At 35.0% G+C, this 141,973-nt stretch overlaps 14 protein-coding genes, 2 long non-coding RNA genes and 3 pseudogenes across 18 annotated transcripts in view; 11 read left to right on the forward strand and 8 right to left on the reverse strand.

Moving 5' to 3' along the window:
- LOC110227285 overlaps positions 1 to 102 on the forward strand; it is a 1,456-nt gene extending 1,354 nt beyond the window's left edge. The window contains exon 3 of the long non-coding RNA XR_002331069.1: positions 1 to 102. This exon is cut by the window's left edge and continues 388 nt beyond it. This is a non-coding gene — a long non-coding RNA (uncharacterized LOC110227285).
- Positions 103 to 525: 423 nt separating this feature from the next.
- On the forward strand, positions 526 to 1,647 carry LOC110227099 (annotated as a pseudogene).
- An 11,873-nt stretch (positions 1,648 to 13,520) lies between these two features.
- LOC110227322 (uncharacterized protein At3g43530-like) lies at positions 13,521 to 16,228 on the reverse strand. Its single transcript, XM_021021292.1, has 4 exons — positions 16,022 to 16,228; positions 14,894 to 15,760; positions 14,010 to 14,812; positions 13,521 to 13,929 (listed from the first exon to the last, which is right to left on the reverse strand). The coding sequence occupies exon 2, from the start codon at positions 15,575 to 15,577 to the stop codon at positions 15,158 to 15,160; it is 420 nt and encodes a 139-aa protein (XP_020876951.1). The 5' UTR covers positions 15,578 to 15,760; positions 16,022 to 16,228; the 3' UTR covers positions 13,521 to 13,929; positions 14,010 to 14,812; positions 14,894 to 15,157.
- Positions 16,229 to 16,952: 724 nt separating this feature from the next.
- Positions 16,953 to 19,391, reverse strand: LOC110227319 (ethylene-responsive transcription factor-like protein At4g13040). 2 transcript variants are annotated; one of them, XM_021021285.1, is made up of 7 exons: positions 19,230 to 19,388; positions 18,475 to 18,540; positions 18,273 to 18,400; positions 17,745 to 17,853; positions 17,456 to 17,636; positions 17,247 to 17,368; positions 16,953 to 17,173 (listed from the first exon to the last, which is right to left on the reverse strand). In XM_021021285.1, the coding sequence occupies exons 2-7, from the start codon at positions 18,515 to 18,517 to the stop codon at positions 17,091 to 17,093; spliced, it is 666 nt and encodes a 221-aa protein (XP_020876944.1). In that variant the 5' UTR covers positions 18,518 to 18,540; positions 19,230 to 19,388; the 3' UTR covers positions 16,953 to 17,090. The 2 variants fall into 2 exon arrangements, with proteins under 2 accessions (XP_020876944.1, XP_020876939.1); XM_021021280.1 differs by having other exon boundaries at positions 16,953 to 17,368; positions 19,230 to 19,391.
- Positions 19,392 to 23,391: 4,000 nt separating this feature from the next.
- On the reverse strand, positions 23,392 to 30,541 carry LOC110227100 (annotated as a pseudogene).
- Positions 30,542 to 43,494: 12,953 nt separating this feature from the next.
- LOC9299355 lies at positions 43,495 to 46,123 on the reverse strand. Of its 2 annotated transcripts, none has more exons than XM_021020103.1 (9): positions 45,925 to 46,123; positions 45,786 to 45,843; positions 45,516 to 45,689; positions 45,217 to 45,386; positions 44,953 to 45,133; positions 44,690 to 44,877; positions 44,479 to 44,604; positions 44,284 to 44,396; positions 43,495 to 44,054 (listed from the first exon to the last, which is right to left on the reverse strand). In XM_021020103.1, the coding sequence occupies exons 1-9, from the start codon at positions 45,947 to 45,949 to the stop codon at positions 43,656 to 43,658; spliced, it is 1,434 nt and encodes a 477-aa protein (XP_020875762.1). In that variant the 5' UTR covers positions 45,950 to 46,123; the 3' UTR covers positions 43,495 to 43,655. The 2 variants fall into 2 exon arrangements, with proteins under 2 accessions (XP_020875762.1, XP_020875763.1); XM_021020104.1 differs by having other exon boundaries at positions 45,786 to 45,834; positions 45,925 to 46,104.
- A 307-nt stretch (positions 46,124 to 46,430) lies between these two features.
- Positions 46,431 to 50,459, reverse strand: LOC9299356 (serine/threonine-protein kinase MHK). The gene is made up of 18 exons (XM_021020105.1): positions 50,276 to 50,459; positions 49,590 to 49,879; positions 49,424 to 49,502; positions 49,279 to 49,347; positions 49,111 to 49,200; positions 48,877 to 49,015; positions 48,685 to 48,787; positions 48,527 to 48,579; positions 48,377 to 48,443; positions 48,036 to 48,144; positions 47,883 to 47,948; positions 47,702 to 47,770; positions 47,555 to 47,612; positions 47,355 to 47,459; positions 47,229 to 47,263; positions 47,087 to 47,132; positions 46,920 to 46,998; positions 46,431 to 46,831 (listed from the first exon to the last, which is right to left on the reverse strand). Exons 2-18 carry the CDS (start codon positions 49,595 to 49,597, stop codon positions 46,696 to 46,698), a joined length of 1,311 nt encoding a protein of 436 aa, XP_020875764.1. The 5' UTR covers positions 49,598 to 49,879; positions 50,276 to 50,459; the 3' UTR covers positions 46,431 to 46,695.
- A 10,679-nt stretch (positions 50,460 to 61,138) lies between these two features.
- Positions 61,139 to 63,196, reverse strand: LOC9299357 (chloroplast envelope quinone oxidoreductase homolog). Its single transcript, XM_021020797.1, has 4 exons — positions 62,959 to 63,196; positions 62,318 to 62,459; positions 62,095 to 62,186; positions 61,139 to 61,999 (listed from the first exon to the last, which is right to left on the reverse strand). The coding sequence occupies exons 1-4, from the start codon at positions 63,022 to 63,024 to the stop codon at positions 61,310 to 61,312; spliced, it is 990 nt and encodes a 329-aa protein (XP_020876456.1). The 5' UTR covers positions 63,025 to 63,196; the 3' UTR covers positions 61,139 to 61,309.
- A 2,265-nt stretch (positions 63,197 to 65,461) lies between these two features.
- On the forward strand, positions 65,462 to 66,978 carry LOC9299358 (serine/threonine-protein kinase OXI1). The gene has a single exon (XM_021019821.1). It carries the CDS (start codon positions 65,694 to 65,696, stop codon positions 66,807 to 66,809), a length of 1,116 nt encoding a protein of 371 aa, XP_020875480.1. The 5' UTR covers positions 65,462 to 65,693; the 3' UTR covers positions 66,810 to 66,978.
- Positions 66,979 to 71,786: 4,808 nt separating this feature from the next.
- On the reverse strand, positions 71,787 to 74,818 carry LOC110227101 (annotated as a pseudogene).
- Positions 74,819 to 78,930: 4,112 nt separating this feature from the next.
- On the reverse strand, positions 78,931 to 80,704 carry LOC110227235. Its single transcript, XR_002331008.1, has 2 exons — positions 80,504 to 80,704; positions 78,931 to 80,408 (listed from the first exon to the last, which is right to left on the reverse strand). It is a non-coding gene; the product is annotated as an uncharacterized LOC110227235 (long non-coding RNA).
- Positions 80,705 to 81,401: 697 nt separating this feature from the next.
- On the forward strand, positions 81,402 to 83,265 carry LOC9299264 (cytochrome b561 and DOMON domain-containing protein At4g12980). The gene is made up of 3 exons (XM_002863142.2): positions 81,402 to 82,238; positions 82,342 to 82,596; positions 82,739 to 83,265. Exons 1-3 carry the CDS (start codon positions 81,582 to 81,584, stop codon positions 83,009 to 83,011), a joined length of 1,185 nt encoding a protein of 394 aa, XP_002863188.1. The 5' UTR covers positions 81,402 to 81,581; the 3' UTR covers positions 83,012 to 83,265.
- Positions 83,266 to 87,434: 4,169 nt separating this feature from the next.
- On the forward strand, positions 87,435 to 88,615 carry LOC110227102. The gene is made up of 6 exons (XM_021020359.1): positions 87,435 to 87,477; positions 87,586 to 87,692; positions 87,905 to 87,952; positions 88,116 to 88,175; positions 88,262 to 88,333; positions 88,443 to 88,615. The coding sequence occupies exons 1-6, from the start codon at positions 87,435 to 87,437 to the stop codon at positions 88,503 to 88,505; spliced, it is 393 nt and encodes a 130-aa protein (XP_020876018.1). The 3' UTR covers positions 88,506 to 88,615.
- LOC9299265 lies at positions 88,611 to 90,743 on the forward strand. Its single transcript, XM_002863143.2, has 6 exons — positions 88,611 to 89,366; positions 89,555 to 89,822; positions 89,990 to 90,104; positions 90,243 to 90,385; positions 90,470 to 90,554; positions 90,656 to 90,743. The coding sequence occupies exons 1-6, from the start codon at positions 89,229 to 89,231 to the stop codon at positions 90,741 to 90,743; spliced, it is 837 nt and encodes a 278-aa protein (XP_002863189.2). The 5' UTR covers positions 88,611 to 89,228.
- Positions 90,744 to 91,299: 556 nt separating this feature from the next.
- LOC9299266 lies at positions 91,300 to 92,050 on the forward strand. The gene is made up of 3 exons (XM_021020374.1): positions 91,300 to 91,434; positions 91,518 to 91,782; positions 91,865 to 92,050. Exons 1-3 carry the CDS (start codon positions 91,300 to 91,302, stop codon positions 91,996 to 91,998), a joined length of 534 nt encoding a protein of 177 aa, XP_020876033.1. The 3' UTR covers positions 91,999 to 92,050.
- Positions 92,051 to 93,057: 1,007 nt separating this feature from the next.
- LOC9299267 lies at positions 93,058 to 93,765 on the forward strand. Its single transcript, XM_021020380.1, has 3 exons — positions 93,058 to 93,159; positions 93,278 to 93,542; positions 93,665 to 93,765. Exons 1-3 carry the CDS (start codon positions 93,058 to 93,060, stop codon positions 93,763 to 93,765), a joined length of 468 nt encoding a protein of 155 aa, XP_020876039.1.
- Positions 93,766 to 111,404: 17,639 nt separating this feature from the next.
- LOC9299268 lies at positions 111,405 to 112,611 on the forward strand. The gene is made up of 6 exons (XM_002863146.1): positions 111,405 to 111,536; positions 111,624 to 111,891; positions 111,974 to 112,076; positions 112,157 to 112,281; positions 112,404 to 112,488; positions 112,572 to 112,611. The coding sequence occupies exons 1-6, from the start codon at positions 111,405 to 111,407 to the stop codon at positions 112,609 to 112,611; spliced, it is 753 nt and encodes a 250-aa protein (XP_002863192.1).
- Positions 112,612 to 117,912: 5,301 nt separating this feature from the next.
- On the forward strand, positions 117,913 to 120,474 carry LOC9299270 (replication factor A protein 1). Its single transcript, XM_021020389.1, has 10 exons — positions 117,913 to 118,247; positions 118,355 to 118,622; positions 118,714 to 118,810; positions 118,892 to 119,013; positions 119,085 to 119,143; positions 119,241 to 119,435; positions 119,510 to 119,694; positions 119,823 to 119,946; positions 120,047 to 120,220; positions 120,334 to 120,474. Exons 1-10 carry the CDS (start codon positions 118,089 to 118,091, stop codon positions 120,472 to 120,474), a joined length of 1,524 nt encoding a protein of 507 aa, XP_020876048.1. The 5' UTR covers positions 117,913 to 118,088.
- A 2,803-nt stretch (positions 120,475 to 123,277) lies between these two features.
- Positions 123,278 to 124,341, forward strand: LOC110227330. Its single transcript, XM_021021312.1, has 2 exons — positions 123,278 to 123,658; positions 123,738 to 124,341. Exons 1-2 carry the CDS (start codon positions 123,481 to 123,483, stop codon positions 124,043 to 124,045), a joined length of 486 nt encoding a protein of 161 aa, XP_020876971.1. The 5' UTR covers positions 123,278 to 123,480; the 3' UTR covers positions 124,046 to 124,341.
- The last annotated feature ends 17,632 nt before the right edge of the window (positions 124,342 to 141,973 follow it).

Consider the following 141,973-nt stretch of genomic DNA (forward strand, 5'->3'; position numbering starts at 1 on the left):
TAGGTTGTTAGGGTTTTTGGATCCAAGATTTCCGAAAATCTTGGAAAAAAGCAAAAAATATAAGATACGGTAAATAACATATATTCGTATTTGGTAAACTAATGAATGATTCACGCTTTTAGGAGAAATAAGGATATTTTGGAGTCTTTTATAATTACGATTATATTGGAATGAATATTACATGAATATCTTTTACTTATTAGGCGAGATATAGAGAATCTTTTTGCTCGAATATGCTTTTAATTACATACCAATTATGATAAATGGTTAGGATTGCAAGAAAGCATTTTTGTAGATGATCAAACCCGATTAGTTAATTGTGTATTGATTAGATCTTATGTGATCCAAGACCCACCCATTTTGAAAACACGCGGATCCTATACGATTAATGAAGAGTCAAAATTTTTTTGACCAAACTACCCTTGACGATTTTGATTAACCATGTACAAAATCCAAAATTGAAATTGAAATTGAGGCCAAATTAGACCATTTTTCAATTTGTACTTCCCTTTTAATAATAAAAGGATGGTTCGTTCATTTGGTTTAATCTTATTGGTCAATCATAAATTTCGACACTAAAATCTCTTTTGATAAAATTTCTAATTTGTTCATGCATGTTTGCCTCTAAATTTAGTTAACACTTTAAAACCATTATTTGCTAAGTAAAGGAAAAAAGTCGTCCACACAAAGAAACTATAAATAATACATGTTGATGCGCTTGTTACTCCAACAATTATTTTAGATCTGAACAAATGAGTCATCTACTCCCTCTGTTTCACAAAGAGTGTCGTTTTAGAGTTTTGCACACAGATTAAGAAAACATTAAATTTTTTGTTTTTTCTAAACAAAAACATCATTAACTATATACCTAAACATAATCTGCCCAATAGTAAAACAATCTGCAGAATACTAATAGTCATAAAACATAAAAAATCATTAAATTTTGCATTGAAAACCTAAAACGACACTCTTTGTGAAACAAAAATAAAACCTTAAAACGACACTCTTTATGAAACGGAGGGAGTAATATTTTTCATGTTATTTAGTGCCATTTATTTTGTGGTTAATGAAGCTTGCTAGGGAAATGAGATTGTAATTAAGAACCAACTCGGTTCTAGTAGAATTCTCCAATATAATTGCCACCTCGGAAAAATAAACTTAAGAGTCAGACATTTAAACTTCAACGGTACAGGATCCATTAAATTCGGTGATGACGGAACCGAGCGATCGCATATAAAATGTCTTTTCATGCAAGGAATTAACATGAAGTTTTTTACTGAGGTTGAGGTGTACCGTCCAGTTTTAAAGCATCCTAAATGTGGTCTACGATATGAATATAGTGCAAAAATGGATGCAATATATTTTAAAAGGGATGCATCTCCGCCATTACCTCTAAAATGGCGTTCATAATGTGCTTTATTTTGTCTATAAAACTTACGTTTATATGCAATTGTATTCCAGCTTATGACCTCTCAAATAAGCCATAAAAAATAATTTTCTTATCAAATTGTTTTTTTTAATAGATAGCGCATTTGAGAGTCTCTTGTCACTCTCTCTTCTCTCTTTTTATTAGTTTCTATTTTCTTAATGGTGAGTCTCTTATTTTTCTCTTCATTTTCTATGAGCAAACCAACAGAGATGCTCTTAGTGATCTATGACAATAATTTTCTTTTCCTGTTTTTTGATTTATATTATACTAGTATTAAGCATGTACTACCTACGGGTCAAAAATAATTTCATAAATAGAAATAATTTCTTCTGAAAACGTTATTGTGGTTACTGTTTAGTTAAAACTTAAACAATAGTCAAAAGTTGAGAGTAAGGAAATAGAATGAGAACGCAAATGAATTGAAAGAAGAAAATTTAAATTATATACCAAAAAATTATTCAACATATAATTTTCAGTAATAAACAGCTTCTCAACCTTGATCAACCTTATAACTTGAATCATCCAAAATATCTAAAAATTATCTCATACCAAATATTAATGATCCTTTCACAAGAATCCCCATTAACCTACACACTTGTAAATCACCTCAACACTTTTCAGAATGCCATTTAGATCTTTGGATGTTCGTTTTTTTTGTTGTACATGGCGAGACGTTACTACTCCTAAGCGTCAGGATCTAATGGGCATTCTGGAGATTCAATGGCCTAGTAAATATGTTTAGGTACTTGAAGCTGGAGATCTTGGGCATTGAGATTCCTTTATTACAGAGTTATTGTACGCCGATGTTTCAATTATCACTTTCTTCAATAGCTGTCAGAATAATCTACAAAATATATGTTTAAAACAGATAGAAGCAAATTAAAAGGAAATATGGTCGGCAATCTCTCTGTTCTCTTTCTTGTCTTCACCAATAATTGATCTCGAATGAAAATGTAGAGTGATGACTCATGTTGATTTGAAATGGAAAGTGGAAAAAAAAACACATGGTAATAAGAATGGTGTATATCATGACGGAAAGATAATAATCGAGCCGAAGGTGAGGTTTTTAGAAAATGCAATCAGATTAGCGTAAAGAAGATGATCAATTGCAAAAAGAAACGGGTGCATATAAACATGGAGAAGATCGTGAGGAGAGTGGTAGATATTTCAGGGCTGTAGATGTTGTAGGGATTTATTGTAGGAACTGTATTAACTTTTATGAGAAAATAATGTTTTTTTTTCCCTCTTCTCCACGATCCCTTTTCTGTTTTATAATTCTTTTTTTCTTAAAATTGGTTTTGCTGATATGTCAAAATTTTATTGGTGTAGTGACTTGTGCTTTATAAGATAAAGGATTAATTTTTTTGATGAAACAATATTATCTCTTGAGCTTCTTGTATTAATTCAATAAATTTCATTGTATATGAGTTTGGTTGTATTTTCTGCACAATTCATTACACTAGATGGTGCGACGCACGGGATTTAATTTTAAACTTTTATACTTTGAGTATAAATATAATCAATTGAATTTTAAATGATTTTACTTTACCCATATGAATTATCTTTCCAAAGTAGTAAAAAGTTTCTCACATTTTTCACTACAATTTTTCTCGTTATCTTCTATGATTCACTCGTCGTCTCCCAACATCTACTCTCTTTTCTCCTTAGATCGTTTCTATTTTCTCCTTCATATCATTCAATACTCAATTTTTTTTTTATAAGTTTTATGATCTTTTTATTAAAGTGAACATCAAAACAGAAATCTGAGGAGATGTTTGTCATAAAGTTTTTTTTTTACCATGTTTTGGTGCATCTAAAATTGCTTTATAGAAAACATATCTCATATATAGATTCATTCTTATTCATAAACATAGGATTTCAACGTGAAATTTTGCACTTTATCTTGACCATATGAAAAATACAAAAATCTCTTTCTACATATATAATTTAACGTATATTATGATTCTAGAAAGTATTATTAATGTTGAATTTTCTAAAATGTGACACTTACGAACTCATAAAAATTATTCTAATTTTAAAATACATTTTTTTAAAATCCTTTTTATTTCTAATGAAAAACTCTTCAATCTACCATTACTATTCTAATTTCCAAATAGTATTCTCAAATATTAGTATTACACAGTTTTATTATTAGATAAGATTATTTTATTTTTATTTGTGATTTTTAGGATAGTTTTTTTGTTTTATTGCAAATCACCTTAATTTTTTTCAATCTATGTTAATTTTCTAAACACTGATTAATATTTATTTTTTCATTTTTAGGTATTCACTTTTTAATTTAGAAAAAATTGATAATATAGAAAATATATTAATTTAACTACTTATATTATATTATAATTATAAATAATAATATGTTCTAAATTATTTTTATTTTTTAATCGGTACTCAAATTTAGTTTTTCTTTTTTAGGTATTTAGTTTTTCTTTTTTAGGTATTCACTTTTTAATTTAGAAAAAATTAATAATATAGAAAATATATTAATTTAACTACTTATATTATATTATAATTATAAATAATAATATGTTCTAAATTATTTTTATTTTTTAATCGGTACTCAAATTTTAAATGTCTATTTTTCAGAAATGAATTGCTTTCTATTTTAAGTAAAAACCTTTAAATTTGGTATTTTTTTCCTCTTATTTTATTTATTCTACTAAATAATTATAACTCTTAAAAAATAAATTTTGTACCATTAAAATATATGATAAGTTGCTTTTTTCGTATTTCTAACTATTTAAAAATATTTACTTATTATATGTTAAAATATAATGATCTAATTTATATTTATTCAATCTCTATTCAAAATTTTCATATTTTAAGTTGTATATTTATTTTTTTCGTTTTTTCATAATATTTCATTAATTGTTGTTACTTATTATTTTTATTTAATGTGTGAATTAGTTTTAGTTTAATTTTTTTTGTTTTAATAAATGAAATATGTGGAGCTCACAAAAGAATAAATTATGATGACATGGATGTTGATGTGGACACCCTAGATGGAGAGAAAACTCTCCCATTATATATATAGATTTTGTTTTAATCTTGCTCTTATTCTCCGGGAGGACATCGCATGCTTGCATTGATCTCCTTATCTTTATGTTCCACTAGAAGAAAATCCGGGCGTATTAGTAAATTTTAATAATTTTACAAAAATCTTTTATGTTTTCTTTTCTTTTGGGAATTTTCTATACGTTTTAACATACAACCTATATGGAAAAATAAATATGAACTTGAAATAGTTTACGCTAATTAATATTAACAAAATAAAAAGGAGTGTAATAGAAATAGCTTTTAATAACTGTAAATAAACTTTGGAATTTCTGACACTTTTTAATTTATTTTTACTCATGTGCATTTGAGGTTTTTTCTTCTAAAAATATATACATATAGAATTTGTAGTGTTCAGTTTAATTGGTTGATTATTTGGGATGATGGGTAGTATTAGTAACTTAATTTGGTGGTTAACTTTTTTTATTTTCTCAGGCAATGTATACAGCTTAAAACATTATTTGGCATTAGAGGTTTGGTAGCATATTTGTTACATTTTGTGTAGATGGTGATTATTCTTTAATTAAACTATTTTTTGCTCCATGTTAAGTATATTATATATGCTAAAAATTTAAAGTCCATGATGGTCCTGAAACAGAATCCATTTCAGAAACTCTAATACTTTAAGTCTCAAACTTTACACGTTGGTCCCAAACCAAAGCTTGTAACCAACTCACTAAACTAAAACCAACTCAAAATGAAGCAAAATACACACTTTACATTTCAGGACCTTCTTCACCATTTTCAGCAATCCTAGGACCTTTATTCATCCCCGACTTAAACTTAAACGAAGCATTCCCTCGTCCATCCCTCCCTCCTGGAAACAACAATGCCCTATGTCCCGGATGCAGCAACTCCAAAAGCACCTCCTTCTCCTCCCCTTCCTCACCCTCCACCTCACTCCCAACCTCTCTAGCCTATCTCACCACCGACCCAGGAGCCACTTTCATGACAACAATATCTCCTTTAGCTCCACTCTGCATCTTCCCTCTCCCATTTTCCACACGTCCCGCCCTGAAATGCACAGTCTTACGAAACGGCAATAACGAATTCATAGACCCATCAACCTCTACATACCCATTCCCACCTCTTCCTCCATCTCCACCTGAAGGTCCTCCAAAACGAACAAACTTTTCTCTCCTAAACGCCACCACACCGTTCCCTCCATCTCTGGATCTAACATATATCTTGGCTCTATCGAAACACCGCATCGCCGGAACTACTTTCTCCTTCACCCCAATTTATCTATTTGGAATTACGTACCATGGGATGATTTGATGCTATAGCAGCGCAGTATAATTCCATTGAATTACTACCTAAACCATTTTGAAAAGAAAGGAATTGCATATACTTTGTTTGGAAGTTAGGGTAAGTAGTTTACCATTTTGTTTTGGAAGGTCATTGTAGATTTCCTTGAAGACCCATCAATATGTCGCCTTTCTTCAAATTCACGGCTTCCCAATAATGAATTAGTCGGAGTAAGACTTCTTTCTCAGTTTCTCACAGAAACCTCCATCAATATCATCAAAAATCTGAAAGGTGAATGGCTGGGGAGACTGTTGAGCTTTATTTGGTGCCATGTTTTGGTCGTAGTGACTGTTAGGAGTTTATTTTTGTTTCTTTGTGTGATGGGTGATCTGTGGTTTTATAGTGAAACTTGAATCGATGTTAATGAAGGTAGTAGTGGCCATTTATTTCATTTGGTGTGAATGTATGGGAGAGTGAAGATAGGAAGTGGAGAATCGATAACAATGGTTTTTTTCGTTTTGTTAGGAAGCTGAAGCGATACAGTTTTAGAGGATGGTGAAGATGAATGGTCTCTCTTCTTTCTTTTTTTTTTTTGTTACTGAATTTAGGTTTTAGATGGGTTAATTATAATATCAGGTAATTTAGAAATTACAGTATTAAGTCTTCATGTCAAGTGTTGAGCGTATGGGCTTTATTACGTTAGGCTTCTCTTATCTTTTTTAATATGAAATGTTGTTTTGTGCTTCTGTTGGGCTGCAATTTCTGTTTAATTTTTTTTTTTTGGTAGCTGCTGACGTGTCCATTAGATAGAGTGTTTAGAGAATAGCTGATGTGGACACATTGAGAGGCCTCAATGAATTCCTATTATTAGTAATAGATCCTTCTCTTTGGTTTTGCATATCCAAAGAGCCAAGAAATGTTGGACAGACAAAATACACTGGAGTTTGTTATTAATAAAGTCGTACTTTTGTTTGTATTTTTTCAGTCTGTGCAATCCAATAACTATTCCCATCTTTGATGTTTCAATTCTCGTTTCTCTTCTTCCGAGAGCTTAAAGTTTAATTGGTTCTCTCCCATACATGAAAATTAGAGGCAATAATTTTGTAACAGTCGTCATAATGACATGAACAAGAGTCAAAACGTAGTAATGTTGTCGGTAGAAGGAAAAGAAGTAGTTATGGCTTGGAATCAAGGAGTGGAAGAAGAAGCTTTTTGTGAAAAGAGAAAACGGCAGTCATGAATTAGGTTTTTAACTATTTATGCTATGATAAAAGATGTAGAATGGAACTTATATTTCCTTAAATAACCAGTTTTAAGGATTACAAGAGAGATTAGTTGACCATTTTTTCCTTTATAAGAGAGGTTTTTTTTTTCTTTTTTTTTTTTTTAAAAAATTTAATAACCACATATTAATTAAAAGCTAAACTCCATGATTTGTTACCCAATCTGGAGGAAACGAGTTTACAAACGTGACTTCAGATAGTAATAATCTAGAGTATCAAGTTAGACAATCCGCCTTAGAATTACATAAACGAGAAATATAGGAGATCGAAAAAGGAGAAAGAAATCACAGAGCAATCCAAACTCATCGAGTTGATTGGAGAAAGCTAGCCATTCTTCAGGAGACTGCGCCATCGAGACTAACTCTATACCATCTGTTTCAAATGCCTGACAGTCTTTCCTTCTTGAAAGGATATATTTCGTAGCCCAAATTGAAGCTTCCATCTCTGAATGCAGGGGGAGGGATACCTCCGAAAACACTTTTCACCAAGAAGTATTGTTTGATCATTTTCTTGTAAACACCACCACCCTAGTCCCATTGTTGGATCCGTAGATTTCCATGAACCATCAATCCGACAGCTAAGGGATTGCGTCGATTGAGCCAGTGTTTTCCTATTAACACTCAATTTAATCGGATCCATTTGAGTTTCTTCCCACAATAACTTCTCGCTCAAAGCATGATTTAAAATACCTGGGGGATCATATTGTAATTCGATCGAGGTTTGATATATGAAAGTAGTTATTTTTCAAAAAACAAAATTTAAAAAATGATATCAAAGAATTTTCAAAAATAAACATTTAAACACTAATAAAATGATCAAATTCAAGTCATAATTTTTTTAAAAGTGTTGGGGCATTCGCGAAACTCTTACCCAAGTAATATTCAAGTGGTTGCCACAAGGAATGACGTCTCTGACGAGAATCTAGGAATGAATGGGGATCCCTATCAATAAGAATATGAGGGATTAGCATTATTGACCCAATGATAAACCACTAACACCTTCCTCGTTGGGGCTCCGCGCACGCAAAAGCAAAGACCCCTCCGCTAGATTCAACTTCCTTGTGCTTTCTGGATACCTTTCCATGCTTTTTAACAAGCCAGCTATTTTGTTTGATAGAGAGGGATAGAAAAAATAGACAAAAAACTGATGTAGGCAGCATCTCCTCTTAGTTTTGAGTAGGTGGGACTTATATCTTTGGTGGATGATATAACTGCTAATTTCAGAGAGATCATGGGGAGCGGTTTGTTGCCATTGAACTCCCTAGTTGAAGTATAATAAATCTTTGCAACATATATCAAGTTGTAATTCCTTTACCGTGAGTTAGATTTTTTCTATCCATATATTATATGAATCAATATAAATATTCAAAATTTTTGTTAACTTTAATATATCCGATGAGCTTCTTGTATTTAAAAAAAATATTTCTTTGAGTTTGATTGTATCATTTGCAAGATTAGTCTCATTTTGTCTGAATTCTTCATGCGGGAAGAAAGAGACTTGAAAATGCATATCTTGACATGAGAAGCTTGAATGTCTTGGGAGGTAAAGCTTTGGTAAACAAGTCAGCTAGCTGATTATCGGTGGTAACATGCATGAGATTCAGAAAACCAGCTCTCAGTTTATCACGAACTATGTGGCAATCAATCTCAATATGTTTTGTGCGCTCGTGAAAAACTGAATTAGAGGCTATGTGAATTGCGGCAGTACTATCACAGTATATAGTTGCAGGACCACTGATGTGAACATGAAGATCCTTCAAGAGTTTACTCAACCACAGCAATTCACAAGTTGTATCAGCCAAAGCTCTGTATTATGACTCTGCACTACTTCTTGAGGCAGTCTATTGCTTCTTGCTTTCCAAGAAATCAATGAACCTCCAAGAAAAACACAGAAACCCGTCATAGATCGTCTTGTATCTTGACATGTACCCCAGTCTACGTCTGAAAAAGCTTGTAAACGAATCTCAGAATGTGCAGAATAAAACAATCCACGACCCGGATCTCCTTTCAAATACCTTATCACACGATGAGCTGCTTCTAGATGGTGAGTTCTTGGCTGAGCTAAGAATTGACTCAGTTTATGAACTGCATAAGTAATGTCTGCTCTGGTGATTGTAAGATATAGAAGTTTTCCTATTAAAGCTCTGTAAACTGTTGCATCTGGTAAAATATCCCCACTCTCTGCATGTAAGTGAACAGTGGAGTCCATTGGTGTTGCAACAGGTTTACAACATCTTTGGAGAGAATAACATATGCGGTGTTAGTAGATAAGATCTGTAAGAAGATTGGTATAGATGGAGCGAGAAGGAAGCTGAAATTGAGTTACATGATATGTAAAGGAAGGAGAGAGTCTTATATTTTAGATGATGAGGATGTTTGTATATTCTTAACATCATTGGATAAAGAGGGATTAAGACCAGTTTTGCATGTGGAGTTATGCAATCTTGAAAGTAATCAGATGGTGGAGCAAGTACCAAGAGTAGAGAGAAGAAGTTCATGCGGTTTGAATTATGGGGAAGCGGCTGCCAATGATGTAAGGACTGATGATCTAAGGACTGATGATGTAAATAATCAAGCAATCTTGAGTACGTTTAGATGGGGGGAAACATCAGAACAAGAGACACAGCCTGCTATAGTTCATGAACCGATTATTGAACAGCTCATGATAGAGAATGGTGTAAATGAAGATTGTGAGAATGATGTTAGGCATGAATATGTTGAGTTTTCACGGCCTGTACAACTAAGTGAGAAAACAGTTAAAGAATGGGAAGATGGTATGGATCTGGAAAAAGATCAAGAATTTCCTTCTAAGGAGGCAATATGGGATTTGGTTAATAGAGCTGCAAAGACAAACTTGTTTGGTGTGAGATGTGTAAAGTCGGACCCGGTGTGACTTACGATTGAATGCAGTCAAGATTTCATGGGTTGTGAATGGTATTTAAGAGTTTCCAGAATACAAAAATCTGATTTTTGGAGTGTAAGAGTTCACAAAAACATGCATACATGCTCTACGTGTGAGGAGAGTACTAGATATTTTAAACAAAAAGGCACACCACGATCAGTAGTAAGTGTTTTGCATGAGGACTTCCGTGGTCATTTGAAAACACCGGATCCTAAAACCATCATGACTCTTGTTAAAGGAAGACTTGGTTTGGATTGTTCCTACTCCACCGCCTTGAAAGGAAAAAAACAACATGTTAGTGATATGCGTGGGAACTCTGAAGCTTGCTACACGATGTTGTATGCTTATCTCCACTTGTTGAGAGAGGTGAATCATGGGACAGTAACGGAAGTGGAATTGGATGTAGAAGAGAGGTTCAAGTACCTATTTATCGCTTTAGGCGCAAGCATTGAAAGGTTTAAGGCAATGAGGAAAGTGTTAGTGATTGATGCAACTTTTCTGAAAACTATATATGGTGGGATGTTAGTTATTGCAACAGCTCAAGATCCTAATCGTTACCATTACCCCATTGCGTTTGGTGTAATTGATAGTGAGAATCATGCTAGTTGGAATTGGTTTTTTAGAATGCTGAGAAAGGTAGTACCGGATGAAGATGGTTTGGTTTTCATAAGCGACAGACATCAAAGCATCATCAAGGGAGTGATGGATGTGTTTCCAAATGCATCACATGGTCATTGTATATGGCATTTATCCCAAAACCTTAGGCCAAAGTTGACTAGGGACAAGGACGTAGGTGTTGAGAAATTCAAGGAATGCGCTCATGTATATACTAAGACCGAGTTCAACATTCATTATGGTGATTTTAGGAGAAGGTATCCTAAAGCTGCTGAATATCTGGATAATTCTATTGGGGTTGAAAAATGGGCTAGGAGTCATGCTGAGGGAGACAAGTACAACATAGATACTAGCAACTCCGCGGAGTCAATGAACACTGTGTTTAGGGAAGTAAGGAAGTACCATCTATTACCGATGATTGATGCGATATTGGAGAAGTTTTCTGAATGGTTCAACAAACATCGAAAAGATTCTACCAATGCATCGAACACAACGCAAGTGGTGCCTGTTGTGGAGAATATATTACATATCCGATGTCCTATAGCTGCGAAGTTGACGGTCACTGAGCTTAACAGCTACCAACGCGAATATAGCGTAATTGGAGTTGATGGTTTAACATATTTGGTGGACTTGGATATGAAATCTTGTACTTGTAGGTGTTTTGATATAGACAAGTACCCTTGTATCCATGGTATATCCGCAGCCAAGCATTGTCGGAATGATTCGAGAACAACGGAAGTAAGCATATATGGTCTTTGTTCGAAATATTACTTGATCGAGACGTGGGCATTGGCATATTACAAAACGATTTACGTTGTACCGCATGAGTCTCAATGGACTTTTCCAGCTGACTACGAGGAGAAGATAGCAAAACCGGCGGATTACAAACCAAAGAAAGGAAGAAATCAAGAAACCCGGTTTCCATCCACCGGGGAAAAGCGACGAAAGAGGACCCAAAAAAAGGCTCAGCCTGGCATTAACTTGGAGAGTTAGTTGCAGCCCCCTCCCAATAATGAGAATGGTTAACTTTAGTTTCTGTGCTTTACTTGTATTTCTCGCATGTGCATTAACAATTCAGCTGGTTCAACTGAGTTCAGCTAAGAACATGTCTGTTTGTTTTAAGTTGTATTTGTATTCAGTTCTACACTGAGTTCATCTATTGCAAGTAAGTTTCAATATGTTACATAAGTTTTGCATTCACTATTCAACTGGTTCAACTTGTACAGCTACGTTAGTATTATAAAATAACATTTTAAAAAAAAAAATTAATAAAAGAATAATTCTATAATAGAATCATAATAGAAATAACTTTTAAAGAAAATTTAAACATTCGAATACAACTTTTTAAAAAATCTATGGAAAATGATGTTCTCACACAAACAACCCCTTCTAGTATAAGGGATACTTACTATAAGATAACCTAAATCGTAGTGAAAGACGTGAAAACAATTATTTGGTAAGTATAATATTATTTAAACCTTGGATATGCCAAATAATTCAGAGAAATCATTTGTCCAACTGATAATTAATTATTTAAATATTAGTCCAACTGCAAACAAGAAAAAGTGTTAAAAGTCCAACTATGTTGTTCCTAGTACAACTGAACAATTATGAGTATATTCAGCCATCATGGGTCCCACTATTAAATAAGTACAGCCGCCAAACTCAATTTTTTATTAAAAGAATTTTTGTTTTTAAATATTTTTTAAAAAGAAAAGGAAGATAGATCTAGGGTTTTCGAAGTCTTCTCTTACCTTAAATATCTTCTCTCTCTTACCTTAACTCTCGAGCCTCTCTCTCTCTCTTTCATTTTCGAAACCCAGAGATTTTTTTCTAAAATTTCCGGCGGCGAGAGCGTAGATTCCGGCGGCGAGAGCAGAGATTTCGGCGAACAACTGCTTTCTAACAAGGTTGGTGGTTAATTGATTTCTAATTCCTAGATCTAGGGTTTGGGTTTGTCGATTCGGATTTGGATCTAGGGTTTTCTTATTTGATTTGTAATTCCATAAGATCTAGGGTTATCCGTTTTTGATTTGTAATTCATAGATCTAGGGTTTGGGTTTGTCGATTCGGATTTGGATCTAGGGTTTTATCTAGGGTTTTAAAATTTCCGATTCTTCTTGATTTTCTGCAGTGAGAATGCCAATCAGTTATACTCAAAGCTCCGACTCGGAGCCGAGTGAGGATATGAGTTGGGCAAGAGCTGACGGTAATAAGAGTATTCCGAGATATTGTTTCTGTGGAACCTACGTTAAGCTTGTTATGTGTACCACTAGCAATAATCAAGGAAGAAAAGAATACAAATGTCCAAATTTTGAGGTATGATGAATTTTTGGTAATTATTGTTGATGATGAATTCATTTTTCTTATGATTGATGAAAGATGCTTATGCTTAGGATGGTGGAGAACACCTTCAAAAGTGGTGGGATGATGCGGTTAATGAGAAGTTTACTGTGTCCATAACAAATTTGAAACCCAGAAAAAATCAATCCACCACGCTTACCAAAATCCTATGTTGGAGTCCCTTCGCGAGTCTGTTCGAATAATGCGTGCTCAAGTCGATGATCTTCAGAAGCGTTTGGAGGAGAAAGAAACTGAGATTGGCAAGCTGAGGGAGTTGCTAGCTAAGTGGTAGTTGGTTGTAGGACTTAAGAAACCGAGTTTGTTGTATTTCCTTATGTAAAACATAATTGCTAAATGTTTAACTATTTTAACAATGCTAGCTACTTGGTATAACAATGTTTATTTGACAATGTTTAAAAAGTATTTGACCAAGTTTTATTTCTAAATTTGCCTTTGCTTTGACATAGTTGTACCATGAAGTTGTACCGTCTTAACCAGTTGTACCGAATAAACACAGTTGTACCGTCTTGACCAGTTGTACCGACTTGACCAGTTGTACCACCAGTTGTACCACCAGTTATACTGACTTGACCAGTTAGACCAACAAATAGTAAATCCAAAAACATAAATTATGTCCAAAAGATTGTTCCTAGTAGTTCAAACACAAAATTATGTCCAAAAGATTGTTCCTAGTAGTAACAAGAAATAGTAAATCCGAGAACACAAATTATGTCCAAAAGATTGTTCCTACATAACAACCATAGTTCCTAATAGTTCAAAACACAAATAATTGTGTCCAAAAGATTTCAAAGTTTTTTCCTACACCACCAGCACACATCAACCACAGTTCTTACTTCTTTCTCCTTCTCTTTGGCTGCACTTCCACAAATGATGTCTTAATATGTTGGGAAGCTGCCCTTGTTCGCTTCTGTCCGGTTGCTATTACAGGTCCACCCTCTTGCGGCTTCCTGCCCTTCTTCTTGCCCTTCTTCTTCTCTTTTCCTTTCATCTCTTCCTCATTCTTTTTCTCCTCCTCATCACCTTCATACAATGTACAAAGAAAACAGTTTATTAGTCCACTTTAAAAGTTCAATAAATAACCAAGAAACTTCTACACTTACCTTGTTCCGGAACAGTTGGAGAAATGGGATTATACAAAACCAAATCCATGGTTTGACTCGGCTGCCCACACTCAAAATTAGTCCTTGTCCCATATTGTGTTTCCAGAGGCGACCCATATGCCGGATACTGAGGACTATGATATCCCTGAGCTGCCACAGACACTTCAAGAGTCTTCACTCTATTGTCCATGTCCTTAAACTTCTCTTGAATGTCTTGAAAGCCATTGTTCACCACCTATGTTAGTAAGGTAATAGATGCAACAACAGCCGCCAAATCAGCACTCTCTTTCTCAGGGAAGTCACATTGAGGGACTTCTTGCTCAGGGACTTCTTGAGAAGGGTCTTCATTCTCAAGAAACTTATTTCCAATCTCTCGGGACGCTTGGTCCAGCTGGTACATTCCTTCCCACCATATCTCTTTCTTCTTTTCTACTAGACGCTCTCTCCAACTGTCAACAATGATATCAATATGCCCTAGACCATCATCAACATTATCTTCAATGATTCCAGCCAACAGAGATTTCTCATATTGGTCTGGTACCAAGATGCTGTCAATATCCTGTGAATACACATACATTTAACTTACACTCTTTCTCAAATACATGACACAAACCAAATAATCTAATGAAGACAGAAATTCTAACCTTACTAGTCCCAAGCTCTTGATATAATTCTTCCAAAGGGATACCTTTCATGGCAGATTCTTTAAACTTGTGCTTGCACATCCTTGGATAGTCATTTGCTGCACGTACAAGTACTCTATATTTCAGTCCAAGATGTGGAATACACTCATAAGGCAGAATCTACAAAAAAACACACACAGTTAATATCATAAAACCATATATACAACTTCAAATACTCAGACATCAAAAACAAAGGCTTACGTCCAGAGGTACAATGAATCCACTAAAGCTAGGTTGAGCTTTAGGTTTGACAGACCCATTCAAATTCTTCATCATATTACGAATCCCTTTCATACATTCGAAGAATGAATAGCGGCCCCATGGATATGTCTCACATGCATCCAAATCATCAACAATCCTTAAGAGAAAGGATTCTATGTTTCCATCACTTTTTGAGCTTGCTTTTACTACCTTGCATAGGAAATACAAGACTAGTAACTTCTTCTTATCATCTCCTTTCCAACTCTACTTCTCCTTCAACTTAGCTAAAACATCAGATGCCTTTATCTTCTCAGTCCTTCTGAAAATTCTCTTCACAAACTTCTCATTCCCTATTTTCTCATGTTTCTCCGGGTATCCCTTGCAATTAAACCCAGTTAGCAACGCATGCTCTTTGATGGAGTACCTAATAGGTACTCCATTAACCACAAACCAGCACTCCCTCACCATATCTGTCTCAACTGTGCGCAGCATAAGCATCCACATGCCTTGAGTCATGTGGTTTGGCACCCTAGGCATGTGGAATATATGCTTGAACTGAGGGTGGCTTCTGAACCATCCGGCTTCCTCTTTAAACTCTTTCTCTATCCACTTCACTGTCTCAGTGACATTACACCTACTTCCTATTTTACACCCTTGGGTGTATTCTGAACTATCTAAAAACATCTTCTCTGGCGGCAGTGGCTGAGAATCATCTTCATCATCATCATCATCATTACCAGCACCATCCTTACTAGCTTCATCATTACCAGCACCTATACCATCTTTACCAATACCAACATTACCATCCTCATCCTCTTCACCAGCATTACCAGTAGCATCATCCTCTTCCTCGGCCTCCAATGTATCCTGCATATTCAAAACACAATCCCTGAGTTTAAGTAGTTGAACTAGTTATATTAAAACACACAATTCAAACATATATATAATCGGGAGAAGTTTAACTAGTTGTATCAAGACACATAAATTCAAACCTATATATTCTCCGATTCAATTATACCAAGAAATAAATTCAAAACTATATATACTCATATTCAAAGACAACCTAATTCAGTAGTTGAACTAGTTGTACCATGAATACCAAAAATCCATTCTCAGACTAATGTATACCTGAGCAGTAACGGTCTCTTCCTCTTCCTCTGATGCATCCACGAGTTCCTCCTCTGCAGCCTCTACTGCTTCGGTACTCGGTTCTATCGGACTTTCTTTTCCAAGTTGAATATCGGAATCATCAACTGCTGCTTGTCCTTCAGCATCATTCCTTTCCAACTCGACGATTTTGTTTCCAGGTTCACTCTCGGAAGCATCAACTGCTGCTTATTCTGTCGGATCAGTTTGCATCCCAACGGTTTTACTTCCAGGTTCAGCATCTTCTGGTTCTCTCGGATCTCTGGTTGCTTATGTACGGTCGACCACGGTACTTGAATCCGCTAGTTCTCTCGGATTCGCCGCCGTAGATTCATATTCACCTATGGCGTCTTTAACACGATCCATGCCAAAATTCCCCAGAAATTTCAACGGCGGTGCAAAATTCGACTGCGACAGAGATAAGCGAGAAGAAATCGAAGAAATTGGAGAAGAAATCGGAGAAGAAGATGTGAAATCGGAGAAGTTAGGATTTTTTCTCTTTTTTCGGAGAAGAAGAGAATCGGGAATGAGAGAAAACGAAACCGTTTCGTGTTTTTTTTGTTTTTATCTCTCTGTTGGGCTTGGTCCAATGGGCTTTCGATCGAAATAATCAGTTATTATGTTGGGCTTGGGTCAAATAAATCGAAACGGGTCTGACGTTAGATATTGGCTTTGGTTTTTTGGTCTTTTCATAATTGTGGATTTAAATCTAATTCATATAATAATACTAAAATAGAAGGGTGGCATTCCAGCCTATTTTTCCCTAGAAAGTGGCTTTCCAGCCATTGTTTCGAAATAAAAGTAGTTGAACTATTAGTTTCCATATTCTTAATGGCGAGTCTCTAATTTTTCTCTTAATTTACTCTTCTATGAATGATGTTATTTTTTTTTTACGACTATGCTTTTATATATATATATATATTACTATTCTTTTGATGAATAATAATTATCTCCGTATATGAGTCTGGTTGTATCTTTTGCACAATTTATCACATTTGGTCTTTGTATATGACTCTGGTTGTATCTTTGGCACAATTTATCACATTTGGTCTTAGTCTTGCTCTTCTTCTTCTGGTTGATGTGGCATGCTCGCATTGATCTCCTTATCCTCATGGTCTATCCTAATCTTTGGTTCTGCATATCCAGAGAGTCCACCAAAAGGTTATCAAACAAAATATACTACATTTTATTGTTAGTAAAACCTTACTTTTGTTTGTAATTGTTCGGCGTGTGCAATCCAAGAACTCTTCCCAGCTTCGCTGTTTAAGATCTCGTTTATCTTCTTCCGAGATCTCAAAGTTTGGTTCCCTCCCACACATGAAAGCAGCCCTAATAGAGGTGATAATTATCAATGGCAATGATTTACTTGAAGTTTCTGGAATCAAATGATTGCAAAAGACAACAAAAGAGTTTTACCTATCATATAAACGAGCAGCCTCTTCTTGTGAAGAGAAAGTGCCTAAGTGGATTTGTTTCTTCTTGACTTTAATGGCGGCTTGCCATTTCATGTTTTTGAAGTAGACTCCTCTCATCAAACATGGTTCTTGGTTATGTACTCGCTTTCTTCTATGCTGCTTTCTTCGTTTCGGCGGCTGGTCTATAAATGGGAGATAAATAATATGAAATAATTGGTCAATTCTCACTCAACCCAATCAATTAGTAAGCAAACAAGATATTAGTCCTCAGTCGCATATGTTCTACTCACATTTTGGTGAGATGGAATCGGAATTAACCGGTGAGATATCTGAGTAATCAGACCTGAAATGCATATGTTTCGACCGAGTTATTCGGCTCCTTTCTTCAATAGCCATTTTCTGCCAAACAAAAAGAAGTAAGGCTTAATTGTTAGAATGGAGTATATATTCTGATGTCCTCTCTGTTGGTCACTGGAATATGACTAAAGCAGTCTAAACTGCTAAAGTAACACAAAAGGGATATATATCACCACTACATATTGCGTCCATTCATGTCTTACCGATCATATTAAATGACATACGAGAACATAAATATCCAGTACTACGATCGATATATTAGACCACTTGAATCGCATTAATGTAACATTGCATAGATTTTCAAACTTATAATGTTTTTACCGGAAAAAAAGTATATAAGAGCCTTTAGGACGCTGTGAGTAATTTATATGTAATCCCCTTGCATTAGCCCTTACACATTTGTTAAAGTAACCTCGATATACAATTAGCAAAACCATAAACTCAAAATATTTATTCCGTACCTCTATAGCCGTTTTAAACGTTTCTGCTGGCCCGGGATTATAAGCTGATTTGGCATTAGGATTTGGAATCCCAGTGATCATCTCCTCAGCAGTTAAAAATGGAAGTGGCGTCACATAACCATTTGGTCCTAGAGAAATAAAACTAGTTGATCATTATGCCTAATCTTAGACTATATATCATTTAGTCAAGAACATTGTTTACCACAACAAAGACCCAATAGCCTACGTCTTCGTAAGCTCACCATATCGTGAATGTTTTACTTTTCTCCTATAGCCACAAACAAAGCACATATCAAAGAAACATAGAAGCACCATACGTCTAAATTAAGTAAGATTACACAAAATATGTCAACTTAAAGCCTCATTAACCATATTTTTGGTGTTTTGAGACCATAAAGTGTAAAAGTTAACATGTAGATCCGACAAGAACAACTACTTTAGTTTCTTCAAAAGTCTAATTAAACAGCTCATCAAACCCATCAAAGTACGTGAAGATATGAATCTGTTCTCGATGAAAAGGGAAATTGGTGACTAATCAATAAAAAAAAAGGAAGACTTTTTATCCAAATCAAGTCAACCCCTCAATAAGAACAAAACCTACCACGGCCACCTTTTTATGGATTCTCACAAACGTAAGCTAAATCTAGAAACCAGAGTCAACAGAAGATGGGTTAATGGGCTCTTAAGGCTTGGGATTTGATCCACTCAATAGGAAACGATCTGACCAATCAAGAAGAGAACAAAAAAAACACACACAAGAAGCCAAATATGAGAATAGATTAGTCTTCTCCACAGAAACAGAAACAACAACGATAAAACTAAACACACCCATTGTACACAAACTCATTAGAAACAAACCCATTGTATCAAAATCAGAGCTTTAGGTGATAAAAAAACAGAGACCGGTTCAAGAGTTAGACCGGAAAATCTGAGAAATTAAGGAAATAAATGAGATACCTCTAAGAAGGTGGTAAGTGAAAACAAGGTCTCATGTAGTTCTGGATTTTGTTATTGAACAGAAGAGAGAGATAAAGAGAAAGATAGAGAGACGAATTTAATTGTGTTGGAGTTGTGGTGGTGTTAGAGGCTCATGCATCTACCACCTTTGGCCCTCTATTTATTTGGTTGGTAAACGCCGAGAAGGAAAATTAAATATTTTGACAAAACTAGTAAAAAATAGGGTAAATTGCATGGCAGGGCATAAGACCATCTTTTAATTTCATGGTTTGGCAAAGTGAGAATTGGTTTTCATGTTTTGACAATTTAGCCAAAATCTGACCATTTTACCCCTGTCAGCGTACCGACGTACTGTTCCGTGTACGGTTCAATTAAGCGGTTCAGTTAGGTACACTGTTCCGGTTTGGTTAAGATAATTTCGTTTTTTCATGGGTTTTGTGCGGCTGTACAGTGAAAAGGAGAAATAATAATATTAAAAAAGAAGGAGACATCAGTATTTAATGGCTAAAAAGTTTAGACAAGACTCTTGTCACATTTAATGCAAAACTCATCATTACACTTGTTGTAATATTAGTTTATACGTGTTCATTGAATAATTGTAAGAGATAAGCATAAACCATCAAACAAAAAAATTAGTCTGAACGAATGTGATGCTGGAGAAGTTTTGATCCTGTTGATTTACAAAGTGTGGAGCCAAGACAAGCATTGATCGTGTAAGTAATGCATTTGGTTAAGAAGTTTTTTGTTATAACACAGTAGGATCTTGATTGTGTTCGAAATTAACATTATTTTTTATATAAAAACCCAGAAATTTTTATTTCAGAGGAAATATATATATGTTTATAAGTGTGTAGTTGGAAATTCTTTTTGTTTTTTGTAGATATAATCATGTATTCAGTTGCATTTAATGGGGTTCTGCTGAATTTATGATGTAGGTGGGTAATGGATATTCCCGTATTTACTACGGTGGGTGAGTGGAGATGCAAAGAAGAAGAATGGAAATTTGAACCAGAGGAAGGCATGTTTGGTCGTTGTGTACGTGTTAAGGAAAACATGACGTACACGGAATTTGTACGTACATTATACGAGGTTTTCAGTTTGAAGTCCACAGAATGCAATCCCATAATTAGTTACTGGATGCCGGGAAAGATGTCAATCATGATAGAAAGTAAACGCCCTCCTGTCTACATTATCAATCAAATGAGCCTGAATACGTTCTTTTTGATTCGTGGTGGGGATCCTAGTGTCAATTTGTTTATCTCTTTCATTACAACCGTCAAGGCACTCGGGAATAATGTCCCTAGGACTGATGGTGACGATGCTGAAAGTGACCGTGTGTGTGGGAGTGCAAAGACACCAAATCCTATCGTAGCGGCTTCAAATGTGGATGCAAATAATGAGGCCGTAGATGAACAAGACGACGTACAAGACGATAAAACAGATGAGGATGAAGAGGAGGAGGACACCGAAGATGGTGATGGGTATGATGATTATCAGGGTGACCATGGATCTATGGGGGGAAGTACCCTCGATCCTACTATAGACGGTAGTGAAGGTAGTGGCGAAGATTACGATTACAACAAGTGGAACGATGTAATTGTAGAAGAATATGGAATAGGGAATGTTGAGGAGGACGTCATTCTCACTCAACAAACTGTTCAACATCCAGGGGAATTCAGTCGTCTATTGGCAGAGTGTACGTACACAAGACAACGTGTACCTGGCGGGGATAACATTTCTCATTCGGGTGAACGTACACCAACCGTGACTCCAAGACGTACGTGTCAACATGGTTTGTACCAATGTACGTACACTACAGAATTTGTACAAGATACAGGCTGCAAAGGTAACACGAATGCCAATATTAATGGTATAGACAAAGTCACTGGGGATGATGTTATCGACCATGGTATTGGCGCTTCCTCAAGTGGGACACTGAATGATAATCGGCTAGTTACCGTACCTGGCGGAGAGAACATTTCTCATTCGGGTGACTGTACACCAACCGTGACTCCAAGACATACGTGTCAACATGGTTTGTACCAATGTACGTACACTACAGAATGTGTACAAGATACAGGCTGCGAAGGTAACACGGATACCAATATTAATATTATAGACGAAGTGACTGGGGATGATGTTATTGACCTTCCGCAAGTGGGACACTGAATGATAATCGGCTAGTTACCGCAGCTGAGGCTTACGAAATGTATAATGGCTTTTCTTCATTACATGGTGGCGAGTTGGAGATTCTCGATAATGATGCTGCTCCAGTATTCATTGATTTAGCCAAACTTACTTTCGGAGTTTTGGTCAGCGCAATATTGTTGTCGCACTCGTCTTCTGGCGTTTAACCGATAGAGCTAATTCGAAGATTGTGACTCATGGTCCTGTCTCAAAGGTGTTTGCTGATCCGGATACACTGGAAGTGGAAGAGATCAAGATGGTCGTTTTTTAGTTAGACGGATTTTTTATCCCCTGTCTTATTATTATTGGAAAAATGGGTAGAAAAAGCCTCACCTTTCTTAAAAACATAGAAAAAACCGTCTCAATTTTTGTTGTGGGTTTTTAAACTCCCACATTTTCATAAATGGTAAAATAAACCCTAGTATTAATAAACTTAATTTAAATTCAAAAAAATAGTTATACTAAAAAATAAATAAATAGAAACAATTTGATTTAGGGTAATTTTTCTAAAATTCTAGTTTACAATATTTTTCTAAATTGAAAATATGTAAGTCATGATGTAAAAAAGTTAACTAGTGAAGTTTTGTTCAGTGTGTTACAAAAATTCATCAAAGTGAAACCAAACAGATTTTATTACGAATTATATGTAAATTCTTATATCCAAAACCGAATATGACTTTTTATTAATAAAGGTTTATTATGTTCGATCACACAAATTTACTAACGTAAAACCAAACCAAATTTTATAATACTACGAAAAGTACATGAATTTCCACATCAAAATATTTTCATTGGACAAACTAATTAAGATTTACTAATAATTAATATTTCTATATATATATTACGATATATATATTAAAATATAATATAAATTATATTTAATTAATCATTATTTAACTATATTTTCTATCCAAAACTTGAACACTCGAATAAAAAAAAAATCAAATGTGATATCGTATAAATTTTTGTAGTTTATATAACTTAACTTGTAATTGTAACAAAAATAATTTGCCTAATCTCAATTAAATGGTGAATAAATGTTCATAGCGCAAAAAGCCTAATTTTAGAAAAAAATCATAAAATCAAAAATTGAAATAAAAAATCATAAATTAAATTATTTTTGTTTCTTACTGTTTTAATATAAAGATTTAAAAAAAAATAAATTAAGTTTATTAATATTAGGGTTTATTTAACCATTTATAAAAAGGTGAGGGTTTAAAAACTCACAAAAAAAGTTGAGGGTTTTTTCTATGTTTAAAAAAAAAAAGTGAGGGTTTCTTTACCCATTTTTCCATTATTATTTAATACTACATTTACATTAAATATTGTTTATTAAACTACATAAAGTTGTTGTCGTTTTCAAATTACTTCACTATGATTAATAAACTATTGGAAACATGTACGTACATTTGTACGTATTCTTCTACTATCTTGCCTCTGTACGTGTTACTAGTATTTGCTAGGTGTACGTACAGTTATACGCCATTATTAAAATATATTGGCTGTGTACGATTTACTAGTTTGATAGATCATGTACGTAATATTTGTCATATGTTATGTACGTGAATGCTTTCACCAATCTTTCAACCAGAAGACTCTTTACTTCGGTGTCACCAATCTTGCTTCATCAACATAGTCAAATAGAATAAAGCAATCAAGAAAAGCACATATTTAAAAGTCTTGATTCAAGGATATATTTGTCTTTGCGTTGGAACCAGAAACGCCACAAGATGAGGCAAACACAGGCCAAGGAGAAGCTGTTAATGACAAAGATCTTGAGAAGATAAATGAAGTGTTGTCACTAGAAATCAGACATGTTATATTACAGGACTATAAGTTTTCATTGTATTGGTATATACAGCTGCCAGAGTTTTGTCTGAAAGCTGCAGGTTTCATAGAAAAGAGAACACACATTTGATTTGATGGTGTTACGAATACGTATCTATGGCTCGACTCTTGACTAACTCTGAATACAAGTGGTTGAACCAAACCATAACTACTTCTGCAATTTCGTGTTACATTCCATAAACCATTAGAGAGTAACCAAAGAGATTAACTTACGTGATACAAACAAACAAACAAACAAACACAACTCCTCAAGAAGCTCAGAAGAAATTATTGAACTGATTGGTTAAAGAGCTCTTGAGGTTTGAATACAAACCATAAAGAGAATACTGCTTAAGATTCTCGACTTCATACCACGAGTTGAGAACCGCCAAGTGCTTATCAGTGCCAAAAAATGCCAACTGAATCCCGAGACTGCAATCCACTGAACCTCCCCGACCTTTACAGGTCGGTGTTCTTATCGCACAATCTTGCTTGTTAAGACACAAAATTTTGATTCCCCTTACACGACGCACACCCGTCTCTCTTCCAATACAGATTTTGAAGCCTACCTTTCTGAAACTCCATCACCTTAAAAAACATAACAACACCATAAATAAGATCTCATGATGAATCTATACATAACATGTATAAGATATGATATACAAAAAAAGGCTTTACTAAAGTAAAACTGGTTACGATGAACGTGTTATTAGCAATAAAAGCCGGAATCAACCTCGCTGCATATTTCCGACCCGCGAATGCCACCATATATCCACCATAGTTGTCCTGAAGACATTATACATCCAAAAATTAAGGGTCCATGAATGGTCAAATCATACACTTACCAAATCTGAATTCACTACCAATACTTATTATACCATTTTGCATAATAATTTCACATAAAACCAAATCTGGTACTTTTACTATAATTAGTAAAGAATATGAACCAATATATAATTAGTGGTAATCAAGTGAGGTCAACACTAAATCTTCAAAGAAACCAAAGTCAACCAAATCTATACTCTGACCAGAGATTAATAAAATGTGATTTAACTAAACTTATTCGATTTATTAAATAAACAAAATTTGACGAATTTAATTACCAGGAAGAAGGCGGAGGTGTTGATGGAGAGGAGAGAGATCTCGTCGATTTTAGGACGGAAGAGAGAGAGAGAGAGAACTGTGAATTCATGGCGGCAAGGGAAAGTCGATGGTCATAGGGAGAGAGAAGAACCGTTTGGTTTAAGAAGAAAGAAGGACGAGAAGAGAATGCGATTCCGAATGTGAATCCGTCGGATCTTTGGATTCTGGTGTCAAAGCATGGGGAATAGATATTGTTGGTGTTACTTCCTCCGCCGTCTCCGCCTATGGCTACGGTTTTGTGGAAACTGGTGATGGTTAGTGTCACGGCGGAGAAGACGAGGAGTGTTAGCTAGAGTCTTCGAAGGGAACATTTTTTTTTGAAATTGTTATGGAAATGGTTTGGGGCAAAACCAATCAAAAGTAACTAAACCGCAAAGAAACTGTGTCGTTTGGTTTAACTCGTTAGGGATATTTTCGTCCTAAAATGCTTTAAGTGTCAATTCATGAGAAATAAATTTCACTTTGCCAAATGGTGAGACTAAATCTTTTTTTTAACACAAACGTGAAAATTTCTTTAAAAAATATGAGTTCGAATATATTTATTGATAAGAACAGATAAATGCTAGAAAAAAAACAAAATAGTAAAATAATAATTGACGATAATGGTGGAATAGAAAGCCCATGATTATATATAACAGTAGATTATACTTCTCCAATATGCGGGTTTTTATTATTATTTTATGGTATATTTAATTTAACAAAAGATAAACTAAACATTATCATACTTAAATGTTATTTATAATTTTTTTAGAAAATAGAAAAATTAGTTTTAGTTAAAAATATTATTTACATACATCTTATGCAGGTATTAGAAATAAATATTAAATATTATTGATAGTGTTGAATTCCAAATGGTAATTTCCACATATTTTTATATTTTATTTAGTAGCTTTTAAAAAAAAAACGAATAAACTTTAAGTATCTATTCTATCATAATAAAGCGAATTTGAATTCTAGCACTCCATCTTAATATGTAACAAGTAAAGTTTTTATATCTAATAATATATACATCATATCAAAACTATATCTTAATTAATATTAAAATAATTAAAATTAACAAAATGCATTTAAAAAAACACTAAATAATTAGTCTGAATATGTTTTTGGAAAAACAACATTATTTTAAATATATTTTTCTATGTAATGTTATCTCTTAAGTAATAATTTTTTAAAATGTGTTAACAAATTATAAAATAAAACATAAGAAAACAATATACTAACAATTGAAGCTCAATATTTTTCTTAAAGTTTTGAGTTTTTACTTACAATTAAAACTACAATACATCCATAAATACACTTTTTCTCCTATTAATATATATATATATATATATACATATATATTAACGTCAACACTCATTGTTTGTTGGTTAATATCCATGGTAAATATATTAAAAGCTTTCATATGTGTCAAAATTTAATTGACCAATAACACACGTAAACTAGGTTATATTTTGTTTTTTAATTTTTTTTGTTAGTTTTTCTTTTTGGTTAAAAAAGAGATATACTTATAAATGATTAGTATATGTAAATATATATATTTTTAAATTATTTTCCTTATTTTGTAAAGAAAAATAAAATCAAAACATTTTTGACACGTGACAAACATCAAATAGATAGACTTGTGAAATATTACATTTTAAAGAAAGTTTTTTAGAAATCCGCTTTTCTAGATACCCCTTTTCAGAAATGCTTTTTTTAGGGAAATTGTTAAAAATACCCCTTTTGGTGTGCCCTTTTTCAAAAATGCCCCTTTTAGATGTCCATTTTCAAAAATGCCCCTTTTTAAATCTGAAATTTTTATAAAGTTTTATTAGGTTTATAAGGTACTTATGGATTGTAACTACTACTTGAAGACTCGATCCAAGTATTTATAAGGTTTTATAAGGTGTTTTTAAAGGTTTTACAAGTTATTTTAAAGGATTTTTAAGGTTTTTCAAAGGTTTTACAAGATATTTTAAAGGTTTTTAAAGGTATTTAAAATGCATTTATAAGGTATTTATAAAGTATTTATAAGATTTTAGATACATAGAAATGTAGTTTGTGTATGTTTTAATAATATTACATACATATTTGGGTAAATCTTATATTTTTAAGAGCATTTTTTATAAGGTTTTAAAAAAGGGGTATTTTTGAAAAGTAGCATTGAAAAAGTGGCATTTTTGCAAAAGCCCCCTTTTTTTATGCCTATTTTCATTTATGACCACTTTTAATTTTAATAACCATTTTACTCTTATTTGAAAAATATTTAAGTCAACACAATGAAAAAGTTTATTTTCCCACCAAATATTTCCCAACCAAATATTTCGGCCAAAAATTTTCCGACAAAAAATTTTCTAACATAAAATTTCTGACGAAAAATTGCCCGCAAAATTTATTTTTTGGCGAGAAAAGTGATTCTGTAATTTTTGGCGGATAGCATGATCCCTGCAGAATGGGCTGGGCCAAAGCCTTACACACAAAGAAGCCTAGATACAAAAAAAAAAAGAGAAAATAGACAATAAAAGTAGCTCGATCCCTGTTGATCACCAGTCGCAGAATGACCTAACCCTAACTCCGGCGGTTTCAAGATCCCCGTCTTCGTGATACCCTCGACGGTTCGAAGATCAACGGCGAAAGAAACATTTTTCCGCCATCAGTCTCTCTGGTGGACCATCGAAGCTACTAGATCACTCTGACGAACCAGATCCCGGCTTAGCAACCTGACACACTTGGGACTATCCCTTTCCTCCCCGAGTAGAAACCCACTAATCCGAGCGAGGTTGATACAAATGGCAGTGGATCCAATGGATGGTGGCTCAACCGAACCCTTTGAATACGAACTCCGCGACCGCAATCTAAGCTCCAATGGACTCACTAACTTTCACCGTAACCGCAATGTCTGAATCGATGGCTGAGCCAAGAGGATCTCTGAAGTAAACTCGCCAGTGTCCTCAACCATGAGCCACCACTTCCAATCTCCTCCTCCAGTGACTCATAATTTCAGCTACATCGGCAAGGATAGTCCACTTTGCCTCTCACGAGAAGGGTACTATTCAGGACTGAACTCTTGGTGAGAAGCTTCCACCTACGATTAAGATATGAGAACTAAAAGCAAATCTAGATCTAGAAAAGAGAGAGAGAGAGAGAGAGAGAGAGAGAGAGAGAGAGAGAGAGAGAGAGAGAGAGAGAGAGAGAGAGATTGGGTCTCATATCATTTTACCTTTTGTCAACATCAATATCCCCCATTTAACCTCTACTAAATATAATATTAGGTCTTGACTAAAATATATTTTATTAATATTTTAATTATTTATATTATATTAATATTTTATGTTTTCCTCAAATTTTATATAATAATAATATTTTAGTAATAGTCTTCACCAAAAAAAATAATATTTTAGTAATAGTTTAATTATTTATATTATGGTAATATTTTAGTTTTACTTTTCATTCTGATATTTTATATTATAATTAGTTAAACAAAAAATAACGTATTCTATAACACCTCGACCGCCCCTACCAGTGAGCATCCACGTCCTTTATCGGGTCCGTGAGCCCCCGACAGTCGGTCCGCTACGTCCGAGAGGTTTTAAAGACTTGTTTACCGATCCTACAAATCACCACCTGATCTTTCCCTGTGTTTTGTCCTCACTGATACAGTTCCGATAATTATTTTCCGGAAGGTCACCCATCCTGAAACTTTTCTAGCTTAAGCACCCTTAACCCTGGAGCTCTCTCAGGACAGTTGATCGAAAAGATAAGTGCACTTTGGTGACATAGGTGGCCAAATCAATTCTCTTAAATTTCTCCGCATGCATTACCATATTCCTGAAACCGGGGTATTATACTTTTGATTTAGAGGCATGAGTCTGGGGGAGTTGATAACATGGGATTTTCGCCCATATTTACTAACATGGGATTTTCGCCCATATTTGCTATTGTTTTCTTATGTTTTAGGAATCATTTGGTGTGATTTCAGAGCCAAGGAGGTAATGTTAAAATATTTTAAGAGTCAAGAAGGTTTTAAGAGTTTTGGAGCAAAAAGGACCAAAAGGCGAGCAAAACCTGTTTCAAGACAGTTTCTGTACATCAGAAGTATTGCATCCATTCGAGGTCTTCCCGATCACAAAATCCAGATATCTAGGTGGCTATGGAAATCTAGAAGAGTCAAGATTTGCCTAGTAGTTTAATCGAAGCAATCCATTTAGCCATTCGGAAGTTACGACCATAAGAGTGAGGACATGTCCAGACCGGCCAAAAGCTATGCAACTGTTACGGAGCTTCTAGGACACACTGGCTACCAAGCCCGTGCCCGGGCTACCATCTACTCTCACCACTGGTCACTCACATTTGTAATCGGTCAAGGAACTCAAGTTGCACTTAACCTAATCGATGGGAATTAACGCGTTTATCTCTAAATTGACTCCTTGGTCCCCAAGAGCTATAAATACTTGTTCTGAACCCTAAACCTAAGTGTGCATTCATTGAGAGCTGCTGTGCACCCACAAAGATGGGCAAGAAAATATTTGGTATTTTTATCCCCCACCTTTAACCAAAAATTTCTGCTCTTTTGTTTCCAATAAATTTTCTCCTCATGATAAGCTTCCTTTAATTTATTTTCGATTCTTCTTATTTCCTCTTGCGGAATCGAATCATCATTCTTCGCTTCTTCCAAAGCCAACTTAAGGGAAGAAATATTTGCATGCCCCGTCGGGATATTATTTTTCCTCCACCATGAAATTGAATTTCTACAATTTTTAATTTTATCCACAAAAACGGGAATTCTAGAATTTCTTGTTCGATTCAATCCTGAGTCTATGGCCTCGTTACGACCATCCTTCCCAACCCATCTCTTATCGAATCGAATCGAAATTGTTGTTTCCTTCTAGCCAAAGATTTTTCAACACAATAGAATAGATCTGTGATCAGATCCAATCATATCCAGATATTCCACTTTTGAAAAAGGAAATAAGTGATGCCAATCCTCATTCCCGAGTGTCCGATCAAGTCTGCATCTCAAAATCTGTTGGTTTCTATTACCTCTCCATGATAATTGTTCACCATAACACGGAAATTCTAACATACCGTTATGTCGAATCATAAGATTAAAAAGAACAAAAGACGCAGCTGATCTTAAATTACCACCTGTCTTTTCATGATTTCCAGTTAGCTCATTAAAATCACCAATCATTAGTAAAGGTTTTTTCCGGTTTAAACCCAACTGTGTTATTTTTTCCCAAACAATATCACGTTTTGTGGCTACAGGATCACCATAAATAAACGACAGAAAAACTATTTGTTTTCCGAATAAAGCTTTTACATCAATAATCCGATTGCTTTCAAAAAGAATCTCTAGTTTTATTTCATTATTATAAAATAAAGCTAAGCCTCCACTAGCACCGGTAGGGTCAACTGAATACAAATTATTATAACCAAACAGAGATTGAAATTTCTGTAAATAAGAAAAATATCTTTTTGTTTCTGATAAAAATAATAAGTCTAGCTTATGTTTACACCATAAATCCCTTAAATAATTCTTTTTAAGTCAGCTCATATTCCCTGACAGTTCCAGCTTAAGACTTTCACGTATTAGCTGGTGGTTTCAGGAGCGCCACCATCCCTTTCTTCGACGACCAATTTGCACCAACCGTTTTTGCACCATCCTTTGGTTTCATCTTGCCCACAGCTTTCTGTTTTTGTGCATCACCTGTAGATTTAAGAGTCATTACCTTAGACAATAGTCTTTTCCCTGGTGAAGCCACAATCATTGCATAATGTTTACTACCTTTTCCTCCTTTAATCCCATGTGAAATTGATATTCTATTTTTCTGAATATTATTTCTATCAAGACTAATGCGATTAAAAGTCCGACTAACCTTATCAAAAGGCAACTCATTAGAAATTTGAGAAATACCTTTTGGAACATTTGTTTCCTCTGTAGAGCTCTCCTTTCCCTCGTCCTCCAACATTTCTTCATCTGTAACCTGAGTGCCAATATCCTCACCAACATGACATTCTCCATCCTCTAGAAGATCGTCAGTGCTTCCTGAGAAAAACAAACCCTTAGCAGGATTCTACTCTTGCATCACTGCCACATCTTCCGTCACCATATCAGTCTGGTCATCTCCTAATTCCGGCTCCTTAGGAGGTTGGGCAGCCTTTTCGCTATCTTCCATCACCTTGGAAGCTGTTTTAGGCTGATATAAAGGTTTTGGCCATACTAGGCCTGCTCCTTTCCTTCCATATCCTATGCCCTTTGAAGAGTATTGAGAGTCTTTAAAGCCTTCCTTAGTTACTTGAAAAACATAGAAAGTTAGAAACAACTGTTTAGCTAAACTTCTGTTCAAATTCTGTTTACCGTCCTCCACAATATTTATATTAATCAAATGCAAATATAGGTAAACTCTACCGGTGCATAGCACCCGGTATAATCCTAGTAATCAATATCTTTCTAAAATAAATTACAAGTAGAAAATAAATTTCTCAAGCCTAGAAAATAACACAAAACTTTTTAAGATGTAGTAAAAATATTAGAATTGAACTCTACCAAGAATTAGTTTATACAATTATTAGTTTATGATATTAATGGGACCATATGTTTACATATGATTTTTAAAAAATTTATCATTTATTAATTTATCGATTTGTATCAATTTTTACTCTGGTCCCAACGCAGGATCCGAAATTTTATTAATTTATCGAGTATTAATTTATAGAGGTTTTACTGTATTTATAACTAAATTTTAACCATATCAAAAAAAAAATTATAACCATATCATATTTAGTGAGAAACCCTAAAGACATTTCACATAGTAAATCAAATAAATATCTTGTCCATGCTATGTCCATATATTTTAAGCATACACCAAAAATGAAGTATATAAAATTGAGAAGAAATGCCTAGAAGAAAAATGGATGTTAACGTCAAAATGTATTTTGTCCATGCTATGTCCATATATTTTACTAGCATATAGGCTTTGTTTAGAATTTTGATGGGCCTATTATATATATATATATATATCTTGGTTATTTTTCAATGTTAACTTCTTTTTATGGAAGAGTAGTTATTTTTTTTATATAAAAAAGTATTAAGAGGAGTTATTAATTATGAGAGAGATATCAATGTTAATCTTGTTGTGAAACTTATTGTTATCTTATTCCATTCCATGAATAATGATACATATATATAGGCATATAAACCTAGGGTTTTAGAGTACATAATGAATAACCCTGATGGGCTTATTGGGCCCGGTTATAAGTCCAATATGATGTATTATAACACTCCCCCTTGGACGGAATAACCGGACCTGATGGTCAATCGGGATCTCGATAATACGCTGGGGAATGTTGCCTCATTAAAACCTTACCAGGAAAACCCAGTGGGAAAAACCATGGTGAAGGAAAAAGAGTACAACACGCATTACTCCCCCTGATTAGAGCATCACCGTAGATCTCTAAGTCTACGCATTCCTATTTGTTGGATGAGCTTCCGGAGTGTTGAAGCGGGCAATGATTTGGTGAAAAGGTCGGCGGAGTTATCCCATGATCGGACCTGTTGAACGCTGATCGTACCATCCTTCTGCCAATCCGAGGTTGAGAAGAATTTCGGTAGGATGTGCTTCGTCCGATCTCCTTTGATATAACCTTCCTTGAGTTGAGCAATGCAAGCCGCGTTGTCTTCAAACATAATCGTGGGCTCCTTATCTTCTTTCATACCACAATCTGATCGGATGTGCTGAGTCATGGATCGTAGCCAAACACATTCTCTGCTGGCTTCGTGAATGGCCAAAAGTTCTACATGGTTTGATGAAGTGGTAGTGATTGTCTGCTTTATCGATCTCCAAGAGATAGCTGTTCCTCCATGCGTGAACACATAACCAGTTTGAGACTTGGCATTGTGCGGATCTGATTGATATCCTGCATCAGCAAAACCAACTAGTCCATCCTTGTTGTGGTTAGTGTAAAACAGTCCTAAGTCTTTAGTACCTTGAAGGTATCTTAGGAGGTGTTTGATACCATTCCAGTGCCTCTGAGTTGGACATGAGCTGAAGCGAGCTAGGAGGTTCACGGCAAAACAAATGTCTGGTCTAGTGTGACTAGCCAAGTACATTAATGCTCCTACAGCACTGAGGTATGGCTTTTCTGGACCGAGAATTTCTTCATCGTCCTTCTTGGGACCAAATGGATCACTGTCCAATCCTAGGCTCCGGACAACCATTGGGCTGTTCAATGGGTGGGCCTGGTCCATATTGAATCGCTTGAGTACTTTTTCAATGTAAGCCGCTTGATGCACAAGGATTCCTCCTTTAACGTACTCAAGTTGTAAACCCAAACAGAATTTAGTTTTACCTAGTTCTTTCATTTCGAATTCTGCTTTCAAGCAGTCGACTATTTGGGAGATTTCACCAGATGTTCCGAGGATGTTTAGATCATCCACGTAAACTACTATGATTACAAATCCTTTGTTTGAGTATTTCTTGATGAAAATGCATGGACTGATGGGATCGTTTTTGTAGCCTTCTCTGATGAGATATTCGCTTAACCGGTTATACCACATACGTCCACTTTGTTTCAGTCCATACAAGGATTTGTTCAGCCTGATGCAGTATTGATCTCGAGATGCATGCTTATCTTTATGCTCTATGCCATCTGGTAATCTCATGTATATTTCATTGTCGAGGGGCCCATAGAGATATGCGGTGACAACATCCATTAACCGCAAATCTAGATTTTCTCTTATGGCCAGACTTATGAGGAATCGAAAAGTAGTTGCATCCACCACCGGAGAATAAGTCTCCTCATAATCGATTCCAGGTCTCTGTGAGAATCCTTGTACTACAAGCCGTGCTTTATAACGAACGACTTCACCGAGTTCGTTTCTTTTACGCACAAAGACCCATTTATGGCCCACTGGTTTGACATTGAATGGTGTCCGGATGATCGGACCAAACACATTCCTGAGTTTGAGACTCTTTAACTCCACGTTTATGGCTTCTTTCCATTTTAGCCAGTCTGTTCTATGAGTGCACTCTATGATAGACGTGGGTTCTAGATCCTCTTGCGTGTTCGCAATATCAAGTGCTACTTTGTATGCAAAGAGTGCATTTAAGTCGACTTCTTTTCTGTTCCATTGGGTTCCAGACATGTTGTAATTGATAGAGATCTCATTGTTATCGATCTCGTCAGAACCTAGAGATTCGGCGTCCCGAACCTCTTCTGGTGGTTCATTAGAGTGAGTCTCAGCGCGCGCTATGTCTGTTATATTGGGAATCCCGGTTTCAACTATTGCACCTTTCTTTGATTTCCGTGGATTCTTGTCTTTGGAACCTAGAGGTCTGCCACGTTTATTTCATGATGCAGATTCTGTAGCAACTTGAACTTGTCCCGTTGGAACAGTGATTCGTACTGGTGCATTACAAGCTGGTATGTACGATTTGGTTACTTTATTCGGGTCAGCAAAGGAATCTGGCAATTGATTAGCTAGCTTTTGATAGTGTATAATCTTTTGGATCTCCGAAGCACATTCTAGAGTCCGAGGATCTTGCCAATTTAAGGATGTTTGATTCCATGATAGCTCTTTGACCAGCTTGTGTTTCTCTCCACCCAATGTTGGATATACCGATTCATCAAATTGGCAATCCGCATATCTGGCCTTAAATAGGTCTCCAGTGGTCGGCTCGAGATATTTGATGATGGTGGGAGAATCAAAACCAACATATATTCCCATCCTCCTTTGAGGTCCCATTTTGGTTCTATGTGGTGGAGCAATGGGTACATAGACTGAGCACCCAAATGTTTTGAGATGGGAGATGTCTGGCTCATGACCCTGTAATAATTGGGATGGGGAATATCTATGCTCACTAGATGGTCGGATGCGTATTAGTTCAGCAGCATGTAATACTGCATGTCCCCAAGCTGAGACCGGGAGTTTCGACCTCATGAGTAATGGTCGAGCAATCCATTGGATTCGTTTAATGAATGATTCAGCAAGTCCATTCTGAGTATGGACATGTGCCACAGGATGTTCAACGGTCACCCCCATGGCCATACAGTAATCATTAAACGCTTGGGAAGTGAATTCACCAGCATTATCAAGACGTATAGTCTTTAGTGGAAAGTCTGGAAAGTGGGCTCGTAATCTGATGATTTGAGCCAACAACCTAGCAAAAGCTTGGTTCCGAGAAGACAACAGGCATACATACGACCAACGGGTCGAAGCATCTATTAGTACCATGAAGTACCGGAATGTCCCAGAAGGTGGGTGAATGGGACCACAGATATCTCCTTGGATTCTTTCCAGAAAATGCAATGTCTCTTTGGACACTTTTACTGGTGAAGGCCGAGTGATCAACTTCCCTTGGGAGCAAGCTGTGCACATGAGGTGCTGAGGGAAGACTCGGTTTTCTCGAAGGGTGTGTCCTTGAGAAATTTGGATTAATTTACGCATCATGGTTGTACCGGGATGACCAAGCCGGTCATGCCAAATAGTGTAGTCTTGGAACCGGGCTTTGAGAGCATTATTAGCCTCAATCATACTGACCTTGGCATAGTAAAGGCCAGTAGATAAAGCGGGTATAGTCTCGAGGACTTGTTTATGGCCAAGTGTGATCTTAGTGATCAGTAGGGATTCTTTATTCCCTTCACCCTGGGTTTCTATGTGGAAACCATTAAGTCTGATATCTTTAAAACTTAAAAGGTTTCTTTTTGAGCTGGGTGAGTATAATGCATCTGGAATGTCCAGATGTGTGCCGTTTGATAACAATACATGGACCTGGCCGTGGCCTTCTATTAAGTTCGAGCTACCCGCTATTGTGCTAATATTCGCGGTTTGCATGATTAAATTTATGAAATAACTCTTGTCTTTGAGGATAGTGTGGCTGGATCCACTATCCACTATCCACCACTATGATATCCTTTTGAGTGTTCATATCTTCAATTTAAACAAGAGGTATGATTTAAAAATGAGTAAATCATAAGATTCATAAATTAATAATATATCAAAATGTCTGAAAATAAATAGCAAATGAAAATAAAACAAATCCCCAAAATGAAAAGAAACAAAATCAAAATAAGCAAGTGTTCAGATGATAGAATCAATCGAGGAGATCTGAGGTCTCGTAGTCCATGAGATCGGTCGGCTCGGTGGTGGTGTAGTTAGCATCAACTTGCTGGGCCATGTTGGCTTCAGCAGGTGCTTTCCCATGTTTCTGATACAAATTGCAATGAAACTTGGGAGTACGACAGTTCTTTGTCCATTGATTGAACATTCCACATCTGGTACAGGCAGACTGATTGGTTGGGTGGGCAGGGCGGTTTGGTTTAGAGATACCACGGCCTTTACCGGAACCATAACTGAGGTTATGTCGGTTACCACGTCCGTTTCCGCGTCCACGCTTTCCACGTCCATTCCCACGTCCATTCCCATGTCCATGGCCACGATCTGAGGATCTGTCTAGCTGGACATTGTAGGATTCTTTGCGGAAATCTGGTACTGGAGCCGATCCCGGGGGCCTCTGGGCACTGTTCCTCATTAACAGGTCATTGTTTTTCTCGGCCAAGAGCAAACAGGATAACAAATCTTCGTACAATGTATGTTTCATTGCACGATATTGTTGCTGAAGCACAATATTTTGGGTATGGAAGGTGGATAATGTTTTCTCGAGGAGATCATTATCAGACACCTCTTCACCACATAGTTTCATGATTGAAACTATCCGAAAGAGTTCGGAGTTGTAGTCATCCACAGATTTGTAATCTTGGAACCGGAGTTCCTTCCAGTCAAACTTGGCTTGTGGCAAGAGCACCGTTTTCTGGTGATCATACCGTTTTTTCAGGGCCACCCAAAGTTCGAGTGGGTTCTCAAGAGTGAGATATTGCTGTTTGAGGCTTGCGGCCAAATGATGGCGGATATGAAATATCGCCTGGGACCGGTCTTTATCAGATGCGGTGTTATCCGCTTTGATACACTCACCCAGTCCCTTTGAGTTGAGTAAAATCCTGGTGTCCAGGGCCCATTCGAGATAGTTTTCACCGGAGACCTTGAGGGCCTCGAACTCGACTTTCTGAATGTTTGACATCTGAAACATGAAATTGATTTCATTAGGGGTTTGTTAAAAGGATAGTTATATGAAAATAATTAAATTTTCTATTTGAGGAAACTTTATATTTGAGGAAAGTTTCTAATGTGGGAAACTTTCTAAATGAGGAAAGTTTTCATTCCGGGTCATTTGCTATTTGAGAAAAGTTTCTATTTGAGGGAAACTTTCTAAATGAGGAAAGTTTCTATTTGAGGAAACCTTCTAAATGAGGAAAGTTTCTATTTGAGGGAAACTTTCTAAATGAGGAAAGTTTCTATTTGAGGAAAACTTTCTAAATGAGGAAAGTTTCTATTTGAGGAAACCTTCTAAATGAGGAAAGTTTCTAATTTGGGAAACTTTCTAAATGAGGAAAGTTTCTATTTTAGGAAACTTTCTCGGGAATCGTAAATTTTAAGGATACGGAACATAAGTTCGGTTTAATGGTTTAAAGTTGGACCGGAATATTAGATTCCGGTTTGGGCCGAATTGATTTCCGGTTTAGAATAACCAGTTTGAACCGGTTTACCCAGATTGAGATCCGGTTATTATTTTTGGAACCGGTTTGATAATCGGTTTAACCGATGAACCGAATTGATATTCGGGTTTAGGAGTTAACCAAGAATGATTTCCGGTTTAGGGGATACACGAAAATTGCGGTTTTGGATTTGATTTGATTTAGGTTTTAAGATTTCGGCCATGGCTTAGTGTTTTCGATTTTGAGTGTTAGGTTTAAGTAATACAAGGTTTTTGATCTTTAAGCTTTTAAGGTTTTGTTTTTACCTTTCACCAATTGGGGTTGAACGGATTGAACCGGGAGCTTAAGACCTCGGTAACTCACGCTGTCGATGAACAGTACCGATGAACAGTGTCGATGAACAGTACCGATGAACAGTGTCGGCGTGAACAGTATCGGCGAACAGTGTTGATGAACAGTATCGATTAACAGTGTCGGCGTGAACAGTGTTTTGTGATTTTTTTAGGGTTAGGGTTGTTAAGAGCAAACTCGTGCTGATAACGTGTTGTGAAACTTATTGTTATCTTATTCCATTCCATGAATAATGATACATATATATATATAGGCATATAAACCTAGGGTTTTAGAGTACATAATGAATAACCCTGATGGGTTTATTGGGCCCGGTTATAAGTCCAATATGATGTATTATAACAAATCTAACTTTTTCATTCTTTAGAATTTCACAAGATATTTTTCTACACTAAATTATAACCACATCATATTGGGTAGAAAAAACTTTTAAGAAAGCAAGCAAAGAAAAAAGAAGGAAAAACCTAAAAATAAAAGATCATCCCGTAGAAAAATATTTTAAAATAGGTAAAGAAAAAAATCTTATCCATGCATTGTCTATGTATTCTGGTAGCAATTTGGTAGCAAATTCATTTGGGTAAAAATATTTTCGATGCATGTATGAGAAAAAAGGTAAACTTAATTAGGAACAAAAAAGCTAGGGAAATTTCAAATTGTCATTCCTATAATAAATGAGTTGTCTATGATGGTTTTTTTTTTTTTACATCCTTTGGATCGACAAGGCCCGATGTATAGCCAATTCCTACTACGCGGGGTAACGCGACTTAGTGCGTGATTGGAAACACGTTTATAGGAAAGTTACAGACTTTCCTCGCTGAATCACCACCAATCAAGATAATTAAAAGAGGTTCCTTAAAATTTGGAAACTGTTTTTTAACACTAAGCGTTATATGCTCTAAATTCAAGAGTTAAAACGCAACTTAAATCCACAAAATCTTGTAATTAGTTGGAGAAAATCAAATTAAATATTTTTTTATGAGAAAGGCTTATCAATTCAAATAGTTTTCGCGTAAAATTTTGTAGTCTCAGTTAAAATGTGAATCTAAATTCAGATCTTTTTAAATATTAAAATAAGATATTAATTTTTTTACAAATTTCTATAAAATAAGATATTTTGTTTCAAACTATTTTGGTATTGTGGTTTCTTAGCTTTTAAACTATGTTTAAATTTCTATTTTCTTTTTCTAATATTATAAGATTATTTTAGGTCACTGCTCCCCGCTTCTATTTACCACTCTATGCTATCATTCTCCGCTCTCAGCTCCCGCTCTCCGCTCTTCGCTCCCGCTTCAGCTGCTTTCAGCTACTCATTTCTTCACCATTTTGCCAATCACACTTTTAGTGGAGTCGAACTCCAGTGGGGAAGGCGGAGTCAAATGGACTTAACCACTTGACTAAAGGCACATTCTCTGAGTTGTCTAATGATTTATTGATGGTGAGTCTCTAATTTTCAAGATTCCTTAGACACAAAACCATTTGTGACCGTGTAATTTTAATAACTAGATGGTGTACCCGCACGTTGCGCGGGATTTTAATTTAAACTTTATTCTTTGAGTATAAATATAATCAATTGAATTTTAAAAGATTTTACTTTAATTCATGTGCATTATCTTTCCAAAGTAGTAAAAAGTTTCTCACATTTTTTACTACAATTTTTCTCGTTTTCTTTTATGATTCACTCGTCGTCTTCCGACATCTATTTTCTTTTCTCCTTAGATCGTTTCTATTTTCTCCTTCATATCATTCAATACTCAAATTTTTAATAAGTTTCATGATCTTTTTATTAAAGTGAACATCAGAAAAGAAATCCGAGGAGATGTTTGTTATAATGTGTTTTTTACCATGTTTTGTGCATCTAAAATTGTTTTATAGAAAACAAATCTCATATATGGACTCATTCCTATTAACAAACATAGAAATTCAACGTGAAATTTTGCACTTTATCTTGACCATTTGAAAAATACAAAAATCTCTTTCTACATATATAATTTAACATATATTATGATTTTAGATAGTATTTTTAATGTTTATTTTTATAAAATGTGACACTTACGAACTCATAAAAATTATTCTAATTTTAAAATATATTTATTTTGAAAAACAAAACAAAATCATTTTTATTTCTAGTGAAAAACTCTTCAATCTACCATTACTATATATAGATTTCCAAATAACATTCTCAAATATTATTATTACACAGTTTTATTATTCGATAAGATTATTTTATTTTTATTTGTGATGTTTAGGATAGTTTTTGTTTTATTTCAAATCACCCTTAGATTGTTCAATCGATGTGAATTTCCTAAAAACACTGATTAATATTTAGTTTTTCTTCTTTAGGTATTCACTTTTTTATTTAGAAAACATTTATAATATAGAAAATTTATTAATTTGACTACTTATATTATATTATAATTATAAATAATAATATGTTCTAAATTCTTCTTATTTTTTAATCGGTACTCAAATTTTAAATGTCTATTTTTCAGAAATGAATTGATTTCTATTTTAAGTAAAAATCTTTAAATTTGGTATTTTTAACTCTTATTTCCTTTTCTCTACTAAATAATGGCAACTCTTAAAAAATAAATTTTGTACCATTAAAATATATGATAAGTTTCTTTTTCGTATCTCTAACTATTTTAAAATATTTACTCATTATATGTTAAAATATAATGATCTAATTTATATATATTTAATCTCTATTCAAAAATTTCATATTTTAAGTTGTATACTTATTTTTTTCGTTTTTCATAATATTTCATTTAATTTTTGTCAATTATTGTTTTTATTTAATGTGTGAATTAGTTTAGTTTTAATGTTTTTGTTTTAATAAATAAATATGTGGAACCCACAAAAAAAAAAATTATGATGACATGGATGCTGATGTGGACACCTTAGATGGAGAGAAACTCTCCCATTATATATATAGATTTTTCTCTTTCTCTCTTAATTGTTACATTTAGATAACGAGTGTTCAAATTTTCAAGATTCCTTAGACACAAAACCATTTAGGACCGTGTAATTTTAATAATTTTCTCTCTCTCTTAATTGTTAAATTTAGAAAAAGAATGTTAAAATTTTGGGTTTTACAAACATTTGTATCTTTTCTACTTTTCTGTTTTGTGTTACATTTATGGGTTTTGTGTCTCCAACTCGTCCATTTTGCAACTTTACTCTTCATCTCCGAAAAATGCATATTAATCATACGAAGTCTAAAATAATAAGTAATGTAACTCATATTCTTTACCGTCAAATTTTTTCAAGTTCGTAAAATTTTAACAAATAATATGTCAATTCGAAGTCCTCGCTATAAAGAATTGAACTCTACTTTTTAATATTTAAAAAAAAACTAATGTATTTGACCGAAAGCCGTTTACAAGATACATATAAGAGTTATATTGCGTATTATTTTAGATTTCGTAGAATTAATCTGCATTTTCCGGAAATGAATGGTAAAATTGCAAAAATAGACAAATTGGAGAGTTTTTTTGCACAAAAACCTACATTGTAAAATTTGTGGCTCTACTGATTTAAGTAGTTTTCCATGTAGCACTAGGAACATAATAAAACTTATTATATTAATGGATAATAAGAAGGACATAGTTCTTTTTTTTTTAAGGACAGTTCTTTTTTTACTCGTAGCATGAGAAACTTAGATGTAAACGTAAATTAATACTAATGCAACGGCTGTCAACACAGCAAATGCAATAATAATCTTCTCCCAAAACTGAACCCAGAATGCCGATACTTCAGCCCAGACGAATCGAAGAAACTGCATGAAATTAGTGAACAGACGTGGAAGAGTGCGGCTAATATATCTCCGCGAAGATACAACCCATCCAGATATGTAATCCAACAAAGAGCCGCCAACCAAACGAGCTATGTGAGCCCGGAAACTGTATACGTAGTAGGCAATTGCGGCAGAGATCATCAGAGAGGCCAGTACTATTGAAAACCAATATGTGAACACGGCTAAGCGAACTACAGTCTGGTAGGAATAAAGCTCCAATACCAGCCATATACACATGGCAAATCCAGAGACTATGGCTACTTCATCGAAATACCTGAAGTCATTGCCCAGAAAGGTTAAGATGATATGAGCAACGGCCAAGTAAGCAGATGGGACGAATTCATCAGCGAATCCCATGGCTTGGAAAAGTTCCTTGGAGGCAGAGTCAGAACTGAGACGACACGGAAAAAGAGCTCATCCATCTTCTTAAACATCCCCTCGTATTCATCCTTAGGAATACGGAAAATCCAATGGGTGAATCCGATCCACATGCTGAAACAAAGAAAAGAAAAGAATTAGAAGACGAAAACAGAGGATAGCACAAGTGGAATCAACTGAGACAAAACTAAACATACCCATTGTACACAAACTCATTAGAAACCAAACCCATTGAGTCAAAATCAAAGCTTTAGGGGATATAAAAAAACAGAGACCGGTTAAAGAGTTAAACTCGAAAAATGCAAGATGATAACATAGGAAAGCACAACAGAATAAAAACACAAGTTGAAAAGCAAAACAGAGAAAAACACAAGTTGAAAAGCAAAACAGAGATAGATATTGAGGGTAAAGAAATCATGGAAGAAGAAAAACAGGGGAAAAGAAAGAACTAAAACATGAAAACATAAATGGAAGAGGAAAACAAAGAAGAAGATGAATATCAACTATCAAGAAGAGAAGGGTGAGAAGGTAACCTTTCAGTCTTTTGCACAAAACAAATCTTCAAATCCAATGCTCTCCTTTTGTTCCTCTCTGCTCTCTCTTTCTCTGCATTTAGCTACAAAAGAACTTGTTTTATACTAAAAATGTAGCATCCACTAACACCATCCTAACCACCATGTATGAGAGAGATTGAATTACATGGGCTTGGGCTCATAATTCATACATTAAGTTTTAGTTACAATGAGATTAGATGAGATTCTATATATGCCTTAACATTAGTAAAATACAAAGACAATTTTCTGATATACAAAGCAGAGTGAGAGTGACTAACGAGTTGTTAAATGTTGTGCAGATACAAGCTCTAAATGCCCCTTCCACAAGCAAGAAAGTACTCATGACCACTTGGAGTACCTGAAACACATAGAAGAGGCCTATTTGAGTCAAAGATCAAGGATAAATTGGCTAGCGGAAGGATATCATAGCAGAGTCAAGGAATTCTCAAAACTCGATCAGATCCTTCACCTGGTCCAGATGAACTTACCTCAGGATTCTATACAGCTTCTTGGGGAATCTTAGGGTTCTCCACTTCTTGAGAACATCCTTTATGCTGACTGCTATAAACTCCACCATTCTTACCTTAGTGCCAAAGAAACCACGAGTGTCAATTTTTTCCTTGTGTAACACTCTTTATAAGGTCATTTTTCTCAAGATTTAAAACCCCTACTGTTAGTGGAAAACTCTATGCTAGCAGCAGAGATCATAGAGATAAAGGGCCTAAGAGAATAACTAATAAAGTTGACATTGCTAAAGCATTTGATACAGTAAGTGGGAATTCATATTCTTCTGTCTAAGAGGTCTACAAGTGCCAGAATCTTACCTTAGATGGCTTGACTCTCTGTACTCCAGCATTTAGCCTCTATTTGTTTCTTGCAGTTTACTAACACACCTATGTCTTTGAAGATGATTTACTCATTTCCCTACAAGGATCTGCGGTTTCTGTATCTAATGCTCTTCGGGGTGTTACAAAGGATTTTGAAACAATCTCGGGGCTAGCTTTAAGTATCACCTAAACTTCCTTCTTCTCGATCAATAAACATTGAGTCTACCACATTTGTACAAAAAAGCTGACCTTATTAAATTGCAAACCCTTGGATAAAAAGTTAGTAGTATGGAATGGGAGAAGTTGCAGGTTTTGGACGGATAGTTGTGGAACAGAGCCTCTAGCCTTCGAGAATCACGACCTTTCTTTGCCTCCAAGCTACGTCTCCGATCTGGTCCAATCTTCTTCACTATCACAAAAGCTAGGTTTCAGTTCGTTGGTACGGTTCATTATTGGTTTCATGTCGTTGGTACGGTCAAATATAACCAGCTGGTTAGATTCTAATGAGAATGAGATTGGACAAACCTTGTTTAAGGCATAACGTGTTCTTTGAGATTCATGTTGGTTACTTTTAACTCTTTATTGTATTTGATAAAATTATTTAACTGTGAATGTCCACACAAATTGCAAGAGTAAGAATAAAGATAACAATCCTCATGATGTTATTCATACGATATATAAAGTGAATCCCATTGAACCGGTAAAACCAAACAAATCCATGACCTTACAGTTTATGCGGTCCAAATTTTTAATAACATCTTATTTTATATTTACTAGTTTCCACACTATCAAACTTTATTTTAGCATATAAAGATGTTAACGCTCACATACATTTTCATTCAACGTACCACAAGCGTCGAGTTGTTCGCCAATCAAAGCTTGGTTCGACCTCGGTCACTTTACCTTCGTCGAACCATAAGCGTTGCGCTATTTGCAAATCAATGCTATGGTCACTTTCAGGCACAGACTCAGACTTAGGATGTTGAACGCATGCAAGGATTGGACCTCCCATGACCTGCTGAGGCACTATGCGACGTATCGGCTGGGCCTCATGTGTGAGGTTGTTTAACCGTGGACTTGGGAATGTAAGCAGTTTGTACTCAGCCTCATGCGCTAATTTTTGGCCGCTTACGGGATTATGAGTAACAACCCAGATTGAAGCCAATGCCATGAATAAAATCAGAGCAATTGATATTATGTCTAATAAGATGATCCATTTTGTGAGGCCTCCAACCTGAAATTAATTATATCACCCCCACAAATTAAAAATAAAATAAAAATAAGAATAGTAATTAATTCACCAAATTTAAACCGGTTCACTGCGATATATGGTCTCCTATAGCTGTTCAATCCGGATCAATTAAACCGGTCCAAAACAAACCGAAAAAGAAAGAGATCTAACCATCTATCAGATCGATCATGTTTTGAAATCGAGAGGTAAGAACTAAAGATTAAGCAGAAACCTTTGATATGGTGAAGTTCCTTTTGGGAAGAAACACAAAATTCTTATCAGCATGGTCAAGACTATAGCATAGCAAGTTGCAGATTGTTAGCGCGGTGGCTATGTCCCGGCTTTCTATAAAAACATATGCAATTCATTTCAATTACCAAGAAGAAGTATAACCGTCTGAAAAATGTGCTTGAAATGGTTTTGTCACCTGGAATGTCGAATATCTGTTTGGCAGGTGGGATACCAAGAAGTTCTCCAAGGAAAACTCGAACTCGAGCACGGTCCTCTAGTGAAAGCATATCTCCATGAGTCATAACTACTGCTGGCTTGTCATCTGAAAAAACATATTCAAGTTATTTGAGATTAAAGAACAAAAGGCTATCTTGAAACTTAAAGTTTATTCAAATGGACTAACCAACCTTTAAATGATAGTAACGGACAGTTAAAGGCCGTGGATATCATATGAGCATAGCTTGTTTCACATTCCATCGATTTCAAGATTTCGACCGCATTAATAACAAAGATAACGGAATTCACTTTCCTTCTCTCATAACCCGTACCACCATCTCGGATGAGTCTATCCTTTAAATCCGAACTATCAGATGTCCTGAGCAAATAAAAACTCAGTAAGGTAACCAAAACAAAACTGATTAAAGAAGAATAATCAAGGTAGAATCGAAACCAGATGACAGGTTCGCCGTGATGCACGCCTTTTGTCATCCACTGCTCAATCATACGAGTGTTATCAGATGATGAGATATGGCTCAAGCCACGAGTGTCATATAGGCAAAAGGAAGCAGAACCTCCTCTTGGGATCATATATTCCTGAACAAAGAATGTTCCTCCTTTAGACTGCGTACCAACTGCGATTCGAGAGCACAAAACATCATTAATCTCACCTTTAAAATATAAACTATATTAGAGATTAGAGGAAAATATACTATACATGATTCCTGAGCTCTAGCTGGGAAAAACTCATCGTCTTCAATCACTCTTGAAATCTTATTAACAAGGCTACTCTTCCCGGCTCCTTTCGGACCAACTAACATGATCGATGTCGTCTTTGGAACATCGTAATCGCTCAGTTTCACATCAGACCATGATCCAGGAGTATATCTATGAATTATTAAACAATAATAAGCAAAACCATAATATCATAATTCAATTTGTATGATCACTAAGTAGAACTAATTAACACAGATTTTCCCTAATTAAAATGAATAATAAAAAAAAAAAAAAAAAAACCTCAAAATTTCATTTCTGGCTTGTCTAAGTTTCCGTTTGCTGCTTCTGAGCAAAACATCATAACTTTGAAGAATCTCTTGGTAAGATTTTTCTCTTCTTCTCAAATCAGTAACATGATTAGAGAAATTTGCGAAATTATCTTCAGAAACATCATCCTTAAACCCTAAATCATCACTACCAAATAAAAAAAACAACCCATAATCACTTTCTTGATTATGATTATGATCATACTCAACAAAAGTTAGTGATAGAGATTAAATAATAATATACCTGAAACAACAAGAACAAGGAGATGATGATGATCTTGAAGATTCTTCATCTACAAAATCTTAAAAATCATTTATTTTTCTTTAAATCAAACATGCAAACACAGTAGTTCAAGAAACAAGAAAAATATAGAGAAATTTACCATCTTTGAAAGTATCACCACCCATGGCTACAAGGTTTCTTATTTGTTCTTCGTTTTAGAGATTTCTCAAGACTTAGTAAAAAATTCAGAATCTTGTTTTGATAAAAGTTTATTTAAAGAATCTTTTTATATTCTGTTCTATCTCCAAAGTGACTTTTTTTTTTCTTTTTTTCAATATCTTTGGTTTGTTTGTTGGACTTCTTCTCTTTACTAATTATGGAATAAATTTCACATCAAATAAAGAGAGATTAAAATAAGTAGCGTAATTAACATAAATATATTCTTAAATTTTCGTCAAGATAAGACAGATTCACAAGTTAAAGACTTTATATTAAAATATGATGGAACCAACATTAATGAAACGAAAATGATTACATAATTATTTATGATAAGGACACATCAAGATTTGAATGATTTGTTTGGTTATTATGGGTTCCAAGTTGGAACTTCCAACAATAATGTTAACAAACTCTTCTGATATCAGAAAAAAAAAAAAAAAAAAAAAAGACAAACAAGCAAATTTCTCTCTTTTTCATATATTATACAGAGACAAGAATTGGGAGATTATTTGTTTGATATGATTTAGCTCAAGCTCTAAGAAGAAAGTGCATCACCCAAACCTCAATTTTTACAAGTTAAGAACCAATAATAGGTGACAAAAATGAAAAATCTAAAAACTTTCCTCTGTTTTGTTTTTCCTATCTTGTTTAACTCAAATCTTTCGAAACCTCTGTGTTATTTACTTTTTTACTAGGGTATGGGTTTATTAGATCAGAGGTAATGACTTTGTTGAAATGGCGCAGACACAGCCATCCACGGGCGGTCCAACATATTCGGTTGCACTGATGATGTCATTGTGAACCCTGTCGACTGCGGAGGTCCCAGTGTTGTGTGATGCTGCATTGGACTGCTCAAAACAACAACAGAAAAAAAACTGATTAGGCATTTTGTCAACACATAACTTCAATGGATCGATAGAGGCGACTAGACCTCACCTGAAGGACAGAGATAAAGGAGATGATTCAACTGGAGTGTGGAGGCCGTTTTCATCAGGAGAGAGCAGAGACCAGAAAACTGTAAATGTTCAAACAGAGATATTCAACAACTAATCCCAGAGAATATAACCGAATCTGCAGTTTATCATATGTTTAAGTCTCATCACCTGATGGTTCCCGATCATTATTTACCCCGGGGAAAAAGAGAAAATTCTGCATTTGTAAACCACAAATTCAGTTGGATTCATTACAACTCATACGAGGTTTAACAATCCTATTTTAAGTGACGTTCATTGCGTCTAAGCTTACCTCGCTCATGTCGTGAGATACATTCGGCACCATTTCTGCAAAACAAAGATTTGAATCCTTGCAATGTCAACTAGTGTCAAATAATGTGACCCACTCTACACGAAGGAATGATACTTAGTTACTTACCTAGTTTAGGAGCACTTGGTTTTACAGCCAGTGTCAAGCCAAGAAAACATTCCTCAGGTTCAGTATTAAAGTCCCAGAGATTTAGCTCGAGATTAGGCATTGCCGCTGCAGAATACGACAAATTTAATTGGAATTACTCTTGCGGTCTTTTGCGGTCATGAGCAGCACACATGAAGCAGAAATGAAGAAAAAAGCCTCACCCATGTTATTAAGCCTCAGCTCAAGGTCATGGAGAGGATATGAAGCCTGTGTAGCCATCTGTTCAGAATAGATCAATACATTTTTGATTATACATATAGAGAGTGTGTGAGATTGATTCAAAAGAAGCAAAGCAATTTTCAAATTACACTGAAAAACGGATGATTTAGTGCCTGATCAGCAGTTGGTCGTTTCAATGGATCCCATGAGCAAAGTCGCTGTGGATTCAAAAGAGATACAAATAATATACGAAGTCAAGATATTGAAAGATGATAACTTTCTGAAGAATGGTAAGAAATATCCACGGGAAGAGTGAACACAAGAACTTACATTGATCAAATCAATAGCTTCAGGAGCAGCATTGGGGAGTAGATCAGCAATTCGTGTCTGCGGAAACTATCACAAGAAATTCGAAGACTAACGTCAATATTTACGTACAATTAGTTATAATAAGCAACTTATCTTTTCATTAAGAACTCTTACTTCTGTGTGACTAATACTCATTATTCGAGATATGCTTTTCGCTTCAGGGAGGGTGGTCCAATCCGGCTTGCCAAGAACACAGCAGATCTTGTATAATTGATCTATCTCACTGCTCATAAGGAAATCATTATATCAGATTTCACTGAATGGTCTATTTTTAAGTGTATACACAGATTTGACCATACAAGCTAAAATGCAGTATTAGAATTCATTGTACTGATAGAATCACTTCAGCTTAGAACACTAAGTAGCAACAAACTACACAGCGATTAAAAAATTATCAACGCAAGAAAACTACGCGCAGATTATGTTTGGTCAAAGTGAAAGGGAAAAGAATTCACCTTTCACCAGGAAATAACGGAGATAAAGCGTAAAGCTCAGCTAATATCGCCCCCACTGCCCACATGTCTGCAGTTCTTTTAAATATTAGCCAAACTCTTTTGACATGATACTGAAATGTGATGCAGCACAAAAAGAATTCACAAACGTACCAACTGCAGGAGTGTATGATGAAGACTGTAGCAAAACTTCTGGAGCTCGATACCTGTTGCAATCAGAGCCAATTATAAGTTATTTAGTCTATCGTTTACCTGATACCACATACATTCATGCAAGAATGCAAATGTGATATCAAAGAGAAATCACTTACCAACGTGTGGACACATATTCAGTGTAAGGAGGCATAGATGCAACTTCTCTAGCGAGCCCAAAGTCAGCAATTTTCAGGATATTGTTGGTCACCAGCAAATTCTCTTCAGAAACAGAACAAAACTTGTTTGTCAGACATTCAACGAGCGAAATACAATTCAATTAGTATAATATAAAAGTTAAAAAAACATACCGGGTTTCAGATCTCGATGGAAATAACCGTTTTTATGCATATGTGCGAGCCCTTGCAGCATCTGCGACATAAAACTTCTAATTTCTCCTTCAGAAAAAGGTCGTTCCCTTTCTTTCATTATATGGTACAGATTGTGGTCCTAGTCAAATCATTATCCAAGATCAATGAGAATATATTCTCTAACATAAGAGTAAAATATCCTACAGAGGAAAAGAAACCGGAGATCGCCTTTACCATGCACTCGAAGATGAAAAACAGCTCATTATGTTCCCTCACAATCTCCTTCAACTTTATGATATGAGGATGATTTAGCTTACGAAGAGCCTGCAAACGTAAAACTACATCATCATCCTTGAACACAAACATAGAGATTATAGAAAGTAAACTACTGAGCCACCGCACCTTTACTTCTCGCAAATTCACACACTCTTCCCAATAATAAAACTTTCTCTTCATCTTTTTAACAGCAACCTGAGGCAAACATAAGGTAAGATAGAATTAGCAACAACATTAGACAAGTGAAAGAGAGAAACTTTCAGCAACTTACAACTTCATATGTTTCCAAGTTTACAGCTTTATATACACTACCACAAGTACCATCACCAAGCTCTTCCAAAATCTTATACCTACATAGACCAAAACCACAAGTACCATCATCACTTTCTCAAAACCACACAAGTCCAACATATATGCAAACAAGAACAAGAACAAACCTTTCCATGATTCCGTTTATTGGGGCGATACAACAACGATTAAAAAACCCGTCAATTGACCTCTAATAACCTCCACCTTGAAGAATAGTTATCTACTCTTTGAACACAAGAACCGCCACAAGATTGCATAAACGGTTTACTTGTTGATTGTAGTATGATATAGAGATTGTAATCAAGAACCAACTTCTCATCATAAGACTGATTAATCTGAAAAGTTAGCAACATTGTTCAAAACATAAAAGACCAATCAATAATCTTCATCCACAACGAATCTCCAACTACGAAGTTATCTGCAAAAAAAAAAAAAAAAAAAAAATTAATCAAATCAAATTCTGTAGAAAAAAAAACAAAATCTTTTGTTTTGAATAATGATGATTTAATCATATCTAGATCGGTTATTAAGAATCTGGAAAAAAAAAAAATTCAAAGAATTTGCAGAGTTAAAATTGAGAAACATAAACAAAAACAAATCAAATCAGAAAAAAAAAAAAAAAAACTTACATGAAGAAAACAAATAAAAACATAATCTATAAAATTTGTTTCTTTTTCGTAAATACTTTTATGGATAAAAATTGATTAGTTTTATAAGAATTTGAACAGAATACTTTTATGAAAGTAAAATATTCAAACAAAATAAAGAAAAATAAGCTCAAAATCTATGATGATCGAGTAGAATTGTTCCTCACCATTGATGCGGAGAGAATCAGAATTTGAGAAGAATTAAAGGATCTGATGAAGAAATTATAAGAATCATCAATGTCGTTTATGTTTTCGGAAAATTAAAATTAAGAGAAACCCAAAAAAAAAAGAGAGAATAAGAGATAAACTATAGGTGAAGAAGAGAGAGAGAAATAGCAGATTGCTTAGGAAGCCATGGGAGAAGAAGAAAGAAAAAAAAAATTGAAGAAGAAGAAGAAAGGAAATAAAAAAAAATTAATTAATTATTTAAATTAAATATTAAAGAGGATAATTATTGATTTTGGATTTAAATTAAATTTTCGATATATTATTATTAAAATAAATTGGGAAAAATAAAAAATGGAGGAAAATGCTTGGTTGTGGTGGGGAAGGGAACGGTGGTCCCTTAATAGTGATATTAAATATTGTGGTTTTTTGACAAATTTTGAAATGACGAAAATCTCCTTGAACTACTGTTGTATTTACCAGAAGATTCTATTGGGATAAGAATTGACGTCTTGACGAGGTTGTTTAGACCTGGGCTTTCGGTTAACCGTTCGGTTATCGGTTGGGTCCATTCGGTTTCAGTTCTTTCGGTTTCAAAATTTAGTATCCATTCGGATATTTTGAAATTTCAGTTCGGTTTCGGTTTGGTTTTGGTTTTTTCGGTTTTAAAATTTAGTATACATTCGGTTATTTTGCTTAGGATATTTTCGGATATTTCGGTTATTTTTGAGTATTTTCGGATATTTTTGAGTATTTTCCGATATTTTTGGATATATTTCGGTTATTTTTGAGTATTTTTACTATTTTATATATTTTCCAATTATTTTTAATTATTTGGTCTATAAATAACTAATTATTTTAAAAATATAAATGTATTTCGGATATTTCGGTTATCCGAAATATTTCAGTTCGGTACCGATTCGGTTACGGTTATTTCGGTTATAGAATTTAGTATCCATTCGGTTATTTTTAAATTTTCGGTTCGGTTCAGTTCGGTTTTTTTGCTTCGATTTCGGTTCGGTACATTTGGTTCAGTTTATTTGCCCATGCTTAGGTTGTTAATGGGTTAATGGGCTTTGGAAATTATTGGGTTTGTTTTATTTTCGAAATTTTTAGCTCATCAATGAGTCCAATCTAGATAACCTTTTTTTTTGTCAACTAAATCCAGTTATCCAGACAACCTTAGACTCACATCAATGGTAGTCTCTTAATTCTGTTCTTACTTTTAAGTTGTAGTTCTTAAAGGAAAAAAATTAATTTAAACAATTTTAATTTCTAGAAAACTTAATAATTATTGCAAATGATAAAATTTGAAACATACATGATAAACAATTTATAACATACATGACATAAAACTTAATAGTTTTAAACTTGATTGTTGCCAAAATTTGTCCATATATGCTCAACCAAATCAGATTTCAATTGTTGATGCATACCTCGATCACGAAGTCGAGTTCTAGTGACCATCATATTTACGAGATTTCAAAGTTACAAGATTTGAAGTGTTTTGGTTTTTTAAAAATTTGGTTACAACAAATATATAGCAAAGTGTTTAAGTGGATAAAACTCGACAAAAAGAAAAAAAATTTTGGTTTAATATTTGAGTCGAAGGTCACAATAATCGGAGTCTCCTTTGATTGTTCCCGATTTGAGTCGAATCGCTTCCGGTTTCGCAGTCAAAGAGTAACGCATAAAAGAGAGAGAGAGAAACACTGGATCGATTTATTTTCGGTTTAATATTTTCTACATTGTCCACTCACAGGATGCCACGTCACCATCTCTTAGCATGGCTTGGGTCTCTTATATAAGAGACAACTCTTAGTATTAAGCCCAATTTTGCATTTATTTTTTTACACAAATACACTTAAGAGTCCAACTAAGAACCCATCTTTGGACATGTTCTTATGGCTTTGGTATATGCGCAGAAAATGTAAAAGAATATTAAACATTTTCAGATCCGTGTTCTATATGTTGCATGAAAAAAATAGAAAACGGATACACACAACTGTGTGTGGAACTACAGAAACGATTTTTATAAAAACTATAGAAAACGAGTACGTTATAGAAATATATAAATAAAATTTAAAATATATAATGAGAAAACTGAACTATATTTAAAATAAATAAAAAATTAAAATAACACAAATTCAATACATAAATTAAATAGCTTCACTAAAGATTAAAAAAAAAAATCATAACGTTCAAGTATACTAATGTCTTCTTCATTCGAGGAATAAATTGTTCAGCTCCGCTAGCAGAGTTATGGGGAGTGTACTATGGGTTGTATATAGTTTGGGAGCGAGGAATAACGCGTCTTGAGCTGGAAGTGGATTCAGAGATTGTAGTTGGTTTTCTAAAGACAGGGATAAATGACTCTCATCCCCTGTCGTTGCTAGTACGTCTGTGCCATGGCTTCATATCGAGGGACTGAATAGTCTGTATTGTTCACGTGTATAGGGAGGCTAACCGTCTTGCAGATGGGTTAGCGAACTATGCGTTCTCTTTACTTTTAGGTTTTCATATGTTTCATTCTAGATTAGAGGCTCTCAATTTGATTATTCTTGATGACGCTAATGGGACTGCGCGCCCGAGATATATTCGCATGTAATTTTTATTTTTATTTCAATAAATTATGGGAGGCATTGTCTCCCACTCTCCTACCAAAAAAAAAATGTCTTCTTCATTCCAGTTTTGCCAACTTATAAAGTTAGGAAACGTAGTTGTTTATTAAATTACTAAATAAAAAATGAGAAAAATGTCAAAAACATTTTTATTTGTCAAAATATGTCTTATTTTTAAAGAGAATCTAAAACAAATAGGATGAGAGAGTAACTCATAATGATTTAGCCCCAATTTTGTAATTTGGAGAATATATATTAAAGACCATAAATATGGATGTTTGTAGTTTAAGGAAAAAAATCAACTTAGCTTGATGGGTAATATATATAGGGCAATTGACAAAAATAGCACCAAAAAAAGTTTTTCTTCCAAAATTAGCATAAAATTTCTAAAATTCCACAAATAGCACTATAAACATCAATTAAACTTAGTTAAAATATAAGATAGATATAAAAATGAGAGCAAACACTAACCTAATATTAAATTGAATCAAAATTTCTTTTAAATAGTAGAAATATATACCCTAAATTGGAAATAGAGAACCCAAATATAATACTACAAACTAATATTAAAAATAAAAAATAACTTTTAAATGGTGGAAATATATACCCTAAATTAGAATTAGGGAACCCAAATAGAATACCATAAACTAATATTAAAATGAATCAAAATTTCTTTTAAATGGTTGAAATATCTACCCTAAATTGAAAATAGAAAACCCAAATATAATATTTTAAATTGATTTCTAATTTATTTTGGTTGAATAGATTTTATATAAAAATTGTGGTATTATTAAAAAAAGAAACTAATGATAATATTTTTAGAACAAAAACTTCATAATAAGTCAACTAGTGCTATTTTTGGAAGTTTATGGAGTGTGTGCTATTATTGTCCATAAAACTTGTTTTAGTGCTATTTTTAGGAATTTCTCATATATTTATGGATTATCTAAAAGATAAGAGGTTCAAATATTATTTCTGAGTTTCATATATTTAATCTAAACGACGTTGTTTTGTGTAGTTTAATATAGAATCTCAACGAAAATAATTTGTTCTGTTAGTAAAGTTAAAGACGTAATTTATTTGGCAAAATCAACAAAAGGTAGCGATTAAAATGGAAAGTCAATCAAAATAACGATTAAAATGAAAAGTCAATAAAAGTTAGTGCATTATTTTACTCGATGCAAAGTTAAGGCTTTTTAGTATTTTTTAACAGTTGAGAAATTTTTTTTATTTTTTTCTCTAATTTCTTATTTATTTTTATATCTGGACGAGTACAACACCGAATTGAGCATCATGTTGGTTCGATTTGTTTTGTGCTAGTTGGTTTTGTTCCTCGGTTCTTCGTTTTGAGAAAATATTTGTCGAATAAAATTGATAACGAAAAAACAGAGTAAGAACAGAGTAGGATCAAAATAGTATTATTGATAACTCTGTTACAACGTTCGCAAAAAAACGCAGCAACACATCTCACCTGCAAGAGTCTCACAACGAGAAGCTCCAGCAAAACGATGAAGAAAATACCAGAAAGTTCTAGAAGAATCACAACAATGATCTTTGCATAAAGAAAGTGTGAGCTAAACATGTGCTCTTATACTAAAAGGTATTTGACGGCGTCAGCAACGTCTTCCGTCTCTGTTAACTCTCAAGTTGATCCTTAACCTCCAGCTCATCCATTCTCACGTGCTCTTCTCCTTCACACGTGCGGTGTATAAGCTTCTAGAAGATAGCTACATCAAAGCTCCCCCGTTTGAAGAACCTTGACCACAAGGTTCAAAGGAAGGAAACTTCTTTTGTAAATCATAGAGATACTCCCAAGTGGCTTCTTCTACTGATTCATTGGTCCATTGGATGAGGACCATTGTAGCAGCTCGTCCTTGGCGTTTAACCATTTTGCGATCAAGAATCACTGCAGGTTCCTTGACAAACACGTCCGAGATGATAGAAGGGAGTTGTGTTAAGGTCAAGACATTGCCCGCTGCAGCTTTCAGTTGAGACACATGAAAAACAGAATGAATAAGAGAACCTGGTGGTAGAAGGAGCTTGTATGCGACGGTGCCACAACAGTCAATGATCTTGTAAGCTCCATAGTACTTTGGTGCTAGTTTCTGATTAGAGCGCATGACCACAGAGCCTTGACGATACGGTTGCAACTTGACAAAGACAGAGTCACCAATCTGAAATCTCCTTTCTGATCTATGTGCATCCGCTGATTGTTTCATTCGATGTTGAGCTCTGAGTAAATGAAATTTCATAAGTAAGAGCATGTCTTCCCTTTCTTGAAGACTTCTTGCAACCACTGCGACCTTTGATTCTCCTGGCAGGTAAGGTAAGTGAATAGGAGGTGCTTGCCCATACACAGCTTCAAAGGGGGAAACTTGAATAGCAGTGTGGAAGTTAGTATTGTACCAAAATTCAGCCAACGACAACCAACTGCTCCGAAGATGTGGTCTCTCACTGCACATACAACGTAAATAAGTTTCAAGGCAATGGTTAACCAGCTCTGTTTGCCTATCACTTTGAGGATGGTAAGCACTTGAGAACTTTAAATCAACTCCTTGAAGAGAGAAGAGCTCTTGCCAAAAGTTACTGAGGAAGACCGTATCTCTGTCACTGATGATAGACTTGGGACACCCATGGAGCTTGAAGACATTGTCCATAAAATCTTGTGCCACTGTGACTGCGGTGTAGGGATGGGCAAGAGCCATAAAGTGAGCCGCCTTAGTGAGTCTGTCAACAACAACGAAGATCACTGATTTACCCGCAGAAACTGGAAGGCCATCAATGAAATCCATGGAGAGATCAGTCCACACTGTGTCTGGGATAGGGAGTGGCTGGAGAAGGCCAGGCGAAGCTACAGTGTCGTATTTACACTGCTGACAAACGCCACAACCGCGGATATAAGCCTGAATGTCAGTAGCCATACCCTTCCAATAGAACAACCCTTTAACTTTCTGGTGAGTTGCATCTCTTCCAGAGTGCCCACCACTACCTGAACAATGCATCCACTGAAGTATCGAGTTCCTCAAGCTGAGATCATTAGGGACCACTATCTTACTTTTCCTTCTTAAGATAGACTGAGTCCATGAATAATGCTTTCTTGCAGCTGGATCTTTCTCCAAGTCAGATATTAATTGTTTCAATTCAGCATCTGTTTCATAATGAGCCTGAATATCCTTGAGCAAGTCACACTCCAAGACGGACATAGCCATGTGTAGAATCTCTGCACCATCGACTCTAGGCAAGGCATCAACTGCCACATTGTCTTTTCCTTGGCGATATTGTATCTCATAATCGAATTCAAGGAGTTTTGGTAACCACTGCTGTTGAATAGGAGTATTTAAACGCTGCTCCAGAAGGTACTTTAAACTCCTTTGATCCGTTTTGATGATAAAATGGTTAGGAAGGAGGTAATGACGCCACTTCTGGACTGCAAAAACAACTGCCAAAAGCTCTTTTTCATAGATAGAGAGGTTAAGTTGCTTTCCTTTGAGATGGCGACTGATGTATGCAAGAGGGTGACCTTCTTGCATAAGTACAACACCAATTCCTTGTCTGCAAGCATTTGTCTCTACCAGGAAAGGCTTGTCAAAGAGAGGCAAAGCCAAGACAGGAGCGTTGCACAGAGCAGTTTTTAACTGGAGAAATGCTTCTGCAGCCTCTGGAGACCAAGCAAAGGCTTCTTTCTTTGTTAAAAGTGTCAGAGGCCTGGCTATAGTACCAAAGTTCTTGACAAAACGGCGGTAATAACCTTCTAAGCCCAAGAATCCCCGGAGCTGCTTGATATTTGTGGGTTCTGGCCATTCTGAGACTGCCTTGACCTTGTTAAGATCTGTAGAGACTCCTTTTGCATCAATGTAGTGACCCAAATACTCCACTTTATTTGTAGCAAAAGGACATTTGCTCTCCTTAGCATATAGGCAATGTTCTTTCATTCTTGAAAAAACTTGTTGTAAGTGAGTCAAGTGTGATTCCATTGAAGAGCTGTATATTAAGATATCATCAAAGAATATCAAAACAAACTTGCGAAGATAATCTTTGAATACCGCATTCATCAAGCCTTGAAATGTTGCAGGCGCATTTGTGAGTCCAAAGGGCATCACCACATACTCAAAATGACCACTATGAGTCTTAAAAGCTGTCTTATGAATGTCAGCCAGATCCATGCGAACCTGATGATAGCCAGCACGTAAATCGATCTTTGAGAACACACATGAACCCCCAAGCTCATCCATGAGGTCCTCAATGAGTGGTATGGGAAATCTGTCTTTGATAGTTAGGCTGTTAAGGCCTCTATAATCAACACATAGACGCCAAGAGCCGTCTTTCTTCTTTACCAAAACAACTGGAGCCGCATAAGGACTTGAACTCGCTTGTATGGTACCACTTTGTAACAGTTCTTCCACAATCTTGTCTATCTCATCCTTCTGATAAACCGCATACCTATAAGGTCTTTGATTAACTGGATTAGAACCTTCAATTAATGGTATTTTATGGTTGTGGTTAGCACGAAATGGAGGTAAGGAAGTTGGTTCTGCAAAGATATCTGAGTAGGCTGCTTTGAGTTGGTGAATCTTTGTGAAAGAGCCGGCATCACTGTTGTCTTCTGTAATTGCATGTACACTCCATTCTCCTGTACTTTCTTCCACTGTTTGAGCACAAATCATAGAAAGCTGAATCTGATTCTCCTGTGACTTACTGAATTTCAACTTCCTGACTTCTCTGACGCTTCCTTGCTTTGTACCATGGAGAAGTACCTTTTGCTTACCCCACATGAAACTCATTTCTAGCTTTTTCAAATTCCAAGTTATGTCTCCCAATGTTGACAACCACTGTACCCCAAGCACCACATCATATCCCCCTAAAGGAATTATCATGAAATCTGCTTGAAATTTTGTTCCCTGAAAATCCCACTTAAACTGATCAACCATTCCCATCACTTTCAACTGACTACCATCTGCTACCGATACCCGAGTTGACCCTGCAGTTCTCTTCTTAACTCCCAACAACTCAGCTGTTTTAGGATCCATGAAATTATGCGTTGATCCCGAGTCCAACAACACAAACAGAACCCTCTTAGCATGAATACCCCTCACTTTCATTGTAGAATAACCCGGCACTCCTGAAACTGCACTGACTGAAGCTTGTGGCCTGCACACATCCCTCTGTAGAACCATTTGTGTACCAGGAGTGTTATATGGTTCACTGTCACTAGCCTCTGACTCTTCTTCTACTTCAATCATAAACACATGAGTTTTCTTGTGTTTCAAATAATGATCTGGTGTATATTTTTCATCACATAAGAAACACAATCCTTTAGCTCTTCTTACACTCATTTCCTCATGTGACAAAAATTTCCTTGCTGGTTTCTTGACTTCAGTGACACCTGACTGCTCCTGTGGCTGTGGACTCCTGGTAGTGGTTTTGATTGTAGAGCCACTCCCAGAACTCCTATTGTTACACCACTGTGCTGTGTGTGACTTAAGTGCCATTGGGTGTGCCTTCTCATATAATCTGCCCAATAACAAACACTGCCTCACAGAACGAGGCTCAAACATCCTGACATGCATATGCGTGTCTAATCGCAACCCAGCTAGATAAGCTCCCACCAAATAGTCTTCTGATAAGTTTACCCTTGTTTTGATCAACTCAAATTTCTCATGATACTCCTCAATACCATTAGTTTCCTGAAGTTGCTTGAGCTCTGCGATGGGATCTTCCAACACATCCTCAAACCTCTCCTTGATTTGTATCTTATAAGCTTCCCAATCACGCAACAAACGCCTGTTACATAGTTCCTGCATCAATGATTGATGCCATGTAGATGCTCTTCCATCAAAATGCAACGCAGCTAACTTAACTTTCATATCCAAAGGTGTGAAATCCACGTTGAAAAACTCCTCAACCTTAGACAACCATTCTCTTATCCTATCTCCATCAAACCGAGGAAAATCGACCTTACCAATACGCGTGATCCGATCACGTTGTTGTTGTAGACATGATCTAGATCCACGATATTGTAGATCCATCATCGCAAAGACCTGACGCACCTGATACCTGTGGAAGTTTGTTCTCCACACACTTCTTTCCACTGGATGATGCTTGTTGTGACGGAATCATCTTGATCATGTCAAACATATCAGCGAGAGTTTGTTCCAGCTTTTTGTTTTGATCCGCCACCTTGAGCTCCACCGCGTGAGTGCGATTGAGGATCTTCTCGATCTTTGACTCCAACGTTGTTTCAGCTGCACGATCATCGGATGAATCTCCTTCTTCTCCACCGTCAGGTCGCAAAGCTTTAGATCTCGTTTCAGCCACCATTTTCAGATTGTTTTCCGAGCACCGATTAGCTCTGATACCAGTGATAACGAAAAAAACAGAGTAAGAACAGAGTAGGATCAAAATAGTATTATTGATAACTCTGTTACAACATTCGCAAAGAAACGCAGCAACACATCTCACCTGCAAGAGTCTCACAACGAGAAGCTCCAGCAAAACGATGAGGAAAATACCAGAAAGTTCTAGAAGAATCACAACAATGATCTTTGCATAAAGAAAGTGTGAGCTAAACATGTGCTCTTATACTAAAAGGTACTAGATTGTTACCCGCGGTGTACCGCGGGTTAATTATTTGATTTTTTTGTCTTTTTATAAACTGATAAATTTGTTGTATATAATATTTTTTGTTGTACATTGCGAGTCACATGCGTTGTAACTAAAAATGAAAATTTTAAGTTGTATTTGTTTTGTTTAGTGTTTAAAATTGTATAATTGTATTTTGATTTGTTAATCCCAGGATTTCACCCGTGATATATTATCCCGTATTAATATCAATCCAAATCCGACCCGTCCCACCATATAATCATGTCCCGTAAAATTAAACATCATTTTGTTATTTCTTTTAATAACACTTTTATTTAAAAGACATATAATTCGAGTCAATTTAAAAGTTTGCTTTCAAATAGTTTGTATAATATATATATATATATATATATATATATATTCAAATTAGTGTGTGTTTTTAGACCAACCCGTAAAAATATTTTAAAAATGTATATTAAAATACTAAATAATTGTATTTCGATTTGTTAATTTTAAGATTTCACCGTGGTATATTTTCCCGTTTTAGATAATTGTAGAAATTAAGAAAATATCTGAATGACTCAATTCCGGGTCAGAGTAAAAAAAAAATACGACCTGATTAAAAGCGCAAATTTGTTTTTCAAAAATGTTAATATAGATTGTACACATACTTTTTTCTTCATCGATTGAGTAATATATGTCCGTTTTAAAAAATTTGAATCATAGCATATGCAGAAAAAAATCGAATTTTTTTTATTAAGTATATATATTTTATAATAGTTCAAAATAATATATATATATATATATATAAGATCATATAAAAGTGAAATGAGAATCATATATTTATGTTTTAATTAGGTAGAGAGGTTTTAGGAAATTAGTTCAAATTTGTTATATTAGCATTAAATAATCATATTTGATTTCTGTATCTATAAAAATTGTAGAGAATATGTCATAAATAAAGAGTTTAGGTATAGTAATTAGTTGAGAAAATATATATTTTTTAGATTTTATTGATTAATTTTCGTTTTTTAATTTTGTCAAAAATAAAGAAAGATCCGATTGAAGATTTCCGGATCAAAATTAAACAAAATTTGACCCGATTAGAAACCCCAAAAAGTGTTGCAAAAATGTATAGTAGATTTGACGGCGTCAGCAACGTCTTCCGTCTCTGTTAACTCTCAAGTTGATCCTTAACCTCCAGCTCATCCATTCTCACGTGCTCTTCTCCTTCTCATGTGCGGTGTATAGGCTTCTAGAAGATAGCTACATCAAAAATCAAAAGAAATCGGTTCAATTTGTTTTGATAATCGTTTCAGTTTGAAGCAATTTTATTCAAAACTTTTTGTTTGGTTTTAATCAAAGAAATTAATTTTAAAGGAAACTCGGTATAGTCCGATTACATTTGATATATTTCATAATTTCGATTAGTTAGATTCTTCAACTATTTGATATAAACCAATTAAAATCTAGAAAGAAAAAATCTTCAAAAAATGAAAAACATAGTACCAAACCGAACCGAAAATCAAAATAAATTTGAAATTATGCTGAGCGATTTACAGCTTATAAACGTCAAACGAAACCATACCTAATTGCTCAGCCCTAGAAAATTCAACGATGTGATAGAATTCGATTCCATGCTCAATGTCGGTTCAACATCAACGATGTGGTAGAACAAAAATACCTAACAAGTATTATCTATACCAAATTTTCTTGTCATACAAATTTCGACATACTCGGGTATATTAAAGAAAACAACATAAAGCAATGTGTAAACGGAAAACAAACTTTTTAACGTCTATTATCACAGACAGTCAAAGATGGCAAAAAACGCTCTTATGGCTCGACAATGATCTTCCCAGTAGCATGACCATCGATACTTTTGGCCCAAGCATCTTCCGCTTTGCTCAGAGGGTGCTTCGAGTCAATCACAGTCTTCACTTTTCCTTCTTTCAATAGATTGACCATAAACTCCAAATTCTCAGCTTTTGGGATCAACAAGAGCGGCACCAATTGCTTCTTTGACATGGTTACTTTCTTAACCGCATAAGTCCACATGGCACTAGGCCCCGGTGTGATATCTATCACCTTCCCGTTTTCCGACAGATTTGGTTCAAATGTTGAAAATGGAATCCCGTTTGCACAATGGACCACAGCGTCATATTTCTTACCTGACGGACTCTTGAGGGTAGCTCCCTCCGGAGTCTTGTAGTCGAGAACCTCATCCGCTCCCAACGATTTGACAAAGTCTATATTCCGGGCACCACATGTAGCGGTTACATGAGCATTCGCAAGTTTTGCCAGCTGGACTGCATAGTGACCAACCCCACCAGATGCTGCTGTGACCAGGATGTTCGCCTTCTTGCCTGTACCATCCAACTTCAACCCCGCAGGATTAGTAAGAGCTTGGAGAGCGGTTAGACCCGCCACAGGTAAAGCGGCTGCTTCAGCTGCTCCCACTTCTTGAGGTCTTTTGACAGTCAGCTTCTCGCTTGCAACAGCGAACTCAGCAAGTCCACCTCCACCCTGAAAACAACAAAATCAGTTTCTCTTTTCATGTTCCAAGCTAATTAAAGTTTCTACAACATTCTGCAATGGCTTGTCTGTCTGAAAAAACATACTAGATGGCTAAGAACCGCTACAACTTTGTCACCAGCCTTGAAATTCTTGACTCCTGATCCAACCTCAACGACTTCTCCAGCAACATCAGTAGCTGTTCAAGAAAAACATCGACGGTTCCACAAAACCATACAAGAGAAATTACACCCAAATCAGTAATCGCTCTAAGCAAAATAACCTTTTTCTTCTGTACACAAACTAAAATCTTCGAAGCTATTAGCATACCAGGAATGCAGGGGAACTTTCGGGGCAGAAAAGGCCGAATCATTCCTTTCTGAATTTTCCAATCAACAGGGTTTAAACTAGTAGCTTCTAATTTCAGGCAAACCTCATTACTCTTCGGTGTTGGAACCGGAACTTGAACATGCTGAGAACATATTCAGATAACCACGTATTAATCATCAAAAGAGTACACAATACACATACAAGAATGCATCACAGATTAAAAAAAAAAAAACAACAACAACACTACAAAAACAGATAATGTTACCTTTGAATCAGAAAACAAATACACAGATGAGAACACTAACTACACATAATAATCTTAATCAATGATACTTATGAAAAAAATCAATCTAAATCAATGCATCATGTAATCTAGTGGCCTCTAAAATTCAATCGAATTGACGAAAACATCGGTCTGTTCATGTGGTTTCTGTTTCATTGGATTTTTCAAAATCTCCCAAGTTTCTCCAAAATCAACGAAAATTTGACACACTAATAAACATCCGCAGAGATAATCAGAGAAGAAATCATTGACTAGATGCAAAATACACATAAAATCGAGACGGTATCGATAAACAAAGAGAATCAAATCGCAATAACACAGCAGCTTAGAGGAATATTTAGAAAAGAAAGATTAAAACCTTTAAAGCGGCGGCGCCACCACCGTACGAGTCGTACTGAAGAGCGTGCATGAGTTTTCCGGCCATTGATGAAGGTTTTGAACGACGACGACGACGATGATCTCTGAATCGAAAACAACGGTGCTTAAGATATTTGTTCTCGGTTTTACGCGGAGAGGCTTAAGGGGTAAAAGCGGTATATCAAATATAAAAAATGGTTGTGAATTTGCCACGTCACTTCAAGTATTGAAAGGTGTTTGACGGGGTGCGAATTGATGATTTGTAGCAATCAAGTGTTACGACACTATGGGCCATCACTCGTTGATCTAGTTTTGAGCTATCATGGGCCTGTGTGGGCTTTCATAAATCCACTGGCCAGTGATTTTTAGTTATCCAATAATGATCTTAGGACGTTCCATTACATTGAATATTTTTTTTATTATAACTTTTTCTTGTGCAATGTCACCACCATTCATTCATGTCCGTAAACCCTTTTAAGGGAAGAGAGCATCTTATATCTAATAGTTTCCTGCTCAACCACTGTGGTTATGGTTGATATATTTGGATGTGGTCTGGCAGATTGTATATATGGTTGGTTCCTACGGTTTTAGGGACTCAGCTTCTTAATTTCTCGCTCAGTCTTGTAATGTATTTCTTCGTTTGGGTGTCGCAACCAAACCTAGCATCTAAACAAATGTTTTTAGCTAAGATTCAATTCCTCCTTTTCGCTTGTGGAGGCTGGGTTTAATGTGCAGCTGATGATTTTTATAAACCTGGTTTGGGCTGGTTTGCTCCCTACTTGTGTGATATGGCATTCATCCATTTCACCTTCATGGCTAGTTGGAATGCCTTGCTTCTTTTGCTATTTTCATTCCAACTTTCTCTTATTAGTATGATTAAATCTTTGATATTCTTTTGGAGGTTCGTTGTTGTGTTTACTTTTGAGTTTAAACTACAAAAAGTTTTTGGATTTCCTACTACGTATATTGTAGAAAAACAATAGGAAATTACTATATCCTATCGTTTTCCTGCAAAAAATATGTTTGTTAGTAATTTTCCAAATATATACTTATTTACTACCGATTTATTACCAAATAGATAATCATTTATAATAATATTTATTGAATTGATAGTTGAAAAAAAATTCTTACAGTAATTTATAAAACCATAAATAAAATCAATAGATTACAGTATTTAACATTTTCAACAGGTATACAATAATTGTCATACTATTCAGTTTCATAAAATATAGGTGGAAATTTCTTTTGAACTTCCTATGACCAATTTTTCAACTGAATTCTACCAATTTTCTACCGAATATTTTACGGAAATTGATAGGAAATTTCTTATCACTTTCTAATCAGGCTCGTCTCTACCCCTAGGCAACATATACATTTGCAATGAGTCCAAAGTTATTTTTAGAAATTTTTATTTTTAGTTAGAAAGTTTTAATTTTTAATGGTTTTACTAAGGGCCCTCCAATAGATTGAGACGGCATTAATGATATTTTTTCGTAGAAAATTTCCTATCAATTTTTTTCCACTTCCATTTTTCGTCAAAATTTTGTAGGTAATTGGTAGAAAAAATATATCTTCCCTTTTTCTAACTCGATATTCAGAAAAACTCTTTGAAAAAAATAAAATCTTCTTACTGTATTTGCATATGAGAATTGCTGAATGAAACCATGTGATTTTCATAATATTATTTAGAAATTATTTATAAATATACACTCTTATGTACCATTCGTTGTTTTTTTTTTTTCCGCCAAGAATCTTTACTCGTTTTAACTTGTTTGTTAGTTTGTATATTGATCAGAGCCGTGTCTAGGATTACAGACACCAGAGGCGATGTTATAAAAAACCTCAACCCATATAAAATAATTTTTTGAAAAAAAATAATTTGTGAGACCAAAGCGGGTTAATAGTCTTCTTATAAATGGGAGATCAAATTAGAGGTGCATGTTAACCATATTTTTTCGAAGGATTTAGGATTTTCCCCAAAACTAAACGCTACCTAGATATATAAAACAAAGTTTATAAACTACTAATCATCATCATTCCAAACAAATTGAGTAAGAAAACCCAAAATGTAGTTATAGTCTCTTTTATAAGTTATAATTATTTATTTATTTTGAAAAATTATAAGTTATAATTTAGTTTGTAAATCATAACTCATAATTACTAATTTGAAATGTAGTCTCATTTACTTTGTTTATGTTTTATCAAATCTTGTATTAATAAACAAAAAGCACGAAACCAATATGAAAACAAAAGTTAGAAGCTTAGTTGATTTTTTTAAAAAATGGCCGTAGGCCAATGTTTCTATTTTTCCTTCATAGCCACGGGCCTGGTATTGATTAGGAAGGTTAAAAAACACGTTTTTTTAATTTTTTATGCAAAATGTTATTTGTAAGTTGCGCATTTTAGTTGTGTATTTCTATGGGAAATTTTCAATTTTACTAAATTTGATGTTTGAAATGAATGAATACATTTGATGCTTTGACGACAAAGTAATAGTGATTCGAGAAGGAGTAAAATAGTAAAAGAAAGAAAATTCTACGTAAGCTTTTGCTTTTTTCTTTTTTGTTAAAACGTTTATTCAAGTCTTTCCCGGCAAGGAAACAAAATCTATACGGACCTACCATTAGAAAAGCTTAACCGGTTAACTCCTTCTTTCCTATAAAAACTGCCTTAAAGAGAACCAAAGGACATTGAACCATAACAAAATAATCAAAATAAAGTCTGAGGATTCCGGCGATGAACCACCTCTCACCACCGGAGAACAAGATCCCGACTCTCAACTTCGACCATCTAGAGGTTTTCTCAGCCCTTGGTCGTGGATCTAAAGGAGTTGTGTTCCTCGTAAAAGCCGATAACGAATGGCTTGCTTTAAAAGTCATACTAAGAGAATCAATAGAGACAAAGAAGACAAAAGATGAGTACAAACGCATAAGTTTCGAACAAGGAGTGTTGTCTCGTTTCGACCATCCTCTGTTTCCACGTCTTCATGGTGTTTTATCTACTGATAAAGTTGTCGGTTACGCGATCGATTACTGTCCTGGACGAGATCTCAATTCTTTAAGGAAGAAACAGTCGGAAGAAATGTTTTCCGATGAGATCATAAGGTTTTATGCGGCGGAACTTGTGATCGCACTTGAGTATTTGCATAATCAAGGAATTGTGTACAGAGATTTGAAGCCAGATAATGTGATGATTCAAGAGAATGGTCATTTGATGCTTGTTGATTTCGATCTTTCAACGAATCTACCTCCGAGAACTCCGCAATCTTCTTCATCGTCGCCGAGACTTTCGACGGCGACGAGAAAAGAACGGTCTTTGTTCGCATTTTCCGGTTTTTGTAACTCCGGAATCTCCCCGGACGACTCGGTTTCGAGAATCTCCGAGTCGTCCTCGTCGGGAGAGAAGTCGAATTCGTTTGTTGGAACAGAGGAATATGTTGCGCCGGAGGTTATTACCGGGAGTGGCCATGACTTCGCCGTGGATTGGTGGTCGTTGGGAGTGGTTTTGTATGAGATGTTGTACGGAGCGACGCCGTTTAGAGGATCGAACAGGAAAGAGACTTTTCTTAAGATATTAACTGAACCGCCGAGTTTGGTCGGAGAAACGACATCGTTAAGAGACTTGGTAAGAAAACTGTTGGAGAAAGATCCTAGCCGTAGGATTAATGTGGAAGGAATCAAGGGACACGATTTCTTCAGGGGGTTAGATTGGGATTTGGTGCTTAAGGTATCACGACCACCGTATATTCCGGCGCCGGGAAATTATGAGATTTCGAAAATCGACGTGGAGAAATTCGTCCATGAAATATTTGCTAAATGTGAACATAATGGTAATAATTTTACTGTCTTTTAATCTTAATTTATTTTTGAAATTGTAGAAATATTTGTCGATCATATGATTTAAGGTAATTGCCCAACTGGCCATTTACATATATCGAATATTCGATAACATATAGAATATTATGCCAACTAGCTTCAAGAGAGCTCTTTGATATTCTTTTCTTTTTTTAGTTTTCACTTTTGACATTAATGTTTTTTTTGTATCTATCCTATTTTTGTGATATTATTATATTCGATTTAAGAGGATTTTCTAAAAAGAGAAGAGAAAATCACAAATGCAAATCTTGGAATATGAAAAAAGAAAGAAAGAAAATTCAAAATTGGGTGGTTTAGAGAAGGCACTAAAAGAAGAAAAGTGAAGCAACAGAAGATGTATTAATGAACTGTTTTGGCGGTGGCATCATCAATATTCACTTGGAGTTTGATAATGGACCTACTTCTTCCTTTTGTCCTCTCTCTATTCTATTTTTTAATCACTCTTCAATAATGATGATTATTCAGAGTCATCAATAGTGGACTATTAGACTCTACTATTCAGTAATCACAATACCAATATAGGTGGTTGATGTTGAGTTGTTATTAAATCACTAATGTTGAAACTTGAAAGTGTTAAATCGGTTTCTTATGAAGTTATGATGCTGACCCATTGTTTGTCTCTTTTTCTTCCAAGTTCCACAAAAGAGTATAGTGTTCTTCAAAACAAAGCAAAAAAGAAAAATGGTTTTCGATTTTTTTGCCCAAAACATTGATTCGTTTTATAATACTGTTGTTAGCATAAGCCATGACTTTTTTTATGTGTGAGACTATATTTTATTATTTTACTGACTAAGTTTGGCTCAATATATATACAAGTATATAACAACGATTGGACTATATATTATTTGACAACAAATCATGTAACTTACACGTTTTCTTTAAATCAATCATATGAGAATATGAGATTAAAGATATGAGGTTTTTATTTTTGGTTGCAGCTACATAAAGACTCGTAAAATAAATACATGAGTCTAACTGTTGATTCTCTATATATGTGACTATCCTTTTTTTTTTTTCGTCAACAGCTTAAATAAAATAGATGCTCAAAAAAACCATTCCTGGAGAATGTTGTTTACATAAGTGATATGATGCGTTTCGGTACGAATTTTTTGTGCCAAATTATCCGCTTTTACATTTGCGCTACGCGGAATTAATGATATGGGACTACACGAACCATGTGATTATAGTAATTAGATGACAAGAGATGAATAATTTTTTAGTGAGTTTAATATTTGTCCACAGAATATATATTTTCTCAACCAAAGCTGTGATTTGTTTCGCGGTGGCATTTAAGAGAGTTGTTGTCTCTCACATGTTTTTTTTTTTTTCAATAAAGGTCTTTCACATGTTTTTTCAAAATTAGATTTATATTTTAGAAAATAAAGTACAAAAGACACCACATATCGATTCTTCTTAAATCAGCCCAACCGATGAGTAAATGTGAAAACAAAGAAAAAATAATGTGATTGGTTTACAACCAATTTCGGAAACTAGCCGAAAAGAAGACTCTCATATTAAGGGATGGCTAAAAGAGCTGAGAGGATCCTAAATGTAGAGTACTTACTACTTAGAGATTAGTAAAATCTCTATAAATTAGTACTCGAAAACTAATAATTTTTATAAACTAATAAAAAAGTTTCAGTCTCAATCGGAACAAAAATGTAAAAAATGAAACAAATGATAAAATAGTAAAATAATATTTTTTTTGAAAATTTTATGTAAATATATTATTTCATTAGTATCATAAATTAATAATTATATAAAATTTTCAAAATATAGATATTACGTATAAGAAAATTTAGGAAAATACGACTCTAATATTATTATTTTTTCTTAAATTTATATTAGTTCTTGGTAGAATTCATTTATAATTTTTTTAATGCATCTAAAACTTTTTGTGTTGTTTCTATACATAATTATTGTGTTTAACTTGTAATTGGATTTAAAAAAGATATTGATTATAACAAAAGTCAAATCTCTTTATAAGTTTATAATTGTTAATTTAACGATAAATCAATATTTCTATAAATTAATAGAATATTACGTTCCCAACATTATTAATGTATATAGGTTTTACTGTACAACAATTATCACACGATTTGGAACATATCCAACATAGTTATCCTGACCCGGATTTTAATACGTCTATGGTTGAAGTATTGGTTCATAATATTTCATAGTCGAATATCCTGAATTTGATTTATTTTGATATATTTTATTTTATTGGGGTTTTATTCTTTGAATCATACTTTACAACAAAGAAAGTTTGCATATGCAATATATGAATGTAAATACTATTGTTTCTTCATAATGATTTGGTGGAAGAGATGTAACATTACACACATCTAAGACTTTAAAATAAATGGAAGAAGGTTTGTACGCATGCTTCACAAGAGTTTGTGTGAATGTAAACATACATTGAAATAGTAGTACAAGAAATTTGATAATTTTGTGACTTTCTTTATGTGTTAGCCTGAGTTGTTGTTAATTAAAGAGGTGTGGAGAGTCTTCTTTGATATTGTTGTATGTATATGATATGTTTATAGTAGGAGCAAACTTGAATGAGATTAGAAAGGTGAAATTAAATCTCTTTGCAATCAAGAGAAAGAAGTTGAGGTCAATTTGCAAATCTTATAGAATGCTAGGTTTTGAACCTAAGTTACGTGTGTTTATTCTATATATTTTATTTTGATAAAAATTATGTACGAGTATTTAATAGTTATTAACATTATATATTAGTGTTGGTAATAATAAACATCTATTTAGTCAATTAAAAAGTAACGGTTCTAATATTTTAAATTTTAAATTACTATTGAGGCAGAAATTTTATTTTAAATACACAATTCGAAAAACTATATTGTAAATCTAAAATACATTGATTATTAATGGTCAATAATATCTATATTATGATATATTTGTATTTTTAATAATTTTAGTTTATTAATTTTTAATATGCAATATAATATTTTCTAATTATTTTTTCTTTGTAATATTTAATTAGATCATCAATTCAAATTAAATATTTATATTTGACATATCTGGTAGTTGATGAATATTGCACTTATAACTATTTTAAACATGTAAATAGAAAAAAAAAAAGTAAAGTAGAGATGAAGCAAAATAAATCCATATTTTTAAGTTTAGACACATCAATTTTTATACGAATCAAAAATTATTATCTTAATTACATAAATATCATAAGATTGTTTAGATGCTTATTTTCGACAAAAAAAAAAAAAAGAACCAGAAATATAATTACATAACACCAAAATATATTGAACATGGTTATGGGAATCAATCCAAATTGAATTATATTTATTTAATCAAAGTTTAATTTTAAATCAAACAAAAGTATCTAAAATTGATCAACATCATATAGTAGTAATTTGGTTTTTGGGGTAAATTATACATTTAAACAAGCTTACATATCGGTTTAAGGTTATAAGATTAGAGTTAGGATATATTTATATACATTTGAACGAACTTATATATCAGTTAGGGCTTATAAGGTAGGGGTTAGGGTATATTTTTATATATATTTAAACGAACTTACATATCGGTTTGGGTTTATAAGGTAGGAGTTATGGTTTACTAGTAATACATTTAAACGTAGTTACCTATCAGTTTGAGTTTATAAGGTAGTTGTTAGGGTATAGTATTATACATTTAAACGAAGTTACATATTGGTTTGCGTTTATAAGGTAGGGGTTACGGGTTACTCTTGTTCATTTAAATGAAGTTACAAATCAGTCTAGGTTTATAAGGTTGGGGTTAGTGTTTTTGGAATGAACATCTTGGAGTAATGGTGTTAACGTCATAAGAATAAACATACTATTCATATATATTCATCAGGCCTTGTCCATTTCTTGTATAATAATTGTTCGCCTGTCATGCGTTAATATATTTTGACTCAATTTTGTGTAGTTAAACCCAAAACCTTAAACTCTGTAACATAAACAATATTATCTCTATTCATCAATGTCGTCAGAGTTTGATGAATATATTTAGATGGTCGATAGTTAAAAATCATGGTCTCATTGAAGTGATATAAGCAATAATGAAACGATATTCCTCTGTTTAAGTATTAGTGTACATGGTCTAGTGTATGGGATGATTTGGACATGGAGAAGCAAAGCATTATATCAAATGCAACCAAACTAATTATAAAACGTAGTTCCTTTATTTTCATTTGTTTCCAACAATTTATGCGGGAACACAATCTTATTGAATTAAAAGGAATAGTCCAAAAAGTGGTTCTATCTCATAATGTGTCCCTATAGTGAAACACAATTGATAAAAAGTGTGCCATTATGCAAGAAGCCCAAATTTTTTTTTTTTTTTAAAAGGACAACAAAATAAACAACATATGCAAGCTAAGGTTAATTGATTTCAAAACAAGTTTATAGTTGGGTAAAATCAAATTTCAAATTAAAAGTAAATATTGACTAATAGATGATGCAAGATTGGAATCACTCCAACTTTAGATCACTTGATGATCAAGAGATTCCAAGCTTTTCACGCGGAAGGTGGGATGATGAAGGTGGTGATCTGACACGACGGCGATCGCTTCTCTCGTATGGGATCGATTCAAGGGGAATTAATGGATAGAAGGATGATTGACTCGCTCAATCAGTGGGATAATCGACTCACTCGATCAATGAACGAATGAAGGATGTTGAATCACTCAACAAACTTAATCCGTAGAATCCTGAAGTACTTGGTGACTCACTCACAAAGAACTACAGAACAATGACAAAGACTCAAACTTTGACAAGTAGAAAACGTTTCTATTACTTTTAAAATGATCAAGGGTGCTTTACAATGAGACTAATGATCAGCTTATATAGGCTGAGTACAAACGTTCTAAAAGCTAAACAAAGAAACAAATCGCAACATTAAAAGAAAATATGGTCGTTGGTCCAAATAAGGCAAGTGAGGTGTGCCTTGTATCTTGTCAACTTGGGGAGAAAGTTGTGACGTCTTGGAAGCTTCTTGATGCTCTGGAATATCTTAAGTGGACGCTCAAACAAAAGGGGAAAGATCCATGGGACATTGATGGTAAGTAGAGCTCAGAATTGATCCGCTTGATCAAATGTGGTGTGGTGTATCTTAGAGCGTGTAGTGAAGCCTCTAAGTGATCTAGATACTCTCCAGGTCGCCAAATAAAGCTTTGAGGCACGTCCAAGTGTAGAATAAGGAAGATTTCCTTATTTGGCTTCATTTGGTGCGGTACTTCAGAAAGTAGTTCAGCGAGTAGTTCAGCAAGTAGTGCAGCCGGTCTGTCAGCAAGTACATCAGCTATATGTACTTGTAACATCTTCGAATCAATTTCTTGGTAAATGATTCCTTGATGACTTGATGTTGCCTCGTTAAAAACCTTTCTAGGTAAACCCATTGGGACAAACCCTAGATAAGGGAAAAAGAGTGCAACGGTCAAATTTCCCCAACATGGTGATTCGGCTCGCTGGTCTTTGATTCTTCCTGAACTATCGTTTGTCTTCTTAGGATTAATTTGCTGGTGAATAATTAACCCTAGGTCTTGTGCTTGATTATGACTCTATTTGGGCAAGAATCCTCCAAAATGCTCCATATCAACTGGTTTGATACATGTACCGGTTGGTTTGGTTTGATTTGGATGTCCGCATCATACCCTCTCCCTTGAAAAAGTTTCGACCTCGAAACTATACAATCTTGGTAGGGTGGCGGTTTGATGGTGCATGGTGCATCAGGTGGCTCTCCTTTGAGCAAGAAAGATAGGATCGCTCCTCTGTTTTGATCCGGTGCTTTGAGTTGTCGTGTTGCTTGCTTAAATCCTTCTCGGGTTTGGGCTTGAGCTTTAAAATCCGGCGGTTCCTCTTTGATTAAGCAAGAGTTTGAAACTCTTCTAGTCTCCATGATAGAGGGTGTTAGCATCAATGGAGCTGGTTCACTTTGGTTTTGAATTTGGTCGTTGACTTTCCTCACTTCCGGTGAATCACCTTTATGTTCCATGTGTTCTTTGTTGGTACCTGCAAGTTCATCAGCACTTTGGGCAAGAAACAAGTGCATTAAAACAGTCATGGGATCAATATAAACAAGTAAACCAATTTCGGATTGAACCATTTCTTTTCCACAAAGTGATTCAGAAAGTATGTCACAAAGTAGATCAGCTACTTGATATGTCCTAAGACAAGAAATTAGTTCCATAGATTTATTTAAAAGATCTACTATTTTCTCACACTCTTTAAGGATTAACAAGTTTATTATCACATCATTCGAATCGCTAGAAACAATTAGAAGTAATAGTTTACTTACCTGACTTAGATCCTCGGTGAGCGTATCTTTCGAAATCAACTTGGTTTGTTGATTTGATGGCTGGTCCGGTGGTTCTTCTTGCAGCAGGATGTTGTTGGTAACAATTTCATTCTCTTTAGTGACAGATTTGCATATCAAAAGCTCTTGATATTGCTTCACAACATCATTCGTTGTTGATCCCTCTTTTGGATCCACATGTGTCTCCTTATTACCTACATGGGTCTCAACACTTTTGGCACAAGACAAGTGTATTAAGGCAGTCAAGGGACTTTCATAAACATAATGAAATAAGTTACTTTGAACCTTTTCATGTGTTAGACCAGAATCAACTTCTTGTTTGCTTTGATCCGAGAGTAACCGTAACATTGTTGTGGCTTCTCTTTGATCTTCGCAAATCTTCATGGTACCTGTACTTTCACTGGCACTCAAAGACAAGATCAAGTGCATTATACTGGAAATTGAAATGATATGGATAGGGTTCTTGAAACTCTTTTCGAATATAAGATAATGCCAATATCGAACAAGATAATAAGTTTCGCTTACTTGTGTACCATGTAAGGTGTTCGGTATCAATGCAACCTTGATGTGGATGATCTTAGAAGTAAGATCAGCTGGTGTTGAACAGGGCTGTATTATCACACGTCCTTTGAGGGCTGCTTGATCATACGTCTTATTTCGGCAAACTTGTGTTGATGTTGTTGTTTCCGAAAGTTGTTCCTCAAAACTTATGATATTCTCAACTTCCTTTAGAGTTGCTACGTTGTGGTCTACTTCTTTAGATGTGTCATCCATGCTATGACATATACCTGCATCAATAACCTTTGGCAAAGACAAGCGCATTAATCTAGAATTGGGAATTTCTAAACTTGAATTCACTAGACAATCATTGAAGTTAGATGCATCCACTTTCAATTATATGACATCCTCTACTTATCTTTTATAGCAAGTTGCAGCAAAATGTCCCTTCTTATGACATCTATAACATGTTGGTTCATTTGATTTTAATGAATCATAGGACATACCTTGCTTTAGTTCAACATGTGGTTCAACATGTGGTTCAGCATGTGTTTCAACATGTGGTTCAGCATGTGGTTCAAGTACCGGTATGGAGCTCGGTTCTCCTTTTGCACATGTACCTTTCTCATTCTTCTTAGCGGGATCTTGATCCGCAATTTGATTGGAACTAACACGTTGATGTGTAGTGTTCTCTCGGCTTGGTTCCTTTGGATGGTAAGTGTGTTGACCAGGTTGGGGAAGACTGTGAGGTGCATATCTCTCCCTCATAAGTATCTTTAGTTGTCCCCACGTTTTGAGTGCTGGCTCCTTGAACCATCGTCTATCTTTTTCTTCTCGGTCCCACCAACGTTTCGCGCTTCCCATGAGTTGTTCAAGACAATAGTTGAGCCTCTCTTCTTTGGGAATGGAATAGTATCTAAAGTACTTATCCATGTTGAGTTCCCATTGCAGATAATCTCTTTCACGTCCTGCAAAGTCAAAAGATTCAGGTCCAAAATACTCATAACCATTGTCTAGAGATAACTTGAGTTTTGTTTGGTAGGTTCGGGTGGGATTGGATAGTAGTGGGTCTCGACGAGTGCCACGTTTCAGCTCGCCTCCTCTTAGATTAGTGATCCCTGAGTCTCTCTCAGCTAGGTAGTCACGCCTACCACGGGGATATGGTTTACGCCACATTGATGATCTCTAAGTCACTTCTTGAGTCACTTCCTGTACTACTCGTGTATTTGTGTGAAAGAACTTGTGTCTCGGTTTTGCTTGACGTGAGGCTGTAGGCCCTCGGTATAACAAGGTGTGATGGTCAAGCTTCTCTTCATGCCTTGGAAGACGTTGGCAATTGTATTCCTTCGCCGTTGCCCCTTTATACTCCATGTCATCTTCCCATTTAAGGTAATTCTTTTTTTCTGAAAAAGACATAGCTCGAGTCAATGGAGATTTTGAACCATGGCTGCAAAAATCATCATTAAATTTAATCCATGGTTTAGAATAGCCTGTATTGGTGTTGTATGAGTCAGGCAGTTCCGGTTCTGGTGCTTCACGGCCTGATTCATCTCTTGATTCAGAATCTGAATGATCATTGTGATGCCAAGAGATGCTTCCATAATCGTCTTCCTCATCCGACATGACTTGGTAAGGCTCTTCTCCTTGGATTTTTTCATCCGAATAGAACTCAATGGACTCCATATTCGTTCTAAATTTTAAGAACCGTACCTCACAGACACATAAAAAGGAAAAGTGTGTCAAACACTAGTTCAACAAATATGGCAAGAACAATAATTATAAACAAAAAATAAGGAAATAAATATTTTATTTTGTTTTTCTTTTCTTTTTTGAATCAAAATCGAAAATATAAAGGAAAAACAATTTTTATTTCTCTTTTCTGATTTTATAAAAATAAAATTCCGAAAACTAATAAAAAATATGATTTTTTTATGGATTTTTCTTATAATAATTATAAAATAAATAATAAACTGAAGCAAATATATATATATTTTTTTAATGAAAGTACTGAAGCAAATAAACAATAACAAAGCAAGAAACAAATTTTTTTTTTTTTTTGGTTTTCAAATTTATAAAAATTAAATAACAAAATTGAAAAATAAAAAAGATATAGGTTGAAAAGATACAACTTTGGGGATAGGAGCTTTTGAAGCTCTGATACTAGATGATGCAAGATTGGAATCACTCCAACTTTAGATCACTTGATGATCAAGAGATTCCAAGCTTTTCACGCGGAAGGTGGGATGATGAAGGTGGTGATCTGACACGATGGCGATCGCTTCTCTCGTGTGGGATCGATTCAAGGGGAATTAATGGATAGAAGGGTGATTGACTCGCTCAATCAGTGGGATAATCGACTCACTCGATCAATGAACGAATGAAGGATGTTGAATCACTCAACAAACTTAATCCGCAGAATCCTGAAGTACTTGGTGACTCACTCACAAAGAACTACAAAACAATGACAAAGACTCAAACTTTGACAAGTAGAAAACGTTTCTATTACTTTAAAAATGATCAAGGGTGCTTTACAATGAGACTAATGATCAGCTTATATAGGCTGAGTACAAACGTTCTAAAAGCTAAACAAAGAAACAAATCGCAACATTAAAAGAAAATATGGTCGTTGGTCCAAATAAGGCAAGTGAGGTGTGCCTTGTATCTTGTCAACTTGGGGAGGAAGTTGTGACGTCTTGGAAGCTTCTTGATGCTCTGGAATATCTTAAGTGGACGCTCAAACAAAAGGGGAAAGATCCATGGGACATTGATGACAATCGGGTCCAAATATGGTAAGTAGAGCTCAGAATCGATCCGCTTGATCAAATGTGGTGTGGTGTATCTTAGAGCGTGTAGTGAAGCCTCTAAGTGATCTAGATACTCTCCAGGTCGCCAAATAAAGCTTTGAGGCACGTCCAAGTGTAGAATAAGGAAGATTTCCTTATTTGGCTTCATTTGGTGCGGTACTTCAGAAAGTAGTTCAGCGAGTAGTTCAGCAAGTAGTGCAGCCGGTCTGTCAGCAAGTACATCAGCTATATGTACTTGTAACATCTTCGAATCAATTTCTTGGTAAATGATTCCTTGATGACTTGATGTTGCCTCGTTAAAAACCCTAGATAAGGGAAAAAGAGTGCAACGGTCAAATTTCTCCAACATGGTGATTCGGCTTGCTGGTCTTTGATTCTTCCTGAACTATCGTTTGTCTTCTTAGGATTAATTTGCTGGTGAATAATTAACCCTAGGCCTTGTGCTTGATTATGACTCCATTTGGGCAAGAATCGTCTAAAATGCTCCATATCAACTGGTTTGATACATGTACTGGTTGGTTTGGTATATTCCCGGTTTGGTTTGATTTGGATGTCCGCATCAATAGACCCCTTAGTTAATTCTAATGTGTACAGTCTTGTACATGCACAAATTATTTTTGAGACATGAGAGACAATTACATAAGACGATTAAATAAATAGGTAGTAGAATTATAGGCCATAAATTTCTTATATAATTTACATGGATAATTAGATAAATGTGGGTGATGAAATCCACACTCAAGATTTGTACTTAGTTTTATGGTCAAAGAGGGCTTGACTTGCAATGAAACTCTGAGAATTGAATTGCTAAGAATGAATGGATTTTACTGATGTCAATCAGGTGAATACAGTGAAAAGTACGTGAATACAAGTGTTTTTGAGTATTAGGTCTTAGTAGGCAAGTAGGCGATGATCCTTCTCTAGGTGTCTTTCCGTTTTTATATAAGTCCTCGAATTAGGTCGTCTCATCCGAGATCCGCGCCAATCTCTCATAGATATCAGGTCTTCTCTAAGATCTTCGCTGACTTAGTCAATCGTCATCATCAAATCTCCTTTGGCTCCTTGTAGGCCGTCGGGCCGGGCCCATTGCATGAAGCCCTTTTGATATTTTCGCCAATGGATTTCGAGGTGCGAAATCCAGGTCCAACAATAAAGAACAAAAATGTAGGCATTGTCCTCACATTGAATTCTTTTTATCTTGATGCTCATTGCCACATTTACTTATTTAATAAAAGGTCATAAACACTTGTTGTTTCTTTTCTTATCGAAATCACGACATGTCGAATTATTTAACCTATTTCCTGTTACACTGAATCTTTGGGAAGTTATCTGAATAAAAATTTATACAGTTTTTGCGTTGTATGGTGAGGTAAGCTATGCTTTGATCATGTGGTATTTGATGAATATGTATTTGTAAGTTCGCTGGATGAAGCAGTGATCTAAGAAAAGTAGGATGTTTGGCTTCAAGGACTACGTGCGGGGTTAATTGAGATCTCGAGGAGGTGAGGCGTGATGGTGGGATTTTATGGATGAATGAAATTCGTGGTGCAACGGAGATGATCTATTGTTTAACACCACAAAAGGATCGAACGCCAGCGAGCCAGTTTCACCAATGTCAAAGATAGTAAGTGATGGAGAGGCCTCGGTAACTGGGAGCACGGTTAGGGCAACTTCCTGTTACTCTCTTAAACCTATGTAAATTGTTTTAGTCGATAGTTCAAATAGCCGTAAAATCCAAAATTTATTTACTTTTTTTTTTAATAACTAAAATAGTTTCTTTCATACTTTGTGTGTTATTCTGAAGTTCGAATTTTAAGTATTACTTTGATTTTCTATGCATTTGTCTTGTGGTAATTTAATAATTGTAAATATCATTCATCAATTACTCTCGTTAGGATGCAACAACAAAATTCAACACATCAAAAGAACATATAAAAAGCATATATATATATATATATATGTAATTTAAATATATTTACATCCATATAAGAAATATATATATGTAATTTAAATATATTTACATCCATATAAATGTTTTTATTTTTTTTGGTAATGAGTAATAATTTTTAGTAAAATCTATACTAGTATTTTTGAAGTACATTTTGTACTAGTGGGTTAAAATTTTATCCGAGATTTTTGGTACCCGACCCGATACAAAATTTACATCAATACGTGTTAAATCTTCATTTTATTATTTTTAACGCCATCAATATTAGACATATCGAATGATCCTGGTTAAAATAAAATTGTACAAAACAAAAATTATTCCGTGGTATAACGTTACTTGATAACAATTGTAAATTATAAAATATAAATATCTTATATAATGATATAATTTGCAAATTTTTGTATATAATATATAACCATTAACTTAAAAAAATTATTTGTTTTAAAAATAAATCAGATAAATCGAGTATATAAGTATAACAATAAAATTTTTTGTGATAAATCACGAACTAAATTAAAATAAAAATAGTAAACCAAAACAGTTAACTAAACGTAATATACCAAGTCATAAACAATAAAGATAGACAAAGTCATTAACTAAAATAAATAATAAACCAAGTCATAAACAAAAAAAAATAAAAAAATATCTAATAAGGTAAACGACCTTTATTACATTCATTGGTAATGTTGTCATGCTAAGCTTCCATCGCTCTATGCCTCTATCACCGATCGACTCATATGCAATATGTTATTCTTCTCCTTCTTCTCCTTCTTCTTCTTCTTCAGCTTTAAGCCTTTAACGTCAGAGATCATATATCAATAGTACTAACCTTTAGTTGTACTACTCATTTTGACAACTAAAGGTGGACTTTACTTTCGTGAAGCAAGAGACAGAATCATAAAGCATGAGAGTCAATTAACAAGCGTTAGTGAAGACATGAAACAGTAACTAATATGAACTTTCCTTAAACAAAGTCTCTTATGAACTACAATACTGTGAACCCTTGACAAGTTCTTCAAAACAAAGTTTCTTATGAACTATAATGGGAAAATAGCAGATGACGCAAACAAGAAAAAGACTAGCTTTTAGCTAATCTCCCAAAGTCATGTCTTTCGTCTTTATACCTGAACTTTAGCTATAATACAATGTTGGTTTCATAATCTGTTGTTAACGGCTCAAATCTCAACATCATAATTAAGTGATTGACTCTACAATCTCCTCATCAAAGGTTCCAGATAAACTCAAATCAGTTTTCTTCTCAATGTATCAATACTACAATCGAATTATACATACAAACATGAACATGTCGTCTAGATATAAGATAACCCCAAAGATCAAACATGAACCAGTCCCTACAAATCTTCACTAAACAAAATCTAAAAGTTAAATGGGTTAATGGATTCTTAAGGATCTGACCAATCAAGAAGAGAAAACAAAGAATACAAGATGCCAAATACAAGAATCAACAACGGCAAAACTAAACACACCCATTGTACAAAAACTCTTTAGAAACTAATCCATTGCATCAAAATCAAAGCTATAACAAAAACAGAGAACAGAAAAGCTAAAACAAAACTAATTCATTTTAACAATTTCAAGACTTTCTGCAAAGCAACAGAAATATGGATGGATTTATGAATCAATGAGAAGACAAGCTCCATGGATACTTAGAGAATAACGAAAAAAAACCCACCAAGTTGATGAGTGATAGGTGGTCCCTCCTCAAAGCCAGAGAGAAGTGTTTTGTTTAACACAAGAACACATAAGAACATGTAACTAAAGAGTAAAGAGATAAACTCTGTTTTGTCAATTTTCAAGTCTAATCCATTCTCATGACTTTGAAGTTCTTAAATACACAAAGAAAGCAAAAGGATCATTCACAAATCCTACAAACTAGGAACATGGATAAATGGGAATGTGGAGATCATTTCCCTAAAACTTAGGAACACATGATCGTATCTTTTATCTATGACACTTGGACCAAGTCTTCTCCGGTTTAGTCTTGGTTATGAACCTATCATTGAGAGTAGCTAAAAGCTAAGAGAACACAATTCAAAAATATTCTCAAAATTCCCAAGAGATTTCAATAGCATTGAATAACGAAATTACCTTGAAGCTCTGCCCAAAAAGCTAGCGAGGTAGAGATTCAACTTCGGATCAGAAGTAACCAAGGACGAGAGATCTCACATCACTGAAAATTGGTTTCGCGAGATCGAGACGAGGGAGAGAGATTGGTTTCCAAAGCTTGAGATCGAAATCGTGTAAAAGAGAAAGAATGAAGAAGAAGAAATAGGGTTAGGATTGTTTGTAGTTTCTTACACATATTAAGGGTACTTTTGTCATTTACTACATATAACGCAGCTTTTAATCGTTTGATGCTAACTTTAATTAGCATCCAAAATTTTTAGCCGCAGAATACAGTGTTTTTCGCAGCTACTTGCGTCAATCAAACGAACAACTTCACTTGCGTCTACCGCTGCCGCAACTACCTACGGCGACCAAAAGAACAGACTAATTGTTAAATTGAAAGCTTTTGGTTGACCAAAAAGAGAAGTCTTAAGGCATGATGTGAACTGAAAGAATTTAGCAACCGTTGATAATTAGTTAGTTACATAGTCTTGGGCTTTAAATTCTTATTCTAGTCAATTCCTCATCTAGTCACCTTTGGATAATTTTGGAAATAATTGATTTAATCCTATCTAAAAAAACATGCATTTACACTTTGAAGATAAGAATGAAAAAATAATTAAATTAAATTTATGCATTATTTTTCTAAATTAATTGAAAAAGGTGTTATTTTTTTAGAATGTTGTGAATTTAGATTTTATTGGGGTAATAATAAAAGATACTATATAAATATCTTTATGATTTCCAAGGCCAAAAATACTTTGAGATCCTTGGTCTTAGGTCAAACATAACTGTCAACTACTTAATCTGATATGTTCTGTTTCATGACCTTCCAGAATCAGACAACAAAAGAAATTCGTTGTGCTGTGTTTTCCGAAAAAAAAAAAAAAAATTTAACATCAAAAAGAAAACAAATAAAAATCTTTTATTAGCTGAAACAACGTGTGTATCGTAGATTCGTAGATTTAGATACAGGCTATAATTATCACACAGTTCCACCTATTTATTTCCGACCATTACTTAACCGTTACTACAACAATTCTTTGCATCATCATTCATCATGGATTCTTCTTACCTTAGAATCTCTCTTTCTTTTGTCTTCTGGGCTTTGCTACTCTCACCGGCTGTGTCACAGTCATCTTCTTGTTCGTCACAGACATTTTCCGGCGTCAGATCTTACCCTCACTGCCTTGACCTCCCTGATCTTAAAGCCTTTCTCCATTACTCTTATGACGCATCTAACACCACTCTCGCCGTTGTTTTCTCTGCTCCACCTTCAAAACCTGGTGGCTGGATCGCTTGGGCTATTAACCCTAAATCTACCGGCATGGCTGGATCTCAAGCCCTCGTTGCCTCTAAGGACCCTAAAACCGGCGTTGCCTCTGTCACGACCCTTAATATCGTCTCTTACAGCTCTCTTGTTCCCTCGAAGCTATCCTTTGACGTGTGGGATGTTAAGGCGGAGGAGGCGGCTAATGACGGTGGAGCTTTGCGAATCTTTGCGAAGGTGAAGGTTCCGGCAGATTTAGCGGCGAATGGGAAGGTTAACCAGGTTTGGCAGGTCGGTCCGGGAGTGTCTAATGGGAGGATACAGCCTCATGATTTCAGTGGTCCCAATCTCAACGCAATGGGAGCTCTCGATTTAACCGGGGCCACCACCGGCGTCCCTGTCTCCGGAGGCGGCGGTGCCGGCAACTCTAGAATTCACAAGAGAAACGTACGTGAGTTTGATTTTGATTTTTGTTTTTGTTTTTGTTTTTGAAATCATTTTCTCTTTAAATTTCAAGAAGAATCAATAATTTGATTGTGTAAATTGGCAGATCCATGGGATATTGAACGCAGTGAGTTGGGGACTTCTATTTCCGATTGGAGCAATGATAGCTAGGTACATGAGAATCTTTGAATCAGCAGATCCTGCTTGGTTTTACCTCCACGTGTCATGCCAATTCTCCGCTTACGCCATCGGTGTTGCCGGATGGGCCACCGGACTCAAGCTCGGTTCCGAATCTAAAGGTATTCAGCACAACACTCACCGGAACATAGGCATCAGTCTCTTCTCTTTGGCCACTCTTCAGGTAAACTAATGCTAATTAATCGTCATTAGGACCAAAGAGTGTTATTTGTTATATTAGTGGATATTGCAAGTTAGCCAATTAAAAAGTTATGTTTTGTTCTGTTATTGAATTATGCTTTGTGTCTTTTTGCGCGTGTTTAAAGATGTTTGCGATGCTGTTGCGGCCAAGGAAGGACCACAAGTTTAGATACGTTTGGAATATTTACCACCACGGAGTTGGATACTCTATCGTCATCCTTGGAATCATCAATGTTTTCAAAGGTCTTAGCATCTTGAACCCGAAGCATACTTACAAGACGGCTTATATCGCGGTGATTGGGACCTTAGGAGGCATCACTTTACTCTTGGAAGTTGTTACTTGGGTCATTGTCCTCAAGAGAAAATCTGCCAAATCTACAAAGCCTCTTAAAGCCTAATGGTGTTGGTAATTCAAAGGATTTTTATTGTTTTATTTTCTTTAAGTTAGAAATTGCATTGTATTACTCCACAAATCATGATTCATCTCTAGACGTTGCTTGTTTTGATGATGATTATTATGACTTTTGAGGTTTATTGTATAGAAAACACATATGTAATAGTGTTTTTTTTTTTTTTGTAACTCTGCCTCTTGTTTCGAGTGTTTTTGTGATTCAGACTACTTGTAGGGAATTTAAAAACTTTTCTTTCAATCCTTTTTAGATGTCGTAAATTACCCAACTTATTCTTAGAGATTATGAAAAAACGAAATATGACGAAATGACCAACAAACAGTAAGCAAATCTCCGTGGGGTAAAACACTTGTCATAAGATTCTTACTTTTGGGCATTTGGAATGATGATATCGTTTAAAACTTTAAAGAGTACTCCACCTACTACCGAATCACCTTTAATTACAATGCCTTTTATTTTTTATTCTCTTCTATATGAAATTCAAATTCTAGTTTCGAAAATCTTTCAACGCTTGTTTCCACTTTTCTTTCCTAAAAGGTGGTTTACATTATCTCTCTCGAATTGACTGATATGTACACCGGAATTTGGGTCACGGTCAAACAAATTAGGAGCAATTTTAGAAAATAATTTAAAGTATTATTCATTTTTAAAATATACACAATTTATAATACATTTGTACATCCATTTGTGAACAAGTCGATTCGCATCTGTACATCCATTTGGTTGGAACTAACTTAATCGTATAGTACAATTATAAAGTTTCTCTATCTCCATGAATTTGTATAATTATCGTTCTTCTCATGAGTGAGTTAGTGATTGAGTTCATACGATAAGATGTTACTTAATATTTTTTGTTAGTACCATCAAAAACTTATGCATTCAACACCACCGATTTGCAAAACAAGGAAAATGATACAAAAACAATGACGGAAAAGAAAAAAAGTCAATATGATTCTGGAGATGTGATGCTGTCATCAACCTAAGCACCAACCATGGAGAAGATTATGGGCGAGACGATATCAAAAACTACCGAGCCAATGAACCCGAATGCCAAGAAAACCCACCAGGAGTAAGCCAACTACAACATCATCGACCCGAAGTCATAACTCTTTGTTCAATATTCAATATTCACCAATATTTTGGACATTTTAAGAATATTGGGTGAGCCAGAAATGAAGATTACCGAGCCAATTCATCTAGTTGCCACGAGAGCCTTCCTAGAGAGCCCCGAGTTCAAGTTCACCGATCAAACGACATATTTACTCGACCCATATTGGAGATTCACCGACCAGAATCCAGTTTCATGAAGAATAGGCGAGAAACATATATGTGTCATCGAGCTAGAATCAGAGATGGTCGAGAGACCCTCCATTTCGACCATACCATCACCTACCCGGAGCTGTTTAAGGAAACTTGTCTTTCTTTCCCTTTGTGCATGCCCCAAAGACATATATGGAAACCTGGAGATCCACTACACCTTCTAGAAGCTGCCCCACATGACCTATGGTACATCTTTCCCCACTTGATCATGAGAAGACCGAACTTACCATATTCGGATCCAAGGAGCTTTAATTCTCAACAGCTCGTTTCTTATCAATGATGCTGCGTTTTAAAGACCCTCCACACGTACCATAGTGTCCCAAGAAGTCGCACCTTCCTTCCCAAGCTTTCAAGATACAAGCTAACAACTACTTTCCTTATTTTGCCGGATTTTTTCATCAAAGCTCCAACGGCTCTATTCTTTAATGTTTGCGATTCATTTCTTGTTTTAGCTTCTTAGGACCGTTTTTAATGAGCCTATAAAAGCTCAGTCTCGAATTCATTGTATTTGACCTTTGATCATATTAAAGTAATAAGAACATTTTCTTCTTGTCAAAGTTTGAGTCTTTGTCTTTTGTTCATTAGTCTTAAGTGAGTGAGTCTCTTAGGCCTATTTGAATATGCGGATTAATTTTTTTGATAAGTTCAACATCCTTGTTTCGTTCATTGATCGAGTGAGTCGATTAACCCATTGATTGAGCGAGTCAATCATACTATCTCCACATCGTTTCCATCCTTCCGCGGGATTAAGCTTGGAATCTCTTGAGCATTGAGTGATCATAAGTTGGATTGGTTCCAATCTTATATCATTTGGTATCAGAACTTAAAAGCTCCTATAACTCAAGTGAATTCGTTTCACTTTATCCTTTTCAAGTTTCTATTTTGTTATTTGTTTCATACATTGATTAAAAAAAAAAAAATATTTTCTCCTCTAGTTTATTTCATTTTCGTAATCTTATTAGTTATAACTAGATCATCACCCGTACTACAGTACGGATTGAATTTCATTTGCTACAAAATTTATAAATTTTATGTTTTAGAATAAAGTTGTGATATATTATAATAGTAAGTGAAAAAATAAAATTTTTTTGTCAGTCTCTATATATAATATTAGAATGAATATATTTTTCTTTTTCTATAGTATTCAATTATGGATATTGTTTTTAAGATATAAAAACAAAAAATAAGATTATTTTTTAAAAAAATTAATATTGTTTGAACAATGAGTTCATTTATGTTAACAACCACAAAATGAGAGTGCATATAATTTAGTTAGATCAAAAATCAAAATATCATAAATGAATCGTATCCAAAACGTAGATTATTTTGAATTACTTAAGAAAATTAGCTATTATTTTGAATTAATTTAGGAAATTATTTTTTCAAATTCTGATTCATTGGTTGTTGAAATAGAGATTTGTTTGAGCTAATTACGGAATTTACCAATTATTTACATAATCGAATATGTTATGAACATATATTTAGTATATAATAATACCAAATTCAATCCGTGTGTGGAGTCTATATTTTCATTTTACAATCCCTATGAAAATATTGCGGCACAATCTATTATTTATTATTTTTAAAATTGCTTGCAGAATCAAATTTTCAAATATTTAGAAGTGTCAAACCTTATTTAACTTATCTCATCATAAAATCTTAAAATGCTGTCTGTTATAAGGATCATAACTTTCTACCATATAATACATTACATTTAACCCGCCACTTACTATAAATATTTTAAACATATCTTTTTAGAAAATCAAATTAATGTATTTCTAATTTTTTTTATCTTTTTAATCTATTAAATTAAATATTTATGATATTCTTTACTAAACTTTTTTAAAATTTTCTAAATTAAAATCTTTTAAAAAATTTATTGTAGTATGTAAAATTATGAATTTTAAAAAAAATGATATGAAATTAAATATAAATATTCAAATAGTTATAAGGATCATAACTCATTTCATCATATAATATATTATATTCAACCCGCCGCCTATTATAAATATTTGTTTCAAAAAATTAAATTAGAGTATTTATACTTCATAAATTTTTGATCTATTAAGTATTGATGATATTAAAAAAAAGAATATATTACTCAAATATGAATTTTTGACCAGCTAAATTTGTTCTTTCATACATTGAATAATTTATATTCATTTTTAAAAATTCAAATCTTGGTATATGCGGAAAAAAATAACTTTTTTTATTATATAGATGATATAATGATTTATTTATTTATAGAAATAGAATCATATAAAGATGAGAGGTGAAGTATAATGATTAATAACAAATTAATATTGTAAGTTAGATATCAAATCTTATATGTTCATTTTGATTGGTCATTCTTTTTAAAGAAATTAATAATAGATTTTCGTTTTTATAATTAAATTAAATTAATTAAATTGGATAAAATAGTATTTGACTTGTTTATCCTTAATGAGTTGAATTAATTTACTCTATAAAATTTTATTTCTAATAGCATTGTTAAGTAAATTCTTACAAAGGAAAAGGTTAATCTCTACAATAATTAATTGAGAAGTAGAAACGCACCATATTGAAAGTTAGGGCATTGGAGGCCTGTGGTTAAAAGTTAGAATGATTTGTCCTAAACACCCTTAATTAATTGTTCTTCTCGAAATTTCTCCTTCTTCGTAATTAGGGGTATATAAGTCTAATCGTGTGTTGATCTCTATAATAATGTCCTAAACACCCTCAATTCGAAAATTTTTGTTCTTAGTTGTTAAGGGTATATAAGTCTAATCGTGTTTTGTGATGATTAGTCTTAATCACCCTTAATTTTTTATTTATTTTATAGTATGATCGTTGGGGATATGGAGGTCATAATATCTCGACTTTAATGATTATGGAATCTTAGCTTAAATTTATTTGTTAATTTTTTGGATAATTCTATAACTTAGCAGTTAAAATTCGTTTTTGTTAGTTTTCTGATTTTGTTTCTAATTAAAAAGTTAAATTTCTTAAGATAATGATTGATGTTTGCCCTAATCTTAAAGCTATATATATTGTTGATCGGCCAGAGGATTAGGTATTATTTTTCTGTGGCCATTAGATAGTTTTCACCGTTATGGTTTTTTTATATAGCTACTACGATTCTGATGAATCGAGTTGTTTGTCATGCAAATATTGTTTTCATGGACCTTTAAAGGTCGTGTGCATATTGTTTGTGTTGTTTGTTTTATTTTTTTGCATTATTCGATGATTTATTATTTTGCTAGTTTGGTGTTTTTGGTGTGTGTTTCAGTTTTGTATAACGTGGGAGGTTCCATCGACAAAGCTCTCTGACGAAGGTGGTGTTGACGAGCAAAGAGCGAGGTTTGGGGAGGTACTTCTATAGTTTTAATTTGTATATTTTTATATTTATTTACCCATATACATTTATGTGTTTCTTCCTGTTATCGTATATACTTTTATATGCGATTTTATTGCGTTTTATTTTTTAGTATTGATTTATAATTAAATTGTCAAATAGTTTTGAGTTTATGTGCAAGGTTTGACATGTTATTGTTTGATTTTCATCTTACCGTGATTTTGAAGGTACTCGATGAACTCATATCTCGGTTTGTGTCGGTTTATTGGAAACAGGTATTTCTCTTATTTGTATCTAATATGTTGGTTATTGTGGATCGGTTTTAGTTTGATATTAATTTTCTAACTTTTAAATGATGATTTGGCTTTTGTTTTTTGTATATATATTTCGCGATAATCAAATGTTACGGGTTATTCTTATTTCGTACCGTTGGCTTAGGTAACCGCTGGTGTTTCCTTCTCCCGAAGATGCACGAATGATATGTTTTATTTTAATAAGGTATTTTGTCGAATCTTGTGTATTTATTATGTAACGTAATAATCGTTTTATGTTTAATTTATATATTTGTTTCTCTGATGTTTTAGACCACACGGGATTGGCGTAGAAGAGTTGTTGCTCCGTCGTGTTTTACGGATCGCGTGGGCTTTTGTAAGCATGTATGTTTGTTCTCTTATTGTCTTATGTGTCATGACTTGTATATATAGACATCAGAATATCTTACCATTCTATAAGGTATGATTTTAATTGTTTTGTTTGTTTGTAAAGGTTTTGAGTTGGCTGAAGTATTCATTGCGACCGAATATTTTGAAAGAGGTATGTTGTGTGTAGTTTACGTATTTGTTAGATCCTATGTCCTATTATTATAGATGTCTTCGTGTTTTCTAAATTATTTGTTTGTTTTCTATTGTCTACTTATTTTTGGGGTTTTTTTTTTTTTTTTTTTTTTTTGATGTAGAGGACTGAGATTGGAAGCAAAGCTAGGAGTTACAGCAGTATCTATTTGTTGTTTAGTTATATTGCTAAGGGTAGTGATGTATCTGTTGATAGATACGGATCATATCCTTTGGTGTTTGGTATTGATCAAACCGTACCAAATTTTGGATCGGGGCCTATATTTGAAGACTCTGATGATGAGTAATTATTTTATTTGAATTTGTTGCTATTTATTTTGGCTTCTATATATTTTATTTAGTTAATGATTAATATTCTGTTTTAAAAATTTATGTCGATCTAACTCATTATATCATATTAGCGATGGTTCGAATTATTCTTATTGGCGTTATCTATCTTAATATGGTGTGAGTTTTGTTTTGTGTATAATCTAGAGATTCACATAGTTATTAATATTATTTTGTTGCTATTCTTATGTTTTAAATAGTTATTAGGAAAAAGATATTTTTAAAATTTAAAAATTTGTGGCTATGACTGCTTAGTTCAATTTCCACCGTGTATGTGCACTGTAAACAATTGGTTCATTTATTTCGAGATTTTCTATCTCTCTCTGATTCCTAAAAGAAAACTGAGGGTCTTGGGCGGTGGTTTCGTTCAAAGATGTCCGAGCAAATCTACCTTTCTAATCTTGCTCGAGGTAGGACGGTTAAGTACGTTCGGGTAAAGATTCTGAGTCTTTGGAGGGTTCGCATCTACGGATTTAGGTGTAAAACAGAAATGCTTCTTGCCGACGAGCAGGTGCGTGTGTCTTTGTCGTTTTTTCTTTTGATCGGTTAGTTTGTTGATTTTGGGTGGATCTACTAGATTATTTTTATAGTTTTGCTTATTTTATTGTAAATCTTTAAGGATTATTTGTCTTTGGTTTGTGATTTGTTGTTTAGTTGTGTTAAGAAATATTTGATTTTTGTTGTTTTGCATGTACCTAGGGGACAAAAATTGAGGGTACAATCGGTTGTGGTCCTTTCCATAACGTTGATATGAGGGAGTTAAGGGAAGATGCGTGGTATACTATTTCTGACTTTGTTGTTTTTGTTCCGATCCGGAGGACCCCGAACACACTTCACCCTTTCCATATCAAGTTCCACAGTGATACAAAGATGACATTGATTTATAATCTATACTCGCTCAATTTTTTTGTGTTTGCAAAATATTCTGTCATTAAGAGGAGGCTTTTGGAGGCAAATCGTCCCTTTGGTGTGTCACATTCTTTTTATTAGCTAATCTCATTTTTGGTTTCTATTATTGTTTGAAGTATCTTTAGTTTTTTATTTGTTAGATGTTCTGTGTTGTTAGAAACCTCTTTTGTAATCATGTATGTTTAGAAACTAATTATTTTTGTGTTCTTTTTGTGAGTTTGCTAGATTTATGTGGAGTTGTGGTCTATGTGTCCGAAATTAAAAGGATGACTTATGTTCCCGGAGAGTATGATGCAAGTACTGCATGCAATTATCTATATTTCCGTCTCATGGATCAGAAGTAAGTCTATGAATTTGATTTTGTTTTGGTGCTATATTTTGTCCATGGTTATTCTTGGTTTTTTTTGTGATTATGTAGAGTTTATTTAAAGACTGTCACTGATCTTAGGTGTTTTTGAAACGGTGATTAATAAAACAGAGGTAGGGAGCTGCCATGTTTTGCGCTTGGTCATTATGCTGCTGATTTTATGAATGTGTGGACAAGCCGAGGCTACCAGGCTTCATTCCGTTATCAACCTGTTTTCTGTGTGTTGCGTTTCTGGAAAGTCGATGAGTTCATGGGTATGCATTTGGTGTATTGATGTCGAATCTATTATAGATAATATATATAAAGGGCTTATTCAAATTGTGTTGATGTGGCTATAGGTGAACCTTCTATCTCCACCAGAATTGGTTGTTCTAAGATATATCTTGAGCCAACATTACCGGAGATCAAGGACTTGAGGATGATGTAAATGATTATTGTGATTTTTTAGTGTTTATATATGTAGTTTGATTTTGTTATGGATTCAAATTTATTATTTTGTTTAATTTAATAAATTTAATTCTCAGGTCTGTTTTCATAGCTAGGGCAACATGGGCTATTGAAGAAGGTGAGGATTGTGATGACGCCGGTGAAGTTGTTGATCACAATTTTTAATGATCTTGGTGTAAATCAAGAATTGTATCCCTATTTCCGTAGAGTGCATAAACATGGATACCCTCTTCTGTTGGTTTAATTTCTTTTTGTAAAAATCTCTTCTTCTTGTGTTATGTTATTATGTCATGTTGAGATATTTATTTGGGCTTTGTAACAATTATCTTTTGTGTTCGAGTTTTGAATATGTCTTTATCTTTAGATTCGTTGAGGTTATCTAAACTACTTGATGTATGACTTGTGTTGTCATATCTTGCATGGTTTGTAATAATTGCACAGCCGAAATATGGATATTTATGACTTGTGTTGTCATTTCTGAACGGATAAAAATATTTTTATTTAATTATTGATTATTCAGTAATCGATGTTACGTTAGATTGATTTCTATATTAGTTGTAATATACTTCCAATTCCACTCATTAATTCACGCTGCTACTTCTAAAAAAAAAAAACAGAGAAAAAAAAAACTCTTCGATTTCTTGCTTCGTCTTTTCGGATTATCGATATTTCTTATTGAAGTATCTATAACCAGTTATCAATTTTAGTTGTTTCCTTTACCATGGCTTACTTCCATGATGTTTCGATTTTGCGCCCTTGTATTACGGGTTGGCACATACGAGTGAAGGTTCTGCGCATGATTACTGTTTGCATAAATCCTCGGAATGCTCTCCGTTTGGTTCTGGTGGATGATAAGGTACTTTGGTTTTGTTCTGTATAGATTTGATTTTAAAATGCTAATTCGTGTTAGTTACTAAACAGACTATGTCGTGTGTCTAGGGTTTTAAGATCGATTGTTGGATTAATAGTGAATATGCGAAACATTATGCTGAGTTTTTGAAGGAAGATCGATGGTTTTCTTTTACGGAGTTTCGTGTTCTTGAGAACTCTGATAGGGTCAGGCTTACCAATCATCATTTCAGAATGTCTGTCTTTGGAACGACTGTCGTTCTTCCCGCCGATCCACCGTCGACTGAACCCCGTGACTCCTTTACTCCGTTCAGTTCGATAATTGACGGAACGGTTGACGAGAGTGTCTTGATTGGTAAGTTATATATAATGCTCATTTTGTTTGTTGTGTTTGGAAATACCTGTCTGAATTATAGTTGTGTCTGTTTCTTAACTAGATTTGATCGGGGTTTTGTCTGATGTTGGTGAATTGGTGAATGTCGGGACAAATCCATCAGATCTCACTGGCTTCAGACTGAGCTTTCGGATTCGTGGGCCTTGGTTAGTAAATAGATATTTTCTCCCTTTGTGAATTTTGTCTGGGTATTGTCCTGTTTGGTGTTAAATGTTAATTATATCATTTTTATTTTTTTTGTTTTGTTTGTGTTTTCTTGAATAAATATAAAGCGGGAATGCTATCGATGGTTTGGTGTCGGGACGATCAGCGATGGAGTTCCGAAAGCACTATGACTTGTGTGTTTCGAAGCCTTTGGTCTGTATTATGCGTCTGTGGAAGGTAGACAGATATTTCGATGGACCAAAGAATGTTAGGATTGTTAACCAGGGGCTGATTTCTAAGGTTTTGCCATATCCTGATGTTCCTGAGGCTGCTGAATTTTGCACTATGTCGGTAGTCATTTCCTATATTCATTATTATTTTATTTTTTATTTTTTTGTTTTTATATCTGATTTTTTGTTTGGCTGCTTTGTCTTAGGTCTTAATGTGTTGGTGAGACAAGTGATTCGAACTAGGACATTAACGGTGGATGTGTAGTGTGATTCGTCTGGACGTTGCCCGTGTGACTCTTTTGTGAATATCGGAAATGTTAACTGTTTGTTTTTGGTTTTGTACTCCGATCATCTTGGTTTGTATGAATATGAACTTAGAATAATATTCTCCTTTATGCGGTATTGATATATTATCGTATTGACATATGATAATCTTCTGTTTTTATGAATGATGGTATGTTTTGTAATTAGTTTCAACCATGGTCGCTAGATTTAAACGGTCATATATATAGATAGATTACATATATATATATATATATATATATTTTAAAAATATATATAGATAAAAGGTTGAATTTATTTTCGATAATATTTGATAGTTTTCCGTTTTAGTGAAGATTTTCTTTATGATAGATTCTGTTTTAGTGGAGATTTATCTTATCATAAGTAAATTGTTTTGATAAAAAAAAAGTAAATTGTTTTATTTAGTATGTTGATATTGTTCAATTTCTATATTTTATATTTGTGAATCTTCCTAAACTAAATACTCGCGTATATATATTATACTTGATATATATATATATATATGTATAATAAATAATATTCTCGCACTTTTCTCTATTCCGCAAAATTTGTTTCTATTATGGCTCATCTTCTCTCTAATGCCATCAGGAAGATTAAAGTTAAAATACTAAGAAAGTTTTATTTGTATGAGACGTTGGAACTAATATTGGTGGATGAAAAGGTAAACTAATGTATATTGGGCTTTGTCTTGATCTGTATCCAATCTAATGTTTCTTCGTAATTTTCTGGTAATCTATTATTTATCGATTGACATGCCTTTTTTCATTTTTTCGTCTTAGGGTCAAAAGATTCATGCTGTAATAAACAAGGAGTATGAGGATCGGCGCACTTTGAAAATTGTTGAGGGCAATTGGATAAGTATAACTAATTTTGATTTGGTTCCTGTTACAGGAGCTTTTAGACCGGTTCCCCATCGTTTTAAGATTGTATGGAACTCAGGCACAACGATTAAGGACATTCGACCGTTGTGTTCCGCTGATTTCTTTTCGTTTGTCGCTTTCGAGGATATCAAAAGTGGTTCTTTGGACCCTACTTTATGTGTTGGTAATATCAAATTTTCTTATTGTTAATGTGTTTAGTGTAATTAATAATATTTTATCATGTGTTGATGTAGGAGATTGTTTTGCTTTTCGTTTTAATATTATCGTGTGCAATTTGATATGTAGATCTAATTGGACGTGTCGTGAGGGTTGGTAATGGAAGAGAGTCCGGCCCACCTGCTTCTGATTGGAACGAGTTATTTTTGGAACTGGAAAACGAAGAGTGAGTTTCTTTGTTGTTAAATGTTTTTTTTTACTGTTATTGTGTGTTTTGTTGTGGATATATTTATTTATATATATTAATATATAAATATTTATAACACTCTGGTCTCAAGGGGAGAGCGTTTGCAGTGTCGTTTACCAAATGAATACTCGAATGCGTTCTTTAACGAATGGAGGAATTGTCTTGATAACATCATCATATGTGTATTGAGGTTCGCGAGGCTAGAAGTTACTCGAGGTAATTCGATTGACATTTCCTGCATGTGATTTTTATTTTTCTGTCGTGTGCTGGATTTAAATATATTATTTATTTGTGTTCAATTTATTTAATGCGTTATTGTTTTTTTGTTTATTCTTTGTTTGGTTATTAGATTTCTGGAGAGCTACCACTGTATACACATGTACCAGGATTTTGCTAAATTATCGATGTGTTGAAGTTACAAGAATGAGGGATGTGTTTTACGCTAGACGGGAAGCGGACGATTAGTTTTCAAAATGGATTTTGTATGCTTTTGGCTTCACATTTATTACTAATGATTTCTTATTCTGGCTTTGGCATTTTATTCGAACGATTTGGTTTAAGTTCTTAATGTTAGTAGTTGGTGTATTCTTTTATGCAAACGCATTAATCGTCATACTTTATCATACAGTTAGTTAGTAAATTGATTTCTCTCTCTCTCTCTTTTCGGCCCGTTGTCACGCATGTGGTCCTAATAAAGTGGATTTGGAAGATGGAAATATATATGACTAATTCAAAATTTATATAGTGTTCGTGGTAAGATTTGTATATATATATATATATATTTTTTTTTGGGTTAGTAATTGTGTACCACCTACTTTTTATTTGCTTACCTTCTTTTGTTCTTTTTATAGATGTTGTTGGTAAGGTCGAGAACGTGAGTGAATTATATTTTGTTCCTTTAGTCGGCTCCTCCGGAGGATGTTTTGAAATCTTATTTGATTTGCGTAATTCAGAGTATGGTGTATTGTTTCTATTCGCATTTTTTTAAAAATGGGATAGTAACAAATCAACGATTTCGATAAACCTTAACTTTATACGATTGACATTATAGTACAGCAGCAATATTGCCCAGTGATGATATTGGTTTGGAATCTAGCATTCCTACAGTAAGCAATATATTCTGATAACAGAAAAAGATAGAATATCGAATCTATTATATTCTGATTAATCCAATAAAGTAAGATTTCTATATTATAAGATACTGTTATGAGATTTTTAAAATAAAATATAAGATTGTTTAGGCCGATGAAAATATAAGATTAGGGATATTAACAATATCAATTTATGCGGAAAAATAAGTTGCCTTTTTTAAAATGTGATAGTAACAAATCAACTGTTTCGATAAACCTTAACTTTATACGATTTACATAATGGTAAAAATAGCAGTTTTGTCCAGCGACAATATCGTGTGGCTATCTAGCGTTTCCATGGTGAGCAATATATTCTGATAGCATAAAAGGATATTATATCGAATTTATTGTAATCGTTTGAATCTAATTAGGTAAAATTCCAATGTTATAAGATACTGTTATGGCATTTTTTAAATATAATGTTAATTTGCGTAGACCGTGAGACCAATGAATATCCCTGACATTATTTATTAATTATTAACCTCTTTATTTGGGTATAAATAAAGGTGCGCGTGTCCCCTAAACGATCACCTCTTGATCGATTAGATAGCATTCTCTCTGTTTCTTCAGTCGTAAAATGTCTCAAAATTCCTCACACGATATCACAAGTGACGGAGACCAACCGGATGTTTGTGTTGATTTTGCTGACTTAGGCCCCGGCATGGTTACTATGAGGGTTAAGGTGAGAATTATTAGGAGGTTCGTGTGTCCTGCGTATGGCGCTAGGTTCGTGGAATTCGTACTGGAAGATCCAAAGGTACATAATTATATACTATCATCAAAACGTTTATACTGTATGTATACTAATTAGTCCTTTATTTGTTTCATTAGGGTCAAAAGATACATGCTGTAATTGGTGGGGACGTCGCGCAACGGTTCTCATCTATCCTCATAGAAGGCAATTGCATAATTTTATCCGACTTTGTTGTACGAATGGCTCTCGGAAGGTTTAGACCGTCTTCGCATAGATTTCGACTTGGTTCAAACGCTCTCACTTCGGTCAATTTAATAAGGCCTTTCTCTCAAAGTGATAATTTCCATTTCGCGAAGTTTAGTGATATCAAAGAAGGACACCTAAATCCTTGCTTCTGTGTTGGTAAGTGTTGTGCGTTACATCGTTTAAAGTATTTTTAATTTGGATTGTTTATCACCCTCTGTATATTGAAACGCACAGATTTGATTGGGCGCCTTCTGGTTACTTTTGATTTTCGACGATCGGAGTCGAATCGTGTTAACCATCGCTTTTTTTTTTCAGATGAAAGACCGAAGGTATGAATTAAATTCTTTATAATAATATTAAAACGGAACGGATGTGACTCATTTTCTTTTTTCGTGCTTAAGTGGTGTACGTCTAATTTTTCGATTGCCGGATGTCTTTGTTGATTCGTTTATGAATGAACGGAAGAAATGGATTGGTGATTTCCAAATTCTCATCGTCAGATTCGCTAAATTGGAAGTCGTCGAAGGTCCTACCATTGCATTGTTACAAATAATATTTATATAGATTTCCCTGTTTGTGTTAAACTCGAGTTATTTTATTTTATAGGCAACGTCACTGCTACTACAGCTTGCACGTGCACTCAATTCTTCTTCGATCATGAATGTCCTGAGTTTTTGGTGATGCGGAGGTTCTTTACCCGTAAGTGAGAACCGCTGATAGTATTGGTTACGGAGCTAATGTGCTGGTTTTATTTTTTATGCATTGATACTTGCATGTGTTTTAATTTTTACTTGGTTTTTTTATTATTATACAAGTTTTGTAGGCAGAAATATCAAGATTTTAAATATTCCAGTGATGCAATTTATATATTTTATGTTGCCATTTTATATCTAAACGTAAGTGATTTATTTTAGTCAACCGTCCCGATGTGGGATTATATCGTACTATCGTTAGATATTTGAACGTCAACCTCATCTATCGTCGTTTTTGTTCACTCATGACAGACATAAATTATACATGATATTGATAAATATATGTGCATGCGTACAAGTATATGCATTAAAAATATTGATATATATACATATCGTAATTAATATAATGCTACTACTGTATACGTATTAAAACGTAAATACACTTGATAAATGAAAGTTATAACCATATAATGACGTCCTTAATATGATATTTATGATCAATATTATTGTTATAAATCTATTTTCAATATAAGTTTCGTATGATTATAGAGATATATGTAATATATTCCTTTTTAATTCGGATTTCGTTAAAATATGTTAAAAGTTGAATATATCTAAAATGTAAGCTTACTTTGTTTTGATCTTTCCAAAAAAGAGATTACCATTATAAAGTAGCCCTAATTACTATTTGCTTTCGAACTCAAAATAGTATAAATTGTTGCGTCGATAGAAATTACGCTTCACGGTGTCTATACTATGGCGAGGATAAACTTATTTCATGACATGACGCGTTAAATTCTTGCAAGTGTGACTGGACTCTCCGCATATAAACAAATACCAAAAAAGAAGTCCATAATTCATATAAAATGTTTTATATATTATAATAATAAACTTTATATAGAGATACATAGATTCGTAATAATAATTGTTTCTTCACTCTTCTAATATCCCATGTGCCCGACAAGCTTCTTCGTATGTTGGGTAAATGATATGTCTATAATTTGCATGATTTAAGCATTCATTCTTCATCACTTTGTCATTGTTTCAATCACATTTCATCTCATTAGTAGTCGTTTTAGTGTGTTTTGCATACTTAGGACGTTTTTGCATTAGGATTGCATGTGCATCGCATATTTGGTTGTTTTCAGGTACTTTGGATGCTTTTGGAGTTCAAACAGAGGAGAAACAGAACAGAAATTCAGAACGCTCAATCACTCCCTCAGCCAAAGCACTCGATCGCAACCTCGGAGTCCTGACAGAGCAAAGCACTCGATCGCAACCCCAGAAACTGTCATGAAGGGCAAAACCACTCGATCACAACCCCGGAGCAATTTCAGAAGAAACCACTCGATCGCAAGATCGAGCAGAAGCTGTCATGAAGGACATATCACTCGATCACAACCCCGGAGAAGCCAGCAGCTTAGTTTCACTCGATCGCAAGCCCGGAGGGATCACCCACTCTACACCACTCGATCACCACCTTGTCATCAGAAGCCCATCTACTCATTCCTCACTCAACCAGACAAGCTGAGCATACGGAAGAGAAGAGAAGCTGAAGAAACCACTCGATCACCACCTCACATCATCTACTCGATCGCACCACTCGATCGCAAGGTCGCTGGACCATTCCATCTCGTCTTCACTACAGACCACTCGATCGCAAGACGGAGTTCCCGAAGCCCAGTTTGATCAGTTTCACTCGATCACAGGGAAGCCCATTTCAGCCCATCAGATGCTTGATCGCAAAGTCTCGTTGTGAAGACCACTATTCTGAACTTTCCTTATTTAACCTTTTTTTTCGCTTATATAAGCAGCCTCTAAGGGTTTTCCCTAGGGCATCCAGTCTTTATTTTCAGTTTTTACCTAGACTTGTTTTCAGAGCCGCAGTGTGTTTTTCCTGCGACTTTGTATTCGCTTTCAAGAATTTTATAATTCAGTTTTTGTTTCAGTCTTTATCATTTCTTGTTATCATATTTTCTATCGTTTCATTGCTATTGTTTTTTATTATGTCTGAGTAGTGAATTGTATTTCTGAGGATGGGATAGAGTAGTCGTGGTTGTCTTAGTCGATTTAGATGGTTGAGTTTAGATTGTTTGAATCCCTTCTGGATTAGTTGCGCTTATTGCTTGTTCCTTTCTGATCAACTGGAAAATGAATCCAGACATTCCCGCACCCAAAAGGTGTTTGATGGAATGTCTGATCCACTAATTCCAGAGATACTCGTCTCTATCCCAAGGTATTGGCCGTTTAGAGCGGGTATTGGCTTTAACAAGTTGATTCGGTATTGCCTGCTTAGTTAGAGATCGCTAATGGTGATTAGGTCTGTGTCTAGCTCTGCTTGAGAATTTCTATCACGGTGGTGAATTGATTTGCTTTTGAACTTGTTGTCAAGGGATAGCTTCTGTGAAGTTTTGTCAACCGTCTAAATAGATTAAAGAGATCACGCTATTCGATTACCTTGTCCTTAGGAATCTCTCATCCATTTGATTGCCTGCTATCTTACCTGCTTTGTTATTCAACTGCCTGCTATTGCTAGTTTGCATTTCGGTTTCATTTCATTTCTGTTATTTCGCATTAGGATTGTTAGAAAACAACAACTCTCTGCTTGGCTTGACTTAGCAAATTCTGATCATATCTCATCTGTTTGCATCACACTAGATTGGATTGACACCCTATAGTACTACAACGACATGATAGTGCTTTAGGTTTAATTGGTTAAAAACCTATTTTCAATTTGGCGCCGTTGCCAGTTTAGTGTTTGTTTGCTATATTTGAGATCATTAGAATCGTTAAGATCAAGTTCGTTTTTGTTACACAAGATACTGACATTGTGTTTTTCTGTCTGTGTTTCAGGTACTCACAGCAACCAGCTTTACAGACTCATCTTTGATTGGTCTGCTAAAGCCTTGCTGTTACCTGTTATATGCATACACGGTCAAGAGGAAATCAGAATCTCCTTTTCAACGATAACATCGACCGTATCGCTCGCCAACTAAGAGAACAAACAGCAACAGACACAATGGCTGATATTGTAGATGACCAAGACCAACCCAACAACATTGGTGCTGGTGACTTCCCACACAATCACAACCAGCGTCATGGAATTGTTCCTCCACCAGTCCAGAACAACAACTTTGAGATCAAGAGCGGTCTCATTGCAATGGTTCAGGGGAACAAGTTTCACGGCTTGCCAATGGAGGATCCGCTTGATCATCTTGACGAGTTTGAAAGGCTCTGTGGCCTTACTAAAATAAATGGAGTAAGTGAAGATGGTTTCAAGCTTCGCTTGTTTCCATTCTCACTTGGAGACAAAGCCCATGACAAACTTGACAGGCTCCTGCAAGTGCAACAGACGCATGTTCACTTCGTCTCTGAAGATGAACAATTCCAAATCCAAGAGGGGGAGAATGATCAGTCTGCTGAAATCAGTTACATTCAGAACCAAGGTGGCTACAACAAGGGTTACAACAACTACAGACCAAACCCGAATCTGTCAAACAGAAGCAACAACGTTGCCAACCCTCAAGACCAAGTTTATCCTTCTCAGCAGCAGCAGCAACAACAACCCAAACCGTTTGTTCCATACAACCAAGGTCAAGGGTTCGTTCCAAAGCAGCAGTTCCAGGGAGGATATCAACAACAGCAACCACCACCTGGTTTCCCATCACAGCAACATCAAGCACCTTCGCCCCCGGATTCTGATATAAAGAACATGGTCCAACAGATACTTCAAGGGCAAGCCACCGGAGCGATGGAAATCGCAAAGAAGTTAGCCGAATTAAACAACAAAGTCGATTGCAACTTCAATGATCTTACTAGCAAGTTTGAATCACTGAACTCAAAGATACGAAACATGGAAGGCAAGACAGCTTCAACATCCGCTTCAAATAAAACAGGAAATCTTTCAGGAAAAGGAGTGCATAGCTCACAGGAGTATGCTCATGCAATCAATCTAAGAAGCGGAAGACAATTGCCCACCAGGGAAAATCCTACTCAAAACACTGAGGACAGTGTGGTTCAAGAGGAGGAGGATTTTTATCAAGATAACGTTTTGGCTGATAAAACAATCGAAGAACCGATTCTTGTAAACCAACCTACTCAATCACAAGCTCCGCCTATCGTTCCCCCTGTTGAAAAACCGGTTGCTGCAAAAACCAAGGATACCGTCTTTGTCCCTCCACCTTATAAACCCCCGCTTCCATTCCCTGGTCGATTCAAGAAAGTGCTCGTCAAGAAGTACCAAACCCTCCTAGAAAAACAGCTAAGGGATCTTGAAATCACAATGCCTCTGGTAGATTGCCTTGCGTTGATACCAGACTCTCACAAGTACGTGAAAGATATGATCACAGAGAGGATCAAAGAAGTCCAAGGGATGGTGGTATTGAGTCATGAGTGCAGTGCAATTATCCAACGAAAGATCATACCTACGAAATTGGGAGACCCTGGCTCGTTCACTCTACCATGTTCATTAGGTCCTTTAGCATTCAACAGATGCCTCTGCGATCTAGGTGCATCAGTGAGCCTCATGCCTCTCTCAGTTGCAAAAAGACTAGGTTTCAGCAAATATAAAGCTTGCAATATCTCTCTGATTCTAGCAGACAGATCCATCAGAATACCTCATGGCCTTTTAGAGGATTTACCAGTCAGGATAGGTGCCGTGGAAGTACCTACAGACTTCGTGGTGTTAGAAATGGACGACGAGCCTAAGGATCCATTGATCTTGGGACGACCATTTTTAGCTACAGCAGGCACCATTATTGATGTCAAGAAAGGAAAGATCGACCTTAACCTTGGAAAGGATCTCCGCATGACTTTCGACATCGCCAACACAATGAAAAAGCCTACGATAGAGGGTAAGGTCTTCTGGATTGAGGAGATGGAATTATTAGCTGATGAGCTATTGGAGGAGCTAGCACAGGAGGACTACCTAAAGAGCGCTCTGACCCAGGAATGCAACGATGGGGACTTGCATTTGAAAAATTTGGGATACCAGAAGCTAATGGACATGCATAAGGAAGTTGATGACCCGGAGGACTTTGAGGAACTGGCTGTACTCGATCGCGAGGAGGATTTTTCTCCCGAAAAAACCACTCGATCGCATGGTATTCACAACCACTCGTTCGCGTCACTCAGTCATGATGCTAACCTTGACTCTGAATCAACATCTAACAATTGGTCTGAGCTCAAGGCACCCAAAATCGACCTGAAACCGCTTCCAGAAGGGCTAAGGTACGTTTTTCTTGGTAGTAATTCCACTTATCCTGTTATAGTAAATGATGAACTAAATGCTGAACAAGTAAATTTGCTGATAACTGAACTAAAAAAGTATAGGAGAGCTATAGGGTATTCGCTAGATGATATCAAAGGTATTTCACCTACTTTGTGCACTCATAGAATTTACCTAGAAAACGAATCATATTCTAGCATTGAACCCCAGAGGAGATTAAACCCAAATCTGAAAGAAGTGGTAAAGAAAGAGATACTTAAACTATTAGATGCAAGTGTAATCTACCCTATATATGATAGCACTTGGGTGTCTCCTGTCCACTGTGTCCCTAAAAAGGGAGGAATGACGGTCATTAAAAATTCTAAAGATGAACTGATACCCGCTAGGACAATAACAGGACATAGGATGTGTATTGACTATAGGAAGCTTAATGCTGCCTCTAGGAAAGACCACTTCCCTTTACCCTTCATTGACCAAATGCTAGAAAGATTAGCAAATCACCCCTATTACTGTTTTCTAGATGGGTATAGCGGACTTTTCCAAATTCCTATTCACCCCGATGATCAAGAGAAAACTACGTTCACATGTCCCTATGGAACTTTCGCTTATAGGCGAATGCCTTTTGGGCTTTGTAATGCACCCGCCACTTTTCAGCGGTGCATGACTTCTATCTTCTCCGATTTAATAGAGGAGATGGTTGAGGTGTTCATGGATGATTTTTCCGTGTATGGCTCTTCTTTCTCCTCCTGTCTGCTTAATCTGTGCAGGGTACTCAAGAGATGTGAGGAGACAAACCTGGTGCTAAACTGGGAGAAATGCCACTTCATGGTCAGAGAAGGAATTGTCTTGGGGCACAAAATATCAGAAAAAGGGATAGAAGTTGACAAAGCCAAGGTAGATGTGATGGTGCAGTTGCAGCCACCAAAGACTGTGAAAGATATCAGAAGTTTTCTTGGGCATGCGGGGTTTTACAGGAGATTCATCAAGGATTTCTCCAAGTTGGCTAGACCACTCACAAGGCTGTTATGCAAAGAAGCAGATTTTACTTTTGATGAAGAATGTCTGACAGCCTTTAGACTGATCAAGGAAGCACTAGTCTCTGCTCCAATTGTCCAAGCACCAAACTGGGATCACCTCTTCGAAATCATGTGTGACGCTTCGGACTATGCTGTAGGAGCAGTTCTAGGACAGAGAATAGATACAAAATTGCATGTCATCTACTATGCTAGCAAAACGATGGATGAAACACAAGTGAGATACGCCACAACTGAGAAGGAACTATTGGCAGTGGTATTCGCATTTGAAAGGTTCAGGAGCTACTTAGTGGGCTCTAAAGTAATCGTTTACACCGATCATGCTGCACTGAGGCATATTTATGCGAAAAAAGATACGAAGCCAAGATTGCTAAGGTGGATTTTGCTGCTTCAAGAATTTGATATGCAAATAGTGGATAAAAAGGGGATTGAGAACGGTGTAGCTGATCATCTATCGCGAATGAGAATCAAAGATGCGATCCCTATCGATGACTCTATGCCTGAAGAACAGCTTATGACTATCAGGAAATTGAACAAAAGCATCCAATCCCTAGATGAGGCACTTGCAGTAGAGGAAAAACTTCCCTGGTATGCTGATTATGTCAACTATTTGGTGTGTGGTGAAGAGCCTCCCAACTTGTCAAGCTATGAAAAGAAAAAGTTCTTTAGGGACATAAATCGCTACTACTGGGATGAGCCCTACCTCTATACTCTCTGCAAAGATAAGATTTACAGGAGATGCACTTCAGAGAATGAAGCAGACGGTATCTTGCAGCATTGCCACGGTTCCAGCTATGGTGGTCACTTCGCTACATTTAAAACAGTATCAAAAATCCTGCAAGCAGGTTTTTGGTGGCCGACGATGTTTAAAGACGCTCAAGAGTTCATCTCGAGATGCGATTCATGTCAAAGAAGAGGGAACATAAGTAGAAGGAACGAAATGCCACAAAACCCTATCCTGGAGGTCGAAATTTTCGATGTATGGGGAATTGACTTCATGGGTCCGTTTCCATCTTCTTATGGAAACAAGTACATACTGGTCGCAGTAGATTACGTATCGAAATAGGTGGAAGCCATAGCTAGTCCCACGAATGATGCAAGAGTCGTCATAAAGCTGTTCAAAACCATCATCTTCCCTAGATTCGGAGTTCCCAGAGTGGTCATCAGTGATGGAGGTACGCACTTCATCAATAAGGTCTTTGAGAGTTTGCTGAAGAAAAATGGAGTTAAGCACAAAGTCGCAACTCCTTATCACCCACAGACGAGTGGACAAGTGGAAATCTCCAACAGGGAGATAAAATCAATTCTAGAGAAGACAGTGGGAATTACAAGAAAAGACTGGTCGGTGAAGCTTGACGATGCACTATGGGCTTACAGGACGGCTTTCAAGACCCCCATTGGCATAACTACTTTCAATCTTCTTTATGGAAAATCCTGTCACCTGCCGGTTGAACTTGAATACAAAGCCATGTGGGCAGTCAAACTTCTAAATTTTGACATCAAGACCGCTAAGGAGAAGAGGTTAATACAGCTGAATGATCTTAACGAGATCCGACTAGAAGCCTATGAGAGCTCTAAAATTTACAAGGAACGGACCAAGTCGTTCCATGACAAGAAGATAACCTCAAAAGATTTGAGAGTAGGCGACCAAGTACTGCTATTCAACTCTCGCTTGAAACTCTTTACTAGAAAGCTTAAGTCAAGATGGTCTGGCCCTTTCAGAATAGTTGATATAAGACCTTACGGAGCTATCACTTTAGCAGGAAAAAGTGGCGACTTTACAGTCAATGGCCAGAGAGTAAAGAAATACATGGTAGACCAACATCTTCCAGAAGGAACTTTTGTTCCATTGGATGAGCCTCCCAGCGCCTAATAACTGTAAGGAGTCAAGCTAGAGACTTAAAACAAGCTCACTTGGGAGGAAGTCCCATGACTATCCTTGTATATAGTTTTTATTTTCTTGTTGTTTTTGATTTGTGTTGATAGTGTTTTTTTTAGTTCTCAAGAGGCGTAATTGTCAAGAGCAGTAACAGGAGAAATATGGTGAACACACTCGATCGCAACGTCGGGGTATCATTGATGCCTTGCGATCGAGTGCTTTGGTTTAGGGGAAGGCTACAGTTCAAAATTTTTATTGAACATACTCGATCACGAGATCGCATGAACGCCGTGCTCCACAACCTGCTGGGGTTGCAATTGAGCACGATGATGAGGAGATGGCGGAAGCGCAGCTAGGACCTGTCATGCCTACGGATTACACTCAAGCGGAGATGGATGACTACATCTCCAGGCAATTTTCCTGAGGTAACACACCAAAACACAATTGTAAATACCGCTTTTGTTTTTGTTTCTTGTGTTTATCTTGAATTCTTTCACAAATTTTTATTACACAAGGGACTGTGTAATTTAAGTTTGGGGGAGGGTTCAAGACGTATTTGACTTGTTTTTTGTGAATATCATTTGAGTCTGCATATCATCTAAAACATAGAAAAAAACAAAAAAAATTGAAAATTTCTGAAAATGTATTCCACAAAAACAGAGTGCTCATGTAGCTGCATTGCATTTAGGATCGAGTCTAGAGTGTTTCATTTAGGATTGTTGCATATGCATAGGGGATTATGATGAAATAGCCTTGTAAGCATGTTGGTTCAGTAGATAGACTCAATGCCCTCGTTGCTAGTTGTCTGATGCGTAGTCAATGAAATTGAAGTAAAACTGCACCATGTCTTGAATGCTCTACTCGATCACACTGTCATGATTTGATACCATTCCCTATCAATCTGAACCTGAATCTGATTTACAATTATCATGTCTTAGCATCAAATTTGAACTCATGGATACCATATACATACTTGGGTTTTCTTTCAACTTTTCACCATCCTTGCTAACCCAAGTAGCTGCTTCCATCATAGGAGCAGTTTCCCTAGTCCTTAACCAAACCTTTCTTTTAAAAGCCCTGTAATATCTCGTGTGTGATTGTGAGGCCTGTTTCAGGATTGAGCTTGGTAGAAAGTGTTAGGTTTGAACCGACAAGAGTAGTGTCTCATGTAGTTCTAGTCCATGTTTTCTGGACTAGATAGGACTAGGTGGGAGTCTATTTTTGGGTGGGGATCGAGTATATGAGTAAAAGAAGGTAAAGGTTGATGCTTTTAGGAGAGGGAAGTTGAGAAACAAGTTACTCTAGTAATGGGTTTTGAGGAACTAAAAAAGTCGAATAAATAGGCTCTGTAACAAAAGCAAAAAATTAGAAAAGTGTTTATCATAAGAAGATAACAAGAGCCATAGTTGTCAAAGAAAACCAAAACCCACTAGATCCATCAAGTAAAAGTAAACTTCTCCTTAGAACAGAGTCAAGGAAAAAGAAAGAGTGATTTGATCAAAGATAAGAATGAGAAAAAAAAAAAAATGTCTTGAGTGCAAAGGGTAGAACTAGGATCATCTTCTGGGCTTGAGGGTAGTACCATCTGCTGGTGTAAACACGGTTTATGTTATTGGGTAGATGAGATATTGTTCTTGTATGCATAAGTTGGGTCTTACCTTTAGCATTCTACTAAAGCTCAGTCCATTTCTTTTGAGAGTCCCCTGTTACTAAACTTGAACCACTTTAAAGGGACTGCCTTTGTCTCCTAACCTTCACCTTAAGCCAAATGAGTTCATTGATGGTGCATTGCTTGATTCACGTTCTGAAACTAACGAATGTTAAAAGGATTGGTCGATTTGAAAGCATGTGTAGGTCGAGTATAAGAGTCAGATTGAACTATAACAAGGCATGGCTAACGTTTTTGAGTAGAGATCGATCATATCGCATCCTAGAACTACCAACTTGGACCTTGATTTTATCTATTTTACCAGATGCTTTGGTTCTGAATCCCCACCTTCAAACCTCTCTTCCATCTTATGTTTACTTGTTTGCTTGAGGGCAAGCAAAGACTAAGTTTGGGGGAGTTGATATGTCTATAATTTGCATGATTTAAGCATTCATTCTTCATCACTTTGTCATTGTTTCAATCACATTTCATCTCATTAGTAGTCGTTTTAGTGTGTTTTGCATACTTAGGACGTTTTTGCATTAGGATTGCATGTGCATCGCATATTTGGTTGTTTTCAGGTACTTTGGATGCTTTTGGAGTTCAAACAGAGGAGAAACAGAACAAAAATTCAGAACGCTCAATCACTCCCTCAGCCAAAGCACTCGATCGCAACCTCGGAGCCCTGACAGAGCAAAGTACTCGATCGCAACCCCAGAAACTGTCATGAAGGGAAAAACCACTCGATCACAACCCCGGAGCAATTTCAGAAGAAACCACTCGATCGCAAGATCGAGCAGAAGCTGTCATGAAGGACATATCACTCGATCACAACCCCGGAGAAGCCAGCAGCTTAGTTTCACTCGATCGCAAGCCCGGAGGGATCACCCACTCTACACCACTCGATCACCACCTTGTCATCAGAAGCCCATCTACTCATTCCTCACTCAACCAGACAAGCTGAGCATACGGAAGAGAAGAGAAGATGAAGAAACCACTCGATCACCACCTCACATCATCTACTCGATCGCACCACTCGATCGCAAGGTCGCTGGACCATTCCATCTCGTCTTCACTACAGACCACTCGATCGCAAGACGGAGTTCCCGAAGCCCAGTTTGATCAGTTTCACTCGATCACAGGGAAGCCCATTTCAGCCCATCAGATGCTTGATCGCAAAGTCTCGTTGTGAAGACCACTATCCCGAACTTTCCTTATTTAACCTTTTTTCGCTTATATAAGCAGCCTCTAAGGGTTTTCCCTAGGGCATCCAGTCTTTATTTTCAGTTTTTACCTAGACTTGTTTTCAGAGCCGCAGTGTGTTTTTCCTGCGACTTTGTATTCGCTTTCAAGAATTTTATAATTCAGTTTTTGTTTCAGTCTTTATCATTTCTTGTTATCATGTTTTCTATCGTTTCATTGCTATTGTTTTTTATTATGTCTGAGTAGTGAATTGTATTTCTGAGGATGGGATAGAGTAGTCGTGGTTGTCTTAGTCGATTTAGATGGTTGAGTTTAGATTGTTTGAATCCCTTCTGGATTAGTTGCGCTTATTGCTTGTTCCTTTCTGATCAACTGGAAAATGAATCCAGACATTCCCGCACCCAAAAGGTGTTTGATGGAATGTCTGATCCACTAATTCCAGAGATACTCGTCTCTATCCCAAGGTATTGGCCGTTTAGAGCGGGTATTGGCTTTAACAAGTTGATTTGGTATTGCCTGCTTAGTTAGAGATCGCTAATGGTGATTAGGTCTGTGTCTAGCTCTGCTTGAGAATTTCTATCACGGTGGTGAATTGATTTGCTTTTGAACTTGTTGTCAAGGGATAGCTTCTGTGAAGTTTTGTCAACCGTCTAAATAGATTAAAGAGACCACGCTATTCGATTACCCTGTCCTTAGGAATCTCTCATCCATTTGATTGCCTGCTATCTTACCTGCTTTGTTATTCAACTGCCTGCTATTGCTAGTTTGCATTTCGGTTTCATTTCATTTCTGTTATTTCGCATTAGGATTGTTAGAAAACAACAACTCTCTGCTTGGCTTGACTTAGCAAATTCTGATCATATCTCATCTGTTTGCATCACACTAGATTGGATTGACACCCTAAAATACTACAACGACACGATAGTGTTTTAGGTTTAATTGAGTGAAAAATCTATTATCAGTAAACAATACCTCCGTGAGTCCTGACTTCTTCGTCACATGTAGGTCCTCTTAACATTCATGCGAGCCTTTTCAAGTGACGATTGTTGTTAATCTTACGCGAAACATACATTACTCCTCCTCTGGGGGGTCCTCTTTTCCTTGGCCTAAATTGTTTTTTGGTCCTATCCCACGTGAAATGATTTGGTATTTCGTTGAATGTTAATTGTCTAGCCATCGAGTTGATTTTATTTAGATTCAACCATGCCTTGAACACTTGATCTTCGTCGTGATTATCACCCATGATTCGGTGCCTTATGATTTGATGTATAGGTTTTGTTATATATATAAATATGCTATAGGTTTAGGTTAGATGTCACGCCGACGTGGTGTTATATATAGGGCTCCTTAAAATATAAAATCGATAACATTTAAATATAAAATATTTTAGATAATATTAAACTTTATATATATGGTTTCCATTGTGAATATAAATTTTATATTTTTCCATTTGGCAATTATCTATAAAATTAGTTGATCGGAATGTATATATATTCCTTTATGGTATTTTTTGATTAAATAGTTATATGTTAACATGCCTTCATTTTGATAATTTTATATCTTATTGTATCTTTCCGATTGTCAACTACAAAAAATATAAAATATTCTTAAGGTAAGTTTAAATTTTGATCAAATATACTGTCGTTCTATTGTGGATGTAAATTTTCTGTTTTTCGTTTGGCAATGTTATAGAAAAGTTAATGGAAATATCTATTTTGTTTAATAAAAAAATATTTTATTCTATTGTTAAATGTTAATATTCCTTTGCTGTGATAAGTTCATATCTTATTGTATCTTTCCGAACAATATCTACCAAATTTAACGATGGGGATTCGTTTTGTTTTATATATATATATATATATATATATATATATATATATATTTTGCGGTTGGTTCTGTTATACTAAAGTGTTTCCTTGCCTTCAGATGGCTCGTCCCCGAAGTTCCATCTGTGTATCTGATCTAATTCCTTCTATGAATGAAAGAATGATGGGAAGATTCATAATAATTAGAAGATTTCGTTGCTCTTCACGTTTGGACACGTTGGAGCTAATACTAGCCGATGAAAAGGTACCTCGAGGCTATATATTAAAAGCATGCAAAATCTATAAACGATTCTGATTCGTTACTACATGTTCTATCTGAGTTTTGATTTTTTAACCGTTCATTCGGTTGTTTCTAGGGTGACAGGATACAAGCTTCAATTGGTTTGGATTGTTTGGCATATGATTCGAGTAGACTTGTCGAAGGAACGTGGATATTTATAAAAGATTTTGGCTTGGTCGACGCTGTTGGGTCTGTTAGGCCAACTAGGCATGCCTATAAAATTCTTTGGAATCTATCGACTTCTTTTAAGAGAACTGTGGTTACTGCTTCTGTTGACTATTTTAAGTTTGTACGTTTTGAAGATGTTCTTGCTGGTTTAGTCGATCCAAGTGTTTGTGTTGGTATGTTTAACTCTTTTGTTTGGTATGTTCAGTAAATATTGCATGTGAACGTGATATTGTCGTCGTTTGTTTTGTGTAGATTTGATTGGTCGTCTCATGTGTGTTGGAAATTATGACGAGGATGAGGGAATGAATAGTACGTGGGAGCAGATATATTTGGAGTTAGAGAATGTTAGGTGAGTTCTAAACTTGGTTTATATATCTTGGCTGTGAGGGGATTTTGTGTAGTTGATTATAATGCTTTAAATATACCAGGGGTATTCGTATTCGCTGTCGCTTGCCGAAGGGGTATGCCACGAAATTTTTTTCTTGTCTGAAGACTTGTGCTGATAATATCATCCTGTGTGTGATGCGATTTGCTAGACTAGAGCTTTCTCGAGGTACTTATTTAAACACTAATACATTGTGTACGTGTTTATTCGTTTAGTCATGATTTGTCTATTGATATATTAGGTGATATGAGGGCTACTACTCTGTGTACCTGCACAGAACTTTTATTCAATCCTTCGTGTGATGAAGCTTCGAGGATGCGTCTTGCTTTTGCTTCTGTGGAGAGAAAACTATTTTGAACCCTTGATTTCTTATAATACTTAGTTGGTGTTTTGTTTTTTTTTTTTTTTTTTTTTTCTGATTCAAAAATATCTGTTATTCGACAATTGAGTTTTTTTAAAATATCACGGTTTGCATCTTATTCCTTGACTATTTAATCGATTTAATATATATGTGCTTATTGTCTAAATATCCAGTTAGCGTCAAATATACATACCAATTAATTGTTTTTATGTTGTGTCTTCGGAAAAATTTTGACATTCAAAATTACATCCGAATATTAACTTTTAGATAACTACAATATATACAAGATGCAAAATTCGTGAAACGCGCATAATTTAAAAAATAGTATATTTTTGTTTTGATCGGATTATACGGAATATATATTGACATATTTTTTTACTCATTACTTTGATATGAAATATTAATCTTCAAATCTATGGGATATTGCTATATCTTATTTTATATTATCTCCAATTTCCGACATTATTACACAAGGGAGAATATTATGGTCTAAATTATTCAAGCGAACAAAACAAAGTGCCCCGTAGTGGTGGAATTGGTCAATGGGAAATTATTGTCTGATTCTTTGCAGGCTAAAAGATGCCCTGTTGGTTTGGATTGATGGTACTCGATAGGTCTTGTATTTCTATGCATGGTCAAAATCTATGCGTATCTCGATAATGTTTTTATCAGTTTTTGTGGTTTTTCCGATGCAATGCATTGTAACGATAAATAAACAATGTAATTGTGCTTGCGTTTTAATTTGAAAATATGTATTTAAAAAAAAAATGTCCTTGCCTTTATATAATTGGGAATTTTTTGGTTCATATTTGCAGCACATGAAAAAAATCTCAGTCACTAAAAAAAAAAATGGATGAGCATGTCGACGATTTAAAACCGATTAAGCTTTGTTGGTCTATCCAAGTTAAGGTTCTTAACAAATGGCGTGAGAGATCTGAAGCCGGTTATCGAGCTTTACGCATGATTTTGTGTGATAAAAGGGTAATAGCATTTGTTTAAGATTATCGATGTTTATCTTATGTTGATGTTATGTTCTTATATACATTTGGCGTTCTGTTTTTATCATAGGGTTCTATGATTGAGGCTAAAATCAATTCCGAACTCATTACTGAGTATGATTCCGAGTTCAAAGATGGTGACTGGATATCTCTTCACCATTTTGAATTAGATTTGGTAACTGGGGATATGAGAACTACACGTCATGCTTATCGGATCAATTTTCTTCCTTCGACAATTTTGAATCTGATACCTGACAAAGACGATCTTCACTATACACTATATCCATCCTCTTTCCTTGACGTTTTGGATGATAAACTCATAAGAACTTACCTGATAAGTAAGTATATATAATATTCTTTGATTTTGTTCATGTATTCTGCTTTTTAATTTTTATTTTTCTTCTCTCTTTTTACCACTAGATTTGATTGGATATGTGGTTGATATCGAAGACATAAAATACTCTGACCCAAGTAAACGAAGCGCTGGTTATGCGATGACGTCTTTCAAAATTAAGGACGCAAAGTGAGACTTATTAATTCCACCTATATTCGTATCATTGCTACGTGTATAGGGGGGCTAATGTTTACATTTGTTTGTTGTAGCAATTATGTACTGCCGTGTGTTGCTATCGGAGATCTTGCTGAGCATTTTCACGATGAGTGGAAAAGGACTAGGAGTTCGCGGGTTGTTTGTGTTTTGCGGTGGTGGGGAGTCTATAAAGTTTCCGGTTTGTATCTAATTTATGTTTTGTTTATTTATAACGGCCGTTTGTCTGTATAGCTCCCGTAAAATGTTTTAAGCTGTACATTTCTGATAATTTAATAAGCTCGATGTAACGTGTTAATTCAGGACATATGGTTATCCAATCGGTTGGTAGATGCAGTCGTTTGGATCTTGATCCTGATATGCCTGAGGTTGCTGATTTCCGAGTAAAGTAAGAAATTTGATGTTAATTTTAGGTAATTCAGCATTTGGAGTTGTTTAGGTATGGTAATTGATTTATTATTTCCGTTGTAGGTCGTCTGCTTCGACAGGCTCTTCGCGGTATAGAGCCTGAGAGGAAGTTCATGTGTTCTGGAGAAGTGCTTGAAGGGGATGAACTTTGGATCTCCTGTTTAACTTAAATGTTTGTTGTTTTTAATTTCTATCTTTGTTGTTTCCAATTTTCTAAAAACGATCGGATTTGGATAATGGAAATCTTGTATGAAAATTAGGCTTTATCACTATAGCGTCATTCTTGACTCTGACTTTCTTGCTGTTCTGTTGTGTGTAGTGCAAAATTCACAAGCCAGTTTTATAAAAAAAAAGGCTGGTTCGGAGAGTGAATATGAGATTGACTGGGGGATACCAATTCAGCGTAATTGGTAGATGTTTATCGAAACATCGTGTCATCCATCTGTGCTATTACTTGCGCTAATATAATTGTAATAATCTATGAAACTGCGAACTGGAAGGAAACTATGTGGTTTCTTCTGTCTGATTTACGATTTGAAATCGTACTGTTATCTTTTATATTTTGTTCTTGCTCTTTGTTGGATGTCGATCAGATAACTTTCCTCTTTGTTTTTTTTTTGGTGGGAGGTTTATTATTTTTCCTTTTTTATTCGGTTTATTTTGCCACCAAATACATTCGGATTGTTTAGACAACTGACAAACTGTTATTCCGTAGTTGGGCTTTGGCCCATGAACGTAAGATTAAGTAAAATGTTAATTTTTCACATGTATAAAATCTATACATTATAATGCTGAGATATCAATTTCACAAATAAACCGAATATTTATCAACAATAAGTACATTAATATGTAGTGATATGGTCGTGTTCTTATAGTAAACTAGCTCACATGTTGATTTCTGTACGCACATCCTGATTTCCCTTTTTAGTAACTATAAAATGGTAACTACCTTAACCGGTTTTGTATATTTTCTATAATACTTTCGATTTGTCGTCGACGATATGGCAAATTATCATTTCGTTATTGGGCTCCGGCCCATGCATTTAGGGTTCTGTAAAATGTCAACTAATCACATATGTAAAAACAGATCTATATAACACCGTAAAGTTAGATTTCATCTTTCGGGATATTAGTTTATAAAATATTTAATAATCTGTAGCGATAAGGTCGTATTCCTTATTTCGTAAAAATACGAATGTTAATTCCCTTTTTTCTAGAACCCTAAAATGATAACTACCTTTAACTTATTATATAGAGATAAAATCGAATAAGTTTTAATAATATTTGTTAACATTTATTCACGGTTTGTGATATATATATGCATGTATTTCCGGGTGGAGATATCACGAAAAAAGTATATAAATACTGGCATCGTTTTCTTTTCTTTTATCATCCAAGTTATAATATATCTTCGCTCTGCTTCGAATTAGGGATTTTGTATTTTTACGGATGGAGCCGTATCCTCTTTCGAAGCTGAATCCTGATACCAGCGAGTGGCGTATTCGCGCAAAGGTTCTTGCTATTTGGCAAGAGTACTACGATCATTATTCGACGGTTGACGTCGTGTTGGTCGATGATAAGGTATAACTCATGTTCTGTGGATTATTGTTTTTAGTATAGTTTGCATGTATAAGTCGTAGTGTAATCATGTGTTGTGTATATCGTATCTCAGGGTGGGAAAATCCATGGTATCATACCTATGGAGCTTATGCCACAGTTTTCGTCGAGAATCGTTGAGAACCGATGGATAGTGATAACAGATTTTATTTTGAGACCTGTCGTGGATGCGTTGAAGCCTGTTGCTCATAGATTTGAGCTGGTATTTCATAAAAAAACATTATGCGATACTCTGCAGGAGAGATCGGGTGATGGTTTCTATGATTTCGTGGATTTTGGGAGAATCCTAAATGTGGTGCATGATACGTCCATTTGTGTTGGTATGGTTTTTATCAGTTGATTCTTTTTTTTTTTATAAATTAGTGTTACGCTTTTGTATTTCGACCGACGCTTTAATTCATGCAGATATCATCGGAAAGGCCATTAACGTTAGTAAAATAACCTCTTTTGGTTGTCACGTGTATGAGGATCAGGTGGAACATATAGTCTTTGATCTCCAAGATACAAGGTACATTATGCCACTTTGATACACAGAAGAAGTTGATCATTTATCGATCTGATTTATTTAAACTATATAACGCAGTGAAAGAGTTTTGAGATGTGTTTTAAGCATTACGGATGCTTTACCTCTTTATCGTTTGTGGATGACTGATCCGTCCGATGTTATCATATGTGTACTGCGATTTGTCCGTGTCGAGTTTAGGGAAGGTACGTAGCATAGAAGAAATAATTTATAAACATTGATTAATCATGGTTAACGTGTGGTTTCAATTTAATATGTAGGCATGTGGATATGCTCAGGGGTGCGCTGTTCGAAACTGTTGTTGAATCCTTCGATACCGGGTGTAAAAAAAATGAAATCAGTGTAAGTTATATATTTGTTTGAGGTTTACTCATTTGCTTAAGATGCTGATGGGCATCGCTTTTTTCCTGCTGATACATGTTTTATTCGATTGTTTGTTTGCTTTTTGTAGCTTCTTGATCAAGCACGGTCCTGTTGCGAAGAAACAGAAGATTAAAGACTGAACGTGACAATAGATCTATATTTTAGTTTATCTCCTTATAGATGTTTTTACGTTATGTTATCGTCTCGGTCTATCGGTCATACAAATTATTTTATTTTGGATATTTATCTTTAGCGTAATTAAAATAAAACAGATTTAATTTATATATTGGATTACTCACGAACGAAAACTACATCGTATTAAAAAAAAAAATGTATAGTGTCGCTAAAATTATACTGTGTCTGTTGTTTATTCTTGGGATATTGAGATTAGAATTGCTTTTGCAATGAACAATCTTAATGAGGTATATATATATATATAATCATTAAATTAATAACGATATGTGTTGTAAGCAATATTTATTTAGTTAAATTTATACCTAAATAGAAAATCCCCGGAAACCTTATCGAGTTATTTATAAAATTCATATATAAGTATATATTCGAGTTATTCGTGGATTAGGTATTTTTGGTTTCATTCATAGCATATAAATATATAGTCCCTTACGCGTCTATTCGTGTTATAATCGTCGTCATGTTTACCTCCAAAACATATGATAGTGTTTGGCGATTGAATCCTTCCAAGTACGAGTGGGTTGTCGAAACCAAGGTTCTTTGTTCGTGGACACGGCGTCTAGAAAACAGTGGCAGGCGTTTAGAGTTTGTTCTCGCGGATCGTGAGGTTTGTTTATATTATACTGTTTTGTTTTTTTATAAGATAATGCTCTTGGATCTTATTTTTATGGATTTGTTCGTTGTAGGGTAACAAGATACAGTGTTCTCTATGGGGAGAGGTTTACGATAAATTTGTGTCTGTAATAGTTAGCGGTAGTTGGTTTCGGATTAAGGACTTTAAAGTTGTTCATCAGACTGGGGATTGCAGAGCAACCTTGCACCGCTATAAGATGATTCTTTTGAAAAACACTACGATTGTCAAGATACCTGGTATCGATAACAATCAGTTTTTTGATTTTGTTGATTTTGGAAGTATCTTGGACCGAAGATATTCTGACGACTTTTTGGTTAGTAAGATTTGTGGTTCTAATTGTATCTAAACATGTTATCTGTTATATTCACTGTTTTATTGACGTTTCATATTTCCGTTGTGCAAGACTTGATTGGAGAGGTTGTTGATGTCCAAACTTCTAATATCGAAGCTGAAACCAATGGAACGAAATTACATGAGGGTTCCGTTGTTTTTAATGATAAGGGCGTCCCTTTATCTGATGAAGTTATACCAGACTATGATTATTTACTAGATAGGTCGAAGAGATACAACGAGGGTAGATTAGTCGTAGAAAACAAGGAACCTACTCGCTCCTTGAAGCGTAGTAACGAGGATGTGTATGGATTTTCATCCACAAAACGTTTTCGTCCTCTTACTGGTGGTTATAAAGAATTACTTGAAGAAGTAGGAGGAATAAACGATCAAGGCCATGGAAGACTAGGATCCGAATTTGGTGAAGATGACGAAGAGGACGATGATGAAGAAGAAGAAGAAGAAGACACCGAAGGAGACGAAGAAGTTGAAGAAGATGTAGATGCCGATGAAGGAGAAGGAGAATACGAAGAGGAAGAGACGTATGGGGAATTTGATTATGATGGGGATGATAGCATATATCGCACAGTTTCTTTCTATCTACGTGACAGACGGTACATTCATTATGTTTATAATAGTTAGGGGATAAATACTAATTAATATCCTTACACATGTACTGTTTTACGTGTGAAGGAATGCTATGTTGAGATGTCGCCTGTTTGGTAAAGTCGCTTTGACTTTCTACGATACATTTAAAGAGCAAGCTGATGGTGCTGTTATTTGTGTTATAAGATGGGGACTTATTCGTTGTTATGGAGGTTTGTTTTGCCTGCTTAGTATATAAGATGGTCGGGTTTTTTATAGATGTATGCATGTTAAATAGTTAGTTTGATCGAGTGCAGGTGATGTGGCCAAACATGCTACAGATTGTACGCGTATTGAGATTAATCCAGATATCCGTGGAGTGGAATGCTTTGATGAATTGTAAGTTTAGTTTTCCGTATAATTAGATTTATGATGTTGGGTGTCTGGACTATAATATTATTAATTCCTACGCTTCGGTGTTATTGTGAAGGGTCAAGAAAAACATGTAGTTGGGTATCTTGAAGAAGAAGGAAGGATTTATAGTCTCCGGTGGTGGATGTTAAAGTTATTATGTTTCAATTTCCGTTACGTCTTAACAGAGTTGTTTCAGCGATACCTCTATTATGCGGATCACAATTATCCCTTAGTTTTGTTTATTTTTTATTCTATAGTTACGTTCTTATTATGGATCATATATTTACGGTACGTTCGTCAGCGAGAACATTTAAATTTACATCGAATTTGTTATTTCGTTGGGGCTTAAAATAATATTTTATATATATGTTAAATTGATCATTTCGTTGAGGCTGCGAACAATATTGAAGGATTCTTTTCTTTAGTCATAGGCTTCAAAGTGTATGCGTTATATAAAACTGGAAAGTGAAGGAGGACTTACACCTTCGTTAGTTTAAATTAATAACATAATACATAAATATTTTTGTAATTGGATTCCATTGAAAGTTTACTCTTATCGACTTTGTTTACAGAAAATAAAAATATGGATTTGTCACAAAAATGTAAACATGCTTAATCTATGATTTAGCGAGACGATAAAAGTAAATATTGCGGTTTTTATCTACGCATTCGATTCGAAAATATCTATAATAACTATTTTGTAAAGCTATAATATTTCCAGAAAATTTTATATGCTAATATCGAAGATTTACATTTATCTCTTAATTCGATTTTGTTAATATCCATAATTATTAAATTTTATTCTATATTAGTCGAAAAGGTCGGTTAAACCCTAAACATTTTATGGCTATATATAGGATCTACTACTCGCTTTCAACATTAACGAAATCTATTAAGATATTATACTTTTGTGCGTTAAAAAATGTCGTCAAGCAGAAAAAGCAAAAATTCACTAACTTTCATCGATGATATCAATCCTATTCACGATCAGAATAAGATTAAGGTGTTAATCTTGAGGCTGTGGAAGGCGTATCAGAGAGATGCGGGCAATACAATCGAGATGGTTTTGGTGGATGAAAAGGTTATGATTTGATTATTTTTTGAGATTATGTCTTCTATATCATGTGTTTGCTTTGTTTTTGTATCGTATAAGTATGCTAAGCATATTCTCTTTTTGGTTTTAAGTAGGGTTCAAGAATCCATGCAACTGTTGAAGAAAAAAATATCAAAAAGTTCGACAGTGTCCTGAAAGAAGGTGATGTCGTTACCTTGAATCCTTTCAAGCTCATCAAGTACTCTGGCGATTATAAGAGCAACAGTCTTTCTTTCAAGATTTTGTTTTACCGAACAACCCAGGTCAAACCATGTGATGATTTTCCAAAGGAAGTCCCTGAGAAGTATTTTGTGGAATTTGGTGATGTTTCAAATGGTTCACGAGACACGCGTGTTTTCGTTGGTAGGTCTGGTTTAAACAAAATATCTTAATTAGTTTGATATTTGTTTATCTTTATCGCTGTCAAACTAAATAACGATACGTATTATTGTAGATGTTATTGGTCAGATTGTCAACGTTGGACCGATAGAGGATATAAAAATCAGAGGAAAGAGTACTCCAAAGCTCGACGTCGAGTTGCGTGATCGTGGGTATGTTAATTATGCTTAGTCATTATAAGAGTTTGGTTTTCTGTATGCTTCGTTTTTTTGACGTGTTTATCACGTAAATAGGAACGTACGGTTAATATGTACTCTATGGGCGGATTTTGCTAAGCAAGTTAAGGTTTATACTGAAGCAAATCCAGCGGCTGTTGTTTGTGTGATTAGGTGTGCTCAGGTTAAGGAGTGGAAAGGTATATATGTTGGTCGAATAAACTTCAAATATTCCGATGACTGTTCTAATTTTAATTGTTAACTTATTTAGGTAATTGGACTATATCTAATGCTATGGGCGCAACACGTGTATTACTCGATCCTCCAGGCGTTTTTGTTGATGAGTTCAGATCAGGGTAATAGACATAATATTGTTTATTTATTATGTTTTGAGTTATTGTATATGTCTGTATAGATATTAATATAGAATTTTTTTTGTAGGCTACCAACCGATGGCGTGGTCTTGACTAATCATGATAATAGTGAATTGTTTGCTGGATCAACTGTATCGATACGTGATCAATTCTTGGTGAAGAATCATAAACGAACTGTCCGAGATATAGTCGAGGCGTTAGAGGTAGACACCATAAATTTATGCGTTATTCTTTATATTCATGCGTTTTAAAAGGTAAAAAAAAAGTTTGTTTGTTAATTAGAACTGGTTGGTATTTTAAGTCTGACCTCTAAAATCTATAGGAGGGTATGTGTGTGGCCATGGTCATTGTTGGATCCGTCGAGCGAACATCGAAATGGTATTACGTTTCGTGTAAGATGTGTAATAAGAGTGTCGAGCCTTATCCAGAAAATTCTGGTGATGATGGAAAACCACCTCTTTACTATTGCGGCGTTTGTGACAAGGATGTATCTGCGGTAGTGTTCAGGTGATCGTGTCTTTTGAATGCATTGTTTATGCCATCTTGTGCATGTTAATACCGTCATACTATGTTGGTGTGTGTAGTTTTAGAGCTCGGTTGTTCATTATTTGTTCTGGAATAACTGTTTGTTTTAGGTACCGATTGGTTCTGGAGGTTTCTGATGCAACTAACTACAAAGCAAGGTTTTTGTTGTTTGATGCAATGGGTAGTACCCTCCTTCGTAGAACTGCACAGGAGCTCTACAATGCAGTTTCTGAGGTAATGGATTCGCTTTTGCTATTGTTTGTTATGTTGTTTTTTTATATTTTTAACGATTATTTGTTCGTATGTTTAATCTATTTGCATGGTTTAATGATAGAATGACCCCTCTATACTTCCCTCGGAGATTGGGGCATTGGTCGGGAGGCGGTTTCTTTTTAAAGTGAGTATAGGTGGCGATAATCTGAAATCGGATCCGTTGCATTACGTGGTACAGTTATTTTCTGATGATGATGAGCTGATTAAAGACTATTCTGATGGTCTAGACTCTGAGGTTCGTGTTTTGTAGCTTGGGTTGTTCTGTTTATATGAAACTGTATATATGTGTTAAGTTTACTAAATATTCGGTGTTTTGCTTTATATATACTTAATATTGGTGTTTCTAAGGTTTTGGTGCCTTTGCCCGTAACGCCTATTACAAAGGAGGCCAGTGTTCGCCGTGGCGGTGTATCCGTCGAGAATCCGAAACCTCCTGCGAAGAAAATCAAAATCGAGGGCAAGAAAGAAGAGAGTTTTGCCACAACTTAAAGAAGAATTTGGTTTTTTTTTTATATATCTAGATTTAGCGGTTTTATTTATATTTAAATATCATAGCAGACTTTACAATACATTGTGCGACTTTATGTTCGTTTTTTGTTGTGACTGAATCTGGATGTTATTTGGTGTTTTCGTTATTTGTTTTTTTTTGTTTTTTTTATACCTTCCCGAGTGTCATATTTAGATATTGTTCGTTTTTCGTTTTCTATGATCGGTCTGATGTTGTTTGGCAAACGACAAACGCGACGTTTCTGCTTATACACGTGCAAGTGTTTTCGCTAGGTCTGAATATATTCTATACGCAACTAATACATGCATTTTTTATTATACTAATGATATGTGTTAGGTGTTATTGTTTGACGCCAATGTATTCACTTAGAAATATTGTTATAGATTAAGAGTCGCATGTAGGTAACATGTGTTTAGCAAGACGTGGATATTATTATATATGTATTATTATAAAATATTGGATTTCGTTTTATGTCGTATATAACAGTTTCACGTTATTTGTGATATATTTGGTATCTGATTTAGCATGCTGATTTATAATTAGTTAGGGTTATGTGAGCATTCACGAACTCTATATATTTGCACGTTTTATATTATGCTTATATGGTCTACTAACGTAGGTTGATATCCCGGCCGTTTCTCTGAGCAACGTATAAATTGGTAGATCTGTTGTATTGAGATATGTAACATTAACAATTCTAAAATATTAAATATTCGACGGAATTAGAATGTTTCTTTTTAATTTGACATGCGACATACGCATATATAAAAACATATATACGGATAAATACTGTTTGTGTAACAATATGTTAGAGTTAACATTTTAGGTATTGATAGATTTGATCATATCTCCTATTAATATAGTGGTATGTTTGTTATTATCCATAAAAGAAAATATTATTTTCCTTGGTTTTAAGTCGCTCAATATTTTACGTAAAAATATAGGTCTTATTGGGTACCCTAATACCTAGCTTATATATACGTCTATAAATAATACATGCATTCTTGTGTTAATCATTGCGAACGCTCGTGTTGAAAAGATGGAGGTAGTCGTTAGTATTTTTACTTGATGTTGGTCTGATATAGTTTATTGGTTTTGCGTTAAATTGGCTTTCTCTTTCCGAAAATAACAATCATGTTGATTGATTATTAATATGTGAATGTTTTGATCGGACAGGTTAACAAGCAAAACACTAACTCAACCCATATTAGCCAGACGGATGAATGCATCGTAGCTATCCAACAAGCGGCTTCGTGGGTGTTGTCGGTCGATAGATTGCGTGGTTTATTTGTTATGCTGATGGATGTTTTCTGCGAGGCAGATCCGTTGTCGGTCTGGGATGCTACCTGGGATGTATTATTTAAAGATGTGTTGTTTCCACAACAAATTATTTTTAACGATCATGGTAAATGTACACCGTTAGTTTTTGCCAATATTTACAAATATCGTCAGATGGCTAATGTTTTATTATTTTGTTCTAGAGCCGGAGTATGCCTACAATGAAATCCAAAACTTTGAGACATTTATGCGTAAGGAAAACTCTACGTTCAATGTCTATGCGGAATTACGGAAGAGAGTCGCTTTAGCTGGTGGTCTTACATGTGATCCTTCGTTGGAATATAAGATGCGTGATCAGTTTAACAATCTTAAGATAGATTAGATTGTTTGCATCGTTTTGATTTATTTCTGTTTATTTTAGGGTTTTATAAACTATGTTTCTGCTTGGTTCTCTCTATACTATTAGATTTGTTTCGGCAAAATAATAGAATATTTTTTTATAGACGGTGTTTTGAACTATTAACGCTGCAATGAAGATTTTATTTTATTATTCCTGTATTGCGTTCTCTTAACATTTTTTTTTTTATTGACGGTGTGTCTTTATAATTACGCAATGAGTTTTAAGCACCATAAAACGCGATAGTTAAAACACATGGTTTCTTCTTCGTTGACCGTCAAACAACTTATGCTAGATGAAACAACGTCCTATAATGTGAGATGCATGATAGCTGATGTATGTTGAGTAGCTTCTTTAATTTGCTATATGGTTTCTTATGATTTTATACAGATCTCACGGTTATGTTATCTATTCATTTTATCTCCAAGTGATATTTCATTTTATCTCCAAGAGGTTTAACAAGCTATGGAAAATTAAATTTCTGTCATTATAACTTGTATTTATGAGTTGAGATTAATTTAAAAAGTAAAATTCGTTTAAAAAGTAAAATTCGTTGTGCTCGAATCACATATATGATTAATACTATATAACATATCATTAAAATATAATATTTATTTCCGTAGATTTTCATCTTCTCTCAAAGTTATGTATGGGTATTACCAAATGCGTTTGCTGTTAAAGTAAATATTTAATAAAATTCCTTCTTTTTTTTGGATACAATCAGTATAAAAAGTAAAATTTGAGTATATCTAGAAAATATATTGATTAGTAATATATATCGCAATATTAAAATATAATATTTCCAGTTGTTCTATTAAAGAATACCATAGTAGATTATTGTTATATACAATTTTCTGTTGGTTTCCTCTGTGTTCACGATCTTCTAGGTTTTGGAGACAATGAAACGTGGTAGAGGTCAGAAATAAGATCGCAAAGCTTGCATACGTTATATATTTTATATTGTCGTATAACCATAATCATTTTTTATAAAACATTCTTGTCTATCACTCTGATTTGTTTTCATTATGCCCGTCCAAAGGTGATCATCGACGTATACATCACCGTGTTTATAATAACAACTTCGACTATTTACTCGATGTACCCAAGGATGGTGCGAAAAAGGCAAGAAATTATCGTATGGAGAAACTCAGAGCACGAAGGACTGCCTTCCGTAATAGATTATCGGGTTAAGTCTATTATCTTTAAAAAATTTATTAATTTAATTAATAAAAACGCCCACACACGCGTAATTAAGTTGTAGTGACATATTATATTTTCCGTTGTGATTAATAAATATTCATAATTTCTAGGCATGGAGTCGATTAATCGAACACGTGTTATCGCGGCATATGAAAACATGATATCTGATGAATTACGTGCGTTATTGAATTCACGACCTCCTAAGGATGTTTGTTGTCGTGCGAGAGCGCGCCGTGTAGCAATACTTAAATCAAGACGGATAAAAGCGAGGACAAGACCACCAGAAACCGGTACGATAGCCTTTTATATTAAGTTTTTATTCTCGAAATTGTACGTTTGATTAACAAATAAAAAAATGTTATATATAAGGGTTGGTGTTGCCGATTTACGAAGATGATTACGTGCATTTCCTCGCAACCGATTCGGATTCTGATCATGGTGATAGGGAGGACCAAACAGACGACGATAATGCAATGGATTATGATTTTGTTGAACATCTCGATAACGCCGATGAGTGTATTATGGAACAGGAAGGGTTTGGATCCATACCGATCATAAATGTGAAACCTGGATTAAAAGAAAACGGTACTTACTATGGTTGTTTTTTTTATAATTCTTTAAAAAATATAATTGATATTATTGTGTACATGAGTGCTTCTTGTGTCAGGTTATTTTGATGATGGAGATCCGTTTTATACCTGTCAAAATTGCGGTGCTTATATGTGGTTTGGCGAGCGTATTAACAAACGTGGAGCTAAAAATAGGCCTATATTTTCTATGTGTTGCATGAAGGGTAAAGTGGAGCTGCCTAAACTAAAAAATCCTCCACCGGTGCTTATGTCGATGTTGTATGGCAAGGATGAGACAAGCAAAAATTTCCGTGCTTTAATTAGAGCATACAATATGATGTTCTCATTCACGTCGCTTGGTGGTCAAATTGATAATTCCGTGAACCATGGGAATGCACCGTATGTGTTTCGCAGGCATGGTCAAAATTATCATCGCATCGGTGAACTTTTGCCTGGCCCTTCCAAAAGTCCTGCTTTCTCGCAGCTCTATATTCATGATACCGTAAACGAAGTCTCGAATAGGATGGGTGTTATGGGGTGAGTTGTTTATTGTAATATACTTTTTATATTATGTCCACGAATTAATTTCCGTTTTTGGTTGTTTTTAATTGTTTTAGCGAGAAAGGACCGGGTAAGCAAATAAAGAAGAGTACCGTTAAGACTTTGAAGGATATGTTAGATGCTAACAACCCACACGTCATCGCGTTTAGATCAGCTAGAGATAGATTAGCACAATGTGAATATACCAGCGGCTTTAAGTTGATTTTGAAAAATCATCGAGATAGTGACGGTAGAGTCCAAAATATACCTACGACTGACGAGGTTGCTGGGCTTATCGTGGGAGATGTAAACCCTAAACCGCGTGATGTAGTGCTTCAGGCTAATTCTGGAGGGTTTCAGCGTATAAGTGAGCTGCACCCATCCTACCTCCCTCTACAGTATCCTTTGCTTTTTCCTTACGGCGAGGATGGATTTAGGTTAGGTATCGACATTGGATTCATCGATAAAGGCGGTCTAAAAAGAACAAAGGTGACGATGAGAGAATTCTTTGCGTATCGCATTCAATCGAGACGAGGTGAATCTCCTACTATTGTTATGTCCAGGAGATTATATCAGCAGTTCCTGGTTGATGCGTATACGATGATCGAAAGCAACAGGCTTCGTTATTTGTTTTTTAACCAGAAATATCTCCGCTGTGAAAGCTATTCGCAGATTCTTATAGTTTCTAAGAAAGGAAATAAAAATCTTTCCAAAGAAGGTAATAAAATTATGATACCATCTTCTTTCACCGGAGGGCCTAGGTACAAGACGCAGCATTATCTTGATGCGATGGCTACTTGCAAGTATTATGGCTTTCCTGATCTATTTATCACTATAACTTGTAATCCTGTGTGGCCCGAGATTACTAGGTATCTGGAAAAATACAACTTAAAACCCGAGGACAGGCCCGACATCTGTTGTAGGCTTTTTAAGCTGAAACTCGATAATCTCATTCATGATCTTACCCATAATAAGAAGCTGGGAACTGTCTCTTCTGGTAAGATTGACCAAACTTTTATAGCGATATTTGTGTCTCGCATAAATTATGTGTTATTATTAAATATATAGAATTTTAGAATCTTAAATTTTTATCCTCTTATTCTGTAATTTTTTGTATATTTTACAGTTTTATACACGATTGAGTTCCAGAAAAGGGGTCTACCACACGCACATATGGTCCAGTTCCTAGCTCCAGGATCAAAACTTCCAACTACTGATGATATTGATAAACATATTAGTGCCGAAATTCCTGATCCAGAGTTAGAGCCGTTTTTGTATGAAGTTGTAGCAGATATGATGGTGCATGGTCCGTGCGGAGTTGTTAATCCCGGCTGTCCGTGTATGCAAAAAGGCAGATGCACCAAATACTACCCTAGGCCTTACAGTGATCAGACTAAGGTTGATGACGAGGGGTAGCGGATGGCAAATTCATCGTGAAGCAAAAATTTAATGTCGATAATAGGTACATCGTTCCATATAACGCTTATTTATCGAAAAGGTATCGTGCTCATATTAATGTCGAGTGGTGCAATCAATTACGATCTATCAAATATCTCTTCAAGTATATCCACAAAGGACCCGATTATATCAGAGTAAAAATACAAAAGGATGGTCAAGAAGAGGAAGTCCATGACGAAATAAAGCAGTATTACACATGCAGGTGCCAAATGAGACTAATTGTTTATAAAATGTTATGTTATCGTCTTAGACTAAATACTGTTGTTGGGAATTTTGAAATTATTGCCTCATTCTCATTATTTTTTATGTCGTTTCGTTTATAGGTATATATCTGCATGCGAGGCCACTTGGAGAATATTAGCTTTTGCTACACATTATCGGTCTACACCAGTAGAAAAACTTACATTTCATCTTCCTGGTGAAGAGGTTATTGTTTTCAATCCGAATGATCCTGTTGATGAGGTTATAAGTCGTAAATCTATCGGTCGTACAATGTTCTTGGCTTGGATGGAATGTAACAAAGAGTATCCAGAAGCCAGAGAATTGACATATGCGGATTTTCCATCTAAGTTTGTTTGGAAAAGCAGAGAGCGTGTTTGGAAACCCCGAGTAAAAGGATTCTCGATAGGAAGGATTATGTATGTCTCTCCTTCCCTTGGAGCCAAGTATTATCTAAGGCTCCTGTTAAATTCTGTGACAAGTCCTACATCTTACGATGACATCAAAACGATAAATGGCATTATATATCCTGAGTTTGTTGATGCTTGCAATGCACTGGGGTTGCTCGCAGACGACCGAATATTTATAGATGCTATAAAAGAAGCGAGTTATTTCGTGAAAGGTTTACCCTTGCGAAAATTATTTGTGATGATGATCGTCGCCGGAGATATAGTAAATCCTTTGCGGGTTTAGGAGGAGACTTGTGATCTACTGTCGGAAGGTATCTTATTCGAACGTAGAAAAGTGTCGAGGAATCCGGGTAGGTGGATCATCTCTATTGTTTATGAAATATATATAGCTGTCTTATTAATTGAATAGTAATAATAGCATGTTTCGTGTGGTTTGCAGCTTTGACGCTTTCTGATAAACAAATAAAAAATTTCACGTTGGCGTCTATTGAACTCTTGCTGCGGGAAAACGGGAAGACTCTGTCTACTATCGAAGGATTTCCGCAGCCGGATGATATATCTCTTGATACGAGTACAAATCGGCTGTTGTTGGATGAGCTTGGTTATAACCACGAAAAAGAAGCGAAAGAACACGTGAGACTCCTAGCCACGATAACAGATGAACAAAAAATAGTTTACGATGAAGTGATGCAGGCAGTTTTAGATAAAAAAGGCGGTGTCTTTTTTCTATATGGATACGGGGGCACAGGCAAAACGTACGTCTGGAGTATTTTATCGGCTGCTTTAAGGTCTATGGGACTTATTGTTCTTAATGTAGCATCGAGCAGGATAGCCTCTTTGCTGATGCCTGGAGGTAGAACTGCACATTCAAGATTTTCGTTACCTCTAACGGCTGATGAATTTAGTATGTGTGCGATGAAACCATCATCCCATCTCGGTGAGTTGGTAAAACAGGCTAGCTTAATTGTATGGGATGAGGCTCCTATGATGAGCAGACATTGTTTTGAGACGTTGGATCGTAGTATTCGGGATGTTATGAGATGTAATACTGATCGGCCGTTTGGCGGTAAAACAATTGTCTTTGGAGGAGATTTTAGACAAATATTGCCAGTAATCAGTGGTGCAGGTAGAGAGAAAACCGTTTTGGCCACTATTAATTCGTCGTATATCTGGGAAAGTTGCAGACTGTTGAGGCTAACCAAGAACATGAGACTTTTAGATGGTAATTCGGATGATGCTGCACAGGAACTCAGAGATTTTGCAAAATGGATTCTTGACATAGGAGATGGTACAATCAACGATACAGACGATGGCGATGCTGATGTGGAGATTCCTGATGATTTGCTGATTTCTAAATGTGGTGATCCTATCAAAGCCATCGTACATAATGTTTATGGGTCAACGTTGGTCAAGGATAAGGAAGTTTCTTTTTTCCAAGAAAGGGCTATTCTTACTCCGAGAAATAATGACGTGTGCGTGATCAACGACTATGCGCTATCACACATGGAAGGTAGAAAATTAATGTCAAAACTTTTATATATTGATTTAGAATATGTTTAATGTTGTTTATTATTTTAGTTTGATAGTGGATTTAATATTGTTTATTATTTTAATTTTCATTCATGTTGACGCCCCGGGGTTGTTAGGTGAAGAGAGAGTCTATCTTAGTTGCGATAGTATTGAATTATCGGATGCGGACAAAAGAGATAATATGGTTTATACACCCGAGTTTTTAAACAGCATCAAAGTCTCGGGGTTGCCAAATCACAGGCTGGTATTGAAAGTCGGAGTTCCAATCATGGTTCTACGGAATATTGATCCTAAGAATGGACTTTGTAATGGTACAAGATTACAAGTGACTCAGTTAGCGAATCAGGTTATAGAAGCTAGAATTATTACTGGTACGAGAGTTGGAGACATAGTTGTGATTCCTAAAATGTACTTGAGTCCCACCGAGACGAGGTTCCCATTTAGAATGAAACGTTGTCAGTTCCCGATTGCGGTTGCTTTCGCAATGACGATTAATAAAAGTCAAGGTCAGACTTTGACTAATGTAGGTTTGTATCTACCTAAGCCTGTCTTTTCGCACGGGCAATTGTACGTTGCACTTTCGAGAGTCACATCCAGGAGAGGCCTCAAGATACTGATAACAGATGATAGGGGACAGCCTCAAAAGACTACTAAAAATGTTGTTTATCACGAAGTATTCCAGAACATTCGTTAGTTTGATTATAAGATTTTTCTCTCCTTTTACTACCTGTTTTGGGCTTTCAGTTTACGACAATTTTTTTGTTTTAATTTTATTTTCTATAATACATTTTGGGTTTTAAATAAAAGGAAATTCCATCGGATATTGCCATCTTTAAATAAAAATGCTAAGAAAATAAAATGGAAAATGTCACGCAAAATGTTATTAAACAAAAAAAGGGTTGCGACGGTACGTGTCGTGACAAAGGAAGGAAAATCGAACATAAAAACAAAAGGGCTGCGACGTTTCCTTGTCTAGGTTAGTTCCCTATATATACTTAGTTGTTAAACGTTCTTGTGGGCAGACCATTATCTTACTCCGCATAACGAATTTTCGCATAGAAGCAGATATGTCTTCTCGGTTCACATCGTCTTCTATTGAACGTTACAACGATTTCTCTCGGTTGAACCCTGCAATAGTTGGATGGCATGTTCACGTTAAGGTTTTGCGTCGCTTCCACACCGATGACTATATATCAAAGGGTGGGCTAGGGTTACTTCTGGTTGATGATAAGGTATTGGTTCGAAATAAGATTTGGCTTTTCTTTAGATATGTATTAGCCTTTGTTGTTATGGATGTTTGCGGTTTCCCGACTTTTGTGATTTTGGTTTTGTGATGCAGGGTAATCAGATCGAAGCGCTTATTTGTTCGCCGTTGACTTCTCATTATTCAACGTTTATTGAAGAAGATGAATTCTACACTATTATGAATTTCAGAGTTGTGGAGAATTCGGGATTCACTAAACTAACAAGGAGTGACTTTAAGATAATGTTTTATGATGGTACTATCGTTAAAGAAGCAGATATGTCTTCTCGGTTCACATCGTCTTCTATTGAACGTTACAACGATTTCTCTCGGTTGAACCCTGCAATACTTCTTATCTCATAAGTAAGTTTTGTGCGTCGCTTCCACACCGATGACTATATATCAAAGGGTGGGCTAGGGTTACTTCTGGTTGATGATAAGGTATTGGTTCGAAATAAGATTGGGCGGGTCGTCGAGTCGAGTGATCTTACGAACGTGACCGATGAACCATCTGTCATAGGGGGATACAGATACTCATTCACCATTGAAGATCAAGAGTACGATTTCTTTCATCGTTGGTTATTTGAAATTACAATATAATATATTTATTGAAATCATGATATAATATGTTTATTGATTCACATACATTTTTATTTTGATTAATAAATAGGAAGAAGACCCTCAAGTGTTGTGCATATGGAGGAGTGGCGATAGAGTGCCATGATCGGTTTAGAAATGTGATTGGCACGGATGTTACGTGTGTTCTTCGCTGGTGGAAAGTTTCTCAACTCCTTGATGGATGGAGGCACGTTCGTATCTACAGCCATCCCCCCTACTCGAATATTCTGGTCCAGAGCGATGCCGATAACGTCGAGCACTCTTGATAAATTAGTATTTATCATATTTAATATGTGCTTTATTTGTTTCCTTAGATTATGCAATGTTGCGTTTGGTTTTAAATTATGACATATTACTTATTTTTTATTATTATTAATAGAAACTATCTTATTATGAAAGATGCACTTTGTTATGTACCGATACAGTGATATCTTTGGTAAATATTCACTTCTTATACTTTATGCAAAAAATCCCCCCCAAAAATAGTAAATATGTTAGATTTAGCTAAAATTGAAAAATCTGCAAAATATTTTCGAATCTCTGTTTAAGAATTATTACTTTTTTTATACTTCTGATAATTCCGAATCTAATGTTAAATAATTGGAAAATTCGGATCTATATATATATATATATATATATATATATATATATATATCGATTTATACTTGGCTTCGGTGTTTATAACCACCAGGATCGATGGAATCGTTTAGATGTCATGGGTGGCCTTTTGACGTTATGACCTATAACAGAAATATGTTCACTATCATCTCTGAATCCGTTGATCCATGAATGGAGTACTTGTGTTAAGATTTTGCATGTTTGGCACGAACTCGACGATGTTAGTAATGCACTAAACCTTATTTTGATGGATAATCAGGTTGGTAATTCTTCAAAATAAACTGTAATCTGTATTTGTGTTAAGATTTTGTATTGAGATGTTTTCATGTTTTGTAATTAAATCAGGGTACGAAAATCCGAGCCGTCATTCGCGAAAGTTTGGTAACTAGGTTTTCGCCATTACTGATTGAGGGTCTCTGGATGATATTAAGAAAAGTTTCGTTAATCTCTGATGTCGACTTAGTCAGAACTACTCCACATAGATTCAAGATTCAGTTCTCTCCTGATACATGTGTCGAATATCTTAATTACCTCGCATGTGATTATGATTACTTTAACTTTGCGAGATTTCGTGATATTCGTACGGGTATAAGTAACCCGTATATCTGTGTAGGTGAGATTATATTCGTTTCTCTTCTGGTTAGATTTTTCCCATAACTACTCTAATCATTACGTTGTATTGTTTTCTTTAGATTTGGTCGGGAAGGTTGATAATGTGAATGACATACAACTCGTGCAGATGGTGGGCTCTTCGAAAGATATTTCTGTGGTTTATTTTGACCTAATTGATACAGAGTATTGATTCTTAGTCTTATACAGATATATAATTTTGTTTTCTCTCAACGAATTTGTCATAATAATGTCAACTGTGATATAAATTTGTAGGCATACGCGTTTGAGTATCAGACTGACCGGTGAAACCGCCGTTAGATTTCATAGACAGTGGAAAGTTAACACCGACGATGTCGTGATTTGTATCATCAGATTTGCCAAGATAGTGGCTACGTCTAATCGTATGTGGCATTGCACAAACATTGGTTGCTCTAAAATTATGGTGGATGCTCCGCTGCCTGGTGTTGTAGAACTAAAAGAATGGTGGGCTGATTACTGCAGGAGTCCTAGGACGGGTGTCAAAGAAGCTCGATTGGCCTAATTTTGTATGACTCTGTATTTTTCGTTTGAGTGGTTTATTTTCAATTTACGGATTACAGAGTCGGCATTTGTCATCGGTTTTAACATTTCGAAAGATTGTTAGACATTTCGCTTTTAGTGAGTTTTGGTAATTTAATCTAAACTTAATTTATTAATCTTATGGATAAATTCTATATCGTTTAATCAATATTCGTTTTTGTTAATTTTCTGATTTAGTTTTTAATATAAGAATTTTCCATTTTGTAATTCGGACTGTTAGATCGAGCTAAAAAAACCAAATAAAAACTACAACCATCCGATCTTAACTTTGACACTTACCTCTGCCTTCCCTATTATAATAATCAACTTTATTTGCGAGCGTCAAATTAACATCTTATTAGACGCGAGTAATATTGGCCGTCCGATCAACACGTGTCTATAAAAACCTGGGCCAGTCCATTAATCTCTTTGAATTCATGGTCCATTCGTTTATATAGTCGGGCTTTGGGATCAATTAGTTCGGGCTTTGATACATTTGATCCCCGTCGCCGTCCGATTGAGATCTCCTCTCATTCTCTACCGTCTGATTTGGTTACTAACATGGTCAAACCTTATTAAAGAATGTACTACTTTCCAAAATACAAAATAAGATAATAAGTATATTTCTATATTTATATAAAATTGTATGTAGATCCATAATATAAAATCGTAAATACAGAATTATCATTATGCGATAAATACAGAAATATTCCAAATAATCTTGATTTGTAATTGTCTAGATAATGGCAGATCTCTATATTTTTCTTAAACCATAACAAACTGTACAACATGCTCTTCTTCTATAAATACTGATTGTGTCCTGGTCGAAAATTGTAGACATTCGTTTATAGTTGTTGTAAAAGTTCTACAATGAAATATACGGTTATAATTTATGCTCTGTTTACTGTGTAGTATTGTGTCTGTGTGATTTGTTTTTTATTGTTCGTATGATTGGTATCTAATATGGTTAATTTAATTACTGGAATAGGGATCCGGATGCGGTGATGGGGTCCTTTCTCAATTTCTGGTACGTATTGATTGTTTAAAACTAACTGTTTCTTATGAGTTTATATACTAATTATTATTTCTTATCTAACATTAATTGATAATTGTATTATTATCTTATTTACAAGGATGTTACATCCGATTCTTCGTGTCTCCCTGACGTCGAGGTATATATTCCTTTGATCATGTGTGTTAGTTTTTTCTTTTTGTTTATTAACTTTTAATCTTTTAAATCTAACTTTTATATTTGACGTTTATACACAGGAAAACGTCAAAGAGGTATGCTACAAACATGTTTGTTTCGTCTCCATGTTGATAGCGAATTCGTATTCTCATACAAATAGTTTTAATACATTGTTTCTTTCTTATGTAGTATCTCGATGATGTGTCTGCTGCAGTTGATCTTTCTTCTGTCCTGGTATATATCTGACACGGTCGTTAATTAGTAACGTTTTTATCGTCTCTATATATTGATGTTAACAACACAATGTTGAATTTTATATTTATTTGAATTCCTAGCATGTCGAGGTGTTGAGATTGATCTCTCCAATTGAATCTGCAAAGAAGAATACAAGCATCAATGATAAAGGTTTGAAGAACAAAGAAGAGAAGATGTGGATTGGTGTAAAGAAACCCAGAATCTAGTGAAGAAGAGAAGAAGCGATGGAAAGAAAGAAGAAGAAGTCAAAGTGTTTTTGGGTTAAGAAGTGTTTTGGGCCTTTGATGGTATAGGCCCAAGAGAAGAATGCTTTGTTTGTTGTTGGGTTACTTAAGCCCACACGTTTATATGTGTTGTTATGTCCTAAGTATTAGTGTTAACTTAGTTTGGTTATGTTACGTGAGTTGTTAGCTTGAGTGGCTGTGTAAGAGAGTGGTTAGTTGTTTTGCTTGTAAGCTTAGACCTAGAGCTAGTGATCAGTGCATCTAAGGAGAATAGGTTAGCTAGAGCTTATGATTAAGAATGTGAGAGTATGGGGCAAGAAAACTCCTACTATAAGTATGTATGTGTAATCAATGTTGTAAGGTGTGAAATTATGAAATAAAAAACATATGTTAAGAAAATCAGAAAGATAAAGAGTGAAGAGAAACTTACAAATTCAGAAAGTTCAACATGGTATCAGAGATCATCTTAACCTAGGAACCTGTTAAAACAAGAAAGAAGTAAAGAAGTGAAGAAGCCTGAACAAGAGTCATCAAAGAAGAATCAAAAAAAGAAGAAAGAAATGGCAATAAACCTGCTGCAATCATCACAACTTGTTGCTGTGTTTGATGGCCAGAATTATGTATTCTGGGCTGCGAGAATGAGAACAACTCTCATGAATAAAGATCTTTGGGAAGTTGTTAAAGATGGAATCCCAGAACCGACTGCTCAACTACCAGAGACAACTCCAGGAGCAGATAAAGGCAAAGAAGCTACAAACCTGAAAGCTCTAAAAACCAAAGATACTGCTGCGCTCCAACTCATTCAACTTGCCGTCGCTGATGTGGTCTTTGACAAGATCCTCTCTGCAACCTCGGCACATCAAGCATGGATACTTCTGGAGCACTCTTACCAAGGTAACGAAAAAGTCAAAACTGTTAGACTTCAGTCACTAAGGAGAGAGTTTGAAAATCTGAAAATGAAAGAAGGGGAAAAGGTTAAAGGATATTCTGATAGAATTCAAGTGGTTGCAAACCAAATGAGTGCCTTAGGAGAAGGTAAATCTAACTTTGATTTGGTTGTTAAGATGCTTGCTTCTATGCCCAAAAGCTATGCCTCCTTGTCCTCATTGATGGAAGAAACCAAAGACCTGAAGACTGTCACTTATGCTGAACTAATTGGTTCATTGGAGGCACACGAAAAGAAGTTCTTTCCAGAAGATGAAGAAGATTCTGAAGGTGCCTTCTATGCCCGTTTCAAGAATCCAAACATGGAGAACAATGGCAGAACAAATCAAGGTCAGTCAAGTTACAGAAAGAGAAGGTGGTGTGGTCACTGTAAAAGGGATAATCACAATGAAGACATGTGTTTTGAGAAACATAGTAGGTTGAGGAACTGTTATGTCTGTGGTAAATCTGGTCACTTCTCAAGAGACTGCCAAGCCAAGAAATCTGAGGAAGCAAATGTTACCCAAGAGAAAGAAGAAGTGAAGGAGGAGAACTACCATATGTTCACTGCAAGACAAGAAAACGGAGATGCAAATGATCTCAACAGTTGGCTTATTGATAGCGGATGCACAAATCACATGACTCCAAATGAAGCAATCTTTACTAACCTTGACACCAGCTTCAATGTACCTATTCGTATAGGAAATGGAGATGTGCTGATGACAAAAGGCAAGGGAGATATTGAGGTAGAAACCACCAATGGGAAAAGAATCATTCGTGATGTTTTCCTAGTACCCAACATTACCAAGAATCTCCTGAGCGTCTCTCAAATGATTGATCGTGGATACGAGATTAACTTCTTTGAAGGGAGCTGTGTCATTCGTGATCAAACTGGAAGACTTGTTGCTGACATAAAGATGATCGGGAAAAGCTTCCATATCCAATGGCCCACAAGAAATGAAGCAACTATGGCTGCAATAAAAGATGAAGCTAAGCCTGAGTTTCAGCTGTGTGAAAAGTGCAAGTGCTCAATTCCAACAGATCTACTGCCATACAAAAAGAGGTCTACAATCTCAGAGTCTCCTAAATCTGGAGTTAAAATCAACATATCCAACCAAAGAGAGTGGATCAGAATTGATAAAGGAGAATCAAATGCTGAACCTGTAGTATGTCAAGAAGAAAAGTCCAACGCTGAAAGAAGGAAGCTGGTGAACAAGGAAGTGAACAAAGGAAGTTCCGAAAATTACCAAAAGAGATTCAAGGTCAATGAACCAATTGAAGTTGCTCAAAAGAGCGAAAAGAAAAAGGAAGAGTTGAAATGCTTACTTGTGTCTGGAAAACCAAACATCATCCAGACGGGAGAATCAAGTATGAATCAAGAAAACCAACAAAGCAAGCTGAAATCTGTTGAAGGAAGAACCGATGGTGAATTGAGAAAAGCCACCATAGAGATCACCAAAAAGGTTAATGAATTCAATGCTCGGTCTCCCGAAATTCTGCAGGAAAAGAAAAAGGTAAAACTAGTTGAATCAGAAGGGACGAATGAAATTCAGAAAAAAATTGTTATAGAGGGAGAATCGAAACCTGAAGATGCAAGTACCATTGATACCTCAAGCAAGAGAGAGATGGTGAAACTGAACACTCCCATGAGCTATGCTGACGCTCTAAAACGAGCCCCTCCGATGAAACATTGGCTAAGCCGCAATGAACTAAAGGTACCAAAACTCAAATCCCTAAATTCATCTATGGGATACAATCGAAGAAATCAAGAGGGAGTGTTGAGATTGATCTCTCCAATTGAATCTGCAAAGAAGAATACAAGCATCAATGATAAAGGTTTGAAGAACAAAGAAGAGAAGATGTGGATTGGTGTAAAGAAACCCAGAATCTAGTGAAGAAGAGAAGAAGCGATGGAAAGAAAGAAGAAGAAGTCAAAGTGTTTTTGGGTTAAGAAGTGTTTTGGGCCTTTGATGGTATAGGCCCAAGAGAAGAATGCTTTGTTTGTTGTTGGGTTACTTAAGCCCACACGTTTATATGTGTTGTTATGTCCTAAGTATTAGTGTTAACTTAGTTTGGTTATGTTACGTGAGTTGTTAGCTTGAGTGGCTGTGTAAGAGAGTGGTTAGTTGTTTTGCTTGTAAGCTTAGACCTAGAGCTAGTGATCAGTGCATCTAAGGAGAATAGGTTAGCTAGAGCTTATGATTAAGAATGTGAGAGTATGGGGCAAGAAAACTCCTACTATAAGTATGTATGTGTAATCAATGTTGTAAGGTGTGAAATTATGAAATAAAAAACATATGTTAAGAAAATCAGAAAGATAAAGAGTGAAGAGAAACTTACAAATTCAGAAAGTTCAACACGAGGCCAGTGCTGCAGTTCTATCGTTAGATGAGGTAATTATTGAATTACTTGGTTACTATGTAGTTATATATTATTAATATATAATGTATGATTCAACTACTTTATCTTTATCTAACGCTATACTGTTTGTAAATAATAAGTTCAAGGATGTGCTTTCGGATCTAGGTGCATTATCGGCCGATAAAGACTACGTTTTGGCTGTACTTTACCTGGTATATTATTATTGGGTTCTTACTTATAATATTACGCATTTTATTCCTATTTATACTCTATATATATTGACAAATTATAATCCATAAATATTGACAAATATAATATAGGAATCTCGGACACAGTTGAAGTCTCTATACTTGAGATATCTTTTGTCCAGATATCTACAGGTTGGTATATGTTGTCAATTTTTATATTCGATATGTATGTTTCGAAGCTTAAACAGGAAAATAAAAAGAAAAAAAACTTATATCTTCGTTGATTTGTATAGGAGGCAAAATCATTGGACCCTCTGATGCAGACTAAAAAGGTTAATTGGTAACTCTATATAGTGTGCAGTTCGATTTATTGTTTGGTAACATTCGTTCCGATTTACGTGTTTGATAAATGTTGGTAATATAAATTATATTGCTTATACTTGATTTTGTATATCTTCCAGAATTATGCTGACTTGCGCATGAAGTATTTTGGTGATGGGGTGAGATAATTTATATCTATCTTACTAATAGTTGATGTACATATATTATATATATAGTCAGTTTGTATTCATGTAATAAGATACTAATGTGTTGTCTATTATTATCTTGAAGCGTTTTGTTGCTGCTGGTATGAAGTCATACCCGTCTGACGGTCTTGAGTGTGATGAGATTTTAATGAATACCAATGAAGATACTCTTGAGTGTATTAATGATATTGTCATCAGTAGTTGGCGTTTATGCCCGGCGTATCTACGCCTTCGTTTTGTTGAATCGTTGATACTCTATAAAAGCATTAATGTCCACACGGTATGGGACGCTTGCTATCGAGTTTTGAGTGGTGATGTGTTGGCTGAACAGAAAATCGCGCGTAATAATCCTGGTATTAATCTATCATCAATACTAAATACTTATAGATGTTGTTTGACTTGATAGTTGTGTCTCAAAAAGGTGTTGCTTTTTATTACACTAGGGTTGGAGTTATCCGATGTGCAATTAGAGTGGTATGGTTTTCGTGTTATGCGTAAGGTGATGGGTGATCTTGGATTCCATCATGCCGGTTTTGAAGGTGTGCGTCTTGGTATAGTTCGCCGACTCTTAACTTACAAATGTGATGACATGTCAATGTGATATTGGCCTAGATTTGTTATCGTTGTCTTGGTTTTGTTTTATCGGTGTTATAGTTTCGGTATTGGTTTACTATTCCACCTAATACTATCAATATAATAGTGTCTTGGTGTTATTTATTTTATCATTTTACCGTTTTGGGAATTATTAACCTTTATGATTTATTATTTATGAATTTGTTATTTTAATTAAGTTTGTTCTTTCTTGTGTATTTAATGTGATTATCGACTATATCATGTTCGTAATGCGAATTATATACGAAGTACCGCGTAATCCATAATTTTTAACTACATGTATTTGTTGATGTATCACTTTTTCTAAGATATTCATTTATAACATTGTTCAGGGGTAAAAAAATGACATAAAAAGGTGAACTAGAATATTTCTGTTTATGCGTAATTTTCTTTGATAGTTGAACAATAATGCGTCTGTGTTTGCTATCATTATTACAAAGACTTAGAACTTCCGACGACTGTTATCATGTTTCTCGACACATAGACGATGCGTGTAGGTTATCATCGCTTATCTCTTCTGTAATTTTTTTTATTATGTTCGTATGCGGTAAAAATTGAATGGGATTAACTGTACTGTTTTGTAGTAATAATTAGAAAATAACCAGTTACGATTTGACGTCGTCTGTACCGTATTTTATAGTTCGATATATCTACTTGCTTTTAGATATTCCGTTTCATTTTAATATATACTCTCTCCTCTGTTTTATTATTATTATTCACGCTATTATATATAAGCAAACCAAACAAAAAGAACAAAAAAAAAAAAAAAAAACAGCTACTACATCAACACGACCGAAAAGAAAGAAAAAAATATTATTTTATCGCGATTATTATGGAAAATCGCGTGTAATAATAAACAAAATCTCTACAATTAGGGATACTGTTATGATATGCATCGATTGTGATAAATACTAAATTGACATTTTTAATAGTTACAATTTTATTTATATAGTATAGTTTCTGGATATGCGTTATAGTTCTATATATATTTCGCTTTAGTGAGTTTTTGTAATTTAGTCTGAAAGATGTTATATGATATTAGTTAAAAACTCTGTTTGAGGTGACATACATGATACATAGCTTGTCATTGGTTATAGTTTTTTTGTATTACTCATTCAAAAAAGTTGTTTCTCAAAATGCATCGTGTGGTTTTGGTTTCCGTCGTTAGGTAAAATGGAACTTTATTTGCGTCCCTAATAACTTACACCATTTGTATATATTATTATTATGGTGTTGATAATAGAGTGATATTTTTTACCCTTAAGTTTCGTTAGTATATATTTCAGTTTAACTGTTGAGATTTAGTTTCTTTTTTTAAAACTTAATTTATTAATCTTATGGATAAATTCTATATCGTTTAATCAATATTCGTTTTTGTTAATTTTCTGATTTAGTTTTTAATATATATTTTCCATTTTTATGTTCTTTCCAAATAATCGTTAGGTCTACATATATGTATCCCGCATTTATACCTCATTGGAATATTTAGCCGCGTAATCTTTTGTTATGGGTTCTACAATGATACCTTTTACATCTGATTCATGTGATGGTGGTTATTTTCGTATTGCGTCTCTTAACCCTAACATGGGTGAGTGGTCTGTCTCGGTGAAGATTTTGAATTGTTGGTCTGTTTCGCGTGGCACGGGTAGAGAGCTCAATATGATTTTGGGTGACGAGCATGTTAGTTTTTTGATAACTTACCAGCTATACATGTTTTCGATATTAAATTGAATTGGTTTTGTCTTTAACGTTTTATTTGCAGTTCACACAAATCCAAGCCGTTGTTCGTGATGAATTAATTGATAATTATCTTTCAAGATTACTAATCGATGAGTGGGTGAGCATTAAAAATTTTGATGTATCACGGGTTAACAGCATATTGAGACCAGTACCGCATAGATTCAAGATTGTGTTTCGTTCGGACACTTTAGTGCAAAGTATTAATATGTGCTCCAGTAGAACCTATTTCAATCTAACTGAGTTTGTGAGTATATTGAGTGGTATTGTTAATCCGAATATTTGCGTTGGTAAGCCTAATTTATAAATTTATTTGTGCTTTTGGAGTTTATTTGCGGTTCATGTTCTGACTGTATTATTCACGTGTGTGTTTCATAGATGTTGTTGGCAAAATTGTCAACGTGAGAGAGTTGGTTTTTGTTCCTTCCGTGGAACATTCTCAAGGAGGATATTTTGAGCTGTACTTTGGTTTACGTGATACTGAGTAAGTCACTATTCTTTTAAAGATTTAAACCAGAATGTAATGTCTTATGACTTCTTCAAATCTTAAAATTAGGTGTATCCATCTAGAGTGTCGTTTAACGGGTGACCTTGCAGTCGAGTTCTATGACTTATGGAAGCAACGTTCACGTAACACAGTGATATGTATTATCAAGTTTGTGAAATTAGAGCTATCACAGGAACATAGGTGGAGATGTACCAATGTTACCGGAAGTACGAGGATTATGTTGAATCCGGATCTCAGTATTACCGACGAGATGCTTTGTTGGTAAGTATTTTTTTTTTCCGTTTACAATCAAAACTCTAAAGTTGGCGACTGGACATTCACTGTTTATGGTGTTCTAAATCGGATGTCAGGAATCCTGAAAATGACCAAGTACCGATCATCACACGGAAGGAGAATGCCATGGAGTGATGATGTTCGTTGATTTCTTATTTTGTTGGTGAATGATTTTAAAAGATGATTTATTATTATTTTTTAGCATTTATAATATTATTGAATTTTTTAAATTTCATCATTTTCCATAATTTTACCACACTAAATCCTAAACAATTTACCATATTTTTCTTACACTACCAAGTAACACCTAAACAATCCCTTATTTCACATGATTTTACCATTTATACAACATTCTTCCCGCGCATGTGCGCAGGCAATCACCTAGTTAAGGGTAATTGTAAATTGTACTCCCCAAACAATAGTATAGGTTCATAAAAAGAAAATAAAATCAGTTTTTCCTTTTTATTGTTTGAATTAAAAAAAAAGACCGCTGCATCTCTACACCAAGCCACGTTAAGCCAATTGAGTGTTGGTTCGAAGAGGAGACCACATACGGTGTGAAGAGAATTCTCACCACACCATCTTGTCATACGGAATGCCATCAACCTCACGACCAGCAAAGCAGAGAGACAACTTCAACACCAAGAATAGTAGAATTAGTTCACACCCTCTACCCTTTTCAGGTCATAAAGAGGGACCAGAAGCTTATCTACGGTGGGAAGATGACTTGGAGGAATGGTTCGCAATAATAAAAACTATTAATTAATTTTGTATATTTATTATTTGTCTTTTAATTATAATATTAGTTATTGTTGTCATTATCATCTCTGTAAATTTGTATAAATCATTTGTCATTTTCATCTTTGTTATTTGATATACTTATTGTATATTGAGTGAAACATAAAGAGTTCACAAAATTATGCGTCATTTCATAATTTTTTTCTCCATTTTTTTTATTTTGTTCCGTATAGTGGTGATATTGGTGAAATCATGCACCATGTCATGAACATTGGTGAAAACAGAGATTTTAAAACCATATGAAATTTAACCATGAGATTTGACGACGATGAGAGATTCTTACCTAATTTCTAAAACCCAAGAAGCCTTATAAGATTATCATGTGTCCACCAAGGCTAAGGAGCGAATGATATTAACGATGCTTCATTACTGCTTTTTGTACAATTTTTTTCTTTGAATAAGTAAGTGATTGATGTCATTTTCATTTCCAAGATTTTAAATATTTTAAACATTTTTTTTATGGCAAATTGCTTCGGGATCCTTGGCAGTTACCTCAAAATTAGCACAACGAGGGATTCGTTGTGATATTACCTGCAAAAGGTGTGAGACGACAGAAGAAACAATAAATCATGTTTTATTTGAATGTTCTCATTCTAAAAAAATATGGGAATTATCCACAATACCTATGGTTTCA

The sequence above is a fragment of the Arabidopsis lyrata genome (assembly GCF_000004255.2).
Source record: "Arabidopsis lyrata subsp. lyrata unplaced genomic scaffold ARALYscaffold_9, whole genome shotgun sequence".
Taxonomy (NCBI): domain Eukaryota; kingdom Viridiplantae; phylum Streptophyta; class Magnoliopsida; order Brassicales; family Brassicaceae; genus Arabidopsis; species Arabidopsis lyrata.

Bases quoted from the DNA above. Each gene is read 5' to 3' on its own strand.
- LOC110227322 (XM_021021292.1), bottom strand. From the start codon at position 15,577: ATGTTTTTAGATAGTTCAGAATACACCCAAGGGTGTAAAATAGGAAGT.
- LOC110227319 (XM_021021280.1), bottom strand. From the start codon at position 18,517: ATGGTGAGCTTACGAAGACGTAGGCTATTGGGTCTTTGTTGTG. The intron at 17,854-18,272 runs GTACGGAATAAA...TTTGTTTGGCAG, and splicing joins CGTTTAAAACGGCTATAGAG to AAAATGGCTATTGAAGAAAG. The intron at 17,637-17,744 runs GTGAGTAGAACA...TCCCATTTATAG, and splicing joins CGATTCCATCTCACCAAAAT to ACCAGCCGCCGAAACGAAGA.
- LOC9299355 (XM_021020103.1), bottom strand. From the start codon at position 45,949: ATGGGTGGTGATACTTTCAAAGATG. The intron at 45,844-45,924 runs GTAAATTTCTCT...ATGATTTTTAAG, and splicing joins TGGTGATACTTTCAAAGATG to ATTTTGTAGATGAAGAATCT. The intron at 44,055-44,283 runs GTTTCTGCTTAA...AATTAATTTCAG, and splicing joins GGAACTTCACCATATCAAAG to GTTGGAGGCCTCACAAAATG.
- LOC9299356 (XM_021020105.1), bottom strand. The intron at 49,201-49,278 runs GTGCGGTGGCTC...TTACGTTTGCAG, and splicing joins TGAATTTGCGAGAAGTAAAG to GCTCTTCGTAAGCTAAATCA. The intron at 48,444-48,526 runs GTACGTTTGTGA...AAAGAACTGCAG, and splicing joins ATCATACACTCCTGCAGTTG to ACATGTGGGCAGTGGGGGCG.
- LOC9299357 (XM_021020797.1), bottom strand. From the start codon at position 63,024: ATGGCCGGAAAACTCATGCACGCTCTTCAGTACGACTCGTACGGTGGT. The intron at 62,460-62,958 runs GTTTTAATCTTT...ATATGTTCTCAG, and splicing joins GTGGCGCCGCCGCTTTAAAG to CATGTTCAAGTTCCGGTTCC. The intron at 62,000-62,094 runs GTATGTTTTTTC...TGTTGTTTTCAG, and splicing joins TAGCGGTTCTTAGCCATCTA to GGTGGAGGTGGACTTGCTGA.
- LOC9299358 (XM_021019821.1), top strand. From the start codon at position 65,694: ATGAACCACCTCTCACCACCGGAGAACAAGATCCCGACTCTCAACTTC.
- LOC9299264 (XM_002863142.2), top strand. From the start codon at position 81,582: ATGGATTCTTCTTACCTTAGAATCTCTCTTTCTTTTGTCTTCTGGGCT. The intron at 82,239-82,341 runs GTACGTGAGTTT...GTAAATTGGCAG, and splicing joins CTAGAATTCACAAGAGAAAC to ATCCATGGGATATTGAACGC. The intron at 82,597-82,738 runs GTAAACTAATGC...GCGTGTTTAAAG, and splicing joins TCTCTTTGGCCACTCTTCAG to ATGTTTGCGATGCTGTTGCG.
- LOC110227102 (XM_021020359.1), top strand. From the start codon at position 87,435: ATGGTTTTTTTATATAGCTACTACGATTCTGATGAATCGAGTT. The intron at 87,478-87,585 runs GTTTGTCATGCA...TTATTTTGCTAG, and splicing joins CGATTCTGATGAATCGAGTT to TTTGGTGTTTTTGGTGTGTG. The intron at 88,176-88,261 runs GTATTTTGTCGA...CTGATGTTTTAG, and splicing joins ATATGTTTTATTTTAATAAG to ACCACACGGGATTGGCGTAG.
- LOC9299265 (XM_002863143.2), top strand. From the start codon at position 89,229: ATGTCCGAGCAAATCTACCTTTCTAATCTTGCTCGAGGTAGGACGGTT. The intron at 89,823-89,989 runs GTGTGTCACATT...TGAGTTTGCTAG, and splicing joins GGAGGCAAATCGTCCCTTTG to ATTTATGTGGAGTTGTGGTC. The intron at 90,555-90,655 runs GTAAATGATTAT...TTTAATTCTCAG, and splicing joins ATCAAGGACTTGAGGATGAT to GTCTGTTTTCATAGCTAGGG.
- LOC9299266 (XM_021020374.1), top strand. From the start codon at position 91,300: ATGGCTTACTTCCATGATGTTTCGATTTTGCGCCCTTGTATTACGGGT. The intron at 91,435-91,517 runs GTACTTTGGTTT...TCGTGTGTCTAG, and splicing joins TGGTTCTGGTGGATGATAAG to GGTTTTAAGATCGATTGTTG. The intron at 91,783-91,864 runs GTAAGTTATATA...TTTCTTAACTAG, and splicing joins TGACGAGAGTGTCTTGATTG to ATTTGATCGGGGTTTTGTCT.
- LOC9299267 (XM_021020380.1), top strand. From the start codon at position 93,058: ATGGCTCATCTTCTCTCTAATGCCATCAGGAAGATTAAAGTTAAAATA. The intron at 93,160-93,277 runs GTAAACTAATGT...TTTTCGTCTTAG, and splicing joins TAATATTGGTGGATGAAAAG to GGTCAAAAGATTCATGCTGT. The intron at 93,543-93,664 runs GTAATATCAAAT...TTTGATATGTAG, and splicing joins GGACCCTACTTTATGTGTTG to ATCTAATTGGACGTGTCGTG.
- LOC9299268 (XM_002863146.1), top strand. From the start codon at position 111,405: ATGGATGAGCATGTCGACGATTTAAAACCGATTAAGCTTTGTTGGTCT. The intron at 111,537-111,623 runs GTAATAGCATTT...TTTTTATCATAG, and splicing joins TGATTTTGTGTGATAAAAGG to GGTTCTATGATTGAGGCTAA. The intron at 112,282-112,403 runs GTTTGTATCTAA...GTGTTAATTCAG, and splicing joins GGGAGTCTATAAAGTTTCCG to GACATATGGTTATCCAATCG.
- LOC9299270 (XM_021020389.1), top strand. From the start codon at position 118,089: ATGTCGTCAAGCAGAAAAAGCAAAAATTCACTAACTTTCATCGATGAT. The intron at 119,014-119,084 runs GTATATATGTTG...TAACTTATTTAG, and splicing joins TCAGGTTAAGGAGTGGAAAG to GTAATTGGACTATATCTAAT. The intron at 120,221-120,333 runs GTTCGTGTTTTG...GGTGTTTCTAAG, and splicing joins CTGATGGTCTAGACTCTGAG to GTTTTGGTGCCTTTGCCCGT.
- LOC110227330 (XM_021021312.1), top strand. From the start codon at position 123,481: ATGGAGTCGATTAATCGAACACGTGTTATCGCGGCATATGAAAACATG. The intron at 123,659-123,737 runs GTACGATAGCCT...GTTATATATAAG, and splicing joins GACAAGACCACCAGAAACCG to GGTTGGTGTTGCCGATTTAC.